The 116,226-nt window shown below is 41.7% G+C and overlaps 4 protein-coding genes across 10 annotated transcripts; 2 read left to right on the top strand and 2 right to left on the bottom strand.

Annotated features, from left to right (window-relative positions):
* Positions 1-29,616: 29,616 nt before the first annotated feature.
* LOC115107359 (phospholipase A and acyltransferase 1-like) lies at positions 29,617-36,731 on the bottom strand. Its single transcript, XM_029630754.2, has 5 exons — positions 36,050-36,731; positions 34,921-34,970; positions 31,111-31,249; positions 30,514-30,782; positions 29,617-30,044 (listed from the first exon to the last, which is right to left on the bottom strand). The coding sequence occupies exons 2-5, from the start codon at positions 34,945-34,947 to the stop codon at positions 29,943-29,945; spliced, it is 537 nt and encodes a 178-aa protein (XP_029486614.1). The 5' UTR covers positions 34,948-34,970; positions 36,050-36,731; the 3' UTR covers positions 29,617-29,942.
* Positions 36,732-46,804: 10,073 nt separating this feature from the next.
* LOC115108065 (mitofusin-1-like) lies at positions 46,805-72,770 on the top strand. 4 transcript variants are annotated; one of them, XM_029631993.2, is made up of 18 exons: positions 46,805-46,980; positions 47,840-47,971; positions 48,075-48,210; positions 51,802-51,964; positions 52,863-52,987; positions 55,079-55,187; positions 58,178-58,285; positions 59,721-59,874; positions 62,293-62,360; positions 63,943-64,064; positions 64,326-64,452; positions 64,693-64,797; positions 65,043-65,145; positions 65,737-65,972; positions 69,199-69,366; positions 69,728-69,924; positions 71,236-71,370; positions 71,886-72,770. In XM_029631993.2, exons 2-18 carry the CDS (start codon positions 47,851-47,853, stop codon positions 71,953-71,955), a joined length of 2,247 nt encoding a protein of 748 aa, XP_029487853.1. In that variant the 5' UTR covers positions 46,805-46,980; positions 47,840-47,850; the 3' UTR covers positions 71,956-72,770. The 4 variants fall into 4 exon arrangements, with proteins under 4 accessions (XP_029487853.1, XP_029487854.1, XP_029487852.1 ...); XM_029631994.2 differs by having other exon boundaries at positions 47,835-47,971; positions 59,721-59,859; XM_029631992.2 differs by having other exon boundaries at positions 47,835-47,971.
* Positions 72,771-72,961: 191 nt separating this feature from the next.
* Positions 72,962-97,431, bottom strand: LOC115108066 (guanine nucleotide-binding protein subunit beta-4). Of its 3 annotated transcripts, XM_029631995.2 has the most exons (11): positions 97,313-97,431; positions 92,309-92,402; positions 86,401-86,534; positions 86,057-86,095; positions 85,365-85,471; positions 83,937-84,000; positions 83,298-83,460; positions 82,747-82,813; positions 80,910-81,111; positions 77,917-78,133; positions 72,962-77,660 (listed from the first exon to the last, which is right to left on the bottom strand). In XM_029631995.2, exons 3-11 carry the CDS (start codon positions 86,455-86,457, stop codon positions 77,554-77,556), a joined length of 1,023 nt encoding a protein of 340 aa, XP_029487855.1. In that variant the 5' UTR covers positions 86,458-86,534; positions 92,309-92,402; positions 97,313-97,431; the 3' UTR covers positions 72,962-77,553. The 3 variants fall into 3 exon arrangements, with proteins under 3 accessions (XP_029487855.1, XP_064865007.1, XP_029487856.1); XM_065008935.1 differs by lacking the exon at positions 97,313-97,431 and having other exon boundaries at positions 92,309-92,525; XM_029631996.2 differs by lacking the exons at positions 92,309-92,402; positions 97,313-97,431 and adding an exon at positions 91,949-92,221.
* Positions 97,432-98,303: 872 nt separating this feature from the next.
* On the top strand, positions 98,304-113,704 carry LOC115108064 (actin-like protein 6A). Of its 2 annotated transcripts, none has more exons than XM_029631991.2 (14): positions 98,304-98,483; positions 99,067-99,143; positions 100,366-100,540; positions 105,322-105,422; positions 105,852-105,949; positions 106,298-106,392; positions 107,673-107,779; positions 108,675-108,764; positions 111,545-111,606; positions 111,723-111,837; positions 111,953-112,033; positions 112,678-112,773; positions 112,874-112,960; positions 113,110-113,704. In XM_029631991.2, the coding sequence occupies exons 1-14, from the start codon at positions 98,459-98,461 to the stop codon at positions 113,188-113,190; spliced, it is 1,290 nt and encodes a 429-aa protein (XP_029487851.1). In that variant the 5' UTR covers positions 98,304-98,458; the 3' UTR covers positions 113,191-113,704. The 2 variants fall into 2 exon arrangements, with proteins under 2 accessions (XP_029487851.1, XP_029487850.1); XM_029631990.1 differs by having other exon boundaries at positions 107,673-107,794.
* Positions 113,705-116,226: the final 2,522 nt, after the last annotated feature.

Raw genomic sequence — 116,226 nt, 5'->3', positions numbered from 1 at the left:
GCCAACTGTAAAATTTGGTGGAGGAGGAATAATGGTCTGGGGCTGTTTTTTCATGGTTCGGGCTAGGCCCCTTAGTTCCAATGAAGGGAAATCTGAATGCTACAGCATACAATGACATTCTAGACGATTCTGTGCTTCCAACTTTGTGGTAACAGTTTTTGGGGAGGCCCTTTCCTGTCTCAGCATGACAATGTCCCCGTGCACAAAGCGAAGTACATACAGAAATGGTTTGTTGAGATCGGTGTGGAAGTACTCGACAGGCCTGCACAGAGCCCTGACCGCAACCCCATCGAACGCCGTTGGTATGAATTGGAACGCCGACTGCGAGCCAGGCCTAATTGCCCAACATCAGTGCTTGACCTCACTGATGCTCTAGTGGCTGAATTGAAGCAAGTCCCCGCAGCAATGTTCCAACATCTAGTAGAAAGCCTTCCCAGAAGAGTGGAGGCTGTTATAGCAGTAAAGGGGGTACCAACTCCATATCAATGCCCATAATTTGAGATGTTTGACAATCAGGTGTCCACATACTTTTGGTCATGTAGTGTACCTTTAAAAAAAGTAGGGGCGTGGATCGGAAAACCAGTCAGTATTTGGTGTGACTACCATTTGCCTCATGCAGCGCGACACATCTCCTTAGCATAAAGTTGATCCGAATGTTCATTGTGGCCTGTGGAATGTTGTCCCAATCCTCTTCAATAGCGGGAACTGGAACATGCTGCCGTACACGTCGATCCAGAGCATCCCAAACCGGCTCAATGGGTGACGACTGGTGTGTATGCAGGCCATGGAAGAACTGGGACATTTTTCACTTCCTGGAATTGTGTACAGATCCCTGTGACGTGGGGCCATGCATTATCTTGCTGAAACATGAGGTGCATGTGTGTAATGACCCTACTTTTTAAATCAGCTTCTTGACACGCCACACCTGTCAGGTGGATCGATTATCTTGGCAAAGGAGAAATGCTCACTAACAGGGATGTAAACAAATGTGTGCACAACATTTGAGAGAAATAAGCTTTTTGTGAGTATGGACAATATCAGGGATCTTTTATTTCAGCTCATGAAACATGGAACCAACAGTTTACATGTTGTGTTTATATTTTTGTTCAGTGTATATGCACTGTGGCTTGACCATCTGCTCCTCTCAACTGTGTATGTGATGTGTGCTATTGGGGGCTGAGAAATTAGCAGAATATACATTTCTGTTTCTCACTGTAATGGACAGTACATTTGTATTGATATGTGAAACACGTGTGTGTGTGAGATGAGTCAGTCTATTCATGATGACATGAAGATCAGTGGAACTAAGGTGGATGAGTCACTCAAACTGTCACGAGGGCTCATGGTTTCTGTTGATACAAGACTCTGCAACATGCACTTTTTTCTAACTTTCTGCTAAACAAGCAAGCTTTGTCATCAGTCACTAATCAGCAGCTTGAGCTGGAGTCCATTGCCCCGTTTATACCTGATCCTAACATGTGTCCTGGGCCCGTATCCACAAATAATCTCAGAGTAGGAGTGCTGCTCTAGGATCAGTTTAGCCTTTTGGATCATATGAACAGTTCCTAGATCAGCACTCCTTATGAGACGCTTTGTGGATACGGGCCCAGATCTCATCCACATTCGGATTGTGCCTTCATTTTTAGACTGGTACATGGAGAATAACTGATTATGAGCAGTAGTCGGAATGTGTTATATCTACATATCTTACAATTGTAAACATATGTGGATTATCCAAACATTTCAATCGTCCCTCAAATCATTGACAGGTGGCACCATTGAACTAAGGCATCAATATAATTTAGGGGGAAATGGAGGTGTTTGATGCATGGGAATTATAATAAGGGCAGGCTAATAAACATTAAGACATTGGCCTAATGATAACAGGTGCATTTGCCGTTGGTAAGGAGCAGCATATAACCTCACGTTTATTTTATTTTGTTTATTTTTTAATAATCGTATTCCAGTACATCTCTCCTTTTCTGACAGGTTTATTCCCGCTACTAGACAACAAATATTACCATTCATCCATTAAATAGTCAAGTATGCTCGAATGTAAATAGACAGTAGCCTATTTAAAATAGTTGACAGTATGGGTAGACTACAGTATTGCTGAGCACTACATCATAGCCTATACCAAGGCAGGAGATTGTGTTTCTATCTATTGATAAACAAAATATTGAACAACAATTCGTCTTTTCATAGAAGTGTGGGATGCAGCATTTAGGCCTTTTTAAATTGTTTGAAAGCAGTGGTGTAAAGTACTTAAGTAGTACTTTAAAGTAGGTTTTACTTAAGTCGTTTTTTGGGGTATCTTTACTGTCTTTTACCTTTACTTCACTACATTCCTAAAGAAATTTATGCCAGCAAAGGTGAGCAATTTATTCAGCAATAATCATGGCAATGTAATAAATCAGGGGCGCAATTTTCAAATAAAGCAATTTAGTTCCCCCCAGTTTAATCACTGGAATGTGCTGAAAAAAATGATGTACCCTATACTCCCATACATTTTCCCTGACACCCAAAAGAACTCGTTACATTTTGAAGAGAGAACATCCCTGTTTATCCCTTCTGTGTGCACCTGATCTGGCAGACTCACTAAACACAAATGCTTTGTTTGTAAATTATGTCTGAGTGTTGGGAGTGTGCCCCTGGCTATCCATCAATAAAAATAAAGAAAGTTTTAAATTGTGATGTCTGGTTTGCTTATTATAAGGAATTTGAAATTATTTACACTTTTACTTTTGATACTTAGTACATTTTAGCAATTCCAATTACTTTTTATTCTTAAGTATTTTTAAAACGATATACTTTTAGACTTTTACTCAAGTACTATTTTACAGGGTGACTTTTACTTAAGTCATTTTCTATAAAGGTAAACTTTACTTTTACTCAAGTATGACAATCTAGTACTTTTTCCACCACTGTTCATGAGGTAGTCACCTGGAATGCATTTCAATTAACAGCTGTGCCTTGTTAAAAGTTCATTTGTGAAAAGTCTTTATTTCTTAGCGCGTTTGAGACAATCGGTTGTGTTGTGACAAGGTAGGTACACAGAAGATAGCCCTATTTGATAAGACCAAGTCCATATTATGGCAAGAACAGCTAAAATAAGGAAAAATAAATAACTTTAAGATATGGTCAGTCAATTCGGGAAAATTTCAAGAACTTTTAAAGTTTCTTCAAGTGCAGTCACAAAAACCATCAAGCGCAATGATGAAACTGGCTCTCATGAGGACTGCCACATGAATGGAATACCCAGAGTTACCTCTGCTACAGAGGATAAGTGAATTCGTTACCAGCCTAAGAAATTGGCAATTAATTGCACTTCAGATTGCAGCCCAAATAAATGCTTCACAGAGTTCAAGTAACAGACATCTCAACATCAACTGTTCAGAGGAGATTGCGTGAATCAGGCCTTCATAGTCGAATTGCTGCAAAGAAACCATTACTAAAGGACACCAATAAGAGACTTGCTTGGGCCAAGAAACACGAGCAATGGACATTAGACCAACTGTGGAAATCTGTCCTTGGTCTGATGAGTCCAAATTTTAGATTTTTGGTTCTGTGTCTTTGTGAGACAGTTTAGATGAACGGATCTCCGCATGTGTGGTTCCCACCGTGAAGCATGGACGAGGAGGTGTGATGGTGTGGGGGTGCTTTGCTGGTGACAATGTCAGTGATTTATTTAGAATTCAAGGCACAGTTAACCAGCATGGCTACCACAGTATTCTGCAGTGATACGCCAACGGACAATGACCCAAAACACACTTCCAGGCTGTGTAAGGGCTATTTGACCAAGAAGGCGTGTAATGGAGTGCTGCATCAGATGACCTCAATCCAATTGAGATGGTTTGGGATGGGTTGGACCAAAGAGTGAAGGAAAAGCAGCCAACAAGTGCTCAGCATATGTGGGAACTCCTTCAAGACTTTTGAAAAACATTCCTCATGAAGGTGGTTGAGAGAATGCCAAGAGTGTGCAAAGCTGTCATCAAAGCAAAGGGTGGCTATTTGAAGAATATAAAATATATTTTGATTTCTTTAACACTTCTTTGGTTACTGCATGATTCCATGTGTTATTTCATAGTTTTGATATCTTCACTATTATTCTACAATGTAGAAAATAGTCAAAAATAAAGAAAAACCCTTGAATGAGTAGGTGTGTCCAAACTTTTGACTGGTACTGTATATACATACACACGTCTTTTTTAAATATATTTTTCTGAATTATTTTCCCCTAACCCTACCCACCCCTCTCCTAATTCAAGTAAACTAATGGACAACAACACTTAGGCTTCTAATTCCAGTTTATACATGCTATATACATTTAACGGACACAATGCACCTTTCGACAATTATCCTTTGTTTGTTTTTAATCCCATCTTTCAGCTACCATCAACCCTTCCCATCCATCTCCGAAGCTCATCCAGTTTAATTTCTACTCTGCCATATATTTTTAACTGTGCTGTTTCACAAAAGTTCTGAATCCATATACAATTTACGGGACACAGCACATTTGACATTAGTTATATTGTTGTTTTTAAATCTCACCCTTGAAGTCCATGTAACCCCTCCCATCTATCCACCAACACTGTCCATTTTTATTTCTATTTGCCATATACTTAACTGTGCTGTTTCACAAAAGGTGTGAAACTTTCTATTCTCATAGTTTCTACAGATTAAATTAAAGATAAAAATGTTTTCAAAAAGTATTATTATATCATTGATTGACTGTCTGACATTTCAAATCTCCTAGTAGTGCCATCTGCAGAGTTAGCTCTAGGAAAATGTTGCACTTCTTCAGTCATTCCTACACCTGTGTCCAAAAACAAGCTACATATGGACAGTACCAAAAGAAAATATCTAATGATTCTGTCTCTTCGCAACAAATCTGCAGAGCTGGGATGGTTGCATCCCCTATAAATACACACACACACACACACACACACACACATAATAAATATATATATATATATATATATATACACATATATACATACATACAATGGGGCAAAAAAGTATTTAGTCAGCCACCAATTGTGCAAGTTCTCCCACTTAAAAAGATGAGAGAGGCCTGTAATTTTCATCACAGGTACACTTCAACTATGACAGACAAAATGAGAAGAAGAAAATTCCAGAAAATCACATTGTAGGATTTTTAATGAATTTATTTGCAGATTATGGTGGAAAATAAGTATTTGGGTCAATAACAAAAGTTTATCTCAATACTTTGTTATATACCCTTTGTTGGCAATGACAGAGGTCAAACGTTCTTCACAAGGTTTTCACACACTGTTGCTGGTATTTTGGCCCATTCCTCCATGCAGATCTCCTCTAGAGCAGTGATGTTTTGGGGCTGTTGCTGGGCAACACGGACTTTCAACTCCCTCCAAAGATTTTCTATGGGGTTGAGATCTGGAGACTGGCTAGGCCACTCCAGGACCTTGAAATGCTTCTTACAAAGTCACTCCTTCGTTGCCTGGACGGTGTGTTTGGGATCATTGTCATGCTGAAAGACCCAGCCACGTTTCATCTTCAATGCCCTTGCTGATGGAACATCTTGTCAACATAATTTTACATACTGGGACTATTGTAGTTCTGCTTTTTGTCTCACCTAGGAACGGCAGGCAAAATTCCGTTGGCAGGCAAAGATTTGACAATCCTACCTGTGTGCTTTAAAGTACATAGCGAACGACAGAGCAGCGGAATAATTTAGTGAGTCGTCAATTTAGCTCATCATTAGGTTGGCTTTCACAATTGAGGAAGAGCCATAGAAAGAGAAAGATGGTGCACTTACACAATCCTTACCGACAGCCTAAATGCCAATTTATGCTTGATCCAAAAATGTGGTCGGAGGCTTCATAAGGAGAGTGTGACACAATTGCAGAGCTTCCGGAGGCATGCAGAGGCTCGATCAAGCTCCGTACCGTATCGCTGTGCGCCTCTCAAATTTTGTAACGATGCAGAGGGCTCCATATAGCTTTGACATGATTGGTTGATGGTAGGTGGGGGTGGTACGTCCTGTATAAACACAAACTCACTTACTTGACAACTTCCTTCTGTCACGAGAACTTTTATCCCAATGGTTGAACTCAACTATCACTATAGCTTTGACCAATTCCCAGAAGTTTGTAATACCCTGGTTAATGAAGAATTAGACAAAGCCCCCAGTCTGCAATAGGTTAGTTCTTTGTTCAGAGTACTCTGAAGTTGAAAATGCAAACACAGTCATTTTATAACTCCCACCCCTACATACACACACACACACACAGTTTATCAATTTTCTACCTGCCTGGCAGTTTCTAGCCGTTCCCCTCCTCCCTAGATTAGAGGGGCTTTGGAAGGGCCCTCTAACCTATTGTCAGTTTTCAGAGTTATCACAAGTTGACAGTTCAGTTGGCCTTGAATGTCTCAACTCTACCCAGCTCATATTGCGAAATAGTAACACAATGGCCTAGTCACACACATTATGGAATTATTACTCTAACACATTTCATACAATTACATGATTTCAGGGTGGAATCCTTTAGTCATTACTTTAAACATATAAATTCCTTTATCACCTTCACAATAGCTCTGCTCTGCTCCACTAGCACAATAATTATGAAAGCCCTGACATGTACAGAGGCTGCATCGCAGTAAATTCTGTGTGGCCACTTCAGATGTCGGATTGACCATGCAGAGTCTTTTAAGTTGCTGGCGCACACATACAGTCTCCTGGAGGATGTTCCAGGCACGGTTGTCCCTGCTGTCAACACTGCTGTCCCTACTGCAGCCTCTACGGATCAGTAAGCGCACACGCCTGACATTCCTCTCATGTGCTGCCACGCTGCAACAGCAAGACTGGACACTGTGTCGCTGTGAGACTCGGTAAAGTCCATACTCCTTACTTCTCACCCGAATGACTCTGACAAAAAAAAGAGGGGTGGATATGATTTTTTAATTTTTTATATTTCAGTAATTTAGCAGACGCTCTTATCCAGAGTGACTTACAATAAGTGCATTCATCTAGGTGGGACAACCACATCACAGGCATAGTAAGTACACTTTTCCTCAATATAGTAGCTATCAGCAAAGTCAGCAAACTATAGCACAAACATTTATAGCACAAACATTTCAATAACCTAATATTCTGACTTTCACGTATAGTTATCATTACTTCTCTAGCTAGAAGAAGAAGTAGCCACAACCCTCTAGTGGAGGTCCTGGCTAAGGCGCAAACCAATTGTTTGCTTTCTAAATTTAGTTTCACACGTGTACACTTCCTAATAGGCCATATTAATTCAACAAAAAATATGCTTGGAAGCAGTGTAGCTAAATGTTCTCGTCTTTTCAGCTGTGTTTGCAACATTGACATAACACCCACATTAAACCACTTCTTCTTCTATGGTATTGTGACAGACTACAAACAATCATTAGAGGTGCATGCCACCACCTATTGTACAGGTGGTAAACTATAGAAGGAAAAAAAACATTGTAGAAAAGGGGGGGAAAGAAACGTCATCATCCAAAATACCAAAAAAATAGACACATTAAAAAACCCATCCCACTCCATCAGTCACATTACAATTCAAGTCACATCCCTCACAGGCTAAGGGGCCTGTGAGGGCGGAACATCCTTTGACATGATTTCTTGCAATGCCTCGGCTGTGAACTCAGTGAGTCCCAAAAAGTGCCCTGCTGCAATTTTCTCCGATTTCTTCTCCATTTTTGCTGTGCAGTTTATGACCATCCCTCGGTTGCGGAGAAACATTCACTGATGTGAGCTCTACTACCATGACTTCTTCAGCTCCACTCGCTCCTCCGACTCTTCTCAATACCTCCAGGTAGGAGACACACTGGAGAGCCCTTACTCTTGCCACCTCTGTCTCCTTCACCCTAACAGGGCAATCCGTGAATTCAGGCACATGTTCCCCACTACAATTGCAACATCTAACCTCCACTGGCATTCGATACTCTTCCCGTCTGCATACACTTGACCAATGTCCATATCGCCACGTAACACTCACTTCTGTCATCATGAAGTGCTTCGAGAGGCTAGTTAAGGTTCATATCACCTCTACTTTACCTGACACCCTAGACCCACTTCAATTTGCTTACCACCCCAATAGATCAACAGACGATGCAATCGCCAACGCACTGCCCTATCTCATTTGGACAAGAGGAATACCTATGTAAGAATGCTGTTCATTAACTACAGCTCAGCCTTATCATTAAGCTTGGGGCCCTGGGTATGAACACCGCCCTGTGCAACTGGGTCCTGAACTTCCTGACGGGCCACCCCCAGGTGGTGAAGGTAGGAAACAACGCCACTTTGCTGATCCTCAACACAGGGGGCCCACAAGGGTGCGTGCTCAGCACCCTCCTGTACTCCCTGTTCACCCATGACTGCGTACCTCCAACTCAATCATCAAGTTTGCAGACGACATAACAGTCGTAGGCCTGATTACCAACAATGATGAGACAGCCTACAGGGAGGAGGTGAGGGCCCTGGCAGAGTGGTGCCAGGAAAATAACCACTCTTTCAACGTCAACAAAACAAAGGAGCTGATCGCAGAGGGAGGACCCCGCCCTATCCACTTCGATGGGACCGCAGTGGAGTTCAGCCAAGTTCCTTGGCGTACACATCACTGACAATCTGAAATAGTCCACCCATACAGACAGTGTGGTGAAGAAGGCGTAACAGTGCCTCTTCAACCTCAGGAAACTGAAGAAATTTGACTTGGCCCCTAAGACCCTCAAACTTTAACACATGCACAATTGAGAACATCCTGTCGGGCTGTATCATCGCCTGGTACGGAAACTGTCCGCAACCACTGGTACAGTCTGCCCAACGCATCACCTTGAGATAGAAGCTGTTTTTTAGTATCTCACTCCCAGCTTTGATGCCCAATGCCTGCCCTCCAGAACACCTACAGCACCTGATATCACAGGAAGGCCAAAAAGATCATCAAGGACATTAACCACCCTAGCTATAGCCTGTTCACCCCGCTATCGTCCAGAAGGTGAGGTCAGTACAGGTGCATCAAAGCTGGGACTGAGAGACTGAAAACAACTTCTATCACAAGGCCATCAGACGGTTAAATAGCCATCACAGGCACATTAGGGGCTGCTTCCCTATATACATAGACATGAAATCACTGGCCAGTTTAATAATGGAACACTAGTCACTTTAATAATGTTTACATACTGCTTCACTCATCTCATATGTACAGTGCCTTGCGAAAGTATTCGGCCCCCTTGAACTTTGCGACCTTTTGCCACATTTCAGGCTTCAAACATAAATATATAAAACTGTATTTTTTTGTGAAGAATCAACAACAAGTGGGACACAATCATGAAGTGGAACGACATTTATTGGATATTTCAAACTTTTTTAACAAATCAAAAACGGAAGAATTGGGCGTGCAAAATTATTCAGCCCCCTTAAGTTAATACTTTGTAGCGCCACCTTTTGCTGCGATTACAACTGTAAGTCGCTTGGGGTATGTCTATATCAGTTTTGCACATCGAGAGACTGAAATTTTTTCCCATTCCTCCTTGCAAAACAGCTCGAGCTCAGTGAGGTTGGATGGAGAGCATTTGTGAACAGCAGTTTTCAGTTCTTTTCACAGATTCTCGATTGGATTCAGGTCTGGACTTTGACTTGGCCATTCTAACACCTGGATATGTTTATTTTTGAACCATTTCATTGTAGATTTTGCTTTATGTTTTGGATCATTGTCTTGTTGGAAGACAAATCTCCGTCCCAGTCTCAGGTCTTTTGCAGACTCCATCAGGTTTTCTTCCAGAATGGTCCTGTATTTGGCTCCATCCATCTTCCCATCAATTTTAACCATCTTCCCTGTCCCTGCTGAAGAAAAGCAGGCCCAAACCATGATGCTGCCACCACCATGTTTGACAGTGGGGATGGTGTGTTCAGGGTGATGAGCTGTGTTGCTTTTACGCCAAACATAACATTTTGCATTGTTGCCAAAAAGTTCAATTTTGGTTTCATCTGACCAGAGCACCTTCTTCCACATGCTTGGTGTGTCTCCCAGGTGGCTTGTGGCAAACTTTAAACAACACTTTTTATGGATATCTTTAAGAAATGGCTTTCTTCTTGCCACTCTTCCATAAAGGCCAGATTTGTGCAATATAGGACTGATTGTTGTCCTATGGACAGAGTCTCCCACCTCAGCTGTAGATCTCTGCAGTTCATCCAGAGTGATCATGGGCCTCTTGGCTGCAACTCTGATCAGTCTTCTCCTTGTATGAGCTGAAAGTTTAGAGGGACGGCCAGGTCTTGGTAGATTTGCAGTGGTCTGATACTCCTTCCATTTCAATATTATCGCTTGCACAGTGCTCCTTGGGATGTTTAAAGCTTGGGAAATCTTTTTGAATCCAAATCCGGCTTTAAACTTCTTCACAACAGTATCTCGGACCTGCCTGGTGTGTTCCTTGTTCTTCATGATGCTCTCTGCGCTTTTAACGGACCTCTGAGACTATCACAGTGCAGGTGCATTTATACGGAGACTTGATTACACACAGGTGGATTGTATTTATCATCATTAGTCATTTAGGTCAACATTGGATCATTCAGAGATCTTCACTGAACTTCTGGAGAGAGTTTGCTGCACTGAAAGTAAAGGGGCTGAATAATTTTGCACGCCCAATTTTTCAGTTTTTGATTTGTTAAAAAAGTTTGAAATATCCAATAAATGTCGTTCCACTTCATGATTGTGTCCCACTTGTTGTTGATTCTTCACAGAAAAATACAGTTTTATATCTTTATGTTTGAAGCCTGAAATGTGGCAAAAGGTCGCAAAGTTCAAGGGGGCCGAATACTTTCGCAAGGCACTGTATATACTGCATTCTATTCTACTGTATTTAGTCAATGCCACTCCAACATTGCTCATCCTAATATTTGTACATTTCTTAATTCCATTCTTTTACTTTTAGATTGTGTGTATTGTTACATACTACTGCACTGTTGGAGCTAGGAACACAAGCATTTCGCTACACTCGCAATAACATCTGCTAAATATGTGTATGTGACCAATAAACTTTGATTTTACATTTTTTGCATTTATGGCACTGAAGGGGTTTGAATGCTCTTACAGGGTATCTCATATAGCCCAACTTTACATGAGAAAGGAGTGACTCTTCATCAAAGAACAAAAAAGTATGGATGAAGTGAATATCTTCATCATGCCATCTACCATACGGATCAGTTGACATGCACCAACCACACCACCTACTTCCTCAGGTATTACATATGCACAGACTATGTGCCACCCCCAGAGAGAACCTTGATTGGCTCTCTACGATCCATACACAACTTCCACTCATATCGTCTTGAGGCCCGAATATTCTGAAATCGAAATAAGCCCACTTTGTGACCCTTACCGACATCACTTCACCCAGTGCATCCATGACATTTATGGAGACTTCTCAGGTTACATTATTCTGAAACCTTCACTCAGACTAAAAACGAGTCTAGAACTTTCCTACATTGCCCTTGAAAAAGTATTCACACCCCTTGACTTTTTCCAAATTTTGTTGTGTTATAGACTGAATTTTCATGAATTAAATGTAGATTTTATGTGTCACTGGCCTACACACAATACCCCATAATGTGGAATTATGTTTATGTCTGCAGTCATTAAGTTGTGAACCATTCAGAGGTGTGGGGTCAATGGGAAGGGACGGGGCAATTACACATAGGGGAAAAAAATAGAACAATTGAGATGCAGGAGGAGTGGAGAATGCAGGCAACAGAAGTGATGACAGAGTTTACTATAAGTTATAATAAGGATGGACGGCGCATTGTTAAAACAGTTGGCTACGTGCACCATTGCGCAAAAGGAAAGCACAGACCTCTTGAGAACTGAAGTAGCCAGGCTAGCTTAGGCGGGGAAGGACAGTAAAGCCTGGAGTTGGGACCCATAAACCAAGGCCTATTTGTTTTCAGTCGAGAGGTCAGCAGTAAGAGAACTATGGGCCCCGGAGCAGTGGGCAGGGATGCTGGTCCCCTTTCTGTCCGGGCATGCGCAGGCTGCGTATTTCAAACCCAGATCTTGCAGAAGACTAAGAAACTAAAGGCCAAAATCTTATCCTGGTACTGTCTGAATCCACGGGCACGGCAAAGCATTTCCACGCATGGACCTTCGATAGCAACGAGTCAGTAAGAGCCTAACAGTACCAATTAATACGTCTGACCAGGCATGGGCTAGAACCAGAGAAAGGAACCGATGCATCGAAAAACTGGTTATGTTTTGGACAGGTGTCTCAAAGCCCTCGCACCCGAGATGCAGTGAGTGGTAGGGCAAGGCAACCCCAAGACAGCAGATCAACTGGTCTAGCTAAAAGACTTTCCAAGAAGCCACAGTGGAGCTGGTGAGCACATCTAGAGCAGATCGGCCTGCACCGGTACCAATGCCCAGTCTAAAGAATACGCCAGAAAGGCCCCAGGGAGACCTGAACAGGAGGCGAGAGAGCACCCCGAACCAGCACAGAGGAGGTACCCGTCCACCCGAGATCTGCGAGAGACTATTTTTCCGGTGCAAGGAGCTCGGGCATACACTACCGTCCAAAAGTTTGGGATCACTTAGAAATGTCCTTGTTTTTGAAAGGCAAATTTTTGTACATTAAAATAACATAAAATTGATCAGAAATACAGTGTAGACATTGTTAATGTTGTAAATGACTATTGTAGCTGGAAAGGGCATATTTTTTAGGGAATATCTACATAGGCATACCGAGGCCCATTATCCGCAGCCATCACTCCTGTGTTCCAATGGCACGTTGTGTTAGCTAATCCAAGTGTATCATTTTAAAAGGCTAATCGATCGTTAGAAAACCCTTTTGTAATTATGTTAGCACACTTGAAAACTGTTGTCCTGATTAAAGTAGCAATAAAACTGGCCTTCTTTAGACTAGTTGAGTATCTGGAGCGTCAGCATTTGTGGGTTCGATTACAGGCTCAAAATGGCCAGAAACAAAGGACTTTCTTCTGAAACTCGTCAGTCTGCTCTTGTTCTAAGAAATGAAGGCTATTCCATGCGACAAATTGCCAAGAAATTGAAGATCTCGTACAACGCTGTGTACTACTCCCTTCACAGAAGAGTGCACACTGGCTCTAACCAGAATAGAAAGAGGAGTGGGAGGCCCCAGTGCACAATTGAGCAAGAGGACAAGTACATTAGTGTCTAGTTTGAGAAACAGATGCCTCACAAGTCCTCAACTGGCAGCTTCTTTAAATAGTACCCGCAAAACACCAGTCTCAACATCAACAGTGAAGAGGCGACTCCGGGATGCTGACCTTCTAGGCAGAGTTGCAAAGAAAAAAACATCTCTGTCCAGTGTCTGTGTTCTTTTGCCCATCTCAATATTTCTTTTCATTGGCTTGTCTGAGAGATGGCTTTTTCTTTGCAAATTTGCCTAGAAGGCCAGCCTCCTGGCAGTGTCCCCTTAATGACAAATCTATGCCCATCGACCCTTCCTCCGGTCCAAGGGGCGTGCGTCCATGTACTATATCCCCACAGTGTTGGACTGCAGAGGGAGCCCCGTCCATGATTGTCCAAGGAGGACCCAGATGTAAGGCTCGACTCAGGTAGGATGATTACCCTAGTTCTGTCACACTTAGTACAGGAGAGAGATTTGTGTCAGGAACAAATGTCAGTCTCCTGTATCCATGGGGATATGTGCAGATACCCAGAGGTGCAGGCTACGTTAGTTACTCCCCGAGGCAAGTGCACTATGAAGGTGGGGGTGATGCATAAGCAATGTGAAGCAGTCACTGGTACACTCAGAGAAAACGCATCCCCAAAAGGATTACTGCATAAAGAAGGGCTTACTGTACTGGGTGGTTAAGAGAAGGGGTGAAGTGCTAGAGCTCTTAATGGTGCCTAGAACATATACTGTAGAGACCCTGAGTTGTACGTGGTGCATTCGCATGTGTTGGGAGGCCACTTGGCAGTAGAAAAACTAAAGAGCGCATCATGAGTAGATTCTACTGGACCCAAATTATTAGTGATGTAAAGGAGTAATGTGACCAGCGCCATGTTACCAGTGCCAAAAGAAAGCCCCCACAGTCAATTACAGAAACCCGCTCCCCCTCCTTCCCATCACTGAAACGCCCTTTGAGCTTGTAGCCATGGATCTGGCTGGGGGCCACAAATATATACTGGTGGTAATGAAAGACTTGTGTGTCTTGTACCAGATTAAAAAAATAGACAAGTGTATATCATCCTCAGACAGATGGTTTAGGAGAACGCTTGAATAAAATACTAAAGACTAAAGCTAAAAAAGGCTATGAAATGGGACGGGAGGAACTGGCACATGTCTTTTGCTCTTAGGGAGGTGCCCCAGTCGTCAATGGGCTTCTCCCCGTTCAAGCTGTTATATGGGAGGCTACGCCATGCCGAGGGATCCTGGACCTCGCCAAAGAGGGGTGGGAAGCCCAGCCGTGTCCACGCAGAAATCTGATTGAGCATGTTACCCTAATGCGAGAACAGATGGCTACGGTGTGGCCAAAAGTGAAGGAACACATGGAGAGCGTGCAGCAAGCGCAACAGAGAGCCTACAGCATGACTGCACAGACCCAACGTTTTAATTCCGACAGAGGAACATAGGTTCTTAACTCAGTGGAGGGTCAATACAAAGTAATGGCAATAGTATCCCCTGTAAACTACAGAGTTAAGCAGCCAGTTCGACGAAAACCTAAACAGCTATACCACATCAACCTTATGAAGAAATGGAGATGTTATGTTCTGCTCCCAACAAGAGCAACCTCCGCCAGAGGAGAACCTACGGGCCCTAGTGGACTGACACCGGGAGGTATCCTCTTCCCTCCCAGGGAATACAGATCACATCCAACATCATATATACACAGAGCTAGGCAAGAGAGTAAACTTAAGGCCTTACAGAATCCCTGTAAATTGCCAGAGAGGGAGTGAGAGAGTTATCGTGTCGTCCCACCGCGCCTGGTCTAGTCCGATAGTTCTCATTCCAAAGCCAGACAGAACTGTGAGATTCTATAACAACTTCAGTTGACCCTCCTCTACACTTAACATCACTCCAGTTATCACTCCTTTCAACTGTGTCCTGCACCGGAGAGGAAAGCAAGTCATAGTTATTGTCCCCAGTCGTGTGGTGCGGAGCGCAGGCTCCCTCTGGATTGCAGAAAGGAAAAAAAAAATCTACACGATTACAATTTGAGTCACCGACCCAACATTTAACCTCTTCTCCAACCAATTTGACACCACATATGGATCAGCCAGATACAAGGATCCATTCTCGCCAAAAACCTCACTCCCACTAGACCAATATCGTCTTCATCACCATCTGAATGAGGCTCCATCTCGGCAGTCTTCACTCCACCTGCCACCGCAGTTAATTCATCCTCACTCTCATTATGTTAAATTTCCTTCTGCAGCACTCCGTATATACTCTTAATATGTTGAGCTTTCTTCCTTTTTTCCCTGCCTGCCTTCTTACCGACCTCTATGGGTTCCTCTGCTCTGTGGCCATCTCCAAATCCGACAACCATTTGGGCGTAGTTCTACCCGCCATCTTGTCCTGTCCACAGCATTGTGCCGCTGTTCCACCCCGACAAAAACTCAGCTACCATTCAATGGTCCAGATTTCAAATGTTTTCGTCCAACGTCCATGTCACAGGATTCCCCAAAATATGCGTGAGCGATTTCCCGGAGCCGCGAGGAAAAGCCAAGCTTAGCCACAATTTGTTGATTTTCGAAAGGATCATTGGTTTGTCAGTGAAGTGCTCTGAACTGAGCAAGGATTTTGTTTGACCCTTTCTTGAACCGGCCGAGTACCATTCTGTGAACATTTAAATATGTAATTTAGATTTTTGTAAGTTAAAAAGCCAACTCTTCCTCTGTTTACAAACGTACCTCGCTACCGCATAGATCGGAATCCCTCTCGACCTATCGCAAACTATTCAACCCCTTTGTTATGGCAAGCCTAAATACTTGTTTTGAATGACTACCTCATCTCTGTACACATACAATTATCTGGGAGGTCCCTTAATCGAGCAGTGAATTTTAAACACAGATTCACCCACAAAGACCAGGGAGGTTTTCCAATGCCTCGCAAAGAAGGGTGCCTATTGGTAGATGGGTAAGAAATAAAAATAAAGCACAAATTGAATATCCCTTTGAGCATGGTGAAGTTATTAATTACACTTTGGATGATGTATTAATACACCTAGGAACTACAAAGATACAGGCGTCCTTCCTAACTCAGTTGCCGGACAGGAAGGAAACCGCTCAGGGATTTCACCATGAGGCCAATAGTGACTTTAAAAAAGTTATAGAGTTTAATGGCTGTGATAGGAGAAAACTGAGGATGGATCTATAATGGAATATTAATGTTTGTGCTAATTTCTGTGTTCTATTTATGTGCTGTTCTATAAACCAATATCTGTGTTCATGCAAGTGAACAAATCCTCACTATCAGTAGCTGCAATTTGGCATACGCCCAGACCTTGTTTTGAGAATTAACGAAAGACATCTCAGTTTTAAGGTCTCAGCTTAGAGAGAAGGAGCCTTGTGAGGTATTGGTCTGTCACATGTTATGAATACAGTATTGGTCGGTCACATGAATGAAACAAAACGGTAATGATTAATTAATTATGCAAATATAACTTGTCTGTGTATAGCTGTATATAAGATAACTGTTGGGACTGCCCAGGCACAGCTCCTGATTGACATGTGTACTATGGTGCATTGAGTTGGTTGGAACCTCTCCAGCGCTGACAAATAAACAATGATTCATTTAAGATTGACTTTGAGTCAAGAATTTCCACGACAGATCAACAACATTGTAGTTACTCCACAATACTAACCTAAATGACAGAGTGAAAAGGAAGCCTGTACAGAATATAAACATTCAAAAACATGCATCCTGTTTGCAAAAAATGTGTCAAAGAAAGAAACTTTGTCTTGAATGCAAGGTGTTGTGTTTGGGGCAAATCCAACATAAAACATCACTGAGTAACACTTCATATTATCAAGTATGGTGGTGGCTGCATCATGTTATGGGTATGCTTGTCATCGTCAAGGACTATAGAGTTTTTTGGGATAAAAATAACGTAATAGAGCTAAGAACAGGTACTCCTAGAGGAAACCCTGGTTTAGTCTGCTTTCCAACAGACACTGGGAAAAAAAATCACTTTTCAGCAGGACAATAACCTAAAACACAAGGCCAAATATACACTGGAGTTGCTTACAAAGATGACATTGAATGTTCCTAAGTGGCCTAATTAGTTTGGACTTAAATCCGCTTAAAAATCTATGGCAAGAATTGAAAATAGCTGTCTAGCAATGATCAACAACCAACTTGAGAGCTTGAAGAATTTTTTAAATAATATTATGCAAATATTGTACAATCCAGGTGTGCAAAGCGCTTAGAGACGTACCCAGAAAGACTCACAGCTGTAATCGCTGCCAAAGATTCTAACATGTGTTAATTCAGCGGTTAGAGAAGTCAGATTTGAAAATTCCTAATAAGACACTCTAGTCATCTCCTTTGTGCACAAAACATCCATTCAATTATTCAAATATTTGTCACTCACAGGTCGTGTTCGGAGAATCAAAATTGTGATGTATCATGGGTAAATTGTGACTAACAGAGCTACAAATAACAATGAGTCGTTATTTATGATGCAAGGTGATTTGTAGATCAGTCAATTGGCAGTCGCCTGCACTGTCGACTGCAATGTCGAACAAGACCATTAACATTTTATATCGGTTAGTGCTTTCCGGGATCCTTGGAACAACCCTAGCCAGTTAAATGTTACATTTAAAATGGTTAGAGTTTAGGGTAGGGACATCCCAAGGAAGCCGAATAACACTTTCCACGTTTTTGGATGACGTGATGACATCGGCACTTCTGCTCCATGTGCACATGTGATGTTGGTCCCACTGAGGTTTTTGGCGTGTTCGAGCTATCACTTTTGTCAAGTTGGTGACCATCGTTGGACACCAAAAGTGTGGTTTGATGATCCATGGCTTTATGATGAGAACCTTGCCGGAGACCTGAAGACATCTGTTAGTTTGACATCGCCAGACCAGCTGCGCGTGTCTCGGCCATTAAGCATTTCGATTGTCTATCCCCGCCAAATGCTTTAATGACACGCAGGTTAAAATACCAAAATCAACTATAACTGTATTTTTTTATTTTTTTATTTCACCTTTATTTAACCAGGTAGGCTAGTTGAGAACAGGTTCTCATTTGCAACTGCGACCTGGCCAAGATAAAGCATAGCAGAGTGAACAGACAACACAGAGTTACACATGGAGTAAACAATTAACAAGTCAATAACACAGTAGAGAAAAAAAAGGGGAGTCTATATACAATGTGTGCAAAAGGCATGAGGAGGTAGGCGAATAATTACAATATTGCAGATTAACACTGGAGTGATAAATGATCAGATGATCATGTACAGGTAGAGATATTTGTGTGCAAAAGAGCAGAAAGGTAAATAAATAAAAACTGTGGGGATGAGGTAGGTGAAAATGGGTGGGCTATTTACCAATAGATTATGTACAGCTGCAGCGATCGGTTAGCTGCTCAGATAGCTGATGTTTGAAGTTGGTGAGGGAGATAAAAGTCTCCAACTTCAGCGATTTTTGCAAATCGTTCCAGTCACAGGCAGCAGAGTACTGGAACGAAAGGTGGCCGAATGAGGTGTTGGCTTTGGGGATGCTCAATGAGATACACCTGCTGGAGCGCGTGCTACGGATGGGTGTTGCCATCGTGACCAGTGAGCTGAGATAAGGCGGAGCTTTGCCTAGCATGGCCTTGTAGATGACCTGGAGCCAGTGGGTCTGGTATTAATTTGGGTCCAGGTTGAAACACACATGAAACATTCATTGACATTTAGCTAGGTTGCTGTTGCTAACTAGTTTGATGTGGGATATTATTTTAGCTTAAGTGCATTTGATCCTTTTTTATCTGGATATTTGTATTTGTATTTCACCTGGATTCACCTGGTCAGTCTGTCAGAGATCATCAACTAGATTCAGCTGCAGGACGATTTGTTCCTTGAGTGGATGGTCGGGGGTCCTGAACTTAATGACAAATCATTTGTAGACTGCAAATTGACTGCAAGAAGCCCAAACAGACATGTTTGACAAAGACATAATCATTGCAAACCTTGCTTCCATTTGTATATGATCTCGTCTCTCTATTAAGCATGAGAATACATGGGAACAGACTTCGTAAAATAAAATCACTTTGTGTCCAACAATTGTTTTTGCTCAGAAAACTTTGGAGCCAAATAAAACTACCCGCCAGCTGGGGAACCCTGGTCTTTGTCATGTAAAGAGCAGGTGTTCCTAATGTTTTTGACACTCAGGTTGAAATACAGTGCATTCGGAAAGTATTAAGACCCTCGACTTTTTCATAATGTTGTTAGGTTACAGCCTTATTCTAAAATTGATTAAATAAATGTTTTCCCTCATGACAAAGGGAAAACATGTTTTAAAAACAGATACCTTATTTACATAAGTATTCAGACCCTTTGCTATGAGACTCGAAATTGATCTCAGGTGCATCCTGTTTCTATTGATCATCCTTGAGAAGTTTCTACAACTTGATTGGAGTCCACCTGTGGTAAATTCAATTGATTTGACATGATTTGGAAAGGCACACACCTGTCTATATAAGGTCCCACAGTTGACAGTGCAAGTCCGAGAAAAAAACAAGCCATGAGGTCAAAGGAATTGTCCGTAGAGCTCTGAGACAGGATTGTGTTGAGGCACAGATCTGGGGAAGGGTACCAAAACATTTCTGCAGCATTGAAGGTCGCCAAGAACAGCCGCCTCCATCATTCTTAAATGGAAGAAGTTTGGAAGACTCTTCCTAGAGCTGGCCGCCCGAGACAAACTGAGCAACTGGGGGAGAAGGGCCTTGATCAGGGAGGTGACCAAGGACCCGATGGTCACTCTGACAGAGCTCCAGAGTTCTTCTGTGGAGATGGGAGAACCTTCCAGAAGGACAACCATCTCTGCAGCACTGCACCAATCAGGCCTTTATGGAGGAGTGGCCAGATGGAAGCCATTCCTCTATAAGGCACATGACAGCCCACTTGGAGTTTGCCAAAAAGCGCAAGATTCTCTGGTCTGATGAAATCAACACTGAACTCTTTGGCCTGTATGCCAAGCACCACGCCTGGAGGAAACCTGGCACCATCCCTACGGTGAAGCATGGTATTGGCAGAATCATGCTGTGGGGTTGTTTTTCACCGGCAGGGCATGGTAAACTAGTCAGTATCGAGGGAAAGATGAACAGAGCAAAGTACAGAGAGATCCTTAATGGGGTCCTGAGTGCTCTGGAGCAGGTTCTCAGACTGGGGTGAAGGTTCACCTTCCAACAGGACAACAAAACTAGGCACACAGCCAAAACAATGCAGGAGTGGCTTCAGGACAAGTCTTTGAATGCCCTTGAGTTACCCAGCCAGAGCCTAGACTTCAACCTGACCGAACATCTCTGGAGGGATCTGAAAATAGTTGTGTAGCGACGCTCCTCATCCAACCTGACAGAGCTTGAGAGGATCTGCTGAGAAGACTGGGATAAACTTCCCAAACACAGGTGTGCCAAGCTTGTAGCATCATACCCAAGAAGACTTGAGGCTGTATTTCGCTGCCAAAGGTGCTTCAACAAAGTACTGAGTAAAGGGTCTGAATACTTATGTACAGTGCATTTGGAAAGTGTTCAGACCCCTTTACTTTTTCCACACTGTGTTACATTACAGTCTTATTCTAAAAATGTTTTTTTTATGTCCCTCATCAAGCTACACCCCAAAATGACAAAGCAAAAACAGGTTCAGACATTTTTGCAGATTTATACAATTTCAAAAAACGTTTTCTCCTAACTTGCTACGTTAATTCACCTAACCTGCTGCATTAGTTCTCCTAACCTGCCACGTTAGTTATCCTAACCAGCTATGTAAACAACCATCTGTGGCGCACAAATCATCAGTATGACCACACCGAAACCCTGACACTTTGATTTATGTCCTTCCATTGAACTAAAAGTGAGAACTCCACTCATCAAGCAGGCCGAAGATAGTGATGTTGACCCATCATGAGACAATAATGATGTAACAATAACCCATTTAACCCACCCAAAAAACAAAGGAGGGAACAGAGCTGTATTCTTTTCTCATTTCCTGTCAGGACGTCCTTTCCCTCCCTTCATCCTCCCCTTCCACCCTTAAATCCACCTCCTCCTGCTCTGTCTTTTCCGTTGCCTCCTTTCCCTTTCCCTCCCTTTTTCTAATCAAATCAAATGTTATTTGTCACATGCGCCGAATACAACAGGTCACCTTACAGTGAAATGCTTACTTTTTGCCCCCTCTCTCGCGTTGATCTTTCCTCTGCATGCCCCACATGTCCTTCTTCATGCGGCCGTCCACCACTTTGAACTTCCCCTTGACGCCGCACAGCCGACGCACCCACTTGGTTCCGGAGCCCTTCTTGGCCACAACGTACTTGACCTCTCTTTTCCCTTTACCCACGCCCGCCGCCTTATAGATACTAAAAGAGAGAGAGAGGATGAACTTCACTTGCTAATGTAAAATGGTGGTGGTACATGTCACTGCCAGAGGAGATGTAGCTGGCTGCCACAGGTATAGTAAAGTAAAAGTTGGTGATGGTACATGTGGTTTTTATGGTGGCGGTCGTACCTCTTGAGCTCTTTAAAATGGCGGTCGTACCTCTTGAGCTGAGCCATCTTCTCCCTTTCACCAATGTCCACTGTGCTGACCACCGCCTCTGCCTTCTTCTTGGCTGATTTCATCTTCTTCAGCATCTGTCACACCACACAAACAGGTCATATATTACTGCCTATCCTCCATCTTTGTCTTGAATAAACAACTATCAACCCCCCTCTTGAATATACAGTTATCAACCCCTCTCCTCCACTTTCCTTCTCTCCCTCTATTTACCTTTTTCTTCCCACATTGCCCTTTTCACCCTTTCTCCCTCTGCTCCCACCTTTTGCATTTAAATGTTTAGTCATTTAGCAGACGCTCTTATCCAGAGTGACTTACCTTTCTCAAGGGCACATCGACAGGTTTTTCACCTAGTCGGCTCTGGGATAAGAACCAGCAGCCTTTAGGTTAATGGCCCAATGCTCTTAACTGCTAGGTTCCTCTCAATTCCCTTCTCTTTCCCCCTCTCCCTTCCTTTCATTCACTTCCCCTCCTTTCTCACCTTTCCTCTCTCCTTCCACCATACATCCCATAATTTCCCCCTCTCCATCCCCATCGCTCCCTCTCTTACCCTCCTCTTCTTCCTGGCCTTAGCCTCGGCCACTCGCTTAATGGGCCTGGCGTTGATCTCCTTCCATTTTGCCTTGTTCTCCTCCACCATCTCCTTGGTGACGGGGATGGGCTTATTCCTGTGTTTTTTCTCGTCATCCACGAACCACTCAAGCACCTCGCACTGGTCCTCCGAACTCACAAACCTGAACACACACACCGTCACACTTGAAAGCAGAAATAATACAAGGCATGGCTAAATAATATTACTATTGTTCATTCATATAGTGTGCCTGCAAGCGCCATTAGTGAACACACACGCACAGTAATCATCTAATCTTGCCTGTGAAAGGAGCCATCTACCAGGTCCCTCTCTCGCTTCTTGGACGTGGCGATCTGACAGCCCAGGGCCATATCATCTGAATTCATGACGCAAACACGCTTGCCTGGGGTAACACACGCACACCAGTTACCACAAGCTTCAGAACAGATTAAACCTAGCCATTGGTCGAAACAGCTATGAGTCACTCTGTAAGGCCCTCCCCCTAGCCATATTTTCTTTACTCACTGGTGCTCTGCACTGGCACCACCTGGAAGTCATCACCGTTGGCATCACCTTGAATACCGCCGGACCCTTTAGCCTTCTACATCTGAGCGAAGCTCCTGTAGTCCACACGTTGTTTACACTTTTAGCTGATCTTGGCAAAGTGCATAATTTGGTCATAAGCCAAGTGACGATGTCTACCAGCATTACCCCTATTGGAATCTGTCAAATAATAGACGGTGCCATCTAATATCAATCTAAAATCAAATCTAAGATGCACTACATGAACAAAAGTATGTGGACACCTGCTCGTCGAACATCTTATTCCAAAATCGTTAATATGGAGTTGGTCCCCCTTTGCTGCTATAACAGCTTCCACTCTTTTGGGAAGGCTTGCCACTAGATGTTGGAACATTGCTGCGGGGACTTGCTTCCATTCAGCCACGAGCATTAGCGAGGTCAGGCACTGATGTTGGGCGATTAGACTTGGCTTGCAGTCCGCGTTCCAATTCATCCTGAAGGTGTTTGATGGGGTTGAGGTCAGGGCTCTGTGCAGGCCTGTCATGTTCTTCCACACCAATCTCAACAAAACATTTCTGTATGGACCTCGCTTTGTGCACGGGGGCATTGACATGCTGAAACAGGAAAGGGTGTTCCCATAACTGTTGCCAGAAAGTTCGAAGCACAGAATCGTCTAGAATGTCATTGTATTTATTTTATTTTTTATTTTACCTTTATTTATTTAACTAGGCAAGTCAGTTAAGAACAAATTCTTATTTTCAATGATGGCCTAGGAACAGTGGGATAACTGCCTGTTCAGGGGCAGAACGACAGATTTGTACCTTGTCAGCTCGAGGATTTGAACTTGCAACCTTTCGGTAACTAGTCCAACGCTCCCTGCTACCCTGCCGCAATGCTGTAGTGTTTAAGATTTCCCTTCATTAGAACTAAGGGGCCTAGCCTGAACCATGAAAAACAGCCCCAGACCATTATCCCTCCTCCAACAAACTTCACAGTTGGCATTATGCATTCAGGCAGGTAGCGTTCTGATGGTGAAGCGTGATTCATCACTCCAGATGAACACTGCTCCAGTGTCCAATGGCGGTGAGCTTTACACGACTCCAGCCGAGGCTTGGCACTGCTCATTGTGATCTTAGGCTTGTGTGAAGCTGCTCGGCCATGGAAACCCACTTCATGAAGCTCCCGATGAACATGTATTATGCTGACGTTGCTTCCAGAGGCAGTTTGGAACTTAGTAGTGAGTGTTGCAACCAAGGACAGACGATGTTTTCATGCTACAGCACTTAGCGGTCCCGTTCTTTGAGCTTGTGTGGCCTACCACTTCGCGGCTGAGCCGTTGTTGTTCCTAAACATTTCTACTTCACAATAACAGCACTTACAGTTGACCGGGGCAGCTCTAGCAGGGCAGATATTTGACAAACTGACTTGTTGGGTAGATATTATCCTAAGATGGTGCCACGTTGAAAGTCACAGAGTTCTTCAGTCAGGACATTCTACTGGCAATGTTTGTCTATGGAGATTGCATGGCTGCATGCTTGATTTATTTTTACACCTGTCACCTGAAATAGCCAAATCCAGTAACTAGCTGTTTGCTATCAGAATCCTGCAAAGTCGTTAAACTAAGTCTATTCATTAATAAGTCAATTGACATGAGCCCTGACCTCTCGTCATCCGAGTCGCTGCTGTCGTCAACATCATCCGAGTCGCTATCCCCCTCTTCCCCAGCTTCCTTTGATGTCCCCGCATCTTCCTCCTCCAGCTGGGCCGTCCCCAGCTCCTCTTGGGCCTTTCTCTTCTTCCCCTTGGCTGGAGACAAAACAAAGGTGTTAAAAAAGGTTCATCCAACACTCTTCTCTCACTTTCCTTCACTTTCTCTCCATGGATGAATTGCAATAGTCTAAAGTGGAGTCCTCTCCTTCAAACGCACTGGTCGGAAAACACAAGATAGGTGAAAGTAATATGGTGGATACTTACACCCATCAAATACTTTCATGCAATGATGGAAAGGAGATGAGGGGAGGAAGCCACTTGAGTATATTGAAATGCAGCCATGCACTATGTACCTGTGGGGTCCTAGTTCTGTAGTACCTGTGTCTGCCGTAGCTCGCTCTCTGCATCTCCTTCCAGATCCAATTCAGAAAATATGTCCTGTGGAGGTCAAACAGGGACAGGAAGTCATATCAGATCAGAGGTCAGAGGTCACGGAGTAAGAGAACCAATGGGTTTATAATTACAACAGTCATTTTAAAGCACTATATATGGATGAGGACATCTGTGTAAGCATGTTCGTGTACTTTGGTGCAAAAAGTGCAAATCAATCCCAGAACAACAGCAAAGGACCTTGTGAAGATGCTGGAGGAAACAGGTACAAAGTATCTATATCCACAGTAAAACGAGTCCTATATCGACATAACCTGAAAGGCCACTCAGCAAGGAAGATACCACTGCTCCAAAACCGCCATAAAAAAGACAGACTACGGTTTGCAACTGCACATGGGGACAAAGATTGTAGTTTTTGGAGAAATGTCCTCTGGTCTGATGAAACAAAAATAGAACTGTTTGGCTATAAATGACCATGATTATGTTTGGAGGAAAAAGGGGGAGGCTTGCAAGCCGAAGAACATCATCCCAACCGTGAAGCGTGGGCGTGGCAGCATCATGTTGTGGGGGTGCTTTGCTGCAGGAGGGACTGGTGCACTTCACAAAATAGATGGTATCATAAGGGGGGGAAATTATGTGGATATATTGAAGCAAAATCTCAAGACATCAGTCAGGAAGTTAAAGCTTGGTCGCAAATGGGTCTTCCAAATGGACAATGACCCAAAGCATACCTCCAAAGTTGTGGCAAAATGGCTTAAAGACAACAAAGTCAAAGCATTGGAGTGGCCATCACAAAGCCCTGACCTCAGTCCTACAGAAAATTTGTGGGCAGAACTGAAAAAGTGTGTGCGAGCAAGGAGGCCTACAAACCTGACTCAGTTACACCAGCTCTGTCAGGAGGAATGGGCCAAAATTCACCCAACTTATTGTGGAAAGCTTGTGGAAGGCTACCCAAAATGTTTGACCCAAGTTAAGCAATTTAAAGGCAATGCTACTAAATACTAATTGAGTGTATGTAAACGTCAGACCCACTGGGAATGTGATGAAAGAAATAAAAGCTGAAATAAATCATTCTCTCTACTACTATTCTGATATTTCATATTCATAAATAAAGTGGTGATCCTAACTGACCTAAGACTGGGAATTTTTACTAGGATTAAATATCAGGAATTGTGAAAAACTTCCGACTTCAACTGTAGGTGTTATCAGTGCTGTTACCTACCCTGAGAGAAGGCATCATGCACCCAGTTGGCTCCAACATTTGGAAATCTGTCGTTTAGGACTATGTGCACCTTCCATGTCTGGAGCTCCTTCCAGAGCCTGGCAAAAACAGCAGTGATGTCAAACACACAAGTTCATTATTGCCAGAATCTTGTAGTATTTAAAATTTAAACCGCAATCCTGTATGGTCAAGTAACACACTGACATTCATTTGACCTCTGACCTTAGCATAAGCACCTAACTGTCGGCATTACTCTGTGGTGATGTGCTCTGTCAGAGCGACCACATTGGGAATAGCCTCGATTGGGACCAAGTCGACACCTGAGAAAAGAGAGGAAAGTCATAACGCCATAAAAAAAACTATCACATCATGTTTAACTGCGATAGTAGTAATATAAAATGAATTAGCTGGTATACAGTGCATTCGGAAAGTATTCAGACCCCTTGACTTTTCCCACATTTTGCATCACAGCCTTATTTTAAAATAGATACAAATGTTTTTTTCCGTTCAATCTTCACACAATATCCCATAATCACAAAGCAAAAACTTTTTTTTTTTTTAAATGTTAGCAAATGCTTTAAAAAATAAAAAACTGAAATATTACATTTACATAAGTATTCAGACCCTTTACTCAGTACTTTATTGAAGCACCTTGTGAGCGTTGCTGCACATCTATTTTCAGGTCTCTCCAGAAATGTTTGATCCGGTTCAAGTCTAGGCTCTGGCTGGGCCACTCAAGGACATTCAGGGACTTGTCCTGAAGCCACTCCTGCATTGTCTTGGCTGTGTGCTTACGGTTGTTGTCTTTTTGGAAGGTGAATCTTCGCCCAAGTCTGAGGACCTGAGCGCTCTGGAGTAGGTTTTCATCAATGATCTTTATACTTTGCTCCATTCATCTTTCCCTCAATCCTGACTAGTCTCCCAGTCCCTGCAGCTGAAAAACATCCCCACACCATGATGCTGCCACCATCATGCTTCAGTGTAGGGATGGTGCCAGGTTTCCTCCAGATGTGACGCATGGCATTCAGGTCAAAGCGTTCAATCTTGGTTTCATCAGATCAGAGAATATTGTTTCTTATGATCGTAGCGTATTTTGGTGCCTTTTGGCAAACTCCAAGCGGGCTGTCATGTGCCTTTTACTGAGGAGTGGCTTCCTTCTGGCCACTCCTCCATAAAGGCCTGATTGATGGAGTGCTGCAGAGATGGTTGTCCTTCAGGAAGGTTCTCCCATCTCTACAGAGGAACTCTGTCAGAGTGACCATTGCGTTCTTGGTCACCTCCCTGACCAAGGCCCTTCTCTCCCAATTGCTGTTTGGCCAGGCGGTCAGCTCTTGGAAGAGTCTTGGTGGTTCCAATCTTCTTCCATTTAAGAATGATGGAGGCGACTGTGTTCTTGGGGACCTTCAATGCTGCAGAAATGTTTTGGTACCCTTCCCCAGATCTGTGCCTCGACACAATCCTGTCTCAGAGCTCTACGGACAATTCCTTCGACCTCGTGGCTTGGTTTTTTCTCTGACATGCACTGTCAACTTTGGGACCCTATATAGGCAGGTACGTGCCTTTGAAAATCATGTACAATCAATTGAATTTACCACAGGTGGACTCCAATCATGTTGTAGAAACATCTCAAGGATGATCAATGGAAACAGGATGCACCTGAGCTCAATTTCGAGTCTCATAGCAAAGGGTCTGAATACTTATGCTAAAAATGATATGCTAAAAATAATTTTTGCTTTGTCATTATGAGATATTGTGTGTAGATTGATGAAAACATTTTATTTAATAAATTTTACAAACGTAATGTTACAAAATATGGAAAAAGTCAATGGGTCTGAATACTTTCCGAATGCACTGTATATTAGTGGTGGAAGAGAGGAGGTTTGGCTCACCAAAAATAAGATTGGATACGGGCATAAACGTGGACGCCACCTGTAACCTAAGGTATGATCGAGAGAAAGAATGTAAACAAAATATAAACAATACAGTAGCAACTGCTCAAAACAAGCAAAAACAACAATACTTCATTGGAAGACATGATAGGTCTATGATTAACATGTTTTGTTATTTAGCAGATGCTCCTATCCAGAGAGACCTACAGGAGCAATTAGGTTTAAGTGCATTGCTCAAGGGCACATCGACAGATTTATCAACTAGTCAGCTCAGGGATTTGAAGCAGTGACCTTTCGGTTACTGGCCCAACAGTCTTAACCGCTGTGCTACCTGCCGCCCCAATCCTATTGCTAAAGTACAACTTGACTATCACTCAGTAGGGTTTGAGTGTATATTGAAATACTTTACAGGTGACGATGCTTGCTACTCACCAACCACCTGGAGCTGCACACAAGTCCACAAGAGCCCTGGACTTCTGCAGGAACTGGAATTTATGGTTCAACTGAATAAGTTTAAAGGAAGAACGTGAACGATATCCTGAAGGAGTGGAAAGCAAGTATTAAACACATATAACAAGCCAATGTCTACATAGCTAAGTTAGCTGTTTCAAAACAAACCAGCTGGCTTCTACTACTGTATCAGAAGCCTGAAAAGCCAGTTAGAAACTAACGTTACTAGCTAGCTATGTTATTGAGTATTGATGGCTAAGTATACGGGTCAAGTGCACCCGAATCACTGGTTGGCAACATTAGGTACATTATATCTTCTCAAACTCAGAAGCACACAGTACAGCCAGAGTAGCTTTCTGTATCTTTAGCTAGCTAGTTAAGTTAGTCCATTTAAATGGGGTTAACATTAATACTAATAGCACGATGTGTCTGGAGAAAGATGACAGATCCTACCTGTTTCCTTTGCTAAGTGGTGGAAATGATATTTTCTGGTCTTTCCAACTTTGAGTTTGTTCCCCATGTTTGCTGGCGTTGTTGATCACTTAAGACGAAAATTGTGCGTTTCCTTTGGAATAATATGATTTACATATGACAGACGCATTTCGTCAACCACCTTCATTAAAACGGAACACGTGTGGCTTCTCTGCGCATGAAATCTAACTGGCATATCAGTTTGACGCCTGGAAACGTTATTGAGTTGTTGTAACTAAAAACAGTAGGCCTTTAATTTGTATATGTAAAGTACATTCACGTTACATTGTTTTTGATTATTACTCAATTCGTTTTGTCAGTTTTTCTACGTTAGAATTTTAGATGATGTTTTAAACTGTCTGTGCTTGACAAGATTGTATTATATGAAGAATCAAACCCAACATAATAAAGAATAAAGATTTTTGAAACTGTAGGAAACGTGCAGTAACTGCAGTTGACTGTGGTATTTTGGATGCAGTAATTGCAGTATAACTGCAGTTCAACTGCTCTATTATTCTGCAGTTATACTGCACTCTAACTGCAGTTACAATGCAAAATTACTGCAGTAAAAAAAACTTGCTTTGGACGTAGTATTTGCAACATACTGTAGTTATACTGCACCCTAACTTCAGTCTCCTTTCGTAATGGATACGATACTATTTCAGTTCTTTATTGATTATTCTTTTGTTACATTTTACATTTCATTCTAACTTCATTCTTACACAACCAATCCTTTGAACATCTCCAAATGTGTATCTCCAGCAAGATACTGCATTAATTGTAATGTTGGCAACATCTCTACTGTATACAGTACTTTGTCTGCTTGGCCTCATACAAATGATGATACAAAAGGTCATTGCATCCATGTTTTATGACAGTGGGTAAAGATGAGTATCCATCTATCCTCTTAACCAAAAGAAGATTGTTTCCCAGAACAGTAGTAGCACAGGACAGTGCTGCTGTTGTTGAGGGGCTTCAGAAGGGTCGGTTTCTGGAGCGTGTGTTGATCAGTCCAAGAACAGAGAAGGCACTTGCTGCAGCCGTCACCAAACTGATAGCTCCAATGGCCCGTGTGGCCTGTGGACGTGGGAAAAACACAATTGTAACTTGAATACAATAACATCTAATATAGTATCATGAAATTATAAGTGTATGGTGGTGGAAAGGGAGACAACATAGTGGCTTATACCACAATATATAGATTTCAAGTCGTGATGAGGGCTAGAATGGCATTTTATACATTAGAAAAAAAGGAGAGAGTAATGCCAAATATCCAAATTGTCACCGAGGCACATATGCATGTAAATCTGAGAGGATTATATAAGGATATGAAATATAGTGGAAACTCTACCTGCCCTGTAAGAAGGTATAATACCGGTAAACTATTATCAAATCATGATTGGACACTGAAACCTATGGGGAGTGGCTGGATATCGATTTGGGATTGGGCATCAGCGAAGACATTGAGAGAGAGAGAATACAGAGCATACACAGGAAGATAGAGACAGGAAGAGTGCGAGAAAGAGAGAAAGAAGGATTGAGAGACCTGCTCAGATACCCCCTCCCCGTAGCGCAGCAAGGTGACAAAGTGCTCGCAGTTACTGCCCAACAGGTCATAAGACACCTCCTGGCCAATGAGGTCTTGAGATCGCTGAATTATGTCATCGACAGGCAATGGAGTGTGGTCGTCGTCGTATTTGTTGTTGACCCGGTACGAGTCGTCTCCAACCACTTCCTTTAGAAGCTGCATTCGGACCACTGCCTTTCGACTGAACACTGACTTCACACTGGAGATGGCTGCAGCCTGACTCTCGTCTACAGGAGGGAGACAATATTAAATGGGTGTGAAGGGTTAGCATTATTATGGTTATAGAGTGGTTGGAATTCATTCAAACTTGCATGGATAAATGTGGATTTGAGTGAAACCCACCTTTTCACAATGCTGAATACATTCACAAAGGGGTGTTGACTTGTTATGCGTGTGTTTTTTTAAAAACTCAAATGTATTGAGCAAGTTAGTGCATTTAAAGCGTTCACATTCTGTAAGATCCAATACGATACATAAAACACCAATACGACACACATACAACATATCCTAACTCAAGCTAGGATTTGTCCTCATGTCCACACTGCTTTCACTGACCAACAGGTGTCAAGTTGATGATATAACCATCTCCCAGGTACAGAGCCCAGTGCTGATAGGCCGGTCTGAAGATCTCAATGAGGTCACCAGGCTGGGGGGTCCCAGGGGGGTCAAGAGGGTTGGGGTCATTAGAGGCCATCTATAGGGAAAGCAAGTGATGTCAGAAGATTTACACACATGCTCAACAATGTAGGATATTGCCTCCATTTACTATCAACATACTATTATTTAGTATCGAAAACCACTCAAATGGTTTACAAACCACAACCTCTCTCCACGTGTGTAAGGGGCTAAGGTCACCGCTGCTAATTTAACCATCAAACTCTCTCCTATCACTATGGGTTCAATGAAGTTCAATGAGGAGAGTAAACCCCTTTGTCCCTGAATACAATATTCATGTACTCTGAGGTCCCAAAGACGTATATTTATTTAAATTTTATTTCACCTTTATTTAACCAGGTTGGCCAGTTGAGAGCAAGTTCTCATTTACAACTGCGACCTGGCCAAGATAAAGCAAAGTGGTGCGATGAGTGCAGATGAGGATGTGCAAGTAGAAATACTGGTATGCAAAAGAGCAGAAAAACAAATATGGGGATGAGGTAGGTAGTTGGTTGGATGGGCTATTTACAGATGGGCTGTGTACAGCTGCAGCGATCGGTAAGCTGTTATGACAGCTGACGCATAAAGTTAGTGAGGGAGATATGTCTCCAACAACCCCAGTCATTGGCAGCAGAGAACTGGAAGGAAAGGAGGCCAAAGGAGGAGTTGGCTTTGGGGATCACCAGTGAAATATACCTGCGGGAGCACATGCTACAGGTGGGTGCTGCTATAGTGACCAGTGAGCTGAGATAAGGCGGGGCTTTAACCTAGCAAAGACTTATAGATGACCTGGAGCCAGTGCGTTTGGCGACGAATATGTAGCGAGGACCAGCCAAAGAGAGCATGCAGGTCGCAGGGATGGGTAGTATATGGGGCTTTAGTGACAAAACGGATGGCACTGTGATAGACTGCATCCAATTGGTTGAGTAGAGTGTTGGAGGCTATTTTATAAATGACATCGCTGAAGTCAAGGATCGGTAGGATAGTCAGTTTTACGAGGGTATGTTTGTCAGCATGAGTGAAGGAGGCTTTGTTGCGAAATAGGAAGCCGATTTAACTTTGAATTGGAGATGCTTAATGTGAGACTGGAAGGAGAGTTTACAGTTGCCCACATATTCTAAGTTAGAACCTTCCAGAGCGGTGATGCTAGTCAGGCGGGCGAGTGCGGGCAGCGATCAGTTGAACAGCATGCATTTAATTTTACTAGCATTTAAGAGTGGTTGGAGGCCACGGAAGGAGAGATGTCTAGCATTGAAGCTCGTCTGGAGGTTAGTTAACACAATGTCCAAAGAAGGGCCAGAGGTATACAGAATGGTGTCATCTGTGTAGAGGTGGATCAAAGAATTACCCGCAGCAAGAGCGACATCACTGATATATACAGAGAAAAGAGTCGGTCCGAGAATTGAACAATGTGGCACCCCCATAGAGACTGCTAGCGGTCCGGACAACAGGCCCTCCGATTTGACACACTGATCTCTATCTGAGAAGTAGTTAGTGAACCAGGTGAGGCAGTCATTAGAGAAACCAAGGCTGTTGAGTTTGCCGATAAGAATACGGTGATTGACAGAGTCGAAAGCCTTGGCCAGGTCATTGAAGACGGTTGCAAGTACTGTCTTTTATCGATGGTGGTTATGATATTGTTTAGGACCTTGAGCGTGGCTGAGGTGCACTCATGACCAGCTTGGAAACCAGATTGCATAGCGGAGAAGGTACGATGGGATTCGAAATGGTCGGTGATCTGTTTGTTCACTTGACTTTCGAAGACTCTAGAAAGGCAGGGCAGGATTGATATAGGTCTGTAACAGTTTGGGTCTAGCGTGTCTCCCCCATTGAAGAGGGGGATGACCGCGGCCGCTTTTCAATCTTTAAGAATCTCAGACGATACGAAAGAGAAGTTGATCAGACTAGTAATAGGGGTTGCAACAATGGTGGTGGATAATTTTAGGAAGAGATGGTCCAGATTGTCTATCCCAGCTGATTTGTAGGGATCCAGATTTTGCAGCTCTTTCAGAACATCAGCTGTCTGGATTTGGGTGAAGGTAAAGCGAGGGGAAGGGGGGGGGGCTTGGGCCAGTAGCTGAGGGAGGTGCAGAGCTGTTGTCCGGGGTTGGGATAGCCAGGTGGAAAGCATGGCCAGCCGTAGAGAAATGCTTATTGATATTCTCGATTATTGTGGATTTATCAGTGGTGAAAGTGTTTCCTTGTCTCAGTGCAGTTGGCAGCTGGGAGGAGGTACTCTTATTCTCCATGGACTTTACAGTGTCCCAAAACCTTTTGGAATTAGTGCTGCAGGATGCAAATTTCTGTTTGAAAAAGCTAGCCTTTGCTTTCCTAACTGACTCTGTGTATTGGTTCCTGACTTCCCTGAATAGTTGCATATTGCGGGGACTATTTGATACTAGTGCAGTACGCCACAGGGTGTTTTTGTGCTGGTCAAGGACAGTCAAGTCTGGAGTGAACCAAGGGCTATATCTAGAAAGCACTTTTAAAAAACAACCAGGCATCCTCTACCGATGGGATGAGGTCAATATCCTTCCAGGATACCCAGGCCAGGTTGATTAGAAAGGCCTGCTCGCTGAAGTGTTTTAGGGAGCATTCGACAGTGATGAGGGGTGGTCGTTTGACCGTGGACCCATAACAGACGCAGGCAATGAGGCAGTGATCGCTAAGATCCTAGTTGAAGACAGCAGAGGTGTATTTAGAGGGCAAGTTGGTCAGGATGATATCTATGAGGGTGCCCATGTTTATAGATTTGCGATTGTACCTGGTAGGTTTTTTGATCATTTGTGTGAGATTGAGGGCATCTAGCTTAGATTTTAGAATGGCCGGGGTGTTAAGCATATGCCAATTTAGGTCACCTAGCAGTACAAACTCTGAAGATAGATGGGGGGCAATCAATTCACATATGGTGTCCAGGGCACAGCTGGGAGCTGAGGGGGATCTATAATAAGCGGCAACAGTGAGGGACTTATTTCTGGAGAGATGGATCTAGCTCGAACTGTTTGGGCATAGATCTGGATAGTATGACAGAACTATGCAGGCTATCTCTACAGTAGGTTGCAATTGGGGATGGAAATGTCCTAATCCAGGATTCAGACACGGTTAGAACATCAAGGTTGGCGGAGTGTGCTAAAGCAGTGAATAAAGCAAACTTAGGGGGGAGGCTTTTGAGGTTAACATGCATGAACCCAAGGCTTTTACGGTTGCAGAAGTCAGCAAACGGGTTAACCTCTATATCACCAGAGTAACATGTACACTGACAAAAGTTATACCCTAAAACAAATCAGTATCTGTGACTAATGCTACTGGTTTAAATAAAAAATAAAAACTGTATTTGGTGAGTGCACATGTATTTATTTATTTAAATGAATCACAAATAGTTTTCTTATTTCTAGACTTTGTGTAGAGAATGGCAGTTGCACACTCTACAGACAATTCATTTCAACTAAGTCAGTCCTCAAGGGAATTAGATATACATATAATAATAAAAATACTAATAATTGTAATGAAAGAAAATTAAATCCTAATAGCAAAATGTTCCCATCCATATAAGGGTCTATCTCCCAACCTGCCCCATATACAGTAGCTAAGTTGAAGGTCAACAGGGTCATAGACATACAGTAGATACAGTAGATATAGGCCTATACATATTATACATATTAATCATGCCCAAAGAAAATAAGAAACTTTCACACACAAAACTATACTCACAGTAGAGGTTGCACTTTTTCTATCCATCCCACATCATGCTTCCACAAATTCTGAAAGAAGAAACATGGATGAAACCATGTCACCCCCCCCATCACCATCTGTTTGAGAGTAGACCCTATAGGTCAGTGTTTCCCAACCCTGGTTCTCGAGTACCACCAACAGTACACATTTTTATTATAACAATGGACAAGCACACCTGATTCAACTTGTCACAATAATCATCAAGCCCTCAATGAGCTGAATGAGGTGGGTTTGTCCAGGACTACAACAAAAATGTTTACTGTTGGAGGTACTCGAGGACCAAGGTTGGGAAACAGTGCTATAGTTATCCTTGTGCTATTGACTGCATTCCTACTATGCATATCTGTGCCATACCCAAATGGTACTTTCGTAACAACTATTCTCTGAAAAATATGTTCAATCAATAAAAAAGGAAAGGAGAGAGACGATAAAATGTACTTGTTTCTTTTGTGGTAATATTCTTCGATCATGGTAGGTGATCTAATTTCACAGAGAGAGAAAGTGCTGGAGAACAGGGTACAATGTAGTGGGTAAGGTCACACACATACACACAGAGACAATACACCAAGCTCTTGTGCCACGCACAGTCACAATGGCACCTACATAATAGAGAAACTGACAGAAAAATGGTTTGTCACCACTGAAAGTAATCAGACTTTGACATTGGGGGGAAAAAACATGTATAAATGTTTAGGGAGCATTTATAATGAGTGTCAAAGTCATAGTTCAAGAACATATATGTGTAAAATTAGAGACAATATAGTCCAATACATGTAAAGGGAAGATAAAATGTCCATTCATTTGTATTCGGCCACACAGAGAATATCTCTGAGTACACCTGGCATGTGATGAAATCTATATCATCCTGGGAGAGCTATGTGTGTGTATCCATGTTATCATTAATTCATAAGTCTGAAGCTATGTGGTGGAACATTAAACCATGTTTAGTGATGTTATTTACAAAATGACCACATAAATATTTGTGTACTTCAAATTCAATTATACTTGACATAATTCAATGTAGGTCCTATAGCCTAAAAGTGTGTTACTTTATTACAACTTCAGAATACTATTCAACTGTAAACAAAAACAAAGAAGTAATACTTACTCGAACACTAACACCTTTTTCTTCCTCTCCATTTTAGTGCTCCATGATTTATAGCCGCACGTTTTGAAAGTCAGATGAGGGAAATAATTAAATCCAAGTCCTTGTGATGGTCGGTTATCTGAGGGAAAAATCGAACTTATTCGGATTAGAGTTCCTCTGATTGCTTGGTGAAAATTGAAGCGGTGCTTGAGGTCCTGCAGGCAGGTAGTGTTTCATGTGCATACGTCGTGGTATGGTATCGACTTTGACAAATGATGACAGTCACCGGGTTACTGCCACAGTTCACTGATGCTAGAAGGCTGTCCCTTCCATAGCAGCACTGACAGTGTGTATTCATAGTGTATCAATAAAGAATGCTTTGATATTATGTAGTAAGATGACTAGCCATTCCTGCAACAAATTATCATCACTGGCATGGAAATTATGCACATAAGTCAGTTTGTGGCTGAGCCTTGAATATTTTTTTATGTTATGAATTATAATGAGGTCTGTTTTGAATAGGCTGTAATATAATTCCAATAGACCATTTTCTTAAGTTATACACATTCTTTCCCAGGAGGGCAGTACATAGCCTACCTGTTTGTATTTATTTTATTTAGGCTATTTCATGTAGTCAGCGGTATTGGGCAAATCTTGTAGGCTACTAAATGACAGGTGCAATGTTACCCATGGGTATTTTTATTTAACTAGGCAAGTCTGTTAAGAACAAATTCTTATTTACAATGACGTCCTAAGAACAGTGGGTTAACTGCCTTGTTCAGGGGCAGAACAACACATTTTTACCCAATGCTGGCCCAGTGCTCTAACCACTAGGCTACCTGCCGCCCCGAATGCTAGCTAGCTAGCATTTACAGTATTGCAGATAGTAACTCATATTCGGGATAATCTGTTAACATGCACCTTTGATATCCTGCCCACTGTAACGGTTGTCTTGGGTGGAAGAAGGATCGGACCAAGGTGCAGTGTGGTAAGTGTCCATAATGTATTTTAATAAAGACAAATGAACAAAACCGAAACAGTACCGTGTGGCGACAAACACTCACACGGAAACAAACACCCACAATTCAAAAGTGAAACCCAGGCTACCTAAGTATGATTCTCAATCAGAGACAACTAACGACACCTGCCTCTGATTGAGAGCCATACTAGGCTGAAACAGAAACCAAACATAGAAAAACAAACAGACTGCCCACCCCAACTCACGCCCTGACCATACTAAATAAAGACAAAACAATGGAAATAAAGGTCAGAACGTGACACCCACGAATGTATATGTAACCATGAAAAAACAGAATATTCCTAAATTGAATAGTAACTGAAATCTGGACACTGACTGTAAGGCCTATAACCTCTCACATGTAGCGTAATATTAACTCCTGCAGAATTATGCATTTCTTGCAGTAAAATGATACAACAAATGTTAATTTTGTCTCGGGAACAGCAGTGGAGAAATGTAATTTCTTTCTTTCAGCATCTCTTGAGAAAATGCAAAGCCTGTGTAATGCATTCTTTGACACTATGCAAGTAGACAGTATTTCAACCACAAGCAAGATGATGCCGACAGATGGTCGCCTAGCTTCTAGTCCTTAGGAAACTATGCAGTATTTTTTATTTTATTAATGTATTATTTCTTACATTGTTAGCCCAGAAAATCTTAAATGTTATTACATACAGCCGGGAAGAACTATTGGATATCAGAGCAACGTCAACTTACCAACATTACGACCAGGAATACGACTTATACGTGGATATTTTGTTCGCACCACCACCCAGGGCATTGGGTCTAACCCCAGAGGCCGACCCAAAACAACGTCGCCGCAGAAGAGGTAGACATAACGACCTCCTGGTCAGACTTCAAAGGTGTGCACACCACCAACCACTTCCGAGTATATTACTCACCAATGTCCAGTCTCAAGACAACAAGGTAGACAAAATTAGGGCAAGGGTTTCTTTCCAGAGAGACATCAAAGATTATAACATTCTCTGTTTCACGGAAACATGGCTCTCAGGATATGTTGTCGGAGTCTGTACAGCCACCGGGATTCTTCCTGCGTCGCGCCGACAGAAATAAACATCTCTCTGGGAAGAAGAAGGGTGGCAGTGTATGCTTCATGATTAACGACTCATGGTGTAATCGTAACAACATACAGGAATGTCCTTTTGTTTACCTGACCTAGAATTCCTTACAATTAAATGCAGACCATACTATCTCCAAAAATAATTATCGTCGGTGATTGTCACAGCCGTGTATATCCCCCCTCAAGCCGATACTACAACGGCCCTAAAGGAACTTCACTGGACTCTATGCAAACTGGAAACCATATATCCTGAGGCTTCATTTATTGTAGCTGAGGATTTTAACAAAGTAAATTTGAGAACAAGGCTACCTAAATTCATATTGATTGTAGCACTTGTGCGGGTAATACAGTGGATCACTGCTACTTTAACTTCCGCGATGCATACAAGGCCCTCCCCCGCCCTCCCTTCGGCAAATCTGACGACGACTCCATTTTGCAACTACCATCCTGTAGGCAGAAACTCTAACAGGATGTTCCCATGACAAGAACTATTCAATGCTGTTCTGACCAATCGGAATCCACACTTCAAAATAGTTTTGAACATGCAGACTGGGAAATGTTCCGGGCAGCCTCAGAGAATAACATTGACTTATACGCTGATTCAGTGAGTGAGTTCATATAGAAGCACATTGGAGATGTTGTACCCACTGTGACTATTAAAACCTATCCTAACCAGAAACCGCGTATAGATGGCGACATTCGTGCAAAACTGAAAGGGCGAACCATCGCATTTAACCATGGAAAGATGGACTGGGAATATGGCCGATTATAATGTAGTTATTCCCTCCGCAATGCAATCAAAGAAGCAAAATGTCGGTATAGGAACAAAGTGGAGTCGCAGTTCAACGGCTCAGACATGAGACATATGCGGCAGGGTCTACAGGCAATCACTGACTACAAAATGAAAACCAGCCATGTCACAGACACCGTCTTGCTTCCAGACAAACTAAACACCTTCTTTGCCCGCTTTGAGGATAATACAGTGCCCCCGACACGGCACGCTACTAAGGACTGTGGGTCCCGCCTCTCCTTCTCCTTGGCCAACGTCAGTAAGACATTTAAACGTGTTAACCCAAGCAAGGCTGCTGGCCCAGATGGTATGCCTAGCCGCGTCCTCAGAGTATGCGCAGACCAGCTGGCTGGTGTGTTTACGGACGTTTTCAATCTCTCCCTGTCCCAGTCTGCTGTCCCTACATAATTCAAGATGGCCACCATTGTCCCTGTACCCAAGAAGGCAAAGATAACTAAATGACTATCGCCCCGTAGCACTCACTTCTGTCATCATGAAGTGCTTTGAGAGACTAGTCAAGGATCATATCACCTCCACCTTACCTACCACGCTAGACCCATTCCGAGCTGTCGTTTTGCCACTGAACAAGGCACTGTTCCCCGTTTAGGCCGTCATTGTAAATAAGAATTTGGTCTTAACTGACTTGCCTAGTTAAATAAAGGTTAAATAAATAAAATATATTTGCATACCGCCCCAATAAGTCCACAGACGACGCAATCGCCATCACACTGCACACTGCCCTATCTCATCTGGACAAGAGGAATACCTCTGTAAGAATGCTGTTCATTGATTACAGCTTAGCATTCAACAGCATAGTACCCTCCAAGCTCATTATTAAGCTTGAGGCCCTGGGTCTCAACCCCACCCTGTGCAATTGGTTACTGGACTTTCTGACGGGCCACCCCCAGGTGGTGAAGGTAAGAAACAACATCTCCGTTTCGCTGATCCTCAATACTGGGGCCCCACAAGGGTGTGTGCTCAGCCACCCCATGTACTCCTTGTTCACCCATGACTGCGTGGCCATGCACGCCTCCAACTCAATCATCAATTTTGCAGACGACACAACAGTAGTAGTGGGCTTGATTACCAACAATGACAAGACAGGGAGGAGGTGAGGGCACTCGGAGTGTGGTGTCTGGAAAACAACCTCTCACTCAACGTCAACAAAGGAGATGATCATGGACTTCAGGAAACAGCAGAGGAAGCACCTCCTATCCACATCGACGGGACAGCAGTGGAGAAGGTGGAAAGTTTTCAGTTCCTCGGCATACACATCACGGACAAACTGAAATGGTACACCCACGCAGACAGTGTAGTGGAGAAGGTGGAACAGCGCCTCTTCAACCTCAGGAGGCTGAAGAAATTTGGCTTGTCACCTAAAACCCTCACAAACTTTTATAGATGCACAACCACAAGCCCCTCCAGAGGGTGGTGCGGTCTGCACGACGCAAGCTACCTGCCCTCCAGGACACACCTATAGCACCCGATGTCACAGGAAGGTCAAAAAGATCACCAAGAATAAAATATGCACCCAAGAAGAACTGAAAAAATGGTCATTGTTTTCTCAGCTTTTCATTTCCTTTAAAACCCATCAAACTGATGGCATTTGGACATATTGCACAGGGACAATCTTTCCATTGTTTTGGAGTTATGGTGTTTTCTCCCTGGTCCCTAAAAGAAAAGACAAATTTATCAGTGTTAAATAGATTACTAATGCATTCATTCTATCAATGTAAGACATTCTGGTGAACGCTACTTTATTTAGTCTTCTGGAGCAACAAGTTAAGACAGAAGAGAAGCTGCATGTATCTAAATATAGTTGACAAACAAATGGCCTTACCAAAAGCAGAAAGTTGTGTCGTGTCTTTAAGTATCCTTAATGTGATGACATGCTATTTTATCAAATCGATTACCTAACGTTTAATTGATTAAGTGATTTAATTAAATCATGAAACAATTTACTCATTAATGACCTGGGGCACCACAGAGAAGTTTATTTGAGGAGTTTGGTCTTCCGAATGAACTCTTAGAGATCTCAAGATCTTATAAGGGCACAAGGCGAGACCCAGATGCAGACACAGGAGGTGTAACAGCTGTCTTCCTCCTCCTCCAACGAGGAGGAGTAGTAAGGATCGGTGGTGTTCATGCTCTTTATTAAAACAAGCGAACACTGAAAAAGAACAATAAACGACACGTGAAATAACCAACCGAAACAGTTCCGTGTGGAACACACAGACAGAAAATAAACACCCACGAAACACAAGTGGGAAAAGGCTACCTAAGTATGATTCTCAATTAGAGACAACTAACAACACCTGCCTCTGATTGAGAACCGTACCAGGCCAAATGCAAACACAACATAGAAAACGGAACATAGACAACCCACCCAACTCACGCCCTGAACATACTAAAACAAAGACAAATCAAAGGAACTAAGGTCAGAACGTGACAGGAGGCAGATGTTTGGAGTCTTAGATGTTTATTAATCCAAAAAGGGTTAGGCAAGAGAATGGTCGTGTACAGGCACAAAGTCAAAACCAGTTCTGAGTCCAGTAGGTACCGAAGGGCAAGCAGGCTCGAGGTCAGGGCAGGCAGAATGGTCAGGCAGGCGGGAATGGAGTCCAGAAAACAGGCAAGGGTCAAAACCAGGAGGACTAGCAAAAGAGAATAGAAGAATGAGTATGGGAAAAAACGTGTTGGTTGACTTAACAAACATACAAGACGAACTGGAACAGAGAGACAGGAAACACAGGGATAAAGACACCAGGGAAAATAAGCGACACCTGGAGAGGGTGGAGACAATAACAAGGACAGGTGAAAGATCTCTTACATTTCAGTCATCAGTCATGAATTATTCTTTACCTTCTATCAGTCTCATCTGAATGTTGCAAAATTCTTGGTTATCTGCACGAGCCCTAGTTTCCATAATGAATCAGCAATATACAAATTGGCTTAATTATTTATTTACTAACTAAATAATCACAGAAATACATAACAAACCATAGATATTGGTTACTAACAATGATAGAAAAGTCCCTAGTGGGCTAAGCCGATATGACAGCTTGGTAGAAAAAAGGAAAGGGGTGCGACTGAGAAAGAGCGGGAAAGACAAAATGGATTCTTAACACACAGTCTATAATTATATTAATTAAAATGTTAATCCTTTGCACATGAACGCTCATTAGAGAATGAGCTCATTAGAGAATAATTGCAATGTATATATATTTACGCCCGTATGTCGTTGTCGTCTTCTCTGTTGGAATCCTCAATTGTCCTTTAGGGTTCATCAGAGTCTCTGGTTAACTTTCATTGAAGTCGCAGTCTTTTGTTCATAGAATAGATGCTTCGGCGGTTGTCTGTATTCTCGTTCTAGGTTTAGGTCATTTCTAGCTGCAGACTAGTAATTATGCGTCTAAGATTTGCTCTTATTCTGTAGTGATCGACTGTCTCACCATTTCCAGCCGTGTAGCCAATCTACAGCTGTTTGGTCTCCGATCTTGTAGTTTTAAACCATTTCACACGTAGCTTTAGCTACATGTTTTCTAATCTTCTTAACCATTCGAGACGTCCGGCTTACCAAGGTTTTATCCTCTTCAGAGAAAAGGGCGGTCCTAAAACGCCCCCTCACGGGGGTGTGGCCACTGACTAGTTTACCTTTACATGAAAATCTGTATCTCATTTAGAAGGTTAATATGACATTACAACTTTTCACAAATAGTTTCATGTTTAATCACATAAGTTTCACAATATTCAGATGTAAACCTGACAGCTGGGAAATGTAAACTTTAAGAGATAACGTTATGTGTGTTTCCTGTCCTCCATGAGATCACCAAATGAAACTCACTCGTCATAACTGTCCCTTAAGTGTCCACGGACCATTCCAAGATTCTCAAATGTAGAGATATTGTTTAATTCTCCCATTTTGGAGATTCGAAGTTTGGCCAAGTCAAGATCTTTGTTCTCTCTCTCTCTCTCTCTCTCTCTCTCCCTCAATACTGCATGTCCAAAGGGGGAGAGGGTCCCTACCAGGAATGTATGACCTGTCGTTAAATCATAAAACTGTGGAGAAAGAGAGAGAGGAAGAGTGGGGGCTATTATTCTCCCCCCAGGGCACGTCATGACAGTCATCTTAATTAGGGGTGAAAGTAGCCAGTATGATATATGGTCCAGTACTGAGTATCAGGAAAAGTATTTATTATGGAATTATGGTGGATCGAACTGCGCAGGTAAGATGTGTTTGTCAATCAGATGAAAACACACAACACACATGATATGCGAAACTGAGCCTGTGCAGACTGCAAAAAAACTATAGTAAACGGGATAAGATGTTTACATGCCACAGTATTCCATCTAAGATCAGCATATCCAAGGCATCTTATCCGGGTTTCTCATAACCGGAATACAAGCTTTTGGGGTTTATTGGAAACAGGATATGATGTTTATATGTGTCAACTCAAAAACAGAATACTTGAGTATCCCGAATAATAACGGGATATAGGTGTGCATGTAAACATAGTGCAGATCTAGCGCCCACTTTCAGCTGCCTAGGCCAGTTCAAAATGAAGGTGAAAATTATAAAAGGTGCTACAGATATGATTTATTTATATTTTTAGAAAATTATATCATTTCAGAAAATGTCCATAATATACCTGCAGTAATAGTGGAATGATAGTGTTTCACAGTATTACTTTCCCGCCAGTGTTGTGCTTGGCTGTGATATTGGCGTATTGATTTCTGCTGCCGGAGAGGCATCAGCTGTCAAAATGGGAAAGCTGTTTTGACTTTGTGTCTGTGTTATTTAGTGAAAATCACTGTCATTTCCTGGTTTCTAAAATTCTACACTGTTTGCTCAATTTCAGTTTATATGTGAGATAACAAACACTGAATAGAGTAGGGAATCATTGTACCTTCTAAATGTTTGCTTTTACAGATGTTTAAAGCTGGTGGACTGGGGCCTCCTGAGTGATGCAGTGGTCTAAGGCACTGCATCGCAGTGCTAGCTGTGCCACTAGAGATTCTGGGTTCAAGTCCAGGCTCTGTCGCAGCCGGCCGCAACCGGGAGGCCCATGGGGCGGTGCACAATTGGCCCAGCGTCGTCTGGGTTAGGGAGTGTTTGGCTGGCAGGGATATCCTTGTCTCATCCCCGCACTAGCGACTCCTGTGGCAGGTTGGGCACAGTGCACGCCGACACGGTCACCAGAGCTACGGTGTTTCCTCCAACACATTGGTGCGGCTGGCTTTCGGGTTGGATGGGCATTGTGTCAAGAAGCAGTGTGGCTTGGTTGGGTTGTGTTTTGGAGGACGCATATGGCTCTCGACCTTCGCCTCTCCCGAGCACGTACGGGAGTTGCAGCGATGAGACAAGACTGTAACTACTACCAATTGGATACCATGAAATTGGGGAGAGTAAAGGGGTGAAAAATAAAAATAATAAATAAAAATAAAAAAGCTGGTGGACCAAAAGTAAAAAGCTCAAGTGCGAGTCTCTGCCATTTTACGGGAAATTGGATGTGGGGGAAGGGGGATATTTGTTTTAAGTGCTGTTGCAATTCCCCTAGTGTAGCACCTTTAATATGTATACCTACTTCTAGAAGCATTGTCAAAAGTCTAGGTGCACACTTTTCTTCTGCTCCTCTACTTTTCAACAACAAAAATTGCAAACAAAAACTTATTGCAGAATGTGCCAGATAAAGCAAGTCACAATATTATCCACAGTAAATCTACTCCAGTGTCTCTAGTAATTAGCCTACTATCACTCTGGAGAGGTAGAGGAACATATGCACTGTTCCGGATGACTGTGTGATCACGCTCTCTGTAGCCGATGTACAGTGGGGTAAAAAACGATTTAGTCAGCCACCACTTCTTTGCCCCACTGTAAATGTTACCAACAAACCAAGACCCAAAGCACCACCATGACACTTACTAGGGCTATAGTGCCACTAACAAAGTCAACTAGCCACAACAAAGGTGGAAAAACAGGCTGCCTAAGTATGATTCCCAATCAGAGACAACGATAGACAGCTGTCCCTGATTGAGAACCATACCCGGCCAAAACATAGAAACAGAAAACATAGACTACTAGAATACTAGAATACCCACCCTAGTCACACCCTGGCCTACCCAAATTAGAGAATAAAAGCCTCTCTATGGCCAGGGCGTGACAGTACTTTCCTGCGTTTGTCAGCAGCTCATAGCAATGCTTGAAGCACAGCGCTGTTTATGACTTCAAGCCTATCAACTCCCGAGATTAGGCTGGAAATACTATAGTGCCTATAAAAACATTCAATAGTCAAAGGAATATGAAATACAAACGGTATAAAGATAAATATTCCTATAATTGCTATAATAACTACAACCTAAAACTTCTTAACTGGGAATATTGAAGACTCATGTTAAAACGAACCATCAGCTTTCATATGTTCTCATGTTCTGAGCAAGGAACTTAAACGTTAGCTTTTTACATGGCACATATTGCACTTTTACTTTCTTCTCCAACACTGTGTTTTGCGTTATTTGAACCAAATTGAACATGTTTCATTATTTATTTGAGACTAAATTGATGTTATTTATGTATTATATTAAGTTAAAATAAAAGTGTTCATTCACTATTGTTGTAATTGTCATTATTACAAATATATATATAAAAATCGGCCAATTAATTGGTTTCAGCTTTTTTTGGTCCTCCAATAATCGGTATTGGTATCGGCATTGAAAAAAATCATAATTGGTCAAACTCTACTTGAAACATGTTGGTATTACAGACTCGGTCAGGGAGAGGTTGAACATGTCAGTGAAGACACTTGCCTGTTGGTCAGCGCATGCTCGGAGTACACGTCCTGGTAATCCATCTGGCCCTGCGGCCTTGTGAATGTTGACCTGTTTAAAGGTCTTACTCACATCGGCTACCTAGAGCGTGATCACACAGTCATCCGGAACAGCTGGTACTCTCATGCATGCTTCAGTGTTGCTTGCCTCGAAGCGAGCATAGAAGTCATTTAGCTCGTCAGATAGGAATTTGTCACTGGCAGCTCGCGGCTGTGTTTCCCTTTGTAGTCTGTAATAGTTTGCAACCCCTGCCACATCCAACGAGCGTCAGAGCTGGTGTAGTATGATTCAATCTTAGTCCTTTATTGACACTTTGTCTGTTTGATGGTTCGTCAGCGGGCATAGCGGGATTTCTTATAAGCGTCCGGGTTAGAGTCCCGCTCCTTAAAGCGGCAGCTATACTCTTTAGCTCAGAGTGGATGTAATCCATGGCTTCTGGTTGGGGTATGTACGTATGGTCACTGTGGGGACGATGTCATCAATGCACTTTTTGATGAAGCCAGTGACTGATGTGGTGTACTCCTCAATGCCATCTGAAGAATCCCGGAACATATTCCAGACTGTGCTAGCAAAACAGTCCTGTAGCCTAGCATCTGCGTTATCTGACCACTTCCGTATTGAGCGAGTGCTTCCTGCTTTAGTTTTTATTTGTAAGCAGGAATCATGAGGATAGAGTTATTGTCAGATTTTCCAAATGGAGGGCAAGGGGAGCTTTGTTTTTTTCCTCTGGTTGCACATGTAACATACTGGTAGAAATGAGGCCACTAGGAGCGCCGCCTCTAGATGAGCATTTTATATATATATATCAGACCATATACCACGGTGATGGGTTCTGACTCCTAAACTTGGAATGTTGATAATTATGAGGTATCCTATTGAAATATTGAGTGCTATAGTCTAGGGTCAACACCAGAAGTTTTTTAATGGTTGGACAGGTTTTTTTTGGTCATTGGGCTAGAAATGTATTCGGATCTGGCAACCCTGGAAGAGGGTACACTAAGGGGTTGTCAACATTTTATTAGCCATTGATTGGTCACACATCAACGCGTTGATCTATAGCCCCGCCCCTTTGCCCTGGCTGCGAGGAGCTGCTGCTGTCTGAGACACGAATAACAAATGAAAGGTTAGCTGGCGACCTTAGTAACTTGACCAAATATTGACCATTCATTTTCGGCAAGAGGATTTACCCCTGTCTGTGGTATGAAAAGGTAACTTTGGTCATCTCGCCTGAAGTTGTGGTAAGGGAAAATTCAATGAACTAACATCATTATACATGAAAGTAGCTAACTATAGCTACGTTACAGTAGATACCTGACACGAGACCATGCCACGACACGCGTTACAAAACCGATGCATTTCAATAATACACGAAGTTGCTAGTTAGCTAGTAATGTGATATAACAAATAACAGTTTATGTAAAGAAATGTCACTCTTGTGTAGTTTGTTTCCGCTACTTACTTGCTAGCTAGTTAGCTAACGGTGCAACTAGCTAGTATATAGTAGCTAACTAACGTTAGCTAGCCAGTTTCAGCTAAATATGTTTGTTGACATGTGTCATACAATATCTGTCTTGCCGGTGTACGATTAACTTACTCGTGCTTTAACTAGCTGGTAATGTTGTCTACTGATGAGATGTTTTGTAGCCAACCGCAGTGTTTAAAAATATATATATATATTTGCTAGCCAGACAAGTACAGTAGCTAGCCAACTGTTTAATACTTCGGTCTATTAGCTTTCATAACACAACACTAGTTGCAAATATTTTTGGGGACGCAAGCAAGTTTTCTCCACGTACATGCAATGAATAGTCACATGTATACGACTCATGAAGGTTGACATTTTAATTTTTGTAGCTATTTTGAAGTTGTTGTCGTGGTCTACATTTCACTTAGCAAGCTGTGTGTTCCTGTATGAAAGTAATGACAATATGTTCTTTCTAGCATTTGTCCTGGTTAAGGCACACACTAGGGCTATTGAATATGTCAAGTAACAGACATGTCCCTATTGTATAGCTCGATATGTGGTGCCACTTGATAGTGCACAAAGTATGACACACATTCCACCTTTTGTAATTGGCATGCTTTCCCCAAGGTCAGAAAGCTGAAGCATGGATTCAGCTCAGGGGAACTTCTCTCCACTCAAACGCTTTGTAGTGGCCAAAAAGAAGATCGGTGATGTGTTTGAGCAACTGCTGGAGTATGTGAAGGAAGGCTCAGCATTTGTAGAAGGTGAGTGTGTATAGTAAATCAGGTATGTTGGCAACATTTTGAATTCCAAAGTAGGCTAATTAATACACTGTTCTCTTTTCACTTTTCCTTGTGTGATTGTCAGAAACGTGTCAGAATGAAGCCTTGGAGAACATTGCAAGTCGTGACCAACAGGAGGAGATTCAGGCGTATGCTGGCAAACTGCAAACTATCAAAGATGTGCTTGCACGCAGACACATGAAGGTGGCCTTCTTTGGCAGGTAAATAAGTATAGTCGGATGCATTTTGATTTCTCCACTGTTTTGCATGTGCTTAGTTTGAGGTTAGTGTACACAGTAGGGGTGTGAACATTTTAAGCGAAGTTGGGATCCTTAACTTTAGGTAAAAAACCATAACAAAGTTTTTGTTTTATTCCCCAGATAATTAAAATCACAATTCAGTTATCACAAAACATATTATTTTTTGTGTTATAGCCGATAGGATATAAAGGCCTGGGGAAGTTGTGTAATTCAAGTAAAACCAGAGAGGAAGAGGCGAACTTTAGGCTACTTGGTGAATTTGGAAGGCGTGCAAGACGAGCCATTGTGAGATGCAGATGACCAAAATATGAGTACGTTTCTGCCTTCTTCTGCCTCTCTCCCTCTTGCTGGCCTGCCTGCTAAGGATGCAAGTGTGTGTTCAGTCTTTAGTCTGTTGTGTGTAGAATATCCTAGCCTATTCATGGCACCGATGTATTCGGGCCAGTCTTGTGAGCACAGGGTAGCCTACTTAATTTTTGCCTCATAAAATTACAGTAGGCTACTGGTAGCCTGTATCAATTATGCTTTTCAGACATAATGGAATGTGGCCGCTTGAAAGGGCCTCGGAAACAGTGTGTTTGTCTGTCTGTGAAGGTAGGCTACACTACAGTTTGTTAAATGCGGACACGAAACCTCGGGTGATATTAACAGACTTTACTTTACAGATTTTACTTATCTATAAAGGAATGTCGCTTCTGAAGCAGGACTAAAGTCCATCAATAGGCAACCAGAACTGTCAATCAAATAATTGTAAGCTGCTGCTCGCAGACCTCTACCTCCCAAAAAAGTTAAATACTGTGATTTACCAAAACATTTAGTAGAAATAAAACACATCTAGCTACCATGCCATAAAAAAAACTGCATAAAAAAACAACACAGCAGCACATCAGTCAGCATCGTTTTATTGTTGTCATGAAAAAGATTACTTTACGCTGGAGCAGAATTCTACTGTCTGAAAATGTACAGACCTGATGCAGCACTTTTTTAAAAATTGTCTGAAAAGTTATCAATTGTCGCAATCAACATTTTACTGTAGCTGCGTTCTATGTCTGTAAAGGGTTGTGGTAGATATAACTTAATTCCCCTGCCTTAGCGGTCATACATACGTAATCGGACCATTATTCCGCATTGTAAATTGACGCAGATTTTTTTCTGGACAATTTAAACTTGAAGCAAAATTATCCGTTTGTCAAATCCGTAGTACACAGCTTAGAGACTAAAACATAAATATGGGTAGATAACAGACAGCCGCAGTTAAGAGATCAATGCATCATGATATTGAGTTTTGCTTTTATTAATCAGTTTAGATTATTCTCATTACACCATGGATACAAAGCACTGTATTGTGTTGTAGTAGATGCTTATTTCCCACGCTTTCAGCATTGCTAATTGAGGATAATGAAGAAAATGTGACGTGCGACTCAGTTTCCTTTTTATTGCTGGTTTATTGAAGCATACTTTGGGCACGGCCGGTCCGCTCATTAGGCAGGATTTGCATGCAGATTGACGAGGGCGGCATTTTCTGAGCTAAACTGACTAAGACGTACCTCCAACAACACATAAAACCTCACAATTCTGAACAAAAACCATGACAATTTCTTTCATCTAGTGGCATAAGGGCTTTTTAGGTGAGCGCTCTGATAAGCAGTGCCCACTTTGTCAAAGGCAGGGGCACAAAATATTTTACTTGTCCATTCCCAGCATGCCTCTCCAGGGTGCTGTTGGAGAGACTCATCTCTGCAGCACTCCACCAACGTTCAGTCAAAAATGACATAAATCATGTAGCAGATATAGGAAATGGTAGAAAGAGTATGTGGTCTTTTCTGTAGCATACAGGCTAGAGATAAAATGTATGACAATGTAATGACACAGACACTTTTTACATCATGCTGGTTTTTCCGATCAAGTAGTCTAACCTAAATGGCGCTCAATCCCCCCCAAAAAATGAGCTGTCATGTTAATAACAAAGCAACATATCCTAAAAACAGGACAGGTCAAAGTGAAATGGACAATCACAACTGTTGTTCAGGAGTTTCACCTCATTGTCATGATCAGGGGTTTAAAATTTGTAAACATTTTTAAAAAAATATATACTTTTGCATTTCCCGCTGTGCAAATAGGCTTGTTCAGTGCTTAAATAGCCAACTTGATTAGTCACAAGAATCAGGACTAATAAAGCCAATGCAATGGCCTGTTTTACAAATTATGGGTTTACCACAAAATTCCATTGCATGTCGACATGGTAGGCTACACCTCAGTAAGCACGGACAGATGCCTTCTGGTCTTTTTTTTGGTGCCGTTCCGCACCGACCTTGATTCCGCATCCATGGACATTGGTTTTTGGTTTGGTCTGGGCCAAATCTGAACCGATCATGGGTCTATGTTTAGTTCAGATTTGGTGCAGTGTAGACCAGCCTTGATTTCAATGTCCACGGACATAGATTTTTGGTCCGGTCCATCATAGATGTCTATGTTTGGTTCCAATTTTTTTCCCGGTCTGGACCAGCCTTAATTTGGCCCCAAACATAGACGTCTATAAATTACTTATTTTCAACTTTCTTTCAGTACCGAAAGTGACCCTGATTTCAACTTCCGGAAAATATGTATTTTTCAACTTCTTAAAAATAAGTAATTTTCAAATTCAGGAAAATATGCCTTTTCAACATTCTAGAAAATATGTATTTTAAACACACCTTTTCACCTTTCATTCAGAGCCTAAATCGAACCTCTTCAACGTCTGGAAAATAAGTATTTTAGACGACTTTTCAATGTCATTTTGCTTACTGGGACTATTCTAATTTTGCGAGGGGTTTCATTTTTTGGTCTTGCCTATGGAGGCAGAATGGCAAGCACCGGCACTGACTTTAGGGATGGGCGGGATCCAGATTTTCATACCGGGTTATATGGTATTACCGCAAGGTGCGCTATTTTTTTGCGGGATGCACAAAATGTTTTATTCGGGGCTCTTGATCCAGGAGGGTATTGAATGTCTCTGCTCTAACCAAGAAGCTTTCTCTTGACATCTAGCCACTTAGCTATTTGACACGTCTTAGAGTTCTTATAGATATACTTAACTTATTGTTATAAGCAGTTGCATAGTACGCACCTCCACAGCCCAAACATGGCGTGGGTGCCCCCAACTCCCCAAAAGGTACTTTATTTTTCACGGTATTGAAAATCATATTTCTTTGATTACTTTATGGTAATCTACCACTCTAGCTATACCACAAACTAGCTATTTGACAAGATTCATCATGACATGATTGCCTATTCATAATCCAGTAAATCACATCTGGCCAACATTTCTGTAATAATGATTTCAAATCAAATCTTATTTGTCACATGTGCCGAATACAACAGGTGTGGTAATCTTCACCTTACAGTGAAATGCTTACTTACAAGCCATTAACCAACAAAGCAGTTTTAAGAAAAATACCTAATAAAATAATAATAAAAGTAACCAATCATGTTATTTAAAAATTCTTTGAGATTGTATGTATGAGGTAAAAGCAAGGTAGTTAGACTTCCTCTTACATGATCGTCTGTGCCTAGGACGAGTAATGGGAAGAGTACAGTGGTCAATGCCATGCTGAGGGACCGGGTGCTGCCCAGTGGCATGGGTCACACCACCAACTGCTTCCTGAGTGTGGAGGGCACGGACGCGGACCACGCCTACCTCAAGACCGAGGGCTCCGAGGAGGAGAAGAGCATCAAGGTAAGTTCACCGGAGATGTGGATATATTGGCTTAGGCCTAGATGCATGGAAGATTAGGCTAGCTCTTATTACCACTCATATACTAGGCAATACATCCTCAGTGAGGTTGGAATTGGGCTACCTGATTGAGTTACTTGAAGACGATTAACTCGTTTTACCACTCATAAAGTGTACCCTCACTGTCACGTTTTGATTTCTGACTAAGCAATTAATCATTAAACAACTTTAGTCTAGATAAGGTTATTGCAATCAGGACAATCACAGGTAAACATTAAATAAAGGATATTTATAAAAATATTGAGTGGTAGTGCACACTTGAAGTCGTAACTTTCTACTCCATTGGAAATATATTAAAAAACGATGGATTTCAACACCCTAACAAAAGCCTGTGTTTACACAGGATAAATATAGGTAGAAGGAAGGCATTAAAGAATGGACATGCTTGAACCCCGTATGGAAGATATCCATAATACAGAGATCTAAGCTAGAGCTACCCTCAGCTTCAACCTATTATCCATGATATAACACACTGTCTATTGGAAAATGCTGTAGAGACCATTATAACCTTTGTAAGAAGAAAAAAATCAGCAGATACTTTTCCTCCAGTTGATTGTAACACTCAAACACATTAATTGTTTTCACATCTGCATCCGGGGGACCAGAGCCTTAGCGTTATCAAACAGTATTTTTTTTAAAGGAAAGAGATGCCTCACCTTCACGTGCAGTATGTTTAAAAAATATATTTTTTAAATTTAATAGCATCTCTGGTTGTTTTGAGGAATAAAAAAATCTATATTTGATTCTGCCATTATACATTACATACAAATTGTAAGGCAAGCAAAGTTTGAGATTGATTGAAATCCAGTAAATGATACTGTGACGACTTCTCTCGTTCTAGACTGTGAACCAGCTGGGTCACGCTCTGCACATGGACGAGAGTCTGGACGCAGGCTGCCTGGTCCGAGTATTTTGGCCCAAGACCAAGTGTGCCCTGCTCAGAGACGATCTGGTTCTCGTAGACAGGTATGGCAATGGAATGCTGCCAATGACCCCACTTGACCTCCATTTACACCGCTGGTCCTAAGAGTAGGGCCCTATAAAATCCACGATGTGGAGAACACAGACGGAATCACAGAAACCAGACATTTAAAATGGAATTCAACAATGTTTAAAAATGTATTGAACTTAGTAGGGAATAAACTAAATGTATTGGAAATTCATTAATATTCCCAAGTTTATGGGAAATTCATTAATATTCCTAAGTTTATGTTAAGACATGAACAGAATGCATAAGTGATTGGTATTTCCTGCAACTTTATGAAGATGTAACGAGAATTCCCCCTGTCTGTGTATGTGCGGTGCGCGTATCTACCACATTAGTGATGATGCTAATGAAAAATCTTCTGATAGATGGCAAGGCTTTCCAAAAAACCTTCTCAATGAAATGTTAACTACAAAGTAGACTGTGCTTACCTGGCAAAAGGATATCATGATTATTTGCATCTATCCAGTAGTTATTTGTTTTGCAAACTACCATCACCGTTGCTACAAAAACACAGCTAAATGTAATTTGTATTGGTGCCACTTGTTAAAGCCACTTCAATCAGTGTACACCGGTTAAAGGAGTATTTTTAAGCCTTGAGACAATTGTGAAGGATTGTCTAAGTGTGCCTTTTAGAGGGTGAGTGGGCAAGACAAAATATTTAAGTGTCTTTGAACAGGGTATGATGGTGGGTTTGTGTCAACTGCAGTGCTTCTGGGTTCTTCACGCTCAACAGTTTCCTGTTGGTCCACCACCAAAATGACATCCAGCCTACTTGACACAACTGTGGGAAGCATTGGAGTCAACATGGGCCAGTATCCCTGTGGAACGCTTTCGACACCTTGTAGTGTCCATACCCCAATGAATTGAGGTTGTTTTGAGGGCAAAAATGGGGCTGTGCAACTCAATATTAAGGTGTTCCTAATTTTTGGTATATTCAGTGTATACAGGGTCAGTGCCAATGGCACTGGATGGCAGGGAGCTCGGCTCAAGTGATGTACTAGGCTGTCTGCATCCCCCACTGTAGTGCCATATGATTGAGGGCTGGTTGCCATACCAAGCAGTGATGCAGTCAGTCAAAATGCTTTCAATGGTGCAACTGTAGATTTTTTTTTTAGGATTTGAGGGCCCATGCCAAATCTTTTAAACCTGAGGGGGAATGGCTGCTGTCGTGGCTTCTTCACGACTGTTTCCGTATGTGTGGACCATTTGAAGTAATTAGTCATTTGGACACCAAAGAACTTGAATCTCAAGACCCATTCCACTGTAGCCCCCCTATTTCCTTTAGTCCACGATGAGAGCAAATCAAAGTTTATTTGTCACGTGTGCCGAATACAACAGCTGTAGACATTACCGTGAAATGCTTACTTACAGGAAATGCTTTCAGTGCAAAAAGGGTATTAGGTGAACAATATGTAAGTAAAGAAATAAAACTACAGTAAAAAGACAGGCTATAAAAGTAGCGAGGCTACGCACAGACACCGGTTAGTCAGGCTGATTGAGGTAGTATGTACATGTAGATATGGTTAAAGTGACTGTGCATATATGATGAACAGAGAGTAGCAGTGGCGTAAAAGGGGGGTTGGCGGGTGGCGGGACACGATGCAGATAGCCCGGTTAGCCAATGTGCGGGAGCACTGGTTGGTCGGCACAATTGAGGTAGTATGTACATGAATGTATAGTTAAAGTGACTGATCCTTGGTCTTACTATAGCTAGATATGGCTTTATAGCTACATATACACTATTGTATATATTTTTTATTCAAATAAACACTGATGCGCTGTGTATGGGGATCACCTATCAACTGAACAGCGATAAAAGCCTGAAGAAGTGAACCTGCGTGAATCTGTTTTGCTTTCCTGTGTCCCTGTATATGACGATTGCAATTGTAGCTATGCCATACGGTATGATCTGAAGTATTGTTAAATAGCCTAACTAGACTAGCCGTCATCCACCGGTGTCCCAAGTCCCATGGGAAGGATTGACCATCAATAAGCAGAGGTTGACTAAACTGTATTACTAGGAGAAGTTATGACCTTGACCTTCTAACCCTATCCGCCATCTTCTTTAGCCCTGGGACAGATGTCACGACACAGCTGGACAGCTGGATCGACAATTTCTGCCTGGACGCCGATGTCTTCGTGCTGGTGGCAAACTCAGAATCAACCCTCATGAACACGGTAAGAGTGCTCACAAGCTGATCCTCCAGGTGGTACCTAGACAGATCTGACCAATCACACATTGTATTTCTTACATGTGCTGAATACAACAGGTGTAGAATTTACAGTGAAATGCTTACTTACAAGCCCTTAACCAACAATGCAGTTATAAGTGTTAAAGTATTTACTAAATAAACTGAAGTAAACAATAAATAAAATTATAAATAAGGAAATAGAGAATAACAAATAATGATAGAGCAACAATAAAATAACAATAGCGAGACTATATACAGGGGGTACAGTGTTGATGTGCGGGGGCACAAGTTAGTCGAGGTAATTGAGGTAACAAGTAAAGCGATTATGCTTGGCTTTGTGCTTAGGGTCTTTGTCCTGTTGGAAGGTGAACCTTTGCCCCAGTCTGAGGTCCTGAGCGTTCTGGAGCAGGTTTTCATCAAGGATCTCTCTACTTTGCTCCGTTCATCTTTCTCTCGATCCTGACTAGTCTCCCAGTCCCTGCCCCTGAAAAACATCCCCACAACATGATGATGCTGCCACCACCATGCTTCACCATCAGTGGTAGAAAAAGTACCCTATTGTCATATTTGAGGAAAAGTAAAGATACCTTATGACTCAAGTAAAAGTGAGTCGCCCAGTAAAATACTACTTGAGAAAAAGTCTAAAAGTATTTAAGTATATATACTTAAGTATCAAAAGTAAGTGTAATTTCAAAAATATACTTAAGTATCAAAGTAAAAGTATGTAAATAATTTCACATTTCTTATATTAAGCAAACCAGACAGCACAATTTTCTTATTTTTGTAATATACTGATATCCATGAGCACACTCCAACACTCAGACATAATTTACAAACAAAGTATTTGTGTTTAATGAGTCCACCAGATCAGAGGCAGTAGGGATGACCAGGGATGTTCTCTTGATAAATGTGTGAATTTGAAAATGTTCCTGTCCTGCTAAGCATTTAAAATGTAATGAGTACTTCTGGGTGTAAGGGATGTGTATGGAATAAAAAGTATATTATTTATTTTAGGAATGTAGCGGAGTAAAAGTAAATTGTCAAAATTTTAAATAGTAAACCCCAACAAACTACTTATGTGGTACTTTAAAAGTATTTTTACTTAAGTACTTTACACATTTGTTCACCGTAGAGATGGTGCCAGGTTTCCTCCAGATGTGAAGCTTGTCATTCAGGCCAAAGTGTTCAATCTTGGTTTCATCAGACCAGAGAATCTTGTTTCTTATGGTCTGAGTCCTTAAGGTGCCTTTTGCCAAACTCCAAGCGGGCTGTCATGTGCCTTTTTACTGAGGAGTGACTTCTGTTTGGACACTCTACCATAAAGGCCTGATTGGTGAAGTGCTGCAAAGATGGTTGTCCTTCTGGAAGGTTCTCCTATCTCCACAGAGGAACTCTGGAGCTCTGTGCCTCGACATAATCCTGTCTCGACCTCATGACTTGGTTTTTGCTCTGACATGTACTGTCAACAGTGGGACCTTATATTGACAGATGTGTTCCTTTCCAAATCATGACCAATCAATTGAATTTACCACAAATGCACTCCAATCAAGTTGTAGAAACATCTCAAAGATGATCAATGGAAACAGGAAGCACCTGGGCTTAATTTTGAGTCTCATAGCAAAAGGTCTGAATACTTATGTAAATATTTTTTTTATTTTATACATTTGCAATAATTTCTAAAACCCTGTTTTCGCTTTGCCATTATGGGTTATTGTGTGTATATTAATGAGTAAAACATGTCATTTAAAACATTTTAGAATAATGCTGTAACGTAACAATGTGTAAAAAAATCGAGGGGTTTTAATACTTTCCTAATGCACTCTGTTCTATGAAGCAACAAATTAGCAAAATTGTTCTTCGAACAACTAGAAGGAATTGTCAACATATTTCAACAATGTTTTCAAGAAAATCTGTGCATATTAAGCAGCTTGTACCCAATTGTCATATTGGAATGATGCCTCTTTAATCTAAGGGTATTACATTTGAACTAAGTGTGAGAATTGGTATGTGAACTGACACACTAAAGGAAGTGTTTTCTTGTGAGGAAGGAGAGGTTGTTTTCTTTCCAATGCTTGTTATAGTCTAGGATAGGGCAGTCTCCATTTTGTCCAGCACTCAGGACCAGCTCTGTTTGTCTGCCGAGGCATTCACAGAATGTCAGGGCACATAGTCAATCACCGAGCTCGCTCGTTATCTGTGCCAAATCACTCTTTGAATAAGCACCCTAGGATTACCCCGCCTCTGTTTAATTAAATCATAGAACCCTATATATTTGAAGTACTCTATATAGTAGAAATGCATTATTTGACTGATAATACCTTGCTCTTGGACAAACACAATGTCTTATTCAAGTGAATGAGCACTTGTTCTAGCTAAGTTTAGTTTTTGAATGAAACTCAACTGTTTGATAAACAACAGACAATAACAGTCTTTCAATGAATGGAGCCCTTCTCTATCGAATTAGCCAATGACCTATCTTTGTGACACTTGACAAAAGCCCTTGGCACATCTCCTTCCCGTATAGACTGACTGAGTCCGTGTGTGTATACTACACGTTCCCTATTGTATTGGAGTGTTTATGTATGTGGGTCACCTACACACACAGACTGTATGTACACAGTACATTGGGACACCTTATCTCTGAATTGTGGCTAAAGGTTAAATACTTGCCGCAGTCTGGTGTAGTCGGTAAAGTTTTAGACTCCGGACCACATACGTCCTTGGCAACCGGGTTTTCGAGCCCCACCTCGACCAACTGTCTCTGCCTCCTCCTCCAATATCTATCCACCGATTTCTCTTCCAACTGTCCTGTTAAATGAAATCAATCAAATTATATATCCTTATGATATCCTTATGATATATATATATATATTTTTTTAAGTAAAGGTTAACACAGCCTTACTAATATCAAAGTGCTGTTTCTTTGTTGGTGCGCTAACTATTTCTGACCATGCATTTTTTTTGTGTGTCCTCCAGGAGAAGCATTTCTTCCACAAAGTGAACGAGAAACTCTCCAAACCTAACATCTTCATCCTCAACAACCGCTGGGATGCCTCGGCCAGCGAGCCAGAGTACATGGAGGATGTGAGTGTCTTACCAACAATAACGGGGCATTAATACATTTTTTGAAAGTTCAGAATAGAAGAATTAGCCACTGGTGCTGAATTTATTGTTAATAACAAACTATAGTTCTGACAAGTCGGTTAGGACATCTACTTTGTACATGACACATGTAATTTTTCCAACAATTGTTTACAGACGGATTATTTCACTTATAATTCACTATCACAATTCCAGTGGGTAAGAAGTTTACATACACTAAGTTGACTGTGCCTTTAAACAGCTTTGAAAACTCCAGAAAATGATGTCATGGCTTTATAAGTTTCTGATGGGCTTATTGACATCATTTGAGTCAATTGGAGGTGTACCTGTGGATGAATTTCAAGGCCTACCTTCAAACTCAGTGCCTCTTTGCTTGACATCATGGGAAAATCAAAAGAAATCATCCAAGACCTCAGAAAAACAATTGTAGACCTCCACAAGTCTGGTTCATCCTTGGGAGCAATTTCCAAAGCCTGAAGGTCCACGTGTACTATTGTTTGTATAGATGAACAAGTATAAACACCATGGGACCACACAGTCATCATACCGCTCAAGAAGGAGACGCGTTCTGTCTCTTAGAGATGAACGCACTTTGGCACGAAAAGTGCAAATCAATCCCAGAACAACAGCAAAGGACCTTGTGAAGATGCTGGAGGAAACGGATTAAAAAAAAAGTATCTATATCCACAGTAAAATGAGTCCTATATCAACATAACCTGAAAGGCCGCTCAGCAAGGAAGAAGCCACTGCTCCATAACCGCCATATCAAAGCCAGACTATGGTTTGCAACTGCCCATGGGGACAAAGATCTTACTTTTTGGAGAAATGTCCTCTGGTCTGATGAAACAAAAATAGAACGGTTTGGCCCTAATGACCATCGTTATGTTTGGTAGGAAAAAGTGGGAGGCTTGCAAGCCGAAGATCATCATCCCAACCGTGAAGCATGGGGGTTGCAGCATCATGTTGTTGGGGTGCTTTGCTGCAGGGGGGACTGGTGCACTTCACAAATGATGGTGATCCTAACTGACCTAAGACAGGGAATTTTTACTAGGATTAAAGGTCAGGAATTGTAAAAAGCTGAGTTGAAATGTATTTAGCTAAGGTGTATGTAAACAGGTCGGCCACCAGGCAGGTCGGCCACCAGGCAGAACTGTGCACTAGGCCTATCTATCGACTTCAACTGTATATTTAGTATTGTTTTATTTATAAAGGATCACTTTTTTTTTATGTTTCATAATTTTTAAGAAATTCACTGAGGAAACTCCTCTGAGGAGCCTCCACTGCCATATATGGCATATACAGTATACCACTCAAGCCTCGAGCTGAAGTGTAAATTACGTTTATGACTCCATGAGTGTTTTTGTTAGTGATATGTGGTAATGTTGTAGTAATGATGCAGTAACGTTTCCCCCTACAGGTGCGGAAGCAGCACACGGACCGCTGTGTCAACTTCCTGGTGGATGAGCTGAAGGTAATGGACCGGGAGCAGGCGCCCAACCGCATCTTTTTTGTGTCGGCCAAAGAAGTGCTCAACTCCCGCATGCAGCGAGCTCAGGGTATGCCAGAGTCCGGTAAGCCCCGCGGTGGTCAAACCAGGAGGCTGTGGGCGTGTCGATGGGTGGGTAGGCAAGCGGGTGTGGATGTGTGTGTGTGTGTGTGTTGATGGGTGGGTAGGTGTGTGTTTTGGTGTCCGCAGTGGTCAAACCAGGTGTGTATTGTTGTTGGTAGGTAGTAAGGATGTCACAAATAGTTTTTTCTTAATGTTTAAACGGCCATTTTTTGTGTTTTCTGGTAAAACAATCTTAAAATTCCATGTGAATTCACAACGCAGCTGTGCTGCTGCCAGCACCGGTCTCACGCTGCATCCCTTTTCGATGGTTAAGCATTGCACCTGTACTACCATTACTGTCCCTCAACTCCACCACGCAAAGTTCGCATTTCCTTCTCATTTAACTTCTCAAAGTATTGCCATACAGGATTTTGCTGCTGTCGCTCGTCTTTCTCTGCCATTTTTCCAACTGTTAACGACGATGACGTAGTGAGAGTCGACTCCAAAATAATTGATTCCTCACATGTCGATACCCATTTCTGAGTGTCAAGATACCAGAATCGACTCCTAAGATGATGTATTTTTATAACGGAGGAGACTGATTAGTAGCCATACTTCCGAAAACACAAACACTTGCATCTTTCAGTGCGCCAGTGAGGGATGGAGAGAGAGGGGAGGGGCACAGTATAGGCAGGTCGGCCACCAGGCAGAACTGTGCACTAGGCCTATCTATCGGCAATCAAAATCTCACAGTGCTGTATCTCACAATTTGTTGGCTTGCAATGTCTCACAACTTCAGTAAAACAGGGCCTATCATCAACAAATAGGCAAGATGCAACACTTCACGGTCACACACAGTATATGCTCATGTGTACGGGTTTGATTCACGCTGTTCACAGCGAGGTAGCCAGGTCTTAGTTGTTGTGGAAATTGACCCACTCTGCCTTTTACAGTTAGTTAGGCTATAACACAGAAAATAATTTTTGTGATAACTGTGCTGTGATTCAAATTTTGTGGGGGGAAAACACTTAAGAATTGTTGTTAACGTTAAGGATCCCAATTTCATTTAAACATTTAAGCGTTCACACCTCTAGTAAGTAGTTCAGTGGGTAGTGTCGTGGAAATTCAGTACTGAGAAAGATTTGGTAATTTCTTCAAACAAGCATTTTTATTTCATATCGATTTAATTATTGCAGTAATGAGTCTGGTCGCCCCCCCCACCCTTGAGTGTTGGACCGAGTAACCTAACCTTTACACAAATGCAGAGTACTATATGTACCTGGCACTAACAATGCTCAGTCATGGTTGGTTCAATCCCCCTCATGCAGACCAAGGAGCATCATAAGCCACTCTGGGTTCATCCTGTTGTTATCTGCACGTAGGTTGTTGTCTTAACCCCACCTTTGCTTAGTTTCCCAGATGCAAGGATTATTTTGAGACAGTGACTCCTCCTGGCTATCTCGGCTAAACCCACCACATCTTGTCTATGTAATGCAGTCTTTAACTCATTTGTCAGCTCAAGCCATCTCCAGTGACCATACAGCCCAGATTAGCTGCAGGGAACTAGAGTGGAGCCCATGAAAACACAGAATTAAGCAGAACTGTCCTATTTGTTAATTATTAATTGCTCGGTTTGGGGGTGTGTTGGTGGCTGTATTAGTGACAGATGGGTGTGGGGCAGGCTCACTCAGGTCAAAGGTTGTGTCCTGTCCACACTGTGTGTGCAGAATGCCTTCTAGGCCTCCCCAAATTAGATCCACAGTGTACTATCTAAACAAAACATCCCCAGCCAAGCTAGAAAACAATCAAACTAAAACTTTCCTATCAACTCTGGCTAACACCACCCTACATGGGATCAAGCCACTTATGCAATCCATTGGCTCACATGCTCCAAAATGACCTTTCGTTTGAGTATTATGGTGAATGTGGTCTTGCGAGCTCTGCTTTTAGCCTGGCATCTTCTCTCCACCTGGTTATACTTTATCCACATCCTTTCTAGGTTGAAGGGATGTTTCACTTTTTGCAAGTTTGATCTTATTTTCAACGTACATACATGTTGCCGTTTCATCCAAATTGTGTTAGTTGGTTTAGTTAGTAGATTCTCATGGCCAGGGTTGGGTAGTAATGGATTACACATAACAAGGATTACATAATCTGATGGGGGAAAATTAAGTATCGTGAATCATGCATTCCTGCTGGGACATACAGTATTTCTTGAGTCACACCATTTTAGTACACTTTGAATGAAGCACATTGAATCGGTTTATATAAGATCATTAAACTAGAAAAATAAAATGCCTGACCCCACAACAAGGTTTTGGTGCAACCAAATCATCGTAGGAGTTTGAAGCCAAAATGGCAGTGTGCTACACTCCGTTATGGAGAGATAATGGTGCTGTGATGTGGTGGTCTTTTGTTTGACAGTGTGCCGCTTTCTCAGGTGGAGCTTTAGCAGAAGGCTTCCACGAGAGGCTCAAGGAGTTCCAGAGTTTCGAGAGGATATTTGAGGCAAGTTCTAGTGTGTGCGTGTCTGTTTGTGTGTGTGTTTAACACCACTCGTTCTCAGCCTCAAACATGGAGATTGTTTAATGATTAGATGCAACGTCTCCAACTCCTCTGAAATGTATATGAAAACCCCACAGTATGAAGTAATTCATTTCAAATTAAATGGCAGAACTATTTAGGATTTTTTTTTTTTTTTAATGAAGTGAAATCTGTGTGTAGTCCAGTCAAGCCAAACACCATGGCTCCTCAGTCAAACTCACTCTCTCTCTGAATTCTCCTTCCTGGATTTTGCCAGTGTGACACTGGACTTAGTTTTGGAGCGATCTGGGAGGATGGCCAGAACTGGCACTTATCACATTTATCTTCTAGTGACTAGGGAAAATAAATTGATAGTTACATGTCACAATAATATTAAATTGATATTTGACTCCACTCATTTTTTTTTGCCTCTATTGGTAGTGCCAAAACGATTTTATTTTTCATCCAATAGTTTGTTCTCCATCTTCTATTTAAATAGTGAGCCAACGTGTTTTCAGCACTTTTATTTCCCTGACTGATCAAAACTCATTTTCTCATGCTCTCCCGTCTCTCTGCAGCAGACATATATAGTGAGCAATGTTTGGACCATCAAATTGCAATAAAATCACAGTATCGAATGGAAATGCATATAGAATCGCAATACATATCATATCGGCACCTACGTATCGTAAGGTCCCTGGCAATTCCCAGCCCTGTTATCTTCCTCCTAAAGGGACAGAGATTTTCCAGGGGCACCTGCTCAAGCACAATGGTAGCTGCTGCTGTTTGTGGATGTGTGCGTAGAGAAATGGTATAGAAAAGATTTGCAAGAGAGAATATTCTGTAGTTATGCTGCCTCATACCGTTTACCTCTTTATTGGGTCGGACACCTAAAGGAAAAACTGTTGAATAGGATGTTAACTAGATTCTGTCCCATGCCACTACAGATGTGAGTGGTGAACCATTCTAATCACTCTATTTCTATGATCCTGTGCTGCGAGAGAAACCTGTAGTCTCGACCTCCCAACTCATCTCCGAACTACTAGTCTCTCTCCACCAATCGCGAGTCGCCAAGCCGGCGCCTCAGAACCCCTGCTTAGGCCAATCAATGTGTACATTGCCATCAATCTGCGTCTTCATTGCTGAAGTCTAGATTTGCTTAGGCGAGGATCATCTGTTTCTTTCAGTTACATTTTCATTCTGTTCACTCTGTCTCATGTTTGATTCTGTTGCCTGCATTTAGTATTTTCTGAGTTGTTTTATGTTTTAAATAGTAATCCTCTTTTCTTAGGATTGTTGTTTCTTGTGTTGACTTTTGTTCCTATGATTTTGCTATTGCTTCATTAACACGTTACTGTGAACCTAGAACCAACGGGGCTGTGGGACTCTTGATACAGAGCTGCTGATGGCAAATGCCTTTTTTCTTTTTTTCACATTCTTAAATTGCTTCAGCAGTTATCTATCTTGTCCCCTTTCGTCCCACCACCACTGTGTGTGTCGCCACCCTGTGTGTGTGTTTCGCAGACCCCATTCACAGTGACGTGTGTGCTATTATATGGCCTCGCAGGAGTGTATCTCGCAGTCAGCAGTGAAAACAAAGTTTGAGCAGCACACTATAAGGGCCAAGCAGATCACTGAAACGGTCAAAGCCATCATGGATGCCATCAACATCGAGGCGGCAGAGAAGAGGTGGGTGTGCCCTGTCCCATCCCCGCATCACTCTGTTCTTTCGGGGTGGTCTTCTGTTTAATCGTTGCCAAATGTTCCTGTAGCACTTTTACATTTTATCACAATTCAATATTTTTATCCAATGAATATTACGATACCTTGGTATCTGTTGTAATAGCAGTTTAGTCGTATGCTATGGACATTGGATCGCAATCCGTGTACTTCCTGGTGGAAGCACTGACTTCCTGTGTCTCACCTTACCACTTCCTGTCTGCCGTATAGAGTGGCCTCATTGGAGGACCGTGAATACCAGATGGATCGTCTGGAGTTTGTGAAGAACCAGCTCAGCCTGCTCATAGAGGACATCAAGATGAAGATCAAGGCCATTACAGAAGAGGTGGAGAGCAAGGTAAATCATGCTATTCTGATAACATGAATTTTTTTCCAATATGTTTGTGAAATATGCCCATCCTAAGCCTCTTAACAGTGCAGGGAAGCACAACTCTGTCCCTCCAGGATCATACTGCCAACTACAATTTCTGGATTTATTACAGCCGTAACTCAATCCATTCCAAGGGTTACCACAAGTGGTGCAAATTTTAAAAAATAAAAACATTTTCCCAGGCACTAATACAACCGTTTTCTCTAGGTGTCTAGCGCCATGGGCGAAGAGATCTGTCGTCTCAACGTGCTAATTGAGGAGTTCCACTCGGACTTCCAACCCTCGCCCCACGTCCTCAAGCTCTACAAATCAGTGAGTTTGATTTTTCGTTACACCAAAGACTGCCACTGCGGACACAGGTCTGCTTTCTATGGCAGCTTCTCCTTGAAATTGAAGCTTTGTCGCTAATGTAACAGACTGAGCATTTAGGTTATGACCATCATGACTCTAACACATAGTAGTAGTGACCTCTTTTTCTGTGACCGTTCCATGACCATTCCTTGACTGTTCCATCTCTGACCATGTCCTGCGGTTGCCCACCCTCACCCTGTGTACAGGATCTACTGAGCCATATTGAAGAGGGCATGGGCAAAAACCTGGCCTTCCGCTGCTCCAATGCCGTCAACGCCTCCCTGCAGTCCTCCCAGAGAGACATGATCGGTAGGTAGTTGGTGCAGCACGTAACACCACCCCATAAAACAGGCTGTGTTTAGGCTAGCCCTGGTCATGATTAGCCTGGTCCCACATCTGTTAATGCTGTCTTCACTACTCTTATGGTCAAGAGTTGGCATGACAACACAAGCAGATCTGGGTTCAGGTTTGGTCATGACACAGGCTCATAGGCTCACGATCCCGTGTGTGTGCCCAGGCAACCAGTCATAAAGCAGATTGACAAAGATCTAATGGACCTCTATGAAATTACTTTGAGGGAGTAAACCAATTGGTTGAGGAAAAGTACGCCCAGCGCACTTCTCACCCATTTATTCCTCTCAGATCATTGTGTGTTTAGAGACGGTCATGGAAAGGAAGGCCCTGTTTTAAATCCTACCTTTTATGTAATCTAACACAATTGGGTAGGGGGCCTATTCAGAGGGTTCTACTACATAGCTTCCACTGATCCAGTTCTGTCAGATCTCTGAGGACTGCAAGGAACAAGGGAAGCAGGAAGTATTTGGATCAAAAGTCATCTAGACGATTTCAGTGACGTCACCTGACTTGTCTGTTTCCTTCCTTGTTTCTCCCCACCACCAGAGAGTATGCAGCCTCTGCTGCCCCCTGCTGTTCAGAGCCAGATACAAACGCTTGTGCCAAGCCGCAAATTTGACCTGAGCTACAACCTGAACTGCGCCACGCTCTGCTCAGACTTCCAGGAGAACATTGAGTTCCAGTTCTCAATGGGCTGGACGGCACTGGTCAACCGCTTCCTGGGGCCTACCAATGCAAAGCGGGCCCTCATGCTGGTCGACAGGAACTTCCAAGTAACGCAGGTAAGACAGCTACAGGAAGAAGTTTCCTCAACTTACAGATCTAGGATCTGCTTTCCCTCCCACAGTCCCTCCCTTAACCATTAGTGGGGGAAATGTAAAAATGTCCCAGGATCAGGGTCTTGGGGCAACTTCTCGTTATTCCAGTAAGATACGAAGGTGAGAAATTATGGGGATAGGTACTTTGGTCAAATGTATGTATGTGGGCACCCCATGACGTTAGTGGATTTGGCTATTTCAGCCACACCCGTTTCTGACCGTTGTGTAAAATCGAGCACACACCATACAATCTCCACAGACAAATATTGGCAGTAGAATGGCCTTACTGAAGAGCTCAGTGACTTTCAACGTATCACCGTCATAGGATACCACCTTTCCAACAAGTTAGTTTGTCAAATATCTATCCTGCTAGAGCTGCCCCGGTCAATCGTAAGGTGCTGTTATTGTGAAGTGGAAACATCTAGGAGCAACAATGGCTCAGCCATGAAGTGGTAGGCCATACAAGCTCACAGAACGGGACAGTCAAAAGTGCTGAAGTGGGTAGCAAATAAAAATAGTCTGTCCTCGGTTGCAACACTTACTACTCAGTTCCAAACTGCCTCTGGAAGCAACGTCAGCACAAGAACTGTTTGTCGGGAGCTTTGTGAAATGGGTTTCCATGGCCGAGCATAACCCTAAGATAACCATGCGCAATGCCAAGCGTCAGCTGTTGTGGTGTAAAGCTTGTGGCCATTGGACTCTGGAGCAGTGAAAACTGAAGTGATGAATCACGCTTTACTATCTGGCAGTCAACGGACTAATCTGGGTTTGGCGGATGCCAGGAGAATTTTACTTGCCCCAATGCATAGTGCCAACTGTAAAGTTGGAATAATGGTCTTGGGCTGTTTTTCATGGTTCGGGCTAGGCCCCTTAGTTCCAGCGAAGGGAAATCTTAATGATACAGCATCCAATGACATTCTAGATGATTCTGTGCCTCCAACTTTGTGGCAACAGTTTGGGGAAGGCCCTTTCCTGTTTAAGTATGACAATGCTCCTGTGCACAAAGCAAAGTGCATACAGAAATGGTTTGTTGATCGATGTGGAAGAACTTGACTGGCCTGCACAGAGCCCTGACCTCAACCCCATCGAAAACTTTTGGGATTAATTGCAACGCCAGACTGCGAGCAAGGCCTAATCGCCCAACATGAGTGCTCGACCTCACTAGTGCTCTTGTGGGTGAATGGAAGCAAGTCCTCGCAGCAATGTTCCAACATTTAGTGGAAAGCCTTCCAAGAAGAGTGGAGGCTATTATCAGCAAACGGATGACCAACTCTATATTAATGGCCATGATTTTGGAATGAGATGTTCGACGAGCAGATGTCCACATACCTTTGGTCATGTCTGTCGTAGCTGTAGTGTGATATGATATACGACTAATAGATTGTTAATAGTCTTGATGCTGGTCAACAAGAACTTTCAGGTAACCACAGTTGAAACACATGGGTTAGATATAATACACACTAATCAATATGTTTTAGTGTGTAATGGATAATGTAGAGTAGACAGGATGTCGATACCACTTTTAAAATACAGTTTCAACCAAACCTGTCATTCTCCAATATTAGGCCTGTGAACTTATTCTTCCCCTTCATATTCTGGCCTAACTGATATGCTGATATTTGTATATTTTGAATTCAAACAAACATACATACATACATACACACACACACGCACGCACGCACGCACACACTGATAGTTCACCAGTGAAACAATGGAGAAATTCAAATGAGCTGGGAGCTCCTTTCCTATAGTACATTGTCCCAATAACATCCCTGGTATAGGATAAGGTGCATTCAGAAAGTATTCAGACCCCTTGACTTTTTCCACATTTTGTTACATTACAGCCTTATTCTAAAATTGATCCAAATTACATTTTTCCCTCAACAATCTACACACGATACCCCATAAAGGAAAAACTGTTTAATTTGATGCAATTCAAAATTGAGCTCAGATGAATCCGGTTTCCATTGATCATCTTTGAGATGTTTCTACAACTTGATTGGAGTGCACCTGTGGTAAATTCAGTTGATTGGACATGATTTGGAAAGGCACACAACTGTCTATATAAGGTCCCACAGTTGTCAGAGCAAAAACCAAGCTATGAGGTCGAAGGAATTGTCCGTAGAGCCCAGAGACAGGATTGTGTCGAGGCACAGATCTGGGAAGGTTCCCAAAACATTTCTGTAGCGTTGATGGTCCCCAAGAACATAGTGGCCCCCATCATTCTTAAATGGAATAAGTCTGGAACCACCAAGAGTCTTCCTAGAGCTGGCCGCCCAGCCAAACTGAGCAATCGGTGGAGAAGGGCCTTGGAGGTGACCAAGAACCCGATGGTCACTCTGACAGAGCTCCAGAGTTCCTCTGTGGAGATGGGAGAACCTTCCAGAAGGACAAACATCTCTGCAGGCATTCTACAAATCAGGCCTTTATGGTAGAGTGGCCAGACGGAAGCCACTCCGCAGTAAAAGGCAGATGACAGGCAACTTGGAGTTTGCCAAAAGGCACCTTAAGGACTCAGACCATGAGAAACAAGATTCCCTGGTCTGATGAAACCAAGATTGAACTCTTTGGCCAGAGGAATGTCTAGTGGAAACCTGCCACCATCCCTACGGTGAAGCATGGTGGTGGCAGCCTCATGCTGTGGGGATGTTTTTCAGCGGCATGGACTGGGAGACTAATCAGGATCGAGGGATAAATGAATGGAGCAAAGTACAGAGATCCTTGATGAAAACCTGCTCGCTCAGGACCTCAGACTGGGGTGAAGGTTCACCTTCCAACAGAACAACGACCCTAAGCACACAGCCAAGACAATGCAGGAGTGGCTTCAGGATAAGTCTCTAAATGTCCTTGAGTGGCCCAGCTAAAGCCTGGACTTGAACCTGATCGAACATCTCTGGAGAGACTTGAAATAGCTGCGCAGCGACGCTCCCCATCCAACCTGGCAGAGTTTGAGAGGATCTGCAGAGAAGAATGGGAGAAAGTCCCCAAATACAAGTGTGCCAAACTTGTAGTGTCATACCCAAGAAGACTCGGCTGTAATCGCTGCCAAAGGTGCTTCAACAAAGTACAGAGTAAAGGGTCTGAATACTTATGTAAATATGATATTCCCGTTTTTTTCTTTTATTATTCATGCATTTTCAAAAATGTCTACTTTGTCATTACTGTGTCCCTCCTTCCTGTCCTGTTAAAGATGACACACTCCCTGTCCACCACGCCCTCCAGTGGCCCCTCCAGTGTGGCGGTAGCACATCCCCAGGACGCCGCGCTCTCCCATGAGGAGCTGATGATGTCCATGGCCACCAACCTGGCCTCCCTCACCTCCCGCACCTCCATGACTGTGGTCATCGTTGGAGGAGTGGTGAGTAATAGTACTCCCACCTAATCTGGCAACCCGTTTGTCACCCGTTTGTCATTATAATGGGCTATACAGTACGGACCAGGCTCTATACATGCATCCATACATCTCAATCCATCTTAAATGAAGTGGCAAAAATAAATCCTTTATCTAGACTATTTGATTTATAGTATAGATATATTTAGCACACACTAAAATAAAATATTTTTCTACGAGAATCCTGGTATATTGTATATGTATGGCTCTATACAGATGTGTAACCAACACAACAGATGTAGCTGATTAATATGGGTGCTGCTTCCCATACAGAGTTCCACTACCAAAAAAATGAAAACCACCTCTCTCTTACCCGTGTGTGTGCTAGGTGTGCCGGACGGTGGGCTGGCGGCTCATAGCCCTGTCGGCCTCCATGTACGGCCTGCTCTACTTGTGGGAGAAGCTCACATGGACCACCAAGGCCAAGGAGCATGCGCTCAAGCGCCAGTTTGTGGACTACGCCACAGAGAAACTACAACTCATTGTCCGCTTCACCAGTGCCAACTGCAGCCACCAGGTCCAGCAGTAAGTACAGGCTGTATTCTGTATAAATGCCATTTCTGGGAATAAGGATCAGCTTAAAGGGGGAAGTTCACTCTAAAATCTAGGTTTGTTTCTATTTTAAACCAGTTTTGAGTTATCGAAAGTGGCTGACAATCAGTATTTCCATGTTATCAGATCCTTTTGTGTGCATTAGGACACGAGTTTTAAAACTGGGGTCAGTTACTGCAGGTGGTCCGTCAATTTTTATTATAAACAAAAACATACAGTACCAGTCCAAAGTTCGGACACACCTACTCATTCCAGGGTTTTTATTTATTTTTACTATTTTCTACATTGTAGAATAATAGTGAGACATCGTCACTATGAAATAACACATATGGAATCATGTAGTCACCAAAAAAAAGTGTTAAAATAAATCCAAATAGATTTTATATTTGAGATTCTTCAAAGTAGCCACCCTTTGCCTTGATGACATTTTTCCCCTCTTGGCATTCTCTCTTGGAAATATTTGGACATTTTATGTGAATTTTCTTTTCATGACTTGCGTAACTGCAACAGAATACCATCGTGAATACTATTTTTATGTCTCTGCGTCCAGTATGAAGGAAGTTAGAAGTAGTTTCACTAGCCAATGCTAACTGGCGTTAGCACAATGACTGTTCATCCGACTCTGGGGAGTAGATAAATGGCTTCATTGCCAAAATCTCAAACTCCCATTTTAATATGGAGGAAATTAGTCATTGGAGCTAATTACAGCTAAACTGTGTAGAATTGCTGTAAATTTGCTTCAAAGCTTCAAAATATTCTCTCAGTTGAATGAAACAGTTTGTAGAATTGCTGAAAAATGTGTTTACAACAGCAACATTTTATCTATGGTGCCAAGATACATTTCTAAGTTTACACTTCCTCTTCCAATGAACTCTGGGGAGGTCAAAATAATGACACTTGTCTACCAAATCGATTCATTTTAAAATGTTGATTAGCCTCCTTTTACTTGCCATTTATCATTCACCTAATGATAAGACATGACGTTTTTGTTTATTTTGCTAACGTTTGATGGATCGCCGGTGTGCCTGGGCCCCTGCTCCTTGCATTAGGACACATCTACAGGCCTCAATCCCAGTACAGTAACTAATTTTTGAGCCTCGTATGTAGATGTTTCTAAACACTCTGGCTTTATGAACCGATTCACTACTGATGTGTATTAAGTGCAAAAATCTGCTGAAAGCCAAATCTATGCACCTCTTGCTACCTTACTTCCCTCCCGCTCCCCTCTTTTCTGTGAAGTGGTGAATAAATAAGTGATAGAGCGCTTTGACCTTTGTTGCCCAGGGAGATGGCCACGACCTTTGCGAGGTTGTGTCAGCAGGTGGACCTGACACAGAGGGAGCTGGAGGGAGAGATCAGCCGACTGACCGCTAAGGTCCAGACTCTGGAGACCGTCCAGAGCCACTCCAAGACCCTCCGGTCAGTCTAGCTACCTCCAATGTCCAGTGTTACCCCATACCTTTTCCCCTTGCATAGCTCTATTGCCCCCCCCCCCCTCTTAAAACATTTACATCCCCAATGCATTTGATTTAACATTTTGATGCTTATGGTGCTTTGGTAGTCTGTCTTTCTTTCCTAGAAAAATATATCGTCACATTTTGGCATTTATTCAGCATTGGCATATTTTCAACCTAACTTCCATTTCCCCTGAAAAAGAGAAGTGTGAACTCTGCTTGGGTGTCTTTATAAGCCTGCTCCAATAGGTTACTTCACTGTTGGTTGTATTGAGGGTTCAAGGTCAGAGATATGCCATTTGAACTGAATGTGTGTAGTTTTTTTTAGTTTCACTTGAGGTGAACAGCATTCATTTGTCAGTAAACCTCAACACGGTTCATTTGGATAGGCATTTTCACCTCATTATAATTGGTTGTACATCATTAGTGTGCCAATAGATCTTGGTCTATGTGTAAACATCTTTTTCTATATATTTTCAGGCACAAAGCCACAGAGTTTGAGAGGCAATTGGAGGCTTTTACAGACCAGTATCTGAATCCCCATAAATGATGGACTGGGTTTCTCTCTCTGGCTCTACTGGCTCCCCTAGCGACTCAGTCCTAGCAAATGGAATTGACTCTCCCCCCCTGACCTCCCCTCTCCACTCAGAGAAGATAGGTCCACCCTCCGACAATATTGCTCCCGGGATTCCCCCACCTCCGAACAGATGTTTCTCTAAGAGATTTGTTGAAGTGTGTCCAGTCTTCCACACACTTTAGAAAAGGACTTTGCAGAGAACAAACTGCCCATTAGTTCAACAAACCAAACTGCCTGTAACACAAATACAAACTCTGTGTAACTGTGTGAATCAGTCGTGTGAATACAGTTCCGAAGGTCAGGACATAAACTCGGTTGGCATGAGATTGAAGGTTGGGTGCTGTAGCCTGTACATTGACACTACTGCTCTTATAACTGTGAATATGCCTTTCACTAACTCCTGAAGTGTGTGTGTGTGTGTTTGTGTGTGGAAAAATGTAGGCATGTGATTTTCATTCAGATCTGAATTTGTTCTGGTTTACACCATTGTAAAAAAAAAAAAAAAAAAATAGAATTCTGTGTGTGTTTTTTGTGAAGGACCTACATAAATTCAGAGGAAATCCATTTGAATTCAGAAAAACAATCAAAATTACTAACGTCCGGCTCATAGTGTTTTGATAAATAGAAGCATTGTATAACTTCCTCTGCCGTTTCAACTAATTTGACATGTCATGAGAATACATTTGAACAATCTCCACTTTGTAAAAAAAGTGTTTTCCTTTCATGATGAATTTGAATGGAAATGCATCCTGATTTACCTGAATCTATTAAAATAATATTCTATGTCATTGATTCTGTTTGTTATTTTACATGGGGTAGCTTTGCTGTAGAATCTCTAATGGAAACAACATTAAACTGAAGACTGCACTTTTACTGAATGGTAGATGGTCAGCATTCAAGCAACTATGTTTGAAAAGTAATTTGTTAACCTCATAAGTTTAAAAACATTTTTTTTTACATAATAGGCTTCAAAACAATCCTTGGTTAAAGCTTTTTTTATTGGTTACAATATCAACTCATGGCAACATATCAGTATCACCAAGCCACTGTACAAATACACAAAAAGAATTGGTGTGAAAAAGACTATAAAAAATTATTCCATAACAAGTGATTATAATTTCACACAATATCACTAAGAGAAATGATGGCACCATGTCCCTGGTTTTCACTAGCTTTAAAACACAAAAAATAAATAAGACTGTCAGAATACATCAGAGCCAAAAGGCAGTGCATTAATTTGTGTTTGTGGTGATCGCAAAATGTAACGCTAATTATCAAAAGGACAGCTGGGGTACAACTTCAATGTTTGTTTCTCTCGATATATGCGCTACTCCGTTTTACGATTTTTAAAAGAACCCCTCTAAAACACTGCTTCGATGCATGGATAATATTCCACCTCAGTCCACGAGTGAACAGTTCACATGTAAACGCAACGCATGCTGATTTACTTACTTACTTTTCCCTTAGACCTGTAAATCCAGGCAAGTACAAGCTCAGGCTTTTCAATTACTTTGGCTATGTATGTCAAGGAGACTTGAAAACCAACACACGCTGTGTTCGTTGCAGACTGGGTCTCGGCATCCCATCCGGTAGAGCACATGCTGTCACGACTGCTCTTATGACATAGTTGTTTCATATGATGAATACAGCTAAAGGAGACAAAGGAAATACAATGACATGGTCAAATACAGGGAGATTGAGCACCTTTGACTATTGATGCCTAGAAACCATTGGTCCCAGCAAACTAACCTGATCATTGGGACTGCACAGGCACATGTTAATGCGTTCACTATTTTAGTAATAATACTGTTGCATCTTATTGAGCACTGTGGTCAAGCCTCTGGGGTGTTCTTTGTGTTATAGAATATACTTTTTTTTTTTTTTTTTGGCTAGTAAGGGCTGTGGTGCTGTATTGTCACAGATGATGTCTGAGCTGAAGAATCAACACAACCAACTTCAAAGTTGCTTTCAGGAGTTTGGGTAAGGTTCCCTGGCAGCCATGTTGATGTAAAATGACCAAACTTCATCCTGCCATTTTATCTGCCATCTGTATTTCCTGTCTTAAAAGGGCTACGTTTCTCTCATTGGATCCTCATCATTCACAATGGGTAGATTAATTTCATATGGGGAAATGAAAGCAAAACAGAAAGTGATTCAGTAACATTGAAGGAATATCCATAAGTTCTGGACACTTCTCTTTTATTGGGCACCTTATGAAGTCAACAGAGGACCTTGTTTACAGGCCAAGTGTAAAAAAATGACACGGATTAGATTTTGATTCAGGGGGAAAAAGCTGGCACTTTCTGTAAGCAAGCGAAGAAACACAATGAGTTGTCAATTATGACATGTTTTCAGTTCACAGCTCAGGGTCAGTGGGTAACATTGGCACAAATGCGAAAAGTAACACTTATTACCGGCATGTATGTTACCCACACAGATCAGTGAGAATTTCAACACTGATATGGAATACATTTTACATCCAAGTCAGGTCAAGGATTTTGTGTTTTTGGGGGCTTAATAAACCGCCAGCCATTTCTTTTACATTTATTCTCAAATTAATTAATGCAAAGCCAGGTAAAACAGCTAAAAACGTACAACCAAATAAACGGCTACTATAAATCACTAAATGATCAAAGGGTTTTCTTTGTAATCAATAAATACAACAAATTGTACGACAGAAAGCAGAATTGTATAAAATAATGTACAGCACTTTCGAGAAGCTATTGGAAGATGCATGCTGTTTGCAGTTCTTCGGTTGTGGTCATCTGTAAGCTTGGCTTTTAGTGTTTACTATAGTACTGACGAGTCTCTGTGCTTCACAATTGCTTGATTTCAGCAAATCATTTGACTTTGTTATAGCAGGTTATTGCCTGCCTCATTCTTTACCCAGTGCCAATATTTGAAAAGGAGACAATTATCTTTTAAAGTAACTGTCCAGTGTTTCCAGATTTCTATGAAATATGACCTATAATCACTTATTTTATTGTATGTTAAAAAGCAGATTTCTGTGTTGGAATGGTGTGGGCATACCCCAACAACAGAACTGTGTGGGCATTGACCGGTCATTAAAAAGATTAGCCCGCTGATTGGCCAGCTCATCCTCTATGAGGAAATTATTATTATTTTTTTTAATTGTTTTGTCCCCAAGTTAAGCTTTGGCCACAAATACGAGTATAGGATGAGTCAATAACATGATTTGGGTATGAGTTGACAGAATATGAACTTTTAAAAATAAGATTTTCACTGGACAATTACTTTCACATTCTCTTGGGCCCACTTGAAATAGTGGAGCCTCATTAGGCGACTGGGTGATTGAGGTCAAGTGAACTGCCTACAGGTGGAGATAAAAAGCCAAAGTCTTGAACAAGCAGGCCCAACATTTGAGTTCCTGACCAGTTCCGGTCAATGTTGGCAATGGGATTGGCTTCGTAGCATGTACAGTAAGGCAGAATGGAGATTTAACTGATCTCAAGCCACAGACCATTCTGATCCATTCCACATGGATCCAATCCATGTACTCTTATCTAGATATTTTAGGATGTTAGGGTGTATAACTCAAAAATAGGCACCCTTATTGAAGCGTTGCCTCCCAACCAAAGTTATCTTGCGAGAAAAACGGAAAATGACTGATGCACAAACTAACAAAGTATTGTGAGAGATACCCCCTTTCCTCTATTGGTGAGTATGTTGCATGTGCTCTTTGCTTACATTTGGACTACAGTTTGTTGTGTATGTGTGCATTATCTAGCTCTCTACCAAGTGTACTTTCTTTGCTAGCAATACTTAAAACTGTTCATAACATTTGTTTTGGTGAGAAGAAACGTTACGTGTTAAATACAGAGATTTTTTTTTTCAAGCATTTCTTTTTTTACAGGCTCGTGGTGGCACTAGTGTGATTTTGAGTGGCTGACGAGATTTCTGAACCAAGAGCGTTACATTCCACACTCAACTAAACCACCCTATTGATGGTCATCAATAAAATAAAATAAAATCCCTAGAATTGAAGAGGACATAGCAAAAAGCTATTACAAGCATCTTCCCTCATGTCCACTCATAGGGAAGGAATTATGAGAGTCACTCACTGCTCATATAGTGAGCAGTCTTTCCTTTTCACATCTTTTCACAATGCTTCTACTGACCAGCCTATGGTAGAGATTGTATAGACTGCCAGCATTTCTGGTTCTCAGTACTTATTTAGTCTTACAATACAGGCTTGAGCTAGCTCCCAGTAGCTCCAGGATCCCAGTAGCCCCCCTGTCAGTTTGGGGCCCTACGTTTCAGACCTTTTGGCCCTAGGTTTCAGACCGGCCCCCGTCTCCATCCGCAGTGGAGACGTAAAGGCTTTCGGGTATATGCAGTAAAGTCTCTATTAGTGAATGATCGCAACATATTTATTCCATATCACACTTGTTGATTTGCAAGGCGTGGGAGTGATGTTATACTATTCGCCATACAACAGCGGTTTTGAACACAGCCCGAGACCCCTGCGAGTGTCTCTCTAGGCCGTCGTTTCACGCTGTTTGAGTTTGTTAGAGGGGCTTAGCGAGACTGTGCCTCCAAACAACTACGGGAGCTGTGTATCAATACCTAGTTAAACCAGTTTCTAGAAAATGGATTGGGCTAAAACGCCGCCAAGACTAAAACCTAACCTTTGTAGTCTAGAAGCTGTCTCTACAAACGACCACAACGGCTCTGTTTAGAAAAGAAAGCCATGTTTGTTTAGAGGAATGCCAACAGATCACAACTCCTATCGTTACCGCAATCATCAACATGTGAATATACAGTATTATAGTTATAGAACGTGTGTATACCTTTGCCGGTAGACCATCACACGCACATACACACACTCACACACACATGCATACTGACATGTACATTATGTTGTACATGGGGCAAGTGACAAAATCGGAATTGTGTTATCGTGTAGTACTGTGAATATTATATACATTAAACAAGTAAAACATAAGGCAAAAAAAAAATAAACAAAACAAAAAAACTTAAGGGTGGGAAATAAACTACAAAAGTATATACATACACATTATATGTGGTTATATGATGCATATATACACACATAATGCTATACATATATACTGTATTTATATATACATTTACATATTACACACAGACTGTCCTCTAATTTGGCGGTAACCACGGTAACATGCGCTCTATTCCCCCCCTGTCTGAAAAGAAGAGGGGATGCCAGGTTTTTTTGTGTTTTTTTTTTTGCAAATGTTTTAAAATCTCGTCTCATCATTTATTTTTTATTGGACACTAACTGTACGTACTTGAAAACCTCTGTGTAATAGGTGGGTAAAAAAACGTCACTTGGAAAGGTAGAAAGAGTTGTTACTTTCCCACAGCGGCGCTGGCTGTGGCTTGGGCGGTTGGAGGGTGGTTGGGTGAGGGGATGAGTTGGACAGGGGGGACTTTGCCTGTGTTGTGGAGTTGGTGGTGGGTTGGTGGGGGGGGGGGTAGAAGACACAGTGTTCACCCTCAAGTCCAGCCCTGTGGTGTGGGTGGGTGGGTTGGTGGAGGGGGGATAGAGAAGGAGGTGGAGGTGATGTGGAGGGTTTAGTTCCAGATTCGGAGGAAACTGTCCCATGAGCCCGTAGCTACGGCCATGCCGTCGTCTGTCACGCCTAAACAGCTCACCCTGTTGTCGTGACCGGCCAGGACACCTAGAAAGAGAAACAATTTAAGGGTGATTAGGAGGCATTGTGAGTCATAGTACAGACAGTGTTTCACCAACTACTGTATGTACTGACTGTAAGTTGCTGTCCATAAGTGTGACTGCCAAATGAGTGCCTAGCACAAAAATCTGCATTATGTCCCTTCCTCTAACCTCAAGGGAGGTAACAAGAAAAGGTTGCATTTAATTTATTTTTAAAGGGATTGGAATCCGTGCACTAGGTCCCTCAGCTCCCCCCACTGTACCTGCGCGCTCGGCCTTGAGGGTGTCCCACACGTTGCAGTTGAAGTCGTCGTAGCCAGCCAGCAGCAGGCGGCCACTCTTGGAGAAGGCCACCGAGGTGATGCCGCAGATGATGTTGTCGTGCGAGTACATCATCAGCTCTTGGTCAGCACGCAGGTCGAACAGTCGACAGGTGGCGTCGTCCGAGCCCGTGGTAAAGGCGTTGCCGTTGGGGAAGAACTGCACCACAGAGACAGAGAGAATGGGTTAGGTATATTGAATGAAGTTATTTTTGTTATAGTGTATTGTGTCATACTCACTGTTTAATCTAATGTCTATGACATGAAGTTTTGTAATAATTTGTGTTACTGTATCAGTCATATTCTATGGTGTTCCTTTTTAAAGACGTCAGCATGCTCTAGCTCAGCTGGCACCAAGCGAACTCGGCTAGCCGAAACGAACAAGCGTGCTGGCATACTCCCTTAAAAGACCTTTGCTTGAAAACGACAAAAAAGTGGCAATAGCACTGTTTGTCCATTTTGAGACACCGTAGTCAGTATACACTTCCTCAAAATAGTCAGAATTAATTTAAGATAACTCAAGAAATCTGTCATTAATTTTGACGTTTTTGCCGAAGAGGTGATAGTCACGCAATTTTACATCTAACTAAGATTATTGGTGCAGTATTTTACAATGAAATTTTTTTACATTAAAACGAGTCGTCTCTCGTTGAATGACAACAAAGACTTTATGGAAGAATCCCTACTGTTGACCAATCACCGTCGAAGACGTCGGCTCCAAACATCGGCTTGCATCCAGAATAAATGCTGTGTGCCCGAAAAGTCGAAACGAAAACGTCACAAAATGTCATCATAATATATGCACGAACTCTACCGAACTGTTTCGGCTGGGAAGCATGCCTTAACACGACAGGGTCGAGTGAGTAGAGATACCCCAAACAGTAAATATACAGTGAGTGTACAAAACATTAAGAACACATGCCCTTTCCATGACATAAAACTGACCAGGTGAAAGCTATAATCCCTTATTGATTCACTTGTTAATTCCACTTCAATCAGTGTAGATGAAGGGGAGGAGACAGGTTAAAGAAGGATTTTTAAACCAATTGAGAAATGGATTGCACAGTGCCTTCGGAATTATTCAGACCCCTTGACTTTTTCCACATTTTGTTACGTTACAGATGGATTTTTAAGAAAAGGGAAATACTCAGCAATCTACACACAATACCCCATAATGACAAAGGAAAAACAGGTTTAGAAAAAAACTGAAATACCTTAAATAACATAAGTATTCAGCCCCTTTGCTATCAGTCTCGAAATTGAGTTCAGGTGCATCCTGTTTCCATTGAGTCCACCTGTGGTAAATTAAATTGACTGGATATGATTTGGAAAGGCACACACCTGTCTATATAAGGTCCCACAGTTGACAGTGTATGTCAGAGCAAAAACCAAGCCATGAGGTCAAAGGAATTGTCCGTAGAGCTCCGAGACAGGATTGTGTCGAGGCACAGATCTGAGGAAGGGTACCAAAACATTTCTGCACCTTTGAAGGTCCCCAAGAACATTGTGGCCTCCATCATTCTTAAATGGAAGAAGTTTGGAACCACCAAGACTCTCCCGAGAGCTGGCCGCCCAGCCAAACTGAGCAATCTGGGGAGAAGGGCCTTGGTCAGGGAGGTGACCAAGAACCTGATGGTCACTCTGACAGAGCTCTAGAGTTCCTCTGTGGAGATGGAAGAACCTTCCAGAAGGACAACCATCTCTGCAGCACTCCACCAATCAGACCTTTATGGACAGACGAAACCCACTCCTCAATAAAAGGCACATGACAACCCACTTGGAGTTTGCCAAAAGGCATCTTAAGGACTCTCAGACCATGAGAAACAAGATTCTCTGGTCTGATGAAACCAAGATTAAACTCTTTGACCTGAATACCAATCGTCATGTCTAGAGGAAACCTGGCACCATCCCTACGGTGAAGCATGGTGGTGCCAGCATCATGTTGTGGGGATGTTTTTCAGCGGCATGGACACGGAGACTAGTCAAGATCGAGACAAAGATGAATGGAGCAAAGTACAGCGAGATCCTTAATGAAAACCTGCTCCAGAGTGCTCAAGACCTCAGACTGGGGCGAAGGTTCACCTTCCAACAGGACAACGACCCTAAGCACACAGCCAAGACAACACAGGAGTGGCTTCGGGACAAGTCTCTAAATGTCCTTCAGTAGCCCAGCCAGAGCCCGGACTTGAACCCAATCAAACATCTCTAGAGTGACCTAGAAATAGCTGTGTAGCAAAGCTCCCCATCCAACCTGACAGAGTTTGAGAGGATCTGCAGAAAAGAATGGGAGAAACTCCCCAAATTCAGGTGTGCCAAACTTGTAGCTTCATACCCAAGAAGACTCGATGTTGTAATGGCTGCCAAAGGTGCTTCAACAAAGGGTCTGAATACTTATGTAAATGTCATTTCATTTTTTTAAATGTTTTATTAGCAAAATATTAGAAAAACCTGTTTTTGCTTTGTCATTATGGGGTATTGTGTGTAGATTGATGAGGGAAAAAATTGTTTTTATCAATTTTAAAATAAGGCTGTAACGTAAAAACAAATTGTGGAAAAAGTGTCTGAACACTTTCTGAAGGCACTATGGTAGTAGGTCTCAGGCACACCGGTTTGTGTCAAGCTGCAATATTGCTCGATTTTTCACCCTGAACAGTTTCCCGTGTGTATCAAGAATGGTCTACTACCCAAAGAACATCCAGCCAACTTGACACAACTGTGGGAAGCATTGGAGTCAACATCGGCCCTGTGGAATGCTTTCGACACCTAGTCCATACCACCAACGAATTGAGGCTCAGATTCTCTTTTCAGGATTAACATTACATAGTCAGGCAAATCTGTGTCAAATTCTTGCAGTATTAGCAAAGAAACTGAATATCTAGTTTGGTAACCGGTCTGGTAACAAAACGATACATATATTTCCTGTGCCTCCTACTCACGCAGACGGCGTTGATGTCGGACACGTGGCCAGTGAAGGACTGCCTGCACATGCCGTCCCGGACATCCCACAGCTTGGAGGACGCGTCACAGGCCCCCGACACAAAGGTCTTGAAGTCAGGGCTGAGGGACAGGCTCATCACGTCTCCCGTGTGGCCCGTGAAGCTGGTGGCCATCTGGCCAGTCTCGATGTCCCACAAAGCGCTGAGAGCAAGAGGGGGGGGGGGGGGGAGATGAGAAGAGGAGGTATGAGTGTACAATGGAAATGTTAAGACTTGAAATGAATTGATGATGAATGGGGAGGTGCACTGGGTTCTCCTCTCGCTGTGTGTGTGTCACTGTAGTCTGTAGGGTTGAGCGATGTCAACCTTTGTCCTCTCGTGATTATGTAACCCATAAATCATTGTGATATACGATGCTATCGCCCCATATTGGCCAACCCAATTTGATTGAGTTTTTTATTGAAAATAAGTTGGGCTATAGAGTGAAATCGAATGTGACTGGACGGATCACAACGATATCCTGGGCAGAGGCTAAGTGCAGACAAATCTTGTCCTAGTATTCCTTTCTGGTGGAGGAGCTTCAGCATGGAGCAGGTTTGTGTGTCTGTTTGGCGCTCTGTGATGGAGCCGTGATTCTGAGGAATGGGCTGTCAACGCAGTGACATCATTGGCTGGATAGAAACCTTCTACAGTCCTCAAAACTGGATAATAAATGCTTTATTTTGCCTCGTAAAATAATAGAAAAATAAATAATATAGTTTGTTCTATCTATCATACAATCTATCATAAATGCCTAGGCTTAGGCTATAGACTTTCATTCTTGAAAGCCACAACTTTAGGACAACATCTTCATAGGCTAGAATATTTGGGAATTAAACTGCTGCTCATAACTTGAATTGGCCATAAAGCTTTTATGATAGGCCAGTAAGAGGAATGAGGATAAGTTATTGGCCATTTGTTTTTTTAATCTCGTTTGGAGGGATTTTCCCAGCCCATATGGATCATTTCTTTCTTAATAAACTCAAACTTGATTAAACTTGTCATTCAATTTTCCTATAGGCTATTGATATTGTTTGTTCTCTCTCATTATTAGTCCCCTGGCTACCTTGTGTTTTTAGGCTCAAATTACGTTTTGAGACGGAATGCCGTTACATTCATTGTTTTATCGGGAGAAAGCCATGCATAAAATGAAGCGTAGCCTATCGAATGGAGAGAGAAGGGAATATAGGCTACGTTCTTTTAAAACAGCTAAACACAAGATGGTTAATAAGGATTGTCTTATTTAAAAAATAAAACATGAATAGGTTCAGGCTATAGACTAAAAGCCGATGCATCCGACAGAGAGAGAGAGCGAGAGAATATTGGACCTTTTGTACTGTTTTGGTGGAATTCTCTGCTCTGTTTACCCTACATTCCTCCCTTGCATTCTGTATACAACATATTTATTGAAATAGGTTATAGCAAATAGGAATAAGCAAATTACTCGGAATGTCACTTGTGTGCTGCCCTGCTGTGTGCTGGAGACTCCCGTTCTTTACTGCGGGGCAACCAGTCAAGTTCAAATAGGCTAAAGCATTGACGGTCACATCACGATGCCGTTACCATTGACGATGGATGTCAATCATCGTCAATAGACGATGCTATCGTATTATCATAACCCTAATAGTCTGTGTGAGTAGTATTCACGGGAGCTGGCAGAACAAAACCAAGACAAAGCCTTATAAGAGCGGTGGATGCAAAGCTATTGGACAAAGGATATCATCTAGACACAAGTTGTGTTCCCCAAATAAGTGTTCCCCAAATAAGTGTTCCTCCCACACTAGATCAACAAACTCACCAGGTGGTGTCCCCGGAACTAGTCACAATCTGGTTGTCGTCCAGGAAACGACAGCAAGACAAATAGCCTGAAAAATAAAGGTTGAAAATAACCATGCAGGCTTAATCCACACGATTGACATCAATACCATAACAAGCAATCACTGTGGTCCTCAGTGCATCCACTGCCCTTGTTCACCCCACATATTTGACAGTAGTGGACAGGTGTAAACAATATGGAGAAGAACTAGTCTCACCCGTATTCATAAACTATCTCAGAGTAGGAGTGCTGATCTAATATTGTTTTTTCCTTTTAGATCATAATGAATAAGATGATATTAATTATGGGTGTAACTGATCCTAGACCAGCACTCCTACTCCGAGATGCTTTATGAAATGGGCCAAGATCTGCAGGGGATATTGAATTAGGGCAGAGGTGAGAAATGCTTTTGGAATGAAAAAAGGTTATCTGGGTTTAAACCACTCAAAAAAGTTGATGAGGTGAAATTGTGCTATTTCCTTTCTAAAATTGAGGTATTCCGCCTCTTAAAAAGAGCCTTCTCCAGTGTGTACCTGTGTGTCCGGGCAGCTCGCGGGTGACACGCACGTTGCCCTCACGGGTCTTCAGGCTGTAGATGGAGCAGATGTTGTCCAGGCCTCCGCACGCCACATAGTTCCCAGAGGGCGCGTATGCACAGGTCATCACCCAGGAGGAGCGCAGCGGGATGGCATGCATCTACGGAATACACACACGCGATCAACGTCTGTTACCTCCAGGGTTGCAATCAAAAATTCATAAGCGTTAAGACTTGAAAGGAAGGACCAAATCCTAACTTGAGATCTGAACGCATAACCTGTAACCTGATCTGCAAGTTACGCCTGCAGATCTTATGTTAGGAACCTTCCTGAAGTGAATTGACATTCAATTCGGGAATAGAAATATCCTGGTAGAAAATAGGAGGAAATTATTTTCAGGCGAATTCACTTCCTAATATAACCTAAATGGTAATTGAATTGACCCCAAACGTGCCTTAGCTCAATCACCCAGGGGAGTGGAATGTGATGCAGTATACAGAGGAGAATCAAGGACAACGAGGATGGCACTGTTTGCTACAGTGTGAGGGGAGATATAGAGGATACTTTACTGGTGATTGTTTGTCTTTGATGTTATTTGAGAAAGGTTACACAGGTGCAGTTTAATGTAGGTCTCACCTTGTTTGTTGTGTAGCTGTCCCAAATGATCAATTTGCCATCCTGGGAGGCACTTACAAGTAACCTAGACGCCATTTAAAAAAAGAGAATGGTTTCAATATATTGAAGAAGAGTTTGACCTGTCAGCACAGCACACTGGCATATATTCACAGGAACAAAAAAAGCAATGAAACTAGTTAGAGCATACCTAATGCATGCATAACTAATGTAGCCAGAAAAGCTGCTGCTTCCAAAGCAGTTTAAATGTGGTGTGAACTCCAGAGCCCTCTCCCTCTTTCTCTCCCTCCCTCCCTCCGGTGGGACACCCCACATGCCAGGATCGCAGTGTGAACCGTCCAGGATAGCGACCACTTTGGATGAGCCATTTCATGTAATATTCATGGACTCAGTCATCTGAAAGGCTCTACAGTCGAGAGGGGGGCAGGGAGAGACAGAGGGAGATAGAACGAGAGAAGGATAGAGGAGGGGATGGAGAGCAAGAGAAAAGTGGAGAGGGGGGGGGAACAATAGAGAGAAAGAGGGAGGAAGAATAGAGAGGGGAGGTGATAGAGAGAATGAAGGAAAGAAAGAGAGAGGGAGAAAGATAAACAGAGAGCCTGCCCCACCCCCCATCCCCCTGCCACCAACTGCTTGTGTTTCCGTCTCTCCAGTGATAGGAAGTGGGTTGGCACCCATCTGTAGCGAGCCAAGCACACAATAAAGGGAGAGCTGTGCCGCTGAAATGTCAACTGCTGTATATAAAATAAACACAGGCTGTTTGTCCTCCAGGTGGTTCACCCAGAGTGCAGACGCACACTCAGAAGTATTTGGGAGCAGTAAGAATGAGCTGGTAAGCATACATACTTGTAGTCCCATGGCTCACATATAAATCGAGCCTCAATTGGAAATCAGTCGGTCCAACTGTACTAGTGTGACTGGCAACAGTACACTGACTGGTAAAAATGTGCCACTGCTCTATGTGCCGTAGTATTGAACTAGCAGTCTATGGACTTTTTTGTAATTTAAATGTTAATGGCTTTGGTTTGGAACAACGTTTCTGTCCAAAACCCACAGGACACAAGCAGCCAGTGCTTAAGAATATGGAGGTTTAGTAGTAGTAGTAGTAGTAGTAGTAGTAGTGTAGTTTTGAAGCAGTAGTGGTAGTAGTAGTAGTATATTAGTAGGATAGTAGCAGTAGTAGTACTAGTAGTAGTGGTACTAACTAGTAGTAGTACTAATAATAATAATACATTTCATTTGTATAGTACTTTTCATTAGAGTTACCTCATAGGACTTATGCAACAATAAAAAGACAATAAAAGATCATTTAGAATCAAGGGGGGTAAAATAACAACAGCAGAAGTAGAAGTATATTAGCAATAGAAGCATAGTAGCAGTATAAGTATTGCAGTAGTAGTAGTAGTAGTAGTAACAGTAGTATTGTCAGACCTGGAGTCGGTGCCCCAGTGCATTGCATAGATCTTGGCGAGGTGGCCCCTGAGAGTGCGTCGCGTTCTCATCTGTATCCGGCCCACTGAGTCCAGACCAGCTGTGATCTACCAATACGCCAGGTCCAAAGGAAACAACATCAGCATAACCCAGCATGGTCATTCATAAACTTCACGCTAGTCCAAATATGTACATGTCAGTTTCATAGACTAATTGCTAGGCTATTTGCTTTATACCTACAGTGCATTCGGAAACTATTCAGACCCCTCAACTTTGTTCACATTTTGTTACGTTACAGCCTTATTCTAAAATGGATTACATTGTTTTTTCCCCTAATCAATCTACACACAATGCCCCATAATGACAAAGCAAAAAAAAATCAATTTATCAGCCTTGAGATGTTTCTACAATTTGATTGGACATACATGGTACGCCCTGATACATGGTAAGACTACAAAGACCTTGGGATTTCAGGTGGTCAAAAGAGGATCAAATTCAAGTGTAACAACAAAAAAAAACCTGCTCACTGGTTGTGATTGGAAAGAGCCTAAGGGGGGTCCTGTTTATTTAGACAAAGGTAAATGTTTGGCTGTATTTTATATCAAACACATGTGATAGCTTGATCCAAGCTATAACCGGCATTTATATGTATTGTAAGTAAATGTGTAATCTTAATTTGTTGAATCCCTTACCTGCGAAAGAGTGGAGTCACTACAGGCTTTCCTAGCATCCTGTAACACAACAGCAACATGGCAATGTTCAGAGTTTGCGAGAGACAGAAAGAGTATATTGCAGAAAGTGGTCCAGTGTTAATATTATAATATGATTTAAATGGCTGATTGAAAATGCCAAGCAATACTATCAAATAATCACCTGAAACTTTACTGTTCAGATTTCTTGAGTCAAGGATTCAATACACACACACACACACACACACACACACACACACACACACACACACACACACACACACACACACACACACACACACACACACACACACACACACACACTCAAACACACACACGCCCCATACCCGGATTTGATTGCGTAGTTGCTCCGCTTCCTGCCGTAACTGTTCCAGCTCGCTCATTGTCCCTCTGTGATGTGTTCAGGCCACGCTCCACTTGGAAAACTGGGTTTGTAAAAATCACACAGACCAGCTGACACCTGAAAAACACAGACAGATAGATAGACAGTCAGTCAGACGGACAGACACACTTTCAGAGGAGCACTTCCCTGGGCTGTAATAAACACAGACATCCTGCGGATGGGGCTGCTTTGGCCTGAATCGTGGGGCGCCGGCCTGCACCCAGACACAGGCACCAATCACCTCCAGTCTGGTTCAAAAGGCCATTTAAATACACAAGGCTCTGAGTCGCTGACCTTTTCAATTCAATCAAGCGGGGTGTTTTGCATTGTGCTGTTTTAGCTCCCTGTCCTGCAATTGATTCTGTTTGAATATAATTTGACGTGCAAAGGAGGGGTGAAACTGTACTGTAACTGTACTGTAGCTCTATTGAGTGAATTGCGTTTATACACACACCCACGCTCGCACGCACACATACTGTACATACACACACTGGGCTGTGTGTGTGTCGCCACATCCTTTACCTAGGGGATTCTGAATGTGGGTCACGAGGCACTTACACACTCTCCAGAAATTGTTGGAGCGCTGGGCCCCCCTCATTTTCCAGGACATTTTGCAGCCTGCTGTCCAGAATACAGCCCTGGGTTAATGTTTTAGTTCCATTTCTATAATTAGCAGCTAGGGCAGCATGCCTGTAAGATGTATTTCTTTTGTTCCACATTGGAAAACAAATAACGTTCATGATGTAGTAAAAAAAGAAAGATTTGCTACACATTTAATAGCGCTCGTCAAAGCATTCATAGCAGGTGGTATTTCTGTTTATTGAATGCCCATGGGTGTATGATGCTTTATGAAATAAGGTTAACAAATAAGTGTTAAATAAGCATTAATAACCAAGCGTCAATGGCCTTTTCACTAATAACCATGTTAAACCGTGTTCTGCACTATGCAGAAATCGCTCCGCTATTTCCTGGTAGCTAAAATTCGAATAGTTCGCCTAATTTCAGTTTATGTGACACAACAAGCAAGTATAGTGTAGAGAATCATTGTATCATCTAAACCGCTGTGAAATATATTTTTCGTAACCAAAAATATTGTATTTTCAGCTGTTTGAAGCGGGTGTACAAAACCGAAATTAACAGATGGAAAAACTAAACTTAAAAACTAAACTTAAGAACGGGAAGCACAGACATTGCGCACATAGAACAGATTTACCACTTCTTAGACTTCTTAGAATGACAGATCTAACACACATTTCTATGTGAATTTGGTCAGGTTGCCCAGTTTTAAATCATCTTAATTGGGGGGGCGGCAGCGTAGCCTAGTGGTTAGATCATTGGACGAGTAACCGAAAGGTTGCAAGTTCAAATCCCCGAGCTGACAAGGTACAAAATCTGTCGTTCTGCCCCTCATTAACAGGCAGTTAACTCACTGTTCCTAGGCCGTAATTGAAAATAAGAATTTGTTCTTAACTGACTTGCCTAGTTAAATAAAGATAAAATAAAAACATAACAGCATACTCCTTCCATATAGCCTACATAATGCACTTGGATGCTATTTTACAACTTCATTCAAAATCAACATTATTTAGGGCTTAGGTCGAGACTGTTTGCCATTTTTTCTGACTGCAGAATTACAAAAAGTCTGCATGCTTTTGGCGTCAGGTAGGAAGCGCACTGACAAAAATAAGACAGTGGAGAAAGAAACACTTTTGCCTGGGAATTACGTTTCCTTCATGACACCTGCTGACGCAAGCCACCTGCAGAGCCCCTGACGTCAGTTTACCAATGAAATGCTGCTGCTGGTGCCTTACTGCAATCTGATCCTTAAATAAATAATCCAATAGCTCATTTCCCCCCAACATCGGACACCCCCTAACTTCCGACACTCTCTAGCGGCTGGAGGATTAAATCACTTTGAGGTCAACAGTTAAATGGCCGGGAAAATAACTGTACGTTTTGCAACTAAAGACACCCTTCTAGCTAGCTGACCACCAATTTCATTGCAGTGTATGTATAGTTAAGTTAGGTTTTGAGAGTCTTCAAATAAGTCATATATATATGCACATTTTGTATATTGTAAAATTCGACTGCGCGACAGACTACACATAATTTAATATCCAGTTTTTTACCTAAATTATTCATACTCATTTATATCTACTTTCTCAAAACATAAGATTAATCTGTAAAATAAATAATGAGACATTATTTGGTTACAACACTGAAGAAGTCTACGCACTGAAAAGTTAACAGGCAAGTCTTTTTTTGTTTTTACTGGAAAGCTAGGCAACTAACTTTAGTCAACTATCAAGTAAACACTTTGGATACGAGGTTGGTGTCTCTTTTAAGAACAAAATTAAACAGATATATCTTTTAATTGAACAAAATAGTAAGGTAGCCAATAACTGCCGATAATACGGGAAGTATTTTTGTTGCAAAACTGCTTTTGTTGCTAAAAAGCTGATAGTAGTAGTATTTCCACTGAAATGTCAAACATGTAACGCGTTATCTAACATTTTTACGACACCAGTAATCACAAAACATGGCTTGATCACAATATAACACTGTTAGGGGCAGTAGGTAGCTTAGTGGTTAGAGCATTGGTTTAGTAACCGGAAGGTTGCGAGGTCAAATCCCCGAGCTGACGAGGTAAAAATCTGTCATTCTACCCCTGAACAAGGCAATTAACCCACTGTTCCTAGGCCATTGTTAAAAATAAGAATAAATCAAATAAATAAACTGTTGAAGGTAATATGTTTCTTAAACACTGAATATAACAACAATACGTGGGTCCTATGCTATACACTAATGTACATGTCTCACTGGCCAACATAAAAGCTAATTTAATTTAAACTATTAGGCAGAAGACTATGCACAAAAGCTTAATTAAACCTATTTGCGCATATGACATGCAAATCGAAAACAACAATCCTCAATAGGTAGGTACTACATTTCTACAACGACAGACTTTAAAAGTCGGCCCTAATGGTTCAATCTGAATTGTTCTCGCAATTTGTAAACTACTCTAAAACTTCAGTTTGTGGTCAAATGACACACTTATCCCCCGTTCCAGAATCGAATTGCCCATATTTAGTGGTGTGTGGGATACAGACTGGCCGAGTAGCTTTCCTCCAGTGGTGGGAGATTGGGAGGCCCAGAGAATGGCACAGAGACAGGGATGACAAAGGGGAGCTCTGCGCTGGCTCCCTATTGTTCAATGTGTGGCAGTGCTGCTTGGCACCACCTCAGCAGGCAGGCCCTAAGACTGGCCATGGGTGGGAAGCTCTCCACTCTACCCAGGGAAGACAGCCACCGCGCGCCCGCCCTGTTCAGCACAAATGTAACCAATGTCGAGACACACACACACGTGTGTGCGCATAAATGCATTCACAAATCAACATGAAATACATAAATATGACTCTCTCTCAAACACAGACACAGACACACGCTGACGCTATGTCTGCTGGGGTAAAGCAGAATTCACCTAGATGACCTCAAAGCACATAGTACTACCAGGCTGCATCTTCCCTGACATCCGCTCCATTTAAACAACGTCGCCCGAGCAGTAATAGATTTTTTATTTGTACCGTTACACTTGCATCTGAAATTAGCACACCCACTTTTAGTTACAATTTTGAAGTGTAATACTATTGGGAATATTGTGTCTGATCACAAGGCCATTAACTTGACCTCTCCTGGGAAGGTCACCATGTCAGACTTGTCTGTAACCTAATCCTAGGGATTACCATGGTTTCATATTTGTGTAATGTATCCAGCTTCATATTGAATAAGTGGATTGATTTTCCAAGTAACATTGTCTCTGGTGAATAGGTATTGCTGGCTGAATAGGATTCATTAACGTGTAATGCATGGGTTTGGTCTGATATGTGTGTGATTTCATGTTAAAACCCCTGCAATAGGCTAAAGCCATGTTTGTTATTGTTAATGTTTGGAGTGGTAGATGTTGGTCATATCATTCAATGAAAGTGTGATATGAGTAGGAAATGTCTTGAGAGAATTAAACGACATTGTGTGCATACACGTGTGTGTGTGTGTGTGTGTGTGTGTGTGTGTGTGTGTGTGTGTGTGTGTGTGTGTGTGTGTGTGTGTGTGTGTGTGTGTTGTGTTTGAGCGGGTGTAGGTGCACATGTTCTTGGGATGAAATCGTATGTCCATGTGTATGTTCTTCTAACTCCAATGAGGTGACACATCTCTGCAGAGAGGTGGAGGTGGCCTAAACATTGGGTGAAAGCAAAAGGAGGCAGGGCAGCCCCACCAGGTGACAGACTTGTTCAGTTCACAGAACACTCAAAACATCTGGAGAATGGCGCAAATATCAGGTGACTTGACTTCCCAAATTATTTGCTGGACAAGCTGAGTATTTACATTGGTCAAGTGCAGCCATATGGAAATACATTAAAAACATTCAGTATATGACAGACACATATGGATATCAATCATGATCTTCATATGTTCTCTAATAAATAATTTGCCACTTAGGCCTACCACTGTAATTGTGACCATGAAAATATTTGCCCAGTATGTTTTTTCTACAGCCTACCTGTGCACAAAGAGCTACACTATTACTGGTCAAAGTTTGCATACTATGATAACAGCAGTTGTAATGCTGTTTACCCTTTACAACACTTCACTACAGATGTACGATCTTAATTTGAGCCAGTTTGCTACAGCAGAAAAATTATAAGGAAATGTGAATTATTATGTGAATTATAATTCATGGACATTTTTGGAAGGGTTGATACATTTTCGTAAAGGAAAATCAAATCTGAAATGTCAAAGTTAAAATTACAAACTTCAGAATCCTTTTAAAACCTCAAATGCACTACAAGTTTTAAATGTCCTGCATTGCAGGCAAGTTCTCCTGCAACAGGGCGATCAAATTAAGGTCCTACATCTGTACCTCACTGATCTTGTTGGAGGACTCATTAAACCCGTCTTGTCAGGATATTGCTTAAAACTCTATAATACTGCAGAAGTATAACAATAACTGATAGGCATACAGCTAAAACAAACACTGCGCTAGTTATAGGCTTAGACTATAACGATTAAAAAGATGGCTGTCATTTCAATGCGGATTGTGGATAATATTAGACAGATAACGTTAGCAGATACATGAAAGTTCCAACTTTGTTACAATGTTGTTACATTGTAACAGCACCACAACACACACACACACACACACACAGAGAACTGGAAGGTTATCTGTTCTCGGTGTTCTGACAGATTATTGAACACGTGTTGCTTTGACAAGATTAAATATTGAGATATATTAGATTTTATATAATCTCCAAACAATATCAATGATGGTGGCATGCATTTTCAAGACTAGGAAACTAAGCAATATATGCGCGCCGTTACATTGGCAGCCTTGCTACAAATTGCCGCTCGAATGAAGGCAGAATGTCATCTATAATTGATTAATGTAAATGTAAAAATATATATGTAAAATACTCCCGGTATCTTGCTCTACATACCTGAATAAGGCTTCGTTATATTCGTGAATATAGATTTTTATCCTATAGCCTACAGTAGGCTAGTTAATTTCCGTCCGACGGTGATTTGACAGTAAAAGGCCGCGTTTCGATAACACCGAATTTTCACCAATAAAAGCTTCACCGAGAAAAACAGCAAGCCTTGAAATAGATATAATTAGCTATTAAGATGACCACTACTCAACACGTCGCTTTTTAACGTATCAATTGCTCCCCTAATGTTTTGCAACCTCAACGCAAAACAAAGGCCGACATCACGCCGTATTGTAGGCTATAGCCTAGGGTTTACCCAAAGCAGGAAATAAAAGGCAAGAAAATGCTAAGAGATACACACGTTATTACCTGAAACTGGATTTTTTTTGGGGGGGGGGGGATTTCCACGTCGTTCCAATCTGTGTCACAGTAGTCCGTTTTCAAATGGCATACATGGTCCCAGCTGTGAAAGAAATGTCAAGATAGCGCTATTAGTTTTCAGACAATTTAACAGATTTAAAGGGCCAGCCAGTCGCGCAACTCTGGCAGGATTAGACTGAACGTTCACCAAGCAATCTAATCACCACACCCATGAAGAAACTGGGAACATGGCAACAGCCTACGCCGAGGGGTGCACTCGCAGAGATGTCGTACATGTTCATTTTACTCATTCCTAAAACACATTTAAACGTATTCTTAAGACAATATCTTGATTTATATCAGTGATTTTTCTCCACTTAGAGAAGTGTCCCGTTTTCTTGTACAATAAGGACCAAATCAATCGTGTCGCAATAGCTTTGTTTCACCCACAGGAAAATGGTATTGACTGTCAGCTCCCTCAACAAAAAGAAAGAACTGAGTACAGGAAACAAATTGTTACAGTGTAGGTGAACACCTATCGCGGAGGTCTGAACGATACGATATTGTTTTAAAATGTTATTCTTGGTGTAATGAGCTTGTAACGCCGACTACATGTTTTATTACTTCCTTCATCATGTTGTATGGTTACAGTTGTGGCTTCGGAGCCATACAGTGGATTGAGCATTTGGGAAGTAGGCTAAAGTGTGCAGGAAGGGGATGACAGAGTGCTTTACTATCAGGCAATTACAATGTAATTCAGTGTTTTCTAAATGTTCATAAGTGATTATCAATGCAAGTTGTTTTGAAGACTTTGTCAGTTCTGTGTGATTAGGCCTTCACCATTTTTCTCTTGATATGCAAAACATGAATTGCCATATTGAATACTATGTTCTTACAATACAAAACACTTAGTTCTTACTGTAATAGGCTAAATGTTTTGGCTTATGTAGGCAAGTACCAATTAATTATCTAGATATATTGTAGTACTGAAATAAAAGGATTATTGGGATAACCATTATACACACCTAGGGCATACTTATACAGACTACCTATAGGCATGCGCATTCATCCAATCCTGGAGATCTCCACATTGTGCACACACTAAAAATGCCAGTTAAATGTAGCTATATGTTTCTGGTGTTCTGAACCTGTATCATATGATTCATCATGTACGTGTTTAGTCATTTCTGATCATTCTTGATAGCACCAGGGAAAGGTGTGTCTGGTCTGGCTCCAGTGTAAAGGGGGTAAATAGTAGAATAGGATTTCTCTCCATTAGGACATGCTGAATTTTTTATGGAGCCAATGAAAGAGAGCAGTGGGATAGGCTTTTCCTCATCTCTGCGAGAGCTATAATCAATGAAGGGGAGATTAAAGTTGCACAGCCCTTGGTTTCCTTTTGGAATAGCATGGGGTCAGATTAAGTCTAATTGAATTCACACAGCAGTAGATTACCTCAGTCGATCCCTTTTCCTAAATGCATTATAGGGATTAGGATTAAAATAATAGCTAGTAGAGAGTCACATGTTGTTAATTCGAGGATGTAGGCCTATGTTGCAGGGTTTGATATGCTGTGGAGGCCATTAACATCAATCAAAAAGACTGATGAAAATCACAGGATGTCATAACTTTAAATGCAACCGAATGATTTTGCCAATTCATGACTGAAATGATGTAACATTTAACTATTCTGAGGTGTGAACATCACCACAACAAGACAGAACATAATCTATTCCTGTCTAATTTTGGCAGTACTCTCGCAGTTTTATATCAACGTCATATATTCCAATATTAGCTGATATCTCTCGTTTCTCCGAAAAAGAGAGGTGTTAGTCACGTCCCCTGTAACACAACACAAGGCAAATTACATTTAGTTAGGTGTGGCTAAATGCAATATTCTGGCCTGGGCAGCCCTAATATTGCCGTATATAAATGTTGTAGAGACAAAACCTGGCTCACCTTGACAACTACACAATAATGTTAGTAGCTTTGTTGCCAATAATCAAATTCAGATGAATCTATGAAAAATCATAACAGATTTCTATTTCCAATAAAAGCAAGGCCACAACAATCAAGTCAGTAAACTATCAAGTAAATGAACTGAAATGCATCCCAGTGGCTTTCTTTCTTTCGGGCTTGGTGATTAGATGTGAAGGGTAAAATAGCAAGGGCATTTATTATCTTAAGGTTTTTTTTGTAATCGTTTTTGTAATCAACCCTCCAACCATCTCATAGGTGTCATCCATCCCATATTGAAAGAGTTCATTAACCAACTGAAAATCAGAGTCAGGGTGTCCAGCAAGCGGCACATCATTCTTCAATCTGATCCCTTGGTCAATCGCTTGGCAACCAAAAGGAGAGGGAGGGAGCGAATTGCACTGTAAAAATAGAACATCAATAGCTTGATGTCTGGAAAAAAAAAGATGCTGCAGAAGCTATAAATAGCCTCAGAGCTCTGGACCAGGTACCCTGTGTGTACAATATCTCTATTGTCTTCCAGCCATGACAGATAACCATTTTCACACATCCTAACCTACCATTGCAATGGGAACTGTCTAAAACTGAGACACAGTAACACTTCGTAAAACACTTAGGAGAAAATTGAGAGATTGGGGAATTTTGCTTGCTTAAATACTGTATCTGATGAAGATGATGCATTGATATCCTTAATTAACAAATGTCCCCTTGATTGCTGGAATTATTTACATTATGGTAAAAAATGTGACTGTAATAATACAAGTGTAGGTAAAGTAATTAGGCAATGCCTACTTTAATACCATACACTATAATAGCACACATAGGGTGTTACAAATTAATATCCTGCAATAAGCAATCATACCAGATCACATAATCTCACTTTGAACTTCATTGCTACCATTTTAGGGTACATAATGCCCTTGGAGGACTGCTCCGAAACAGCCATTAACACAATATGTAGGTGCCCAAGTTGAGAGGAGATGAGAAGCACTAATGGGATATCATGCCAGAATAGCTTTTGATATGCTATTTTTATATGTGTTCCCATTTTTTTTTCACGCCTGATGTACTCCAATGACCTACATGTAGTACTGCCAGTGTATCAAAGGCAATTAAAACGTGTGCAAACAGTAAACCCTTAAAAGGCTATATCAGGCCACCAGACATATCTCCAGGGGAGGTTGGCCGTTGCCTGGGCAACCCTCACAAATGGCAACTGACGTCAAGAAGGTAGGAGAAATACCAGGGAGAGCCAGAGTTGTATGCATAATGGATCATTGAAAAAGGCCCTCTTGAAGAGTGCTAAAGTGACTTAAAATATGCGCACCTCTCTGGTTCAGCGCCTCCCTCTCTACCACTCTACATCTGTGGAGGAGAATAGACATTGACACATCTAGAGTTGCACATGCTTTCACTGCCTGGCATGGCCCGACTCATTTGAAACGAGCCATTCGGAACAACTATTCATCAACCATCTCGCCATCTGATGAACAGACTGTAAAATAAATCCTTTAACATTTATATAATTTGGCATCCATTGTTTTGCGATGGCTGGTCTCGCCTTGTGTGCGGGCGTTGCTTATATATACACTGGTGCTCTTTTGCATATGATAGAACATATGGGGCCTGCTCTGTATTTCTACATGTGTATGCATAAGATGATTGTATACTCACTGAAACGAAGTCTGAAAAGACAATAAGATGAACAGTAAACCTCGCTCCCTATCCTAAACGCGATAAACCCTATAACCTATTCCAACGGGACCCACTGATGCTGTAGTTTTCCAAAACAATTAATCAATCCGAATCTCTTGGTGAACATAAAGCATAACTACAGGCAATACCTCTGAGGCTCCATTGGAAGGTTAATGTCTTATCTCACAGCTATTATTGGCCCATAAGAGGCTGTCACAGTGGCAGCTTGCTGAAGTGTCCTCATCATTTCTGTGATAATGCCTCTCGTGCGGTGTCTGAGTCACACACTAGAGAAGCGTGACACTGATCGTAATAGTGCACCTCAGTACTATGCAGATGGAGTTGGCCAAGTATACACCAGATGTACACTGCCAGGGGATAAACACAGGCACATACACTGGAAAGTTGCTATGGTGCCTTACTTTAAATGGTTCTGACTTTGTGGGAGAACCTACCAGCAATGTTTCCATATTCAAAGACAACAACCAAATTGAGGCAATGTAGCCTCTTAAACTGCATGAGTATTTGTTTTTGTTTTTAGGGAGGAAGCTCAAGAGGAAATGGACTATGAGAAGAAGTGAGAAAAGGACAGTGTGGCAGTCCAGGGGAATCCCAATAAGACTTGCTCAAATCAGAGATGTAATTAACAATACAAGACTTGAGCTGACCTGCAGTATGTTTCCTATGAAGTGACTCAGGACAAAGTCATTTCTCTGTTGAATCTCTGAAATGTTCAACAGAGACATGCTCTCCATCTCTTTTTGAGAAATGAGGAAAAGGTCATTCCAGATCTGAATTGACAGTAACTGTTCTGATTCTATTAACTGTCAAGATATTTAAAAAATGAATTCCACTTGGCCCCTCTCTCTTCATCAAAAAATGATACACAAAAAAAGACTGCACCTCCCTTCACAGTCGAAACCCTGTGATACTCGATTACTAATTCATTAGTAAGCATAAGCCCGCAATTAATTTGATTTGACATTTTGGTGCACCCCAGGCTCAAGACATAAGAAAAGACCAAGCCATTACCTCAGACTTGTGTGGCAATGATGCACACACAAATGCACACACACACATACTCACACATGCTCACACATGCTCACACATACTCACACACACACACACACACACACACACACACACACACACACACACACACACACACACACCCACCCACACACACACACACACACACACACACAGACCACACCTTGCTTGAAGCCACACTCACAGCTGATGTGAGTCTGACTTGCCTACTACATAATCTTCTCATGCCATACACACATAAGACAATATGTACAAAAACAGCATTGACAGTAAAATGCATTCAGCTTTTACCTTTTTTTCAGTGCAGATAAGTGGGAGAGGAAGTAGGCGTTTTCCACATACGTCCTTAAGTACATGGACTGTAAGCAGACAGACGGTGTGTGGTTTCAGTTCTTCCTCTATGCTCAGTGACTGTGGATGTTGCAAGGAAGAGTAGTAATGTAGAGAGAGCTGATGCATGAGGCTGAGGGCTGGATGTGTGTGTGTGTGTGTGTGTGTGTGTGTGTGTGTGTGTGTGTGTGTGTGTGTGTGTGTGTGTGTGTGTGTGTGTGTGTGTGTGTTGGCGGTGGGTGGGTGGTGGAGGGGGGCATGAGCAAAAGAGACCGTGGGTAGTATTTTTTTTTTTAAAGGGATAGAACTTTATTTCTGAGGGCAGCTTGATAATGGCAATCATTAAAATACCATGCAAGTTGCACACTGCAACCGTCAGAGCTGACAGCAACCTGATTCAATTAATCACCTGGCCAAAATATGCAAATACATGATAATGGCTACTAATAGTAGCCAAGTTACTGTTACTCGTTGTGTATTTATTCCATGTGTTATTATTTTTCTATTTCTCTTTTTTGTTTCTGCATTGTTGAGAAGGGCCGTAAGTAAGCATTTCACTGTTCGTCTACACCTGTTGTTTAAAAAGTTTATGACAAATACAACATTATTTTGATTTATAAATGAATGTCTTTGACATGCACGCGCACACACACAAACACAGTTAGTTGCCCTACCAATTGACAGTCAAATAATAAGGCCCATTACACTAAAACAAATTAACAAATATGGACAATTTGACTGGTCATATTTACCATACCATTCTTCAAGTCTCTAACCATTGATGTATAGGGACTGAATTGTGCTCAAATTTTACACAATGTCAAACACAGTTAGGTTCACTCTATCAAAATGTATTCCCTGTCATCTGAAACAGCCCCTCTTCCTCTCATCGTAACTTAACTTTGACGTCACGTACAGAGGCGGATTTAGTGGTGCCGTTGAAACGTTTGATTGGATTGCCTGGTAACAGCTATATGGCGCCAGTTAGGTTGATTCACGTTTATGCATTTCTTTTGTTGTGATAAAACGTTTAGCTAGCTGACGGGAAATTTTCGTTAATCGTATTATCCACAAAGTTATATTTGTCTGTTTTTATAATTTGAGAGGATGAGTGGCGGAGTGTATGGAGGCGGTGAGTGTGATTTTGCGGTCAAAATTAAATGAATGAACTCGCCACGTTGTGCCGTAGTTAGCTACCAGTAACTAGCTAACAGTAGTAGGATACAACTACATACAACTAGCTTGCTAGCTAGCTAACCTGTTAGTAGGTGATCTGCAGACTGGTGTTATCTTTAGCATATAGCTAGCTTAATAGCTAGTTATCAATGACTGGCATAATCATTTATTTTCTCTCATGCACTTCTTACTTTGTGATTTACCGAACATAACTGCCAGCGTGCCTGCCAACAATAACTGAAAGATGCTACTAGCTAACTCGCTAGCTGCATGGCTAACAGCCCTTTGCAGATGAATTACACGCTAACGTTAGCTTGCTTTCTATTTTAGCTAGCTAGTTAGGCTATCTGCAAGTTCTACCAAAACAAGTTTAGATTGCATTCAGTGACTTTTTAAAACGTTCTCTAGCTTCCTTAGTAGAAATGTAACTAACGTTAGTTGCCAAGTGTGGTCAATTAAGCTAGCCTCTAGTCTTGACGTAGGTAAACACATTGCTTACTGTTGTGTCTTTTATTCACTTGTGCTTACTCTCTCTGCAGATGAGGTTGGAGCCCTGGTGTTTGACATAGGATCATACACAGTGAGAGCTGGCTATGCTGGAGAAGATTGTCCCAAGGTAAGTGTCCTAGTCTAGTGACCTGATTAACTATGCATCTTCCTCTACATATTCATTTTCATTTCGAGGGTATATCAATGTCAGGAAATGAGGACTGTAACCCATGACAGTGAGCATGAATTAGGTTTAGGTAGTCAGTTCCTGTCGTACTTGCTTTTGGGCAATTCCATGGTAACAAAGTGCTGAGACTTGAAGAACAGTCCATCCAAAGTTTGATAACAGAATGGTGTGTTACCAAACTTTGAAACTGCACTGTTCTTCAAGTAAATATGTTTTTGTAACATTTGATGTGGAAATTGTTAAAAGCAGTCCTTGTGCATTGTTTTAGGATTTAATATTGCAATAATTGTTTTTTTGTTTGAAAAATCTGAGTTTCAGAATCACTGTTATTGTGGAATTGCCCATTTGCCCAACTCCATTAACACCTCTGCCATCAGTAGACATGAAGGTGCCACTATCTAGGGGTCTATTCATTAGTGCACACAGTAGCGAAACAGTTGGCAACGGTAAACCATAATCAACAAAAAGTTGGACAATAGGATAGCCTAACATTACTTCTTAGTCCAAGGACCTTACATGTTCTATTAAGAAGTCTGTTGACCAATCCAAGTAACATAATTTAAAAAAAGTCCCCATCAAAATCAGTTTAAGCTAGAGATATGTTTTTTTTTTACATAGGCTGCGTCTCAATCCATCTGCCTGTGTCAGTCTTCCGCATCTGCGGTGGAAGGCGGCCAGGCTACAGCAGTGTTTGTCAGAACATGAAACGTCCCGAAAATTGGTCTTCTCACGAAAATGTCTGTAGCGTCCAAGCGGTCTACAGTCTAATATATGACCACTATATGGAAAGATGAGAATCTCATGAACGCGTTGGTGTTTTCCGTGTTGCCGTGTTGCCTTATGACCCCCACATGTAATGTAATAGAACTGAAAGTCATGATCAAGGGCTAGGGCGAGGCTATAGTTGTGTCATTGTTGCTGATGCTGTTTGCCATAACAAATTACATTGTTCTGCAAACTAGCAAAAAGGTGTTCCACCTTTAGTTGGAGAAAATACATTCATGTTTCACTGACAGTATTCTGGACAGTAGTGATAGAAACAATGGATTAAAATGCCATTATCTCAGACCTGCCCCAAGAATTAGCCTACTTACACAACCGAGTGCTCCTGCTCCATTCCTCTGAGTTGGCCCATGTTATATACATTTCTTTCTGCACATAGGCTGACTTCCCCACAGTGATCGGCGTGACCCTGGACAGAGAGGATGGCAGCACCCCGATGGAGACAGACGGCGGGGACAAGGGCAAGCAGGGCACCAACTACTTCATCGACACCAACCAGCTGAGGGTGGCCCGCGAGAACATGGAGGTCATGTCACCGCTCAAAAACGGCATGAGTGAGTCTCTCTTCCCCGACTTGATCGTAGGCAATGTGTAAGTTGTATAGACAGTATTCTGCTGTGATGAAATTAAAATCCTCATAAAGTTGGTGGAGCAAATGCTGCTGGTCCTGTGAAGTGGCCCCTAGATAGTATGGTAGAGGGAATGCCAGGCTCAGTGATGCCTTCATCATCTATGACACTGCACAATGTTTTGGGAGAGGATCCTTGTCTGGACTGCTCTGTTTGTCTGTGGTCAGTGTCTCCAGAGGCTTCCCCTGTGTATATGCTTTGCCACTATGTTGAAATGATCAGCATTCAACAGTGATTCGAGGTTTATGAAGAGGGTGGTCTTTGTTAGAAAAGAGAAATGATGGTTGTTCATAGGTCAGACTGAGAGCCATCATGGCGTAGGTGTTGGGTTTCTTTCTCACGAACTCTCCATGGTGCTGATTTGATGCCAGTAAATATAACAGGCTAGCCATTTCAAATGGGAAATAGGAAGTAACTGAAAACGAGGTGTCGTTTTTGTCCACCCCATTTTAAATATTTTTATGAGATTGCCATTTAGGACATTGCTTACATGGTCCTTCAAGCTGTCGATATGGAGGTAATGATGACCTGACTGTTGTTAATCTGAATTCAGTACAGGGGAGTTGGACTATTTAGAGAAGTGTGACAGCAATCTTAATTGACGCAGAGGAGCACTATGGCACCAGAAACCTCCTTAGAGTGCTGACCTGAATCATTATTCGCACACTTCGCTAAAATTAGCAAATTTCATCAGTCTTTTTTTTTTCTTTTCAGTATCTGACCCAGCAACAGAGATGAGAGGTAGACTAATAAAATTCAGTTGTGTGACGAGACGTATGCACTATGCATGAACACCTTAATTATTCAACAGTACTGGGCCTTATTTGTAGCAGCAAATGACCTGTATGCAGTGCCTTCAGAAAGTATTCACATCCCTTGACTTATTTAACATTTTGTTGTGTTATAGCCTGAATTTAAAATTCCCCATATTGTCAAAGTGGAATTATGTTTTGATACATTTTTTTTATTAATGAAAAGCAGGAACCTCTTGAGTCAATAAGTATTCAACCCCTTTATTATGGCAAGCCTAAATAAGTTCAGGATTAGAAATGTACATTTTATATTTAAAAAAGTCATACGTTGCATGGCCTCACTCGGTGTGCAGTAATAGTATTTAACATGATTTTTGAATGACTACCACATCTCTGTACTCCCATATAATTATCTGTAAGGTCCCTCAGTCAAACAGTGAATTTCAAACACCGATTCAACCACAAAGACAAGGGAGATTTTCCAATGCGTCACAAAGAAGGGCAGCTATTGGTAGTTGGGTAAAACAAAAACAAAAAGTATATATACAAATTAAAGGCAGACATTGAATATCCATTTGAGCATGGTGAAGTCATTAATTACACTTTGGATGGTGTATCAATACACCCAGTCACTACAAAGATACAGACGTCCTTCCTAACTCAGTTGCCGGAGAAAAAGGAAGCCGCATTTAGGGATTTCTCTGTGAGGCTAATGGTGACTTTAAAACAGTTATCAGTTTAATGGCTGTGATAGGAGAAAACTGAGGCTGAATCAACAACATTGTAGTTACTCCACAATACTAACCTAATTGACAGTTAAAGAAGGAAGCCTGTATAAAATAAAACATATTCTAAAACATTCATCCTCTTTGCAATAAGTCACTAAAGTAATACTGCGAAAAATGTGGCAAAGCAATTCACTTTTTGTCCTGAATACAAAGTGTTATGTTTGGGGCAAATCCAATACAACACATTACTAAGTACCACTCTCCATATTTTCAATCACAATGGTGGCTGCATCATGTTATGGGTATGCTTGTAAACGTTAAGGACTGGGGAGTTTTTCAGGATAAAAAAATGAATGTAATCCTAGAGAAAAATCTGATTGTCTGCTTTCCACCAGACACTGGGAGATGAATTCAGCAGTACAATAACCTAAAACACAAGACCAAATATACACTGGAGTTGCTTACCGATGAAGAAAGTGAATGTTCCTCAGTGGCCAAGTTACCGTTTTGATTTAAATCTACTTGAAATTCTTTGGCAAAGACCTGAAAATGGTTGTTTAGCAATGATCAACAACCAAGTTGACCGAGTTTGAAGAATTTTGAAAAGAATAATGGGCAAATGTTGCACAATCCAGGTGTGGAAAGCTCTTAGTCTTACCCAGAAATACTCACAACCATTATTGCTGCCCAAGGTGTTTCTACAAAGTATTGAGTGTAAATTAAATTTTTCTATATTTTGTTTTCAATAAATTAGCTAATATTTGCTAAAAACATGTTTTTACTTTGTCATTATTGGGTATTGTGTGTAGATGGGTGAACAAAGTGACCCATGGTGGGGTTATGGTATGGGCAGGCATAAGCTACCGACAACGAACACATTTTGTCAATGGTAATTTGAATGCACAGAGATACGGTGATGAGATCCTGAGTACCATAACCATGCTATTCATCCGCTGCCATCACCTCATGTTTCAGAATGATAATGCACTCCCCCATGTCGCAAGGATCTGTACACAATTCCTGGATGCTGAAATTGTCCCAGTTCTTCCATGGCCTGCATACTCACCAGACATGTCACTCATTGAGCATATTTGGGATGCTCTGGATCGACGTGTACGACTGCGTGTTCCAGTTCCTGACAATATCAAGCAAACTTTGCAATATCAACTATATGCAAAGGAGATGTGTCGCACTGCATGAAAATGGTGGTCACACCAGAAACAGACTTGTTTTCTGATCCACACCACTAACTCTTTTTTTTTTAAGGTATCTGTGACCAAAACATGCAAATCTGTATTCCCATTTGTGGAATACATAGATTAAGAGTTGAATACATTTCTTTCAGTTGACTGTGTTCCTTATGAACTGTAACTCAGTAAAATCTTAAATTGTTGCATGTTGCGTTTTATATATTTGTTCTGTGTTCGTGATAGTAAACCCAGGAATTGAAACAAATTATTTCCCCATCGTTTCATTCTGAACATAACCATTTTTTGTGTTGTTGTTCTGACCAGAAAAATAAAGTTCCGAACCGGTTCGTATCAAAAAAATATTGGTTTATAATCATTCCCTTTTTTGTACAATTATTATAATTTGTATAATTTTTGTTGTACTTTTAACCCTTTTTCTCCCCAATTTTGAGATATCCAAAATCACAAAAGTCCCCTACGGACTCGAGAGGCGAAGGTCGAGAGCCATGCGTCCTCCTAAACACGCCCTGTCAAGCCACACTACTTCTTTACACACTGCTTGCTTAACCTGGAAGGCAGCTGCACCAATGTGTCAGAGAAAACACCGTCCAGCTGCCAACTGAAGTCAGCTTGTAGACGCCCGGCCCGCCACAAGGAGTCACTAGAGCGAGATTGGACTCGGGAATCCCAGCCAAAACCTCCCTTAATCCGAACTACGCTAAACTAATTGTGCACCGCCTCATGGGTCTCACAGTCACGGCCAGCTGTGACACAGCCTGGGATCAAACCCGGGTCTGTAGTAACGCCTCAAGCACTACGATGCAGTGCCTTAGACCGCTGCGCCTCTCGGGAGGCCCATATCGCTCCTCTGTCAGTTTTTAAAACTCAAATCTTTTTTTTTGTTCATTTAGCTCGACATTAAATTACTTCACCAATCAGTGCAGATAGAGCAGCTTGTTATAGAGCAGGTAAACTATTGAATCTTCATAGGAAAGCCGTGAAGAGCAAATTGTCTTCTGCCATAAAAGCATGGTTTAATCATAATGAAAAACAAATGTACACACTGTGCACTGTGCTGCCAGTCGCCATGGACAGACAAGTCTTTGAATTTCAGAGACTTGTCTTAACGTTGGACCAGAGCAAACTTTAGCTAGTTAGCTTGTGTGTGCAGAGCAGCACTAGAATTAAAAACACTTCTTACCTTTTTGTGGTTAATTAATCCAATGTGAAACGTGATAGCTTTAGTTGGGCTATCATTAAAAGTTTATCTATTCTTCTATAATTAAAAGGCCTACATCATCAGTAGGCTACTGCAACCTAGACTTTGGAGGAAGAGGGGCAGGTACCCTACACCCACCGGCAAAGATTTCCAGCTGGCAGGCAGACACTGGAATATGTTTCTAAGTGACCGAGTAAGGACTTTGCATGGACGTTTTGTTGCGATTTTTATGGGACTGGAATAAAATGCCCGGAACAAAAAAAAAGTTCACTTTTGTTCTGATTCTGTTGCTTGAATAATTTAGTTGTTTTCAGTTCTGTTCCCTGAACCAGTTCCAACGCCTGACTAAACCTGGCATCGTAGTCAAAATTCTGCTATCGTGACAACTCTTAACTGTGCAAGTAACGCACTAATTAGCAAGGAATATCAACAAATGTGCACACATGCTTTGATCTCAAAAGCGCACAACCGGGGATGATCGAAAGCCCTCTCCTGCCTGTCAATGCAATACAATCCTACTCTATGTGCTCTGCAGAAATTGGGAAAACAGCAATGCATTGCATCCATAGAACAATGATCAAATTCTGATTGGAGTAATTTATTGACATTGCGATTTGTGTGATTTTTATTTTTCATGTCCATTCAGACAACTCAAATCTATATTCTCATTGTCCGGCTATTTTTTGTGTTAATGTCGAGCCCGGTCTATTATTGGCCCACCCTGTTGTCTATAGATTTTCTTGTGCCAATTTTTCACTGTTTACCAGTGACATCCTCTTACTCATTAATTTGCGTTTTTGTTTTCTTATCTGTGAAGTCGAGGACTGGGACAGCTTCCAGGCCATCCTAGACCACACCTACAAGATGCACTTCAAGTCGGAACCCAGCATGCATCCTGTACTCATGTCAGAAGCCTCGGTGAGTAGGCCTCACCTTCAGTTTGGAATGAGCCTCGTGTCATTTTTTTCACCCCCCTCTGTAATAGTGCATTGGTTTTGTGATAACCTCATTCAGTATGGAATGAGCCCCATGTACGTTGAAATGACAGTGAACACCAACTGCCACTCGTGCCATCAATGTCCAAAGTGGCTCACCTGATTTTGAATCACAACAAACCACTATGGAATTACTATACTGTGATATAGTACTGTGATATATGGTATTAAGTATATATGGTGTCCTGCTGGTTTAGGCACCAAATTAAGAAAACACTCTGAAACAGAAGGTACTATCTATATTTGTTCAGTAAGAAACGCTACTTCACGTTTTCAGTTGAAAATCGTTTTGCTATGGTGTGCCCTAATGAACACAGCACTGTTTTCCCTTCTTTCTCTCATCTCTGTGCAGTGGAACACACGAGCCAAGCGGGAGAAGCTAACCGAGCTAATGTTTGAGCATTACAACATTCCCGCCTTCTTCCTGTGTAAAACGGCAGTGCTGTCTTCGTATCCTTAAGACATCCAGGCTTGCAGAGTAGATTGACATGAAATGGGGATGTTGTTGGAAGGTTGAAGTGGTGGATTGGTGGTGTTACTGTAATAAAACACTAGTCAAATTTGATTCATCTGCTGTTTAATAATGACCCCAACATCTCCTGAACAGTTTTGTTTTTCTATTCCTTTTATTTAACCTTTATTTATCCAGGTTTGTCTCATTGAAAACTTATCTCGTCCGAAGTAGATTTGTATTTTGCCATTATCTATTGCTCATGTGACTTTGACACAAGGGTTTGGCCTAAAATACATTTTCATCTCTGTGGAAATGTGCCTTTTCCTTAACTCTGAGTGCCTGAGCTTTGCCAATGGACGATCCACAGGGTTGGTGTTAGACAGCGGAGCCACACACACCACAGCCATTCCAGTGCATGACGGTTACGTGCTTCAGCAAGGTAAATTGTCACTTCTTCGACCACCCTCTCTTCCTATTTTGGTTTGTGGTTTTTACTTTTCATGGGACATGTCCACACTTTTGTCTAATAAGGGAATGATAAACTCTTACCCTTATGAGTTAGTTGCAATAACAATCTTTTTGGACACACTTGACCAGAAATGTCATCCATCCACATTGAAGCCATTGTGTCTCATGATGTGGGTATAAATGAATTAATATAGATACAGATTTGGTTTTGAATACCAAGCTTGTGGAAACCCCAAAAATCTATTAACTGGGTAACACTTCTGTCTCTCCCTACAACAAATTGAACCCCCATAGAAAGTATGGTAGCAGTAAGATTAAGTAAAGAGACGCAGGAAAGAGGTTTGACATTGTATCCACCTCCAAATCATCCCCTTACAGTAAAGATACATCTTTTTTTTTATTAGGTTATAGCAACCATCTTGGCAAAGTATCAAGGGCTAGGCTTTCTGCAGTGAGGCCATTTGAGTCGGAGCTGCATTGAAATTCAAGACTGAGGAGAATGGCACAGGAGTCCAGGCTGGCATATTAATTAGGGGATTGTGTTACCCAGAAATCAATGAAGCCTTTTTAGTTGATATAATATGAGGGAATGTTAATTCGGAAAAGGAGTATTAGGTTAGGGTCATTAAAGGACAAGGCCTCCGTTCACAGTGGTGCTAAGTCATTCAGTTTTCTTGGCCTGTGTATATGTCATAGATGTTATAAGCCATCCTAGCTGGTGTATACACTGAGTGTACAAAACACTAGGAACGCCTTCCTAATATTTAGTTGCACCCCCCCCCCCCCCCTTGACCTCAGAACAGCCTCGATTCGTTGGGGAATGGACTCTACAAGGAATCGAAAGCGTTCCACAGGGATGCTGGCCCATGTTGACTCCAATGCTTCCCACAGTTCTAAAGTTCTCTGGTGGTCCTTTGGGTGGTGGACCGTTCTTGATACACACACACACACAGGATAATGTTGAGCTTGAAAACCCCAGCAAAAAGCATACATTCACTTAAATCAGTGTAGATTAAGAGGTGACCGCCAATATAGTTTTCACTTGGCCAGTCTGTCATGGATAGAGAAGGTGTTCATAATGTTTTGTGCACTGAGTGTATGTTCCAATGATAGGAAAATAAAATGATAGATGATACAGCATTTATTTTGTCTAAATATGTGTTTTGGACATGACGACAAACGAAAATGATGCTGTCTTCAATATCCTTTCCCCAAAACAATCAGTGACACCTTTTTGGTATTTTGTTTCAGGCATTGTCAAGTCTCCCCTTGCTGGGGATTTTATGAGCATGCAATGTAGAGAGCTATTTCAAGAGTTAAATGTTGAAATAGTCCCTCCTTACATGATTGCCTCAAAGGTGAGACCTGCTAAAGTAAGTCAAAACTACTCATTTCAGAGATTCCACATCTCACTTTTTTTTGGTGCTATTCCTCAAGTTACGGTGGTGGGGTGGTGTAAGTACTTAGATATTTAAAAAATATCTTTACATATTCATGTTGTCTCATGGATTTTCCTTCATCCGCTCGATGTTTTAATTAGTCACTTGGGTCTGTTTGGGTATCTGCATGTAATATTAAGGCTGTCTGTAATTTAATGATTGACCAATAACAATTAATACAAGTGATGCTCTAACTCAGGTCTTTGGTTCCCATACACTGTGTGCATGAACATCAAGTTGACATGGGCCATAAAATTGGTATAGACAAAATTTGTTTGATCAACTCTATACCAAAAGCCCTACATTGGTCTAGTTAATTGGAATTCCCTTGTCATTCTCTGTTGTCTTGTACTTGCATTAGCATGAATTTAAATGAGCATGTCACACAGCATGCTTGAAAAAGTCATAATCTACAAAACCTAAAGCGATATCCATAATTGAATAAGCACTAGGGGAAAGAAACATGATAGGAACCCGACTTCACAGGAATCCCATTCATCCTTCATATTTTGATTTCTCATACCACAAAATGTGACATTCTTCATTGTCCTGTGATTGTCTTCGCCTGTCACACTCTGAGATGCGATTTCTCTGAATTTATCAGGAATTCCTCACATTCCTGACATCAAGACTTGGTAGCCTTTTATCCCTGGCTCCGTATTATTACACTCTCTTACGCCTGTTCCCAGATCTGTTTGTGCTGTCTCGCCAACTCCTATGGTCATTTCCATAAACAGCACAAACATATCTGGGACCAGGGTACTTCTCTTCCATTGAGATGGCACACTGCTAATCTTAGCGTTTCTCATTGTAGGATGCAGTACGTGAAGGAGCCCCAGCAAGCTGGAAGAAGAAGGAGAAACTACCCCAAGTCACCCGTTCCTGGCACAACTACATGTGTAATGTAAGTACAGTGTGCTATCATAAACAGAAAGTCATAAACAGTCCTATGTGTCACCGAATCATATGGATCATAGACGTGATATAAACCTGTCTTCATCATTTACATTTTCTTTAGTGAATTTTCATTACTGCTACAGGGCTCGTGAGTTGGAGAAGAAGAATATAGATTTACTTTGTCCGTATGGACAAGAAGGGGGGGGGAAATCACAGTAGGCCTATCAAACAATTACTCCGATCAGAATTGGATCAGAGAGGCCAACATTGGAATAATATTCAAATCACATTTTCATGTACATAAACAATAAAACCTAGCTACATGTCAAAGTGTAGGGGATTTATTATTACAGTGGCTTTGGAAAATATTCTCATCCCTTTGACTTTTTCCACAATGTTTTGTTACAATGTAGGATTAAAATGAATTTAAAAGGCAAAAAAATAAAATACCAATGAGAAAACGCTTACATAAGTATTCAACCCCCTGAGTCAATACGTGTTAAAATCACCTTTGGCAGCGATTTACAGCTGTGAGTCTTTCTGGGTATGTCTCAAATAACTCTGAACACCTGGATTGTACAATATTTACACATTATTCTTTAAAAAAAAAATGTCAAGCTCTGTCATGTTGGTTGTTGATCATTGCTAGACAGCCATTTTCAATTCTTGTCATAGATTTTCAAGCTGATTTAGGTCAAAACTGTAACTAGGCTACTCAGGAACACTCAATGTCATCTTTGGTAAGAAACCCCAGTGTATATTTGGCCCTGTGATTAAGTTTATTGTGTTAGCTAATCCAAGTGTATCATTTTAAAAGGCTAATTGATCATTAGAAAACCCTTTTGCAGTTATATTAGCACAGCTGAAAACTGTTGTTCTGATTAAAGATGAAAAATGGCATTTAGAGTAGTTGAGTATCTGGAGCATAAGCGTTTGCTGGTTCGATCACAGGCTCAAAATGGCCAGAAACAAAGAACTTTCTTCTGAAACTCGTCAGTCTATTCTTGTTCTGAGACATGAAGGCTATGCCATGCGAGAAATTGCCAAGAAACTGAAGATCTCGTACAGGCCACTCCAGGATGCTGGCCTTCTAGGCAGAGTTGCAAAGAAAAATACATATCTCAGACTGGCCAATAAAAGAAAAGATGGGCAAAAGAACAGACACTGGACAGAGGGACTCTGCCTAGAAGGCCAGCATCCCGGAGACGACTCTTCACTGTTGACGTTGAGACTGGTGTTTTGCGGGTACTATTTAAAATGAAGCTGCCAGTTGAGGGCTCGTGAGGCGTCTGTTTCTCAAACTAGACACTAATGTACTGGTGGACCTCTTGCTCAGTGCACCGGGGCCTCCCACGCCTTTTCTATTCTGGTTAGAGCCAGATTGCACTGTTCTGTAATTGGAGTAGTACACAGCGTTGTACGAGATCTTCAGTTTCTTGGCAATTTCTGGCATGGAATAGCCTTTATTTCTCAGAACAAGAATTGACTGACGAGTTTCAGAAGAAAGTTCTTCGTTTCTGGCCATTTTGACCCAGCTACAATAGTAATTTACAACATCAATTTGATGTTATTTTAATGGGCAAAAAATGTGCTTTCCTTTCAAAAACAAGGATATTTCTATGTGACCCCAAACTTTTGAACGGTAGTGTATATATTTTTCTATTACCCATCTACCAACCAATAGGTGCCCTTTTGCAAGGCATTAAACCTCCCTGGTCTTTGTGGTTGAATCTGTGTTTGAAATGCACTGCTCTACTTAGGGACCCTACAGATAATTGTATGTGTCATTCAAAAATCATGTTTAACACTATTGCACTGAGTACATCCTTGCCACTTATTATCTTACTTCTTAAGCAAAAAAAATTACGACTGAACTTATTTAGGCTTGCCATAAGAGGTTGAATAGTTATTGACTCAAGACATTTCAGCTTTTCAATTTTGTATTAATATTCAAAAGTAAATCATCTAAAACATAATGTCAAAGTGGAATTTATGTTATTGTGTTTCGGTCAGTGACATAAAATCTCAATTGAATCCTTTTTAAATTCATGCTGTAACACAACAAAATGTGGAATAAGTCACAGGGGTGTGAATACTTTCTGAAGGCCCTGTAAGTGCGTATGGCCTACAGCCTCATGTCTAAACTGATGCTGACACGAGCGAGGCGCCAGAAAATGTAGCCAAACTTTAATGAGACTTTCTAATTACATAAATATAGGCTAAATGCCAGTCATTTTTTGACAAAAATAATGAAGGATAATTAACATTAACATCTAAAGGCTTGTTTCTGTCGATGTACTCGGCACGGTTCATTTAGATAAAATAGTGCCTGTTTGCACATCACCCACCTTGAATCTGTGCATAGGTGGTCAGCATTTGGAAACTATTTAACCATAAATGTTATTGTTTAAAACCTGAACGTTTTATGTCATTTTATGAATCGTGTCTCACCTTGTTTTAAAGTAACCTAGCCTAACCAAAAATACGACCATGAAAATGTTGAGAATTATTTAAAACACTTTGTCATTGAAACCATCATTTCTCTTATGTTCTATTAATTTTCAAATTAACAATCAGTCAAAGGCCATAATCCGAGTCATATTACCCATGCTCGTTGATGCATCTTTAGATCGCCCCTCTTAATTTATAACGGATCTTTTTTGGGGGGGGTAAGATAAGTGAATTGAGCTTTTGGACAAGTAAAAAAATCTGTCCTACAAGTGGCTAAAAAAGTTAATGTCAGGCCCTGCTGCTTGAGTATTTAATGTTTTTTTGCCCCGTCTCCAGACTGTGATCCAGGATTTCCAGGCCTCCGTGCTGCAGGTATCAGACTCGCCGTACGATGAACAGTGAGTCCACCATAATCTACTCCATTCAAACATTTCACAATAGCCACCGCAGAATAGTTCTGTCCCTTAAAGGGTTATTTCTCCATTGTTTTGAAATGTAATCCTCTCTCCCACAGAGTTGCAGCCCAGATGCCCACAGTTCACTACGAGCTGCCCAATGGATACAACTGTGACTTTGGGGCAGAGAGGCTGAAGATTCCAGAGGGCCTTTTCGACCCTTCCAATGCCAAGGTAAGAATTGCCGATTGTCAAAAAGCCTTAATCATCCTATGTGACCGGACCTGTCTGAAATGTGGTGTTCAGAATGTTCAGTGTTCTAACCGTCTGTTCCGGTTCTCCTCCACAGGGTCTGTCTGGCAACACCATGTTGGGAGTCGGCCACGTGGTGACCACCAGTGTGGGAATGTGTGACATTGATATTCGGCCGGTAGGGTGCCTACATTCAAGACCTACAGTGCCTTGCGAAAGTATTCGGCCCCCTTGAACTTTGCGACCTTTTGCCACATTTCAGGCTTCAAACATAAAGATATAAAACTGTATTTTTTTGTGAAGAATCAACAACAAGTGGGACACAATCATGAAGTGGAATGACATTTATTGGATATTTCAAACTTTTTTAACAAATCAAAAACGGAAAAATTGGGCGTGCAAAATTATTCAGCCCCCTTAAGTTAATACTTTGTAGCGCCACCTTTTGCTGCGATTACAGCTGTAAGTCGCTTGGGGTATGTCTCTATCAGTTTCCCATTCCTCCTTGCAAAACAGCTCGAGTTCAGTGGAACGACATCCAATAAATGTCGTTCCACTTCATGATTGTGTCCCACTTGTTGATTCTTCACAAAAAAAATGCAGTTTTATATCTTTATGTTTGAAGCCTAAAATGTGGCAAAAGGTCGCAAAGTTCAAGGGGGCCGAATACTTTCGCGAGGCACTGTATGTATTTTGTGAGTGACACTTGGTATGTTTATGTTATTCAGAATGACATGTTAAAGCAAGGTTGAGGCCAGTTGACCTTTTTCCCCCACTTGAATGAAGAGGTTCTACAGAACTGACTTTTGATCTTTGTCCCAGGGTCTTTATGGTAGTGTGGTGGTCACCGGCGGCAACACACTCATCTCTGGCTTCACGGACCGACTCACCAGAGAACTCTCTCAGAAGACCCCCCCTGTGAGTGCTACACTAAACTATTTCTCAATGACTTACTTCATCCATTTGTGGTACTCTTAAAGTTAGTAATCTTGGTGCCCGTCTTCTCTCCTTTGTTCAGAGCATGAGGCTGAAGTTGATAGCCAACAACACAACGGTGGAGCGCAGGTTCAGTGCCTGGATAGGAGGCTCAATCCTGGCATCACTAGTGAGTTCACTTCCATATACTTTTACTGTATTGCAATGCTTCTGGTCACTAGCTCACTATGATTTGTGTGTTTGCCTGATTTTTACATTTTTTTATTATAACATGATATTACTTTGACCTAATAAGTGTCATGTTTTCTTTTGCCCTAGGGAACTTTCCAGCAAATGTGGATCTCGAAACAAGAGTACGAGGAGGGCGGTAAGCAGTGTGTGGACAGAAAGTGCCCTTGATTGACCGCCAACGATGTTCTGCTGCCTCCAGAACTCCAGAACAACGTGTCTAGTTTAACATTTTAATGTGGACTCCGGAACACCCAAGGACGGTTGCTGTTTTTGACGATTTAAAAAAAAAAAACTGATAAGTCTGTCTTTTTTATAATTTTATGTAGAAAACATTGACTAACAAACCGTGTCACATTGCTATGAAGAGGGAGGGGGAGGCTAAATTCCTTTTTGATTCCACATCATTTTCAGTATATTTAATAAGAGGACTGATATTTTGATATCAATCCTCTTGACAGGTAGAAACACTTGGGCAGTGTTCGTGGTTATGCATTATATAATGTGGTGTCAGGTGAATGTCATTTGTCTTTAAACCTTTCCATTTTGGGGTAGTGAATTAGCTTCTCTAATGATGCCAAGACAATTATTCACTGCAAATGAAATGTGTATTTAATTTCGCTCATGTTTTATATTTGATTGGCTATTTGCTGTCTTGAAAATAAAAGGAATATTTGTTAAGTGATTTTCTTGTTTTGACACTTGCAACTAATTTGACGCACTTGTGTACATTCACTTTATTTAAATTTTTACAATAATTTTACAACTTCTCATCTGCTTAAATGATTTCACAGGTTGTGGTTAGTCACCACACAATCCCCAACTAAAATGCAAAGGAATGGCAACAAAAAATAATGCAATGTCATTTAATGAGGAAAATAATTTGATTAGAAGCCTCTCCCTCTGGAGCCAAGGAGTTGAGAATGTTTCATTGACTCTGCAAAGAACGAGATTCTAGTATGGGTGAGTACAGTATGTCATATGCAGTAGTTCAGAGGAGAGTACAAAGTTTTTCCTGAATGAACTGATTAAATGGTTAAAGGATAATATCTTAGTCTTGACTGAGCAGCAGCCTAAGCAACAGTAGGACTAACCTGTAAAGTACACATTCATGTAAGTTCAGAGGCTTGAGGTCTTTGTCAACTTTCTTGAAACCCTGGTTGGTAGGAAAAGGCACATAACCTGGCAGTGTGATGCCAGGAAAACAATCCCTCAATGTTAGTAAGAGCGTGAACTACAGGGAAAACTGCTTGGTATGGCAACTGCACTGCCCTCGACCGCAAAGCCCTACAGAGGGTGGTGCGGACGGTCCAGTACATCCCAAATAATGGCCTGCCTAGCCGGATGTGGAGGTCCTAGGCTGCCGTGGTTACATGTTGTCTGCGGTTGTGAGGCCGGTTGGGTGTACTGCCAAATTGTCTAAAACTACTTTAGAGGCGGCTTAAAGTAGCACTCCCTCAACTTGAGACATCTGTTGTGGCATTGTGTTGTGAGACAAAACTGCATATCATAGAATGGCCTTTTATTGTCCACAGCACAAGGTGCACCTGTGTAATATGTCACACCTATCATGTGGATGACTTGGCATAGGATAAATGCACATTAACAGGGATATAAACACATTTGTGCACAACATTTGAGCGAAATTAGCTTTTTGGTCGTATTAAATGTTTTACTTCAGCTCATGAACATTGGGTCAAGAAACACTACATGTTGCATTTATTTTTTTGTTAAGTATTAATTGCAAAAAAGCAATACTAAGAAGACTGAATTATATAAGTGTTATTTTTGAAAGATTTACATGCATTATAACTTTTGGGTTCAAGCTGATCTTGGGAAACTTCACAAGAAAGCTAAACCTGGCCTTGCTCTTTTTGGCATCTACAGCTACAACATTGAGACCATGTTGACTGGCTGCATCACAGCTTGGTATGGCAACTGCACCGCCCTCGACCACAAAGTGCTTTAGAGGGTGGTGTGGACAGCCCAGTACATCAGGCGGTGTCAGAGGAAGGCCTGAACATTTTTTAAAGACTTCCAAGCCATAGACTGTTCTCTCTACTACCGTCCGGCAAGCGATACCGGAGCATTGGGTCTCGGAACAGGGTCGGAGACAGTTTCTATCCCCAAGCCATAAGATTGCTAAATAGTTAATCAAATGGTTACCCAGACTATCTGTATTGACACTATTTTGCACTGACTATGCACACTCAAAAGACTCTACCCACACGCTGACACTCACACAAACCCACACACACGTACATACACTACAGTACATGCACACACACACGTATACTGATGCCACACACACATTCACACTCGTCATATACGCTGCTGCTGTGTTCCTTTCCCCATTTCAGCCTTGAAAGTATGGAGTCAGAAGCACTTTTGGCTGCTGCCAATGTTAGGACCTGTGGCTATCTTATTCTATCTGAAAATGTGGATGGTCCTCATGGAAATTCTTCTTCTCAATTTTCTAACTGTGGATTGGAGGTCCCACCCCAGCAGCTTGCCTTTGTTCGAAAAAGGTGTGGGAAGTAAGTCCTCTGTGTGAAACAAGTCCTCAAATTATCGTGTTTCTTACAATTGGGCAGTCACTCTGAGCAGGTAACTCAGTGGGGATGGGAGTACCAGGTAAAGCAACGTCCCATTCTGTCTTGATTTTGAAAGTAGGTGTCGGAGAGATTGAGCAGCCTGAAGCAGAGGGCATTAGTTTATTTTGGCTGTCAGCACTCTGACAACGTACCATGCTAATATTAGTGGTTGTTCAGATCTTTTTGGAGGACTTGATCTTAAGTAATAATTCATGTGGCATGTCCACACAGTTATCTTTTGCATAAGGTATAACACTGCTCCGGTTGACCCCAAGATGGCCCGAGACTAGTTCTTTGTGATGCAGAACTGCTTTAAAAAGATTTTGATTTGCAGATATTTTCTGAGGAACTCCTTAATCTTAAATTGCGGACTGTGATGGATGTTACAAGCAACAGATCCTTTTCTCAGAAATCTGTCCAGTGGTGAGCTGGAAGGTGCCAGACACCATATCAGATGATTGGATGGTCTGGGTGAGCTCCTGCAGGTCTTTCACCATGGTTTGTATAATATCAGTAGAGGTGGTGGATGTACAGTAGATATAATTATTTATATCTATTTATATCAAATATAAGTATTTGTATTTTTTTTAACCTTAATTTATACAGGTTTTTT

The sequence above is a fragment of the Oncorhynchus nerka genome, linkage group LG24, assembly GCF_034236695.1.
Source record: "Oncorhynchus nerka isolate Pitt River linkage group LG24, Oner_Uvic_2.0, whole genome shotgun sequence".
In the NCBI taxonomy this organism is placed as follows: domain Eukaryota; kingdom Metazoa; phylum Chordata; class Actinopteri; order Salmoniformes; family Salmonidae; genus Oncorhynchus; species Oncorhynchus nerka.
This window is presented reverse-complemented; position numbering and strand designations above follow the sequence as displayed.

Coding starts and splice junctions, on each gene's coding strand:
- LOC115108065 (XM_029631993.2), top strand. CDS start 47,851: ATGGATTCAGCTCAGGGGAACTTCTCTCCACTCAAACGCTTTGTAGTG. Junction 65,973..69,198: donor GGAACTTCCAAGTAACGCAG/GTAAGACAGCTA, acceptor GTCCTGTTAAAG/ATGACACACTCCCTGTCCAC. Junction 69,925..71,235: donor TGCAGCCACCAGGTCCAGCA/GTAAGTACAGGC, acceptor TTTGTTGCCCAG/GGAGATGGCCACGACCTTTG.
- LOC115108066 (XM_029631995.2), bottom strand. CDS start 86,457: ATGAGCGAGCTGGAACAGTTACGGCAGGAAGCGGAGCAACTACGCAAT. Junction 83,461..83,936: donor ACAGCTACACAACAAACAAG/GTGAGACCTACA, acceptor TGTATTCCGTAG/ATGCATGCCATCCCGCTGCG. Junction 78,134..80,909: donor CCGACATCAACGCCGTCTGC/GTGAGTAGGAGG, acceptor TCTGTGGTGCAG/TTCTTCCCCAACGGCAACGC.
- LOC115107359 (XM_029630754.2), bottom strand. CDS start 34,947: ATGGATAGAAAAAGTGCAACCTCTACT. Junction 30,783..31,110: donor CATCAACTTGACACCTGTTG/GTCAGTGAAAGC, acceptor TCCCTCCTGTAG/ACGAGAGTCAGGCTGCAGCC. Junction 30,045..30,513: donor GGGAGGGGGTATCTGAGCAG/GTCTCTCAATCC, acceptor CCACGTCCACAG/GCCACACGGGCCATTGGAGC.
- LOC115108064 (XM_029631990.1), top strand. CDS start 98,459: ATGAGTGGCGGAGTGTATGGAGGCG. Junction 100,541..105,321: donor ACCGCTCAAAAACGGCATGA/GTGAGTCTCTCT, acceptor TTATCTGTGAAG/TCGAGGACTGGGACAGCTTC. Junction 105,423..105,851: donor TACTCATGTCAGAAGCCTCG/GTGAGTAGGCCT, acceptor ATCTCTGTGCAG/TGGAACACACGAGCCAAGCG.